At 45.6% G+C, this 128,989-nt stretch overlaps 4 protein-coding genes, 2 long non-coding RNA genes and 1 pseudogene across 10 annotated transcripts; 6 read left to right on the top strand and 1 right to left on the bottom strand.

Moving 5' to 3' along the window:
* The first annotated feature begins 24,363 nt into the window (after window positions 1-24,363).
* LOC309329789 (protein S100-A12-like) lies at window positions 24,364-29,006 on the top strand. Of its 2 annotated transcripts, none has more exons than XM_081840799.1 (3): window positions 24,364-24,493; window positions 27,221-27,384; window positions 28,699-29,006. In XM_081840799.1, the coding sequence occupies exons 2-3, from the start codon at window positions 27,244-27,246 to the stop codon at window positions 28,858-28,860; spliced, it is 303 nt and encodes a 100-aa protein (XP_081696925.1). In that variant the 5' UTR covers window positions 24,364-24,493; window positions 27,221-27,243; the 3' UTR covers window positions 28,861-29,006. The 2 variants fall into 2 exon arrangements, with proteins under 2 accessions (XP_081696925.1, XP_081696924.1); XM_081840798.1 differs by lacking the exon at window positions 24,364-24,493 and adding an exon at window positions 25,853-26,010.
* A 1,481-nt stretch (window positions 29,007-30,487) lies between these two features.
* Window positions 30,488-33,319, bottom strand: LOC309330106. Its single transcript, XR_014151265.1, has 2 exons — window positions 33,194-33,319; window positions 30,488-30,634 (listed from the first exon to the last, which is right to left on the bottom strand). It is a non-coding gene; the product is annotated as an uncharacterized lncRNA (long non-coding RNA).
* LOC309330061 (protein S100-A8-like) lies at window positions 30,540-34,220 on the top strand (annotated as a pseudogene). Its single transcript, XR_014161611.1, has 3 exons — window positions 30,540-30,622; window positions 33,186-33,345; window positions 33,909-34,220. The product of XR_014161611.1 is annotated as a protein S100-A8-like (transcript).
* Window positions 30,680-44,998, top strand: LOC309330065 (protein S100-A12-like). 2 transcript variants are annotated; one of them, XM_081841482.1, is made up of 3 exons: window positions 30,680-31,348; window positions 44,022-44,185; window positions 44,689-44,998. In XM_081841482.1, exons 1-3 carry the CDS (start codon window positions 31,318-31,320, stop codon window positions 44,824-44,826), a joined length of 333 nt encoding a protein of 110 aa, XP_081697608.1. In that variant the 5' UTR covers window positions 30,680-31,317; the 3' UTR covers window positions 44,827-44,998. The 2 variants fall into 2 exon arrangements, with proteins under 2 accessions (XP_081697608.1, XP_081697607.1); XM_081841481.1 differs by lacking the exon at window positions 30,680-31,348 and adding an exon at window positions 42,415-42,465.
* An 8,389-nt stretch (window positions 44,999-53,387) lies between these two features.
* On the top strand, window positions 53,388-57,368 carry LOC309330602 (protein S100-A12-like). Of its 2 annotated transcripts, none has more exons than XM_081842323.1 (3): window positions 53,388-53,622; window positions 55,371-55,534; window positions 57,030-57,368. In XM_081842323.1, the coding sequence occupies exons 2-3, from the start codon at window positions 55,394-55,396 to the stop codon at window positions 57,210-57,212; spliced, it is 324 nt and encodes a 107-aa protein (XP_081698449.1). In that variant the 5' UTR covers window positions 53,388-53,622; window positions 55,371-55,393; the 3' UTR covers window positions 57,213-57,368. The 2 variants fall into 2 exon arrangements, with proteins under 2 accessions (XP_081698449.1, XP_081698448.1); XM_081842322.1 differs by lacking the exon at window positions 53,388-53,622 and adding an exon at window positions 53,653-53,784.
* A 4,612-nt stretch (window positions 57,369-61,980) lies between these two features.
* Window positions 61,981-92,844, top strand: LOC309330031 (peptidoglycan recognition protein 3-like). Its single transcript, XM_081841427.1, has 5 exons — window positions 61,981-62,061; window positions 82,980-83,046; window positions 84,038-84,248; window positions 86,914-87,032; window positions 92,150-92,844. Exons 2-5 carry the CDS (start codon window positions 82,995-82,997, stop codon window positions 92,329-92,331), a joined length of 564 nt encoding a protein of 187 aa, XP_081697553.1. The 5' UTR covers window positions 61,981-62,061; window positions 82,980-82,994; the 3' UTR covers window positions 92,332-92,844.
* An 8,511-nt stretch (window positions 92,845-101,355) lies between these two features.
* Window positions 101,356-112,770, top strand: LOC309330100. The gene is made up of 4 exons (XR_014151258.1): window positions 101,356-101,503; window positions 108,363-108,522; window positions 109,117-109,257; window positions 112,322-112,770. It is a non-coding gene; the product is annotated as an uncharacterized lncRNA (long non-coding RNA).
* The last annotated feature ends 16,219 nt before the right edge of the window (window positions 112,771-128,989 follow it).

Genomic DNA, 128,989 nt, shown 5'->3' with positions numbered 1-128,989 from the left:
AGATATAGGGAATAATACAGACTTTAATCTCTGGGGAAAACTCTGGAAGACCGACCTGAAGTTTACAGTGTGTTATTCCTTGAAAGAGAACAACTTGAAAATGTTTTACAGGTGGTATTTAACATTGAGTAGGCTTGCTAAGGGGACGCAGGTGGCGCTGTGGGTTAAACCAGAGAGCCTAGGACTTGCCGATCAGAAGGTCGGCGGTTCGAATCCCTGCGATGGGGTGAGCTCCCGTTGCTCGGTCCCTGCTCCTGCCAACCTAGCAGTTTGAAAGCACCTCAAAGTGCAAGTAGATAAATAGGTACCGCTTCGGCGGGAAGGTAAATGGCGTTTCTGTGCGCTGCTCTGGTTTGCCAGAAGTGGCTTAGTCATGCTGGCCAGATGACCTAGAAGTTGTACGCCGGCTCCCTTGGCCAATAAAGTGAGATGAGCGCCGTAACCCCAGAGTTGGTCACGACTGGACCTAATGGTCAGGGGTCCCTTTACCTTTTAGGCTTGCTAAGATTACAGTGGTATCTCAGGTTACATATGCTTCAGGTTACATACGCTTCAGGTTACAGACTCCGCTAACCCAGAAATAGTACCTCGGGTTAAGAACTTTGCTTCTGGATGAGAACAGAAATCGCTCAGCAGTGGCGCAGTGGCAGCAGGAGGCCCCATTAGCTAAGGTGGTGCTTCAGGTTAAGAACAGTTTCAGGTAAAGAACGGACCTCCGGAACGAATTAAGTACTTAACCTGAGGTACCACTGTATAAGACTGAATCAGATAAGTGCTCTAGATGCAATGAGGTTGAGGGTATGATCTTTCATATGTGGTGGACCTCTAAAAGGGTAAAAGAGTATTGGGAGATAGTTTATAAATGAACTGGGGAAAAAATGTATAAAAGCACTTTTCCAAATAAAAAACCCAAAGTTCTTTTTGTTGGGGATAATTTAGACTGAAATTCCCAGGTGTCAAAAAAGGTTATTTATGTATGCCACTATGGCAGCCCGTGTTTTGTTAGCCCCAAAATGGAAAATGAGTGAAGTCCCATTTCAAGAAGAATGATGGAATATTTGCAGCTTGCAGATCTAACTTATAGAATAAGACATCCATGTCCAACTCCCAAGAGACTGCAATCTGCTCCCACTATAAAAAAATCTGGATTGACCAGGGACGCCATGCGATCAACTGGTAGATTGCGACCAACTGGTTGGACATGCCTGGAGTAAGAGAACAAGAAGAACATTCATTTAAAGAAGACCGGAAAATGTTTATTGAATATGGGAGGAAATTGTGTACACTTGAAAATATTGGCAACATTAAGATAAATTCCACAGTGTAAATAAGTTTTGATGGAAGTAATATTGGAATACTGAATGGTTTAGTTTATATAAAATATGCAGGGATTTATGTTATGCAAATTGACCCATGGAAAGAGAAGAAGTCGTTGATATCTTAAGGTTGTTTAAATGAATATTCTAAATTGTAAAACAGAAAATTTAATAAAAAATACGATTTTTTTTAAAAAAAGAGTTGGAGCCAGGATGCAGCCTTGGTCCACTTCGTGGGACATTATAGAAACATCAGTCACACCACCATTTAAACCTGCTTTGACCTTCATTTCATACTGTTGTATAGTTCTTGGATCAACAGCAGAGGAATGCAGTTGCTCTTGGCAACTGATATTTCTCCCAGTGTTTATTGCGATAAATAGAATCAATGCAACAGGAAGATCCATAAAAGCTTTGTAAAGATTATTTTAATATTGATCAATGGCACTGCGTCCTCCTCCGAGCTCTGCTTGTTCTTCATGAATAAAGTTGTTACATTTGCAACTGGAATGATAACTTTTAAAGGAGATATGCCATGCATACAGCTTTCAGGAGATGTCTATCAAGCTAACTGGCTGATAGTTTTGTGGATCTTTCCTACTCTGTTTCTTATAAATTGGGAAAACGAGGCTCGTTTTCCATCCAGGGGGCAATTGGCCGGTGCTGGGAGCAAATAAGCCAGCTGGGATAGGCACCCACCATTCTGTACATTCCTTATAGAGCTCAGGTGAAAGCATGTCATCTCCTGGAATGTTATTTGATTTTAGGCAATAAATCAGGGCCTTTATCTTATTATAGGAGACTGGTTGCCATTCAGCTAGGTTTGAGAAATCTTTACCCATTGCTGGTACATGCAGGGCCTGATTTAGGTTTGATGAGGCCCTAAGCTACTGAAGGTGATGGGGCCCTTTATATGTCCAGCTGTCCTTTGTCAACAACAAATTGTTGCTGTTTTTTGTGTTGAATATATGCTATATGGTAATTTATGGACCTAATAGGTATCTAAAGCCATTTGCACATAACAAAACATGTATTTCATCAAAGTAATTGTTGAACTAAAATACAATTAAGAAGAAGTATATTGATAGTAAAATACAATTAAGAAGTATAAAAGGTAAAGGTAAAGGGACCCCTGACCATTAGGTCCAGTTGTGGCTGACTCTGGGGTTGCGGCGCTCATCTCGCTTTATTGGCCGAGGGAGCCAGCGTACAGCTTCCGGGTCACGTGGCCAGCATGACTAAGCCGCTTCTGGCGAACCAGAGCAGCGCACGGAAACACCGTTTACCTTCCCGCCGGAGCGGTACCTATTTATCTACTTGCACTTTGACGTGCTTTCGAACTGCTAGGTTGGCAGGAGCAGGGACCGAGCAACGGGAGATCACCCCGTCGCGGGGATTCGAACCACTGATTTGACCTTCTGATTGGCAAGTCCTAGGCTCTGTGGTTTAACCCACAGCGCCACCCGCGTCCCACTAAGAAGTATATTAATAGAAGTATATACCCATTAAGAAGTATATTAATAGTGAAATACAATTAAGAAGTATATTAATAGTGAAATAATTATTAAGCTCTAACTTAAAATGATTTTTTTTTTATTGGAACAAACTTAATAATGCAAATACATTGTCATTTGGCAATAACAAAAGTTCCTTTAGAATCACAACTGACAAAGACTCATAATCTAGTCTCTAGAAACTTGCTATAACATGCTATAACATGAAATAATAGGTGTAAATATATGATGCAAACTACTAATAGTTATAAATAGCTTTATTAATATGAAATTAAATGTTATAACCAAGGTACCGCTGTATAAAGAAATGAGCAAACCAGTGATATTTTAGGGAGCAGGCTAGCAGGTGGGGCCCATTACTTACATCATAGGAACCTACACAACACAAAACAACACAAAACACTGTTGCTGTTTATCTTATATTTTGGAAATGCATATCCAGGTTTTTCCCCCTTTAATTTTTTTGGGGGCCCCCAAGAGAGTGGGGCCCTAAGCTATAGCTTGTTTAGCTTATATGTAAATCCGGAACTGGGTACATGTGACTGTCCAGATTTACAATCAAATATATTGGAGAAACATTCAACCCAACCAAGGGAAGGAACTAAGGCTTCTCATGTCATTTTGACCCCAGTTCCTAAAATTGTCTTCCCTCTGTTCCATTACTGCTAGTACCAATGCCCGCTGCTGGGTTTTCGAATGTTCAGCTTTCTTGTTTTGTGAGTGGAATTTTGTTTTCCAGCCTACATTTGATTAATATTTCAATGGATTTCTCTGATCGATTCTTAATCCCTAATTGCCTCGAGTAGAACTTTCTTTACGGTCCACAAAGAAGCTGGACCACAAAGAAGGCTGATCGCCGAAGAATTGATGCTTTTGAATTATGGTGCTGGAGGAGACTCTTGAGAGTCCCATGGACTGCAAGAAGATCAAACCTATCCATTCTGAAGGAAATCAGCCCTGAGTGCTCACTGGAAGGACAGATCCCGAAGCTGAGGCTCCAATACTTTGGCCACCTCATGAGAAGACTCCCTGGAAAAGACCCTGATGTTGGGAAAGATGGAGGGCACAAGGAGAAGGGGACGACAGAGGACGAGATGGTTGGATAGTGTTCTCGAAGCTACCAGCATGAGTTTGACCAAACTGCGGGAGGCAGTGGAAGACAGGAGGGCCTGGCATGCTCTGGTCCAGGGGGTCACGAAGAGTCGGACACGACTAAACAACTAAACAACAACAGAACTTTCTTAGCCGCTTTGCATTGACCATCAAGGCAATGTGTGTAGCCTCACAGGGACTGCTGCGCTCTGCTGCCCAGGAGGACTCTCCTGTGTGAGTGTCTGAGGGCCCTGCTCCTTCCTGCCACTTACCACCTGGCCCAGGGTGGGGCCTGACAGGCCTCACAGGGACGGTTGCTGTCACTGCTGCTGCGGCCCAGGGGGATCCGGAGGGGCGCAGAGTTCTTTTTAAAATGTTTTAAAATTTTCCTTTTCCTTTTTATTTTTGTATATGCGGGGACAGGGATGGGGGTGGGATGGATGTTTAGTTGGGAATTTGTTTGATTTTAATGGATTTGTAATTTTTTATTTGTATTGTTTTTTGTTTTCTGGGGTTTTTGTTTTTATTGTTTTAAGGTCTTATTTTGTTCTTAAGGGGAGGGGTCAGGGCTGCCAGGGAGTGGGTCCCAGCCAACAAAATGGCTGGGGCATGTTCCACAGAGGGGGATGCACTGGGACAACCGATCTCAGTGATCACGGGTAGGAGGAGGAGTTACGCTAAGACCAGACCATGTCATTACAGAGGAGGCAGGTTTAGTCGTTGTCTGAGGACTATCCCTGCCTCCGGGTCTGGTCCTGACCGGACGGATACTAGAATCAGCAAGGGATACCCACATGACCTGAAGGTGCTGCTGTGCAATGCCAGGTCAATGATCCATAAGACCACTGTCATCCATGACTTTATCATGGATGGAGGACTTGACCTGGCATGTGTAACAGAGACTTGGTTGGATGAAGCAGATGGGCCTGTCCTTGCCGCTGCTTGTCCACCAGGTTTCTCTTACACACAGCAACCCAGGTCATGTGGGCGGGGAGGGGGGTTGAGTGATTTTTAGGAAGCCATTAGTTTGCACCAGGCGTCCTATTGGGAAGACCCAGTTCTCTGAGTGCATGTTCTGGAAGTTGGGCAATAGGGGCAGTACAGGATTCTTTTTGGTGTACCGACCTCCCCGTGGCAACAAGGATTCCCTGCTTGAGCTGCTTCAGGTCGTGGCGGATGTTCTCCTGGAGACACCTAGTTTGGTTGTCCTAGGGGATTTTAATATCCATGCTGACACGACCTTACAAGGGGCCGCTCGGGACTTCATGGAAAGCATGGCCTCCATGGGGCTGTCCCTGAATAGGTTTGGCCCAACCCATAGCCGCGGACATGCCTTGGACCTGGTGTTTACCTCCATGGATGTTGGTGATCTGACACTAGGTAAAAGCGTAACGAAAGAAGTGCCATGGTCAGACCATTTCCTGGTGCAACTTGACTTCTCCGCGACCCTTCCCCTCTGCAGGGAGGTGGGACCGATTCGGATGGTCCGCCCCCGCCACTTAATGGATCCAAATGGTTTCCAGAGAGTGGTAGGGGATGCATTATCCCATGTTGATGGCCTTTCAGCTGATTCCCTGGTGGCCCGCTGGAATGTGGAGTTAACCAGGGCTATTGACAGTTTGGCTCCGAAGCGCCCTCTCCGATTGCATGGTTTTCCACAGATCTGAGGGCAATGAAACAATCGTTGAGACGGCTAGAGCGCCGGTGGCGGATGACCCATTCTGAAGCTGACCGGACACAGGTTAGAGCTCAATGTCGAGCCTACCAAGTGGCGGTAGTGACGGCGAAGAAGACTTTCTTCAGCGCCTCTATTGCATCTGCAGAAAACAGCTTTTTCAGGTGGTCCGCAATTTAGCAGAACCACCTGCTACATCGGGGCCCAGTACGGGCCACACGATCTCCTGCAATGATTTTTTTGCAGATAAAGTCACTCAGATACGGGAAGAGGTAGACGCCACCGTGGGAGCAGGGCCGGGGCGGGAGAGTGCTAGAGTCCTGTCTAGTCAAGTTGAGTGGGATCAATTCCAATCTGTTACCTCCGAGGATGTGGACAGGCTGCTTGGACGAGTGAAACCAACCACCTGTCTCCTGGATCCTTGCCCATCCTGGCTTATAAAAGCTAGCCGGGAAGGGCTGGGCGATGGGCTTCGTGGGGTGGTGAATGCTTCCCTCCGTGAGGGAGCCTTCCCAGACCCGCTGAAAGAGGTGGTTATTAAACCGCTTCTTAAAAAACCATCTTTAGATGCGGCCACGATGGCCAACTATCACCCAGTCTCAAATCTTCCATTCTTGGGCAAGGTGATTGAGCGAGCGGTGGCTGAACAACTCCAGGCACGCCTGGAAGAAGTGGACCATTTGGGTCCCTTCCAGTCGGGATTCAGGCCTCATCACGGGACTGAAACTGCCTTGGTCGTACTTGTTGATGATCTCCAGCGGGCTAGGGACAAAGGTGAGAGCTGTTTCCTAGTTCTGCTGGATCTCTCAGCAGCGTTTGATACCATCGACCATAACATCCTTCTGGACCGTCTTGAGGGGCTGGGAGCTGGGGGCACTGTCATACAGTGGTTCCGCTCCTTCCTCCTGGGCCGTGTCCAGAAAATGGTGGTGGGGGGTGAGTGTTCAGACCCCTGGGCTCTCACTTGTGGGGTACCTCAGGGTTCTGTCCTCTCCCCCATGCTTTTTAATATCTATATGAAGCCGCTGGGAGAGATCATCAGGGGGTTTGGACTGGGTGTTCATCAGTATGCAGATGATACCCAGCTCTACCTCTCCTTTAAATCAGAACCAGTGAAGGCGGTGAAGGTCCTGTGTGAGTGTCTGGAGGCAGTTGGAGGATGGATGGTGGCTAACAGATTGAGATTGAATCCTGACAAGACAGAAGTACTGTTTTTGGGGGACAGGAGGCGGGCAGGTGTGGAGGATTCCCTGGTCCTGAATGGGGTAATTGTGCCCCTGAAGGACCAGGTGCGCAGCCTGGGAATCATTTTGGACTCACAGCTGTCCATGGAGGCACAGGTTAAATCCATGTCCAGGGCAGCTGTGTACCAGCTCCATCTGGTACGCAGGCTGAGACCCTATCTGCCTGCAGACTGCCTCGCCAGAGTGGTGCATGCTCTGGTTATCTCCCGCATGGACTACTGCAATGCGCTCTACGTGGGGCTACCTTTGAAGGAGACCCGAAAACTACAACTAATCCAGAATGCAGCAGCCAGACTGGTGACTGGGAGCGGCCGCCGAGACCATATAACACCAGTCTTGAAAGACCTACATTGGCTCCCAGTACATTTCCGAGCACAATTCAAAGTGTTGGTGCTGACCTTTAAAGCCCTAAACGGCCTCGGTCCTGTATACCTGAAGGAGCGTCTCCACCCCCATCGTTCTACCCGGACACTGAGGTCCAGCACCGAGGGCCTTCTGGTGGTTCCCTCACTGCGAGAAGCCAAGTTACAGGGAACCAGGCAGAGGGCCTTCTCGGTGGTTGCGCCCGCCCTGTGGAACGCCCTCCCACCAGATGTCAAAGAAAACAACAACTACCAGATTTTTAGAAGACATCTGAAGGCAGCCCTGTTTAGGGAAGCTTTTAATGTTTGATGTATCATAGTATTTTAATATTCTTTTGGAAGCCGCCCAGAGTGGCTGGGAAACCCAGCCAGATGGGCGGGGTATAAATAATAAATTATTATTATTATTATTATTATTATTATTATTATTAATTGTAGAAGTTATCAGATAGGGCCTGAGCGCTGTGGCAATTTGCTGGAAGACAGCAACAGGATCTGAAGGTTTGCTCATAAAAAGGTGATGCAAGCTTGTCGGATGATTACTAAATAGTGTCTCTTGAATATTGCAGCTCAATCTGTGAGACCATTTCAGTCTTTTTCTGTCCTGTATTTCTCCACTCACGCTTGCCGGTTGCCGGTATGCATTCTGTTACAAGATTTATGGTCACTGGTATTGCAAAGTGGCTGCCTTCCGTTTGTTCTAAGACTTCAGAAGCGTTCCCAAAAGTAAATAATGACTACAATGTGATTGATAGCACTTATACAATATATACTGACCCTTAGACTTCCATGAAGGATATAGAAACTATGTTGGGATACAAATTCCAACAATTTCAGTCTCTTTGCTTCTCCAAAGAACAATGAGAGGTTAGGAAAATATCTCCCAAGTCTACATTGAATGGTAGCAAGAGACCATCCACAATTGCTCCAATTCGGGCATTGAAATTTCCACAAAAATGTATAAAAGCTATGTGGAATTTATGACCAATCTGCTCCCATAGGGATGTTAAATCTGACCAAATATTGGTGGTCAGTAACCAGACTATTAGTAGGGGGAAGGCAGATGTTTATACAGAAAAACAAATTTCCCGATTCAGTTTTGATTTGTATTAGCAAAATGCAATTATTTTGAATTCCAAAGCCTGCTATCCTGACTTCCAGAGCTAAATCAGATGATATAAAGGAAGTTGAACTCCCACTTCCTTGGCCCTTTTTATATTTCTTAACAGCTGGTTAGCAAAAAGAATTATAACTGTGTAAGTTGGCGGGGGTGGGGGAAGGGTTAAGTTCATGAGACCAAGTCTCTTGCGAACATATTATATCCTTGTGAACTGCCCTGAGACCTGCGGGTATAGGGCAATATACAAATATAATAATACAGTAATAATAATAATAATAATAATAATAATAATAATAATATCCAAATACAGGAACATACAAATGAAATCCTTATCCACCTTCTTAGCAAGCCAAAGGTATCATGATTTGCTTTTCTATAGTTACCTCTACACCTGGGCTTATTTTGAGCATTTGTTAAAGGATAATCTGGAAAGTTTCTGGAGAACAGATCGCTAGGAGAGTAGGAGTCTGGGGACTCTAACCTGGGTATATTTCTTCCAATACCTGCATTCAGGCCAGCATAATGAATCTTCCCTTCCTGTCTGTTGAAGTGTATCTGAATATTATTAGGCCAGATGACAGTCTTATAACATAGTTTTATGGCTCAAACCCGTCTTCTCCTTCCTCTCCAGTTGTCTTTCCCAGACTGCAATTATCTTTCTCTTGGAAGTACAGGGAAGGGATATCTCATTTGCAATCGGAGGTGTTGGTGGGGATTATTTGCACAACCTTTTGATTTGAAAAACAGCCTTTTGTCAGCAGAGTATGAATTAGAGACCAAGATTTATCTCGTAGATCTGTATCCTAAAAGGTTAGCTTTATACTGCTTCTGTGGTTGTAATTAGACAGGTATTTACAATGTAAAGCATTTCCTAAATCCAGTGACTTAAATTCCGGCTTGCAGTTCAGATTCTGTTTTCATTATTCCATTGGATTTCTTCACTGGTCAGTTACGAATGACCACCTGTAGAACATCTTGGGACCTCTTTCTGTAAGAATCATCATTGGAATTTGGACCTTCCACAAAATTCACTGCCTTTCCAAGCGTGTTTATCAACCCATCATTTGCTGCTTTCCCCTCCCATCTGCACAGTGTCGACTGGATTCGGAGTGTCAATCTGGAGTCGGTGAAGGAGACGAATGGAATTGGGTACCATCTGCATGTGGATGGCAGCACATGCTAAAATCATAGGTGTGCTTGTCTACTTAGAAGCAAGCTCAAGTGAGCTTATGGTAGTTTCTACAGTGGAACCTTGGTTCTCAAGCAGCTTGGTACTCAAACAACTTGGAACCCAAACACTGCAAACCCGGAAGCAAGTGTTCCAGTTTGCAAACTTTTTTGAGAAGCCGAACGTGCTCCATTTTGAGTGCCACACTTCCGTTTTGAGTGTTGCACTGAGGTCTGGCTGTTTTTGCTATTTATTTTGGATTTTTGTTTTTGCGGCTCTTTTTTGTTTTGTTTTTGTGGCTGTGTAGAACCCAGTTCAGCTAATGACTGATTGATTCTGTGACTGCAGTACATTGCTTATTGCTTTCATCTTATGGATCAATGGTCTCGTTAGATAGCAATATCCATGTTAAATTGCTGTTTTAGGGGTTGTTTTTTAAAGGTCTGGAACGGGTTAATCCATTTTGCATTACTTTCTGCGGGAAAGCATGCCTTGGTTTTGGAACGGACTTCCGGAACGGATTACATTTGAGAACCAAGGGACCACTGTACTTGTGGGTATTGGATAGCAGCCCAAATGCCAGCTGGACTTAAATGATGTCTAATATGAGCTAAAGCATCACCCCCCCACTCCCAGACAGATGGTGAAACCTCGAATCCTTGCACAATGCTTCTGCATCTGAAGAGAGAAAGAGGAAGCTGTCATTTGGAAGCTAGAAAATGGGTGTCATTTGCTCATCGCCAAACACAATGCTAGGTCCTGAAGGCAGAGAGGCTGGGTTGCCCCATGTAGATTGACTTGTGGCCTGTTTTATGCCCCAGCTTGTTGGGTGGGGCTGTCGGAAGGCATGCAGGAAACTGTCCAGATCAGGCGAAGTGAACCTGCAGCCATATAGCACCAGAATGGAACAAGGAATACCCCAAATCTTAAGTTGATTGCTTTCCTCAGTCTGAGATGTGGAAAGAAAAGTGTGGTGGGGGGAGAGATGGGGGTGCTCAGGTATTGGTGGCGGTGGCAGTGGGGGGGGGGGTTAAATCAGCTGATGAATGAGGCCAAAATCCTGCTCAGTTTGGCTGTGTGCACTCAATCGCTTGCTGAGAACAGCTGTGCATAGCCTAATTGCAACACAGGGCTATTTGAAAGCCCTTTTGCAAGCCGCCCTGCGCTGGTCTTAAATTCTCTGGCTTTCAAAGGTTTAAAGAGCAGCATGGAGCTGTTTGCAAAAGGGCTTTCAAGTAACTCCCAGTTATGCAACGAAATCCCAGTAGCCAGGGTTTCGAATCACAGCATCACCCAGGAGTGCCAACTTGAATAAAATATTGGGGCGGGAGGCGGGTAAGCTCCACCCCATATAATCAATCACACAACACTGTCCACTGTGCATTTGAATGGCAATGCCTATCTACTTGGGTGGTGGTCCCCTCAAAGATTTTTGAGGGGACAGGCTAAAGACCTCTTGGCCCCTCAGAGTTGGCTCCTATGACGTCACCTAACACCACTGCGATATCAGGTGATTGACAGGAGGCCTGTGTTGCTGACATATTGAATTTGGACCTCTGGGGGTAAGGGAGTTACAGACCTGGGTGGCTCTGTTCCAAGGGTGAGAGCTGCATTATTTTATGGCCCATATTCGGGGGGGGGGGGGGCTGCATGCCAGCAATAGGTGGGACACCATGTAAAAATAGACAGAGCAATTAATGTAAATGTTACTTTTGTAAAATAGGCAACACTGATTCACCATCCCTGTTCCGTGCATTCCTTGAAACCTGAACAGGTCTAATAAATTATGTGATGCCCTGATCTCTTTCACTGAAGTCCAGGAAGCCCCCCAAAAGCCGGACAAAATCAAGGACTGACAGGCTGTATATTTAATCCAAACAGGGAAGAGCTCTGTGGCATGACACATTTACTAGGGTACAAACTTCTATGGCTGCAGGAAGTATTATTCTGAGTCACAGGTGTGTGTGTTGTAAGTGGTGAGATTAGAAATGAAAAGTACAAATGGTAATGATCACATAATTAACTGTTGTAGATGATAAAACAGTCGGTAGCTGGCATTCACCAGCCAATTAACACGAATCCTTTCTCCTGAGTGAGTTTATTCAAGTGCCAACTTGAATAAAAATCTACAAATAAAATCAAATCTGCAAATCTACATCATTTGCTCAAGGATGCCCTCTTGGTGCTCATTTTCATGGGAGGCTGAAATGTTTACAATTGCCCCTCCCCAAACTAAAACTCCTTACGCGTCCACACATGGAAAGCACTATGGTACCACTTTAAAAACTATGGCTTCCCCCAAAGAATTCTGGGAGTTGTAGTTTGTTGAGGGTGCTGAGAGTCATTAGGAGACCCTTATTCCCCTCCCAGAGCTACGATTCTCATAATAATTCAACCATCAATCCCTCATCCTAGAAATTATAGCTCTTTGAGAGGAATCGTGTTGGGAGGTATCTCAACAACTTTTACAGCTCCCAGAATTCTTTGGGAGAAGCTATGATTGTTTAAGGGGACGCGGGTGGCGCTGTGGTCTAAACCACAGAGCCTAGGGCTTGCCAATTGGAAGGTTCGAATCCCCGCAATGGGGTGAGCTCCCGTTGCTTGGTCCCAGCTCCTGCCCACCTAGCAGTTTGAAAGCATGTCAAGTGCAATTAGATAAATGGGTACCGCTTTGGCGGGAAGGTAAATGGCGTTCTGTGTGCTGCTCTGGTTTGCCAGAAGCGGCTTAGTCATGTTGGCCACATGACCCAGAAGCTGTCTGCGGACAAACGCCGGCTCCCTCGACCTATAGAGCGAGATGAGTGCCACAACCCCAGAGTCGTCCGCGACTGGACCTAACATTCAGGGGTACCTTTACCTTTTTAATGATTAACAGGGTATTATAGAGCTTTAAAACCTGTGATGCTGACCCTTTAAAGCCCTAAATGGCCCCAGGAGCATCTCCACCCCCATTGTTCTACCCGGACACTGAGGTCCAGCGCTGAGGGCCTTCTGGCTGCTCCCTAACTGCGAGAAGCTAAACTACAGGGAACCAGGCAGAGGGCCTTCTCGGTGGTGGCACCCGCCCTGTGGAACGCCCTCCCACCAAATGTCAAAGAGAACAACTACCACCAGACTTTTAGAAGACATCTGAAGATAGTCCTATTTAGGGAAGCTTTTAATGTCTGGACTACTGTATTTTAATATTCTGTTGGATGCTGCCCAGAGTGGCTCAGGAAACCCAGCCAGATGGGGAGGTATAAATTATAAATTATGATGATGACGTGGATTTGGCCTGAATATTTCAATGTCTCATTGGCTTTTGATGCCACTGAACATGGTATCCTCTTGGACAGGGTGTGGGGCGGCGTGGGGCAGTGCCTCCCTATTTGCTTTGTCCACCCCATGCATCTATTATTAGAGAAAGGAGTGCTTGCTTCTGGTGTCAGCCTTAAGGAAAAAAGTGCCCAAACCATTGTTGCTAAACTGCCACAACCAGTACTTTCCCTTGTATCTGTCCTGTTCCCACCATGCAATTAAGGGAAGGTCCACAACATACCTTTACAATGTACACACAGGAGAATGTAGAAAGACAAGAAAAACAAGAGAGGTGTGTGTGTGTGTCCTGTTTCGAACATGAGCTAATTTCACAAGGTTGCATTGCGCACGGAGGCTGTGGGGTTTGAGGTCTGGCCTGTTGCTCACACATTCCCTTGCCTCACGGACTTCTATGCCACCTCACGCCACAATTTCTTCAGAGAGTGTCTTCAGAGCACAACGCAAACTTTTGCAGAGCAAAGATTTGGTAACCTGGGCGAGTCATTACACTTTAATCGGATGTGGAAAACTGCCTGTGTGCTGGTGGCAGTCTGTTCCCAACTAAGTATGGAGGATAAATTCAATTCGGTCAGCATTTAAAGGCTAACCTATGAAACTTGTGCTTTCAGAATAATATGCAAAGCGAAACTGGCATCCTTTGAAATTCTCGCTTCTCTGAATTTTGTGACGCCATTCTCCAGCCAAAAAAGGACCACATTCACATCGTACGCTTAAGATACTATGACGCCACTTTAAAAATCCATGGCTTCACATCCATGGCTTCCTGGAAACTAGTTTTTTAAGAGTACTTGGTTTTGCTAGGAGACCCTGTGAAGAGGAATTGATTGTTAAAGCACTCTGGGAATTGTAGACCTGAGAGAGGAATAGGGGTCTCCTAATGATGCGGGTGGCGCTGTGGGTTAAACCACAGAGCCTAGGACTTGCCGATCAGAAGGTTGGCGGTTTGAATCCCCGTGACGGGGTGAGCTTCCGTTGCTTGGTCCCTGCTCCTGCCAACCTAGCAGTTCAAAAGCACGTCAAAGTGCAAGTAGATAAATAGGTACCACTCCGGCGGGAAGGTAAACGGCGTTTCCGTGCGCTGCTCTGGTTTGCCAGAAGCGGCTCAGTCATACTGGCCACATGACCCAGAAGCTGTCTGCAGACAAACGCCGGCTCCCTCGGCCTATAGAGTGAGATGAGCACCACAACCCCAGAGTCGTCCACGACTGGACTTAAGGTAAAGGTAAAGGGAACCCTGACCATTAACAACTCTCAGCACCCTTCACAAACTACAGCTCCCACAATTCTTTGGGGGAAGCGGATAACTGTTTAAACTGGTATCACTGTATGCTTTAAATGTAGGGTGCAAATGTATCCTTACTGATGCAACTTTAAATACAGGACAGAACCGACCAGTGGCAGTGGAGATAACAATCACCACATTTGCACCTTAAGCTCTATGATACCGGTTCAAACAATCACGACATACTCCAAAGGATTCTGGGAGTTGTAGTTTTTTTTATAGCTGCTGAGAGCTGTTATGAAGTCCCCTCCCCCTATTCCCATCTCTGAGCTACGATTTCCAGTGTGGTTTAACAGTCAATCCCTTTTTGAAGGGAACTCAGGGGGTTGTGGAGTTTATATTACATTTTTGTTTATTTATTAAATTTTATACCACCCTTCATTCAAGGATCTCACAGTGGTTCGTAGGGCATCCAGGGTGGCAGGGGGCGGCATAGGCAATTTCAATGCCAGCTTTCGAACTCCTCTGAAATTTGGGGGCCGGTGTTGGAATATTCCTTCTGAATCCCCCAAAATCCAGTGGTAGGTGGGGCATCATGCAATGACAGAGCATGCAAAAAGTAAGAATATAAGAAAAGCCCTGCTAGATCCAGGCCTGTGACCCATCTAGTCCAGCATTCTGTTCTCACAGTGGCCCAACAGATGCTGTTATGTGAATGTCAATTTTAATCTGGAAAATCACACACAAATGATAATATGATGACACCTGCAGCCAACAAATGGACTACTTACAGAGGTAGACTCTGTGTGGATAAACAGGGCAATATTTGGAACGAATGAATACAAAATGCAGTAGGCTATCAATATTTACATTAGGTAAAGGTAAGGTAAAGGTAAAGGTAAAGGTCCGTATAGTAAAAGCTATGGTCTTCCCAGTAGTGATGTATGGAAGTGAGAGCTGGACCATAAAGAAGGCAGATCGCCGAAGAATTGATTCTTTTGAATTATGGTGCTGGAGGAGACTCTTGAGAGTCCCATGGACTGCAAGAAGATCAAACCTCTCCATTCTTAAGGAAATTAGACCTGAGTGCTTACTGGAAGGACAGATCCTGAAGCTGAGGCTCCAATACTTTGGCCACCTCATGAGAAGAGAAGACTCCCTGGAAAAGACCCTGATGTTGGGAAAGATGGAGGGCACAAGGAGAAGGGGACGACAGAGGACGAGATGGTTGGATAGTGTCTTCGAAGCTACAAACATGAGTCTGACCAAACTGCGGGAGGCAGTGGAAGACAGAAGTGCCTGGCGTGCTCTGGTCCATGGGGTCACGAAGAGTCGGACACGACTAAACGACTAAACAACAACAACAACAACAAAGGTAAAGTACCCCTAGGTAGTTAAGTCCAGTCAAGGGTGACTGTGGGGTTGTGGTGCTCATCTCGCTTTCAGGCAGAAGGAACTGACGTTCGTCCACACACAGCTTTCCGAGTCATGTGGTCAGCATGACTTAAACCGCTTCTGGAGCTACGGAACACTGTGACAGAAAACAGAGCGCATGGAACTGCTGTTTACTTTCCTGTCGCAACGGTACCTATTTATCTACTTGCACTGGCATGCTTTCGAACTGCTAGGTTGGCAGGAGCTGGGACAGAGCAACGGGAGCTCACCCCGTTGCAGGGATTTGAACTGCTGACCTTCTGATCGGCAAGCCCAAGAGGCTCAGTGGTTTACACCCCAGAGTCACGCAGGTCTCTAATATTTACATAAGTATAATATCTAAATTATAAAAGAATGTATGGGTTAGGGTATTTTTGTGTACTGTATATTCATATAATATGTTTCCACCCCCGCTTTGAAAAAGGTAATTTCCAGACCTACCTGGAGATGAAGGAGATTGAACCTGTGACCTTTGCATACAAAACAGATGGTTTTAGCACCATGTTACAGAAATGAGGAATTGTTCCGAGCGATGTCGCAATTTCCCCCGCCCAAATACAGGTTTTTGCTTCTCCTTTGCAATGGCTAGAAGAGGAAGGAAATACTTCCATTTGGGTTTCTCAAGGCATTTGTCTGTTCAGTCTTAATCTGAGAACGAGTGTGTGCAAACATGCCCAGCAATGGTGATGAAATATGTGCATGTTGCGCTTTGCCTGGATAGGTGGAAGTACTCAAAGTTGGTCAAAAGGTCACTGGGTTGTTGAGGAGTCACGGCTGGCATCAAAGGTCAACATGGTGGTGCCCTTCCATGTGGTGGACCAAGGACTGTTAAGCAGAGTAATTTAATTCACTGAAATCGTAAATGCCAGGATGCATTGCTATGTACATTTGATTGGTTGGTAACTGAATTCTAGAGAGTTCTCTAGCAGTTCTGAAGCGATGGCTTAACGCTGGCCACATGGGAGGTTATCTGGGAAAAGAGAGACTCCATTTTTGCGTGAAGCCAGATGACTGTGCTTCAGGATCCACTGTGAACACTGCTATGTTGAATGGAGCGTTGTGGTGCTTCTTCTCAGCTTGAGAGAAAGAAAGCAAAGCTGCAGGAGAAGGAAAAATGGAAATCTCTCATAGGGGCTACAAGGCATGGCCTAACTGAGATACGGAAGGCTGAGGGCTGAGTTCTGGAAAGAGGAAAATACAGTTTGGAAGTTAAAGGAAGAGACTCTAAGCCCAGGTTTGGACAAGCATGTGACTGTAAATACTATGTTTTGATTCACCTATAAGTTTCTGCAAGTCAAGTTTTTGAATGTTAAGTCTTGTTTAATTTCCAAAGAAGGGTGCCAATCATATATACGATTTGAGCTTCTAAGCTGCATTTTCGCTACCCTTACTTCAACACGTACACGTACCTTTCTTCTTAAGGATGAAAGGATCCCTAACTGCTCAAAAGCCAGGGGAGATTGAAAGTACAAGAGAAGCATTGCTGAGTTTTTAATAACCCCACTATCCAGCTTCTTGTTCAGAGATTGGCAAGGAGAACTGAACATGGACAGAGAGCTTGGCACCACAAAGGGAAGGGAAGGAGGCATGCCCAAGAGTTGGGAGATGGCAAGTCAGCTAGGTAGGCAGCTAGGTAGGCCAAATGTCTTGGAAGTGTGCAGGGAGAAGCTTGTTTTATGGGAGGGAGAGACTCTAAGCCCATGCTTGGCTAAGCATGTGACTAAATATTATGTTTTGATTCATCTGTAAGTTTCTGGAAGAAAAGTTTTTGAATGTTAAAGTCTGGATATCGGTTTGATTTCCAAAGTAGGGTGTCAGTCATGTACAGTGGTACCTTGGGTTACAGACGCTTCAGGTTACAGACTCCGCTAACCCAGAAATAGTACCTCAGGTTAAGAACTTTGCTACAGGATGAGAACAGAAATCATGCGCCGGCGGTGCAGCGGCAGCGGAAAGCCCCATTAGCTAAAGTGGTACCTCAGGTTAAGAACAGTTTCAGGTTAAGTACGGACCTCCACCGTATATGATTTGAGCTTCTTAGCTGCATTACGCGGGACATGGGTGGCGCTGTGGGTTAAACCACAGAGCCTAGAACTTGCCGATCAGAAGGTCGGCGGTTCGAATCCCCATGACGGAGTGAGCTCCCGTTGCTCGGTCCCTGCTCTTGCCAACCTAGCAGTTCCAAAGCACGTCAAAGTCCAAGTAGATAAATAGGTACCGCTCAGGCGGGAAGGTAAGCGGCGTTTCCGTGTGCTGCTCTGGTTCGCCAGAAGCGGCTTAGTCATGCTAGCCACATGACCCGGAAGCTGTACGCTGGCTCCCTTGGCTAAGAAAGCGAGATGAGCGCCGCAACCCCAGAGTCGGCCACCACTGGACCTAATGATCAGGGGTCCCTTTACCCTTTACCTAGCTGCATTTTTGCTACCCTTACTTTGAAAAGGACATGGTTGGGGTTGGAAGGTGGTCAGGCTGATGCTCGGGTTCACAGACTCTAGCGATAGAGAACTCGGATGTCTGCCCTTGCTGAATGACTCAGGCTCATTCAGAAAAGAAGTGGAACACACTTTTGAGGATTAGATCAATGGGGGGTAACATAATCGGATCACCCCCTAAGGGAAAACCATGCAAATTCATTTCCTGTGCTTCCCCCTCAACACAGGTGCGATGATAACAGTCTAGTAGCCACCAGCCATCAATGCTGTCAAAGAAGCGGTTAACTTTGTGCATGTGTCACACACAACACCTAGGCCATTTGTATTCTGTTGGCGCACACAAGGTGTCAATTGCCAGTGTGAGCCAGTGTGGTGTAGTGGTTAAGAGCGGTGAATTCAAAGTATTGGTGCTGACCTTTAAAGCTCTAAACGGCTTTGGCCCAGTATACCTGAAGGAGCGTCTTCACCCCCATCGTTCTGCCCGGACACTGAGGTTTAGCTCCGAGGGCCTTCTGGTGGTTCCCTCACTGTGAGAAGCCAAGTTACAGGGAACCAGGCGGAGGGCCTTCTTGGTAGTGGCGCCCTCCCTGTGGAACGCCCTCCCACCAGATGTCAAAGAGAAGAACAACTACCAGACTTTTAGAAGACATCAAAAGGCAGCCCTGTTTAGGGAAGCTTTTAATGTTTGATGCATTACTGTCTTCTAATATTTTGAGAGTCAGTGTGGTGTAGTGGTTAAGAGCGGTAGTCTTGTTATCTGGTGAACCGGGTTCGCTTCCCCACTCCTCCACATGCAGCTGCTGGGTGACCTTGGGCCAGTCACACTTCTCTGAAGTCTCTCAGCCCCACTCAATTCACAGAGTGTTTGTTGTGGGGAGGAAGGGAAAGGAGATTGTTAGCTGCTTTAAGACTCCTTAGGGTAGTGATAAAGCAGGATATCAAATCCAAATTCTTCTTCTTCTGCTGCTGTAGCAATAAACACCCCTTGGGAAAGTTGCATGGATACTTTTTTCCATGGCCTTCACTGTTGCAAAAGCAATGGTTACAATCTGGTGGACACCCTCCATCAGTGCTGTTAAGGAAGCAATTAAATTCTGCACACAAAGACACGTGTGCCCACCCAAACATTCGCACGTAAAAACAGACACTCCCATGCCCTAGGGCAATAGCAATCATTTGGCAGAGACCGTGTGTCATTGTCAAAGCAATGCAGTTTTGTGTTTCCAACGTCCTACCCCTCCCACTAAAACGAGAACATTTTTTAAAAAAATAATGCAAAACTGATCCATTTACTGACATTGTTGAACTGGAAGAGTCTTCTGTCTTCTACCTGTTGCAACATCTGGTCAAAGTCAGGAGGAAAACAACCCAATGACAGGTGGGCGATTTGGCATGTCTCAAACTCGCTAGTTCCTTAAGCGATACAAAGGGGTTGGGTGTGACCAGTGTTTGGATTTGATCCCTTGTCACCCATCCAAAATTATACACAAAGAGGATGCACAACACACACAGACGCAATCCGACAAGTATTCCATTTCAGAACCACATCTTCCAGCAAGGTGGAGGCAACTTAAAACTCCCCAAAAAGTTAGGTGAGGGGTATGGATGGATGCAGCTACCACAGGCTTTTTCAACCTCAGCCCTCCAGATATTTTGAGACAATAATTCCCAGCATCCCTGACCACTGGTCCTGCTAGCTAGGAATCATGGGAGTTGTAGACCAAAAAGGAGGGTTGAGGCTGAAGAAGACTGAACTATCATATCCCCCCCTTTCATTTTTCCAGTTGTAAATTCAGATCTCCACGTTTCTGTAGCAAAAGTTTGCTTTCTTTTAAGAAATCCTCCTGAAAATTCACCAGCATTTAAGTGCAAATTTCTCCTAAAAACACTTTTTGTTTGTTTGCAGTTGTTACTAATGCACACATTTTTTTGTGCATACAAGAAATCTGTCTTAACGGATTCCATTTCTGTACATTATTAGGGTTCCCTGTCTTCAATCATTCCAATGGGCACCAGCCACCACTAGGGCTAACTAATACAGCGTCCTTAAGGTTCTTTCTCTTTAGGCTTCTTCACTTACTTACTTCTTCATGCAGTGCAGCATTAAACTATGGAACTCCCTCCCACAAGAGGCAGGAATGGCTGCCAACTTGGATGGCTTTAAAAAAAAAGAATTGGACAAATTCATGGAGGGCAAGGCTCTAATAGCTTCTAGCTGTCATGGCCAAATTGGTCAGAGGCAGCCAAGTTTCTGAATACAGTCGTACCTCTACTTACGTATCCCTCTAGATACGGAATCTTCGGGTTACGGCCTCAGCAAACCTGGAAGTGTATACTTCCGGGTTTTGCCTGGCACACATGCGCAGAAGTGCTCTACGCGCCTTGCACATGTGCAGAAGCGCTCAATCGTGCCACGTGTGTGCGCAGAAGCCCGCCTCTATTTACATAATTTTTTGGGGGGGCGAATGAACCCCCAGAATGAATTAAGTTTGTATCTGGAGGGTCCACTGTACCAGTTTCTGGAAGCCATAGGAAGGGAGAGTTGTTCTTGAAGAAGAAGAGAAGAGTTTGGATTTGATATCCCACTTTATCGCTACCTGAAGGAGTCTCAAAGCGGCTAACAATCTCCTTTCCCTTCCTCCCCCCACAACAAACACTCTGTGAGGTGAGTGGGGCTGAGATACTTCACAGAAGTGTGACTGGCCCAAGGTCACCCAGCAGCTGCATGTGGAGGAGCGGGGAAGCGAACCCGGTTCACCAGATTACGAGTCTACCGCTCCTAACCACTACACCATATTGGCTCTTGAACTCATGTCCTGCCTTAGGGGCTTCCCAAAGGCATATGATTGTCCGCGGAAATGCTGAATTAGATGGCCCCAACCAGCAGGGCCTCCCTTTTTCTTTTCTTTCTTTTTTAAATTTTATTGAATAGTTTCACATAACAAATTATTCCAACAAATCATCTTCATTATGTTTTTCCTTCATTTCCTCCTCCCCCTCCCTCCATCTTCCCTACGACTTCCCTCAGCTCCTCTCCCTGATTTTTTAACACATATTATCCTCTGCATGTTATAAAAACGTAAAAATCCTCAACTTATCTATTATATTAGTAACAAAAAATTTGTGTATGTTTATTCAAAACCTGCCAAGGAGTCCAGTTCCTTTTTCTTTTCAATCTATTTTTGTTGAAACTTTTCAGCATACGATATAACAAAAACAGATTAATCAAAATATTCTTTTTTAAAAAAAAATCACAAAAAAGAGAGAAAAAGAGAGAGGGAAAAATACATACATACTGTACATGCATGCATACATGCTTCTCTATTAGAGGTAGAATTTAACTGCTGTGTCACATTAAAGGGGGTGGACCTTCCCAGCTCTTGCCTAGGAGCTTTCCTTCTTTTTCCCAGCCTCCCACCCTGGGAGATCATCCCTTCCCTGCCTCTCACACAGGGTCTTTCACCTCCCATCCATCACCTTCCCAGCAAGGCTTTTCTCAAATTCTTAAGCCCTTTAAGGAAAGTTTCCCATGAGGGCATCTGCTTGTTCCACGTGAGAACAGGAAGTTGGAACAAATGACCCATTGGCCCAGGGCCGGATTTAGGTTTGATGAGGCCCTAGGCTACTGAAGGTAATGGGGCCCTTTATATGCCCAGCTGTCCTTTGTCAACAACAAATTGTCATTGTTTTTTGTGTTGAATATATGCTACATGATAATTTATGGACCCAATAGGTATCTAAAGCCATTTGCACATGTTGTACATGCAGAATGTAGACAACCTATATATAGAAAGGAGCAAACCTGTGATATTTCAGGGAGCAGGCTAGCAGGCGGGGCCCACGACTTACATCATAGGAGCCAACACAACACAACACAACACAACACAACACAACACAACACAACACAACACAACACAACACAACACAACACAACACAACACAACACAACACAACACAACACAACACACTGTTGCTGTATGTAGGTTTTATTTTATTTGCTTTTTATCTTACATTTTGGAAATGGACATCCAGGGTTTTTTTTTCTCCTTTAATTTTTTGGGGGCCTCCAAGAGAGTGGGGCCCTAAGCTATAGCTTGTTTAGCTTATACGTAAATCCGGCACTGCATTGGCCTGATCCAGAAGGCTTTTCTTATGTTCTTAAGCTAGACTTAGATCAGGCATCCTTGCACTGGGAGGAGTTTCCTCTCTTAAGTAGGACAGAAGGTTACCCTACAACTCCAGCTTTTTGACCCCCACACATACCACTCACCATTCATTGTAGTGCTCAATGCTGGTAATCATATGGAGCAGGCACCCCCAAACTTAGCCCTCCAGATGTTTTGGGACTACAACTCCCATCATCCCTAGCTAACAGGACCAGTGGTCAAGGATGATGGAAGTTGTAGTCCCAAAACATCTGGAGGGCTGAGTTTGGGGGTGCCTGATATGGAGACTTGAGACACTTGGACATTAGAGTGAGTAGCTGCTATTTGGTGTGTGTGGTGGGGACAAGGACTGTGGGGAGAAAAGCTGTTCAGGTTGCATTTAAAGGTAGAGCTAATTAATTCAAATCTTCTGAAAAAAAATAAACCAGAACTCGGCCGTCCCTCAATTCTGTGCATTTTTCAATTCAGTTCTCCAGCCTAGTAAAGTTTTAAAAACTGCACCTGTTAGGGCAATTAGTGAACATAACTATATTAGGAAATATAGCATATTGAATGCTCTGTATTAGGGAAAATTGCTTGGAAAAATTGTGTATCTTAGACAACATTTTGAATACAAAAATGTGTACATTAGCAAAAATTTGCACTAAAATGCTGATGAGTTTTCAGGAGGACAGTAACAACAACAAGATCAAGAACAACAACAATTGTATCCCAGCCACTCTGGGCAGCTCACAATAGAACATCTAAAATATGATAAGACATCAAACATTAAAAACTTCCCTAAACAGGACTGCCTTCAGATGTTTTCTAAAAGTCAGGTAGTTGTTTATTTCCTTGACATTTGATGGGAGGGCTTTCCACAGGGCAGGAATGACTACAGAGAAGGCCCTCTGCCTGGTTCCCTGTAACTTGGCTTCTCGCAGTGAGGGAACCGCCAGAAGGTCCTCGGAGCAGGACTTCAGTGTCCAGGCAGAATGATGAGGGTGGAGACACTCCTTCAGGTATACAGGGTCAAGGCTGTTTAAGGCTTTAATAGTCAACACCAACACTTTGAATTGTGCTTGGCAACGTACTGGGAGCTAATATAGGTATTTCAGGACTGGTGTTATATGGTCTCGGTGGCCGCTCCCAGTTATCAGTCTAGCTGCCGCATTCTGGATTAGTTATTGTTTCCAGGTCACCTTCAAAGGCAGCCCCACGCAGAGCACATTGCAGTATTCCAAGTGGGAGATAACTAGAGCATGCACCACTCTGGCGAGGCAGTCCGCAGGCAGGTGGGGTCTCAACCTGCGTACCAGATAGAACTGGTAGACTAGTGCCCTGGACACAGAATTGACCTGTGCCTCCATGGACAGCTTTGAGTCCAGAATGACTCCCAGACTGTGCACTTGAACCTTCAGGGGCACAGTTACCCCATTCAGGACCAGGGAGTCCCCCACACCCACCTGCCCCCTGTTCCCCCCAAAATTACTTCTGTCTTGTCAGGATTCAATCTCAATCTGTTAGCCGCCATCCATCCTCCAACCGCCTCCAGACACTCACACAGGACCTTCACCGCCTTCACTGGTTCTGATTTGAAAGAGAGGTAGAGCTGGGTATCATCCGCATACTGATGAACACCCAGCCCAAACCCCCTGGTGACCTCTCCCAGAGGCTTCATGTAGATGTTAAAAAGCATGGGGGAGAGGGCAGAAACTGAAGGCCCTCACAAGTGAGAGTCAATGGGTCTGAACATTCATCCCCCAACATGACTTTCTGGACACGGCCCAGGAGGAAGAAATCGCAAACTGCTGTGGAAATGTGAAAAACCGTAAGAGTGGAAAAAATGAAAAATGGAGAGAAAATAAAATGCAGAGATCTGCCTGTCCCAAGTTGTAGGCAATTCTAGTCCTTCTCAGGGTATAGTCATGAGAGGAATAGACATAGCTAACCTCAGGTCCACTAATGTCAGTTGCTCTGCTCTATGTTAGTTGCATGTAACCCACTGGACTCGTTCCACTATTGCTGCATAAAAATACCACCAGCATCAATATTTCACCATAATCTAGATCACTCCCAGGAAACTCTATGCCCTTCCCATATTCTCAAAAACAGGTTCCATATTATTTTTATGAGGCTCTAAGTAAATAATACAAAGGATTTCCTCATACTATGTGCAAACTTGGTGTTGGCAAATGATGGACTGTGACTGGTCACAAGTTTGTTGGGGAAGGGGAGGGAAGGCCCCCCAAGTGTGTTGCTGAAGGAAGAACTTCACCATATATCTTGAGCAAGAGGTGACTGGTTTGAAGGATTAATGTGTAAAGCAACAAAGATTTCGCAACTAGGGGTGGTAGCAAAATACTGGATAGAGTATAAAAGGTGGGTGCTTCATAGGACTCTTCACCACACCTTGGCTCATCTTAGCTCTCTCATCAATCACCGTCTGAGGTAAGTTGAAGACAACGAGGAGGTTTCCTTGTCTGATTTTGTAGGTTTCAGCCTTTGTGTTAGAGATAGGATGCTACTTGTTTTTCAGGGTATCTGCTGATGCTACAGGAACACCTGCATGGTCTCCCTGCAACAATAAAAACCAGGGGAGAGATCTCATCCGAGAGGTGGCCAATGTGGTGCTTTCTTGATGTTGTTGGACTCTCAATGCCCATCACCTTGACCACTGGCCAGGCTAGCTGGGGTTGATGGGAGACGGAGTTCAGCAACATCTGGAGGACCTCAGCCTTTAAATTTCTGTAAGTGCCTTTAATATGTGATCCCTGATTGGTGGGGCATGTGTCTAGGACATGGACGGGGAGCCAGATGTTGCTGGTCTACAGCTCCCTTCATCCCTAATTATGGACCATGCTACCTGGAGGTGAGGGAGTCTTAACAGCACCTGGAGGGCCATGATGTTGGCGCTCCCTGCTCTAAGACAGTGTATCCTAAGCTTGTGCTCTCCAGTTGTTTTGCACTGTAGCTCACATCAGCCCCAACATTGTGGCCGATAGCCAGGGCTGATGGGAATTGTAGACCCAGACATCTGGAGGATCCTCAGTTGGGCAAGAATGTCTAGGATCAGAGGTGGGTTAGAATATTAAGTGGCTTAGAAAAAGTGGCTTAAATAATAACTAAACAAGGGTGTAGGAATTTGGGATCTTAACATACAATGTGTCTTACTGTAGAGGGGGAAGACTCTCACCAGGTGACCTGCATATCTCCTCAAATGACCTGTCCAGGTCCTAAGTCTGGACGAACCACTTGAAGGCACTCACTTGTGTGTGTTTTTAAACCAAATATTTAAACTAGACATGAACTGTTTCTTTCTTTTGTCTAAAATGAGGATCTATCTATATCTATCTATCTATATCTATCTATATCTATATCTATATCTATCATCTATATCTATCTATATCTATATCTATCATCTATCCAGGATTGCCTTTGACAAAGGCATTCTGTTAGGTAGGATCCAAGAAGGGTGGTGAACCTGTGGCTTTCTAGATGTTGCTCTAAATTAGTTGCATATAACCCACTGGCCTCGTTCCACTATTGCTGCAAAAAAAATGCCCCCGGCATCATTATTTCATCATAATCTAGGTCACTTCCAGGAAACTCTATGCCCTTCCCATATTCTCAAAAACAGGTTCCATATTATTTTTATGAGGCTCTAAGTAAAGAATACAAAGGATTTCTTCATATTATGTGCAAACTTGGTGTTGAATGATCACAAGTTTGTTGGGGAGGGGGAGGGAAGGCCCCCCAGGTGTGCTGCTGAAGGAAGAACTTCACCATATATCTTGAGCAAGAGGTGACTGGTTTGAGGGATCAATGTGTGAAGAAACAAAGATTTCACAACTAGGGGTGGTAGCAAAATACTGGATAGAGTATAAAAGGTGGGTTCTTCATAGGACTGTTCACCACACCTTGGCTCATCTTAGCTCTCTCGTTAATCTCATTAATCACCGTCTGAGGTAAGTTGAAGACTACGGGGAGGTTTCCTTGTCTGATTTTGTAGGTTTCAGCCTTTGTGTTGGAGATAGGATTCTACTTTTTTTCAGGGTATTTGCTGATGCTACAGGAACACCTGCATGGTCTCCCATTCATCATCTTTGACCAGGGGTGAAACTCATCTTTATTTCACCTGGGTCAGAGACTCAGTTTGGTGTGCATGCACAGACACAGAGACTGGAAGCCTCAGTGGCACCCCTCTGGAGGCTTCATCCAGGGCAGAAAACCCTGCTAGTTCCCCTGTAGCTACAGCTCTGCCCCTGACCATCAACCATGGTGGCTTGGGCTGATACAAGTTGGAGTCCCAAGCCACAGGTCCATCTAGCCGAGTACTTTCTGCACCAGACTAGGGAGCCCATCTATCTGGGATTGTCTCTAATGAAGTTGTTCAATTAGTGCAAGGATTTCCACTAGTGTAATGGAGCTCCTCTCCTCTACTTGTCACCCCCACCCAACCTCTTGTGGATGTTCTACCAGCCCTACAGAGGAGGTCCGAGGAGAGCACAGGAAGAGCACAGGAAGATTAAGTTCCATCATTCAAGTGTAATCCTTGCACTAACTGAAAAACTTTTTTGTATCTGGAGCAATATATTTCAGACTAGACTTAGCAGCGCCTACGGTTTTACATTCTCTTGAATCTTGTTGTACCAGTGCATCATGAAAACTCCTTCATTTCTCAAGGCTGTCTCTCCACTCTGTGTCTGACTGCATTAGTCAATTTTTCCTTCCTTCCTTCCTTCCTTCCTTCCTTCCTTCCTTCCTTCCTTCCTTCCTGTCTCCAGACTTCGTTTTATCCAATCTTCAATAGTTGGAGTCATTCTATTCTCCCAGTCATGGCAGATAGTTATTAAATATTAAATCAATATAAAAGGAGACATTTAATGGATTTTTTTTTGCATTTATTGAATTTGAAACCATTCTCTATAATCTATTAAGGCCAGCTCTTTAACCCACCCAAATAAAATAGCTAATGGGTCCATCAGAAATATACATCCTGTGATATAATGTGAGAATAGGATGCTTGTCTAGATGGCCATTTGGCTTGATCTAGGAAGGCTCCTCTGATGTCCTTATTGCCTTCCTGCCCTGACTGTGGACTTCTGATTTGCCACTGTGACAACAGGATACAGGACTGGGTTCTGATCCATCAGGGCTCTTCTTATGTCTATTTAGGTTACCAACAGAAAACCTTCAAAATGTCCAAGTCCAAGACTCAGATGCAAGTTCTGGCCGATGGGCTGATTGAAGTCTTCCACAAGTATGCTGGGCAATCTGACACCCTTGACAAGCAGGAGTTCAAGAAGATGATCAACGAGCAGTTTCCTGACTGCGTTGAGGTGAGGTGGAGATAAGATGGGCGCGGGCAATTGTTGGGCACTTGAAGCCAGAGGTGACGCATTGGCATCAATGTGCAGCACGCCTCTGGGCATGTTAAGATAGGGATAGGCAACTCAGCAAGGCAGCACTTGGAACTGAGCTAGGCTACCCTGTTAGCGAAGTATATTTAGGGACGGGTGGATATGTCCATTTCAGTGGGTATCATTTTCTCGTTTTTCTCTCGTTTTCTCTTAAATTCAGTTCTCCACATTTTGCACATTTATGTATTTTTTTAAAAAATAAAATCCTCTTTTGGCAAAGCAATTTCCCCTTACGATGATTTTTTTTTTGTATGCTATTTTCACTATTCTATTTTAAACACACTTCGCCATAGTAAAAATAAAGTAAAAAAAGTTGTACGTGCATTACTTAACACTTAGCTGCATAAGTACATTCCAGAATCTGAAGAAATGTGAATTTGGCAGGGTGAGCTTCAAATGTGAACTGGATTGGATTTCTCCCCTGTAGATAGATACAGAAAAAGAGATATACAGTGGTACCTCGGGTTATGTACTTAATTCGTTCTGGAGGTCCATTCTTAACCTGAAACAGTTCTTAACCTGAAGCACCACTTTAGCTAATGGGGCCTCCTGCTGCCGCCGCGCCGCCGCAGCACGATTTCTGTTCTCATGCTGAAGCAAAGTTCTTAACCTGAAGCACTATTTCTGGGTTAGCGGAGTCTGTAACCTGAAGCGTCTGTAACCCGAGGTACCACTGTACATCTCAGGAGAATTGGGGGCTCAGGTTTCTCAGTCTTCCTCAGATAAAGTCTCTCAGAAAAGCAATGCTCCATGAGACCTCAAGCCCAATTAGTCTAGCATCTGGCTCTCACAGGGCCCAACCAGATGTCTCTGGGAAGCTTACAAGCAGAAGCTGAGCACTAAAAGAGGAATATACCCCCCTTTAAATGACCTGAGTATTAAAAGAGAAAGTTTTCTTCTCCTTTTTAAATATTCTGCATTTTGAACTCTTTTATGTTGCTGCTTATTTGGGTCTGCGTTCAACATCTGCTGATGTTACTTTGCATTAATACCATTCTGTTAAACTGGTAGTGGGGAAACTTTCAGTCCTTCGGTTGTGGCTGAACTACAACTCCTATCAGGAAGTATGGCCAATGACCATGGATGAGGATGGGACGTGTAGTCTTGATGATGTTGGAAGGTTCTCCCCATCTATGGCAAACCTTTGTTTTGCGATGGTCTGATGTCTTAGATGCATATAAACAAATTTCAACCTGAAACCTTTTGTTCCTCTATTCCTTCTCCTCCCTACAGTACCCACAAAACCAGCAAGGGAAAGACAAGCTCTTCAAAGACCTGGATAAAAACAAAGATAAGCAACTGAGTTTTGAAGAATGGACCCATCTGGTTGGGTCATTCCTCTCTTGCGCCCACATTAAGTTCCACCAGCATGAGGGACACCACCACCACCACTGAGAAGAGACCCAGCAGGTCCTCCAGGGGACTGTGGTCAGGGACATGTTGGATACCAACCTTCCAAACAAACAAACAAAGCCCCCCTGCCCACATCCCCTGGCTTGAAATGTAATGTTTTGGCAATAAAATAAGAAATAATCATTTAACCTGGAAAGTCTAGGATGTCTTACTTTTTGGGGTTTGGAGTGCAGTGGGGGAAGGTTGTGTTAAGTTTTCTGGTTCTGGCTTCCATGCTGTATTCATCTCTGTGACTTCTCCTTTTTACAACAACCCCTCAGTGCAACTCCATTCCTACTTGACTCACACATTTGCCAAGTATGTTGCCCTTGTAGAACTCTCTGCTGAGTCCCTGCAACATTCTTAGATGATAATAGGGACATCAGCATTCGAGGAATATTGGGGGGTATGCAATGTTTTTACGGGATCAGAGGCCTTTCAGGAAATACCTAAAATCGAATATTAAGCCAAGTGATGCTCAGAAACTGGATGAGGCCAAAGGGAACGGGCACTGAAAAGCTGGCTTTGCAAGGCTTTGCTTCAGCCACATTCCCTTTTCTTCACTTAGACATGTAGAAGCAAGTTGATTCTTTGTAAAACAGCCAGCGGATGAGATTAACCCCGCCCCCCCCCCCCTGGTGCTTGAAGAAAATAGAATCTCTCACCGAATAAAAAGAGGAAGACAAAAACAAAGGGAAGCATACGAACACACACAGGGACGTATGTGTGTGGGTCTCCCTCTCGGGCAGAAATTTAAAATCCTATCAAAATGTGTACTTAAATATGGGGGAGGAAAAAGCGCTACTGCAGGGTCACCGGTTGGAGGAGGAGAGGAAGAGCGTGAACGCAAAGGAGAGGAAAAGGGAAGATGGAGGGAAGAAAGGAGGAAAGTGAAAGATGAAGGAGAAGGGTGGAAAGCGGAGAAGGATGTAGGGAGAAAAGGAGTAGGTTAAATATAAAGAGGAAGGATGGAGTGAGGGGACAATCATAGTAATGGATGGAAGGAGAAGCAGGTGTATGGAATAAAGGAAACGAGCTGAGGAAAGAGAGGGAGAAAAGAAGGGAAGGGGAGGGAAAGAGAAAGGAGGATGGGACAGGGAAGGCAACCAGAGGATGGATAAAAGGGATGAAGGATGAAGAGGAAGGCAGGAGGAGGATGCTGTGTTCTACATAGATCCATCGATTACTACTTGTAGCCAATGGTAGTCCTACTCAGAGTAAACCCATTGTAATACACATGGTTCACGTCAATCTATGTATTTTAGCAGGGGCTGCTCTGGGTATAAGTTGGCTGCATATGACCCATGGAAATCATTCCAACCGCTGCAGCAAAGAATGCACCCAGCGTTCCATATTGCGCAAGAATGCATGCCGTTTGCAGAAACTTCGGGCCCCACCTATATCTACAAAACGGTTTAACCACAATGTGATTAATGAGTTCTAAGAAAGAAATGAAAAGCGATGCCGCGCCATGGGTGTAAACCTGTTGTTCCTAAATGATGAACAGTGATTGGCCACAAGCTGTAGGGAGGGAACCCCAGCCCCCAGAGGTGCCTTGCTGAAGGAAGATCTTCATCAGATACCTTGAGCACCAGGTGCTCAGGGTTAAACGGTTCAACATGGGAGTGTCATTTGAGAAGGAGCAAAGATTTCATAAGTGGGGGGTGGGAGCAGGATTTTAGATGGGGTATAAGAGCTGGGAGCGATTTAGGGCTCTTCATCCAACTTTGGCGCATTCGAACTCTCTTGTTTATCGCCAACCAAGGTAAGCTGAAGACTATGGGAAGCTTTCTTGGGTTCTTGTTGGGTTATACATTGGACATAGGGTGTTAAATATTTTTGAGATTATCAGCTAGGGCAGGGACGAAAAACCTGTAGGCAAGGCTCCAGATGTTCTGGACTCCAACTCCCACCAGCCCCAGTCAGCGTTGTCAATGGACAAGGATGACAAAGTCCGGCAACAACTGGTGGACTGTAGGTTCCCCATGGGTGCAGTAGCTCTAACACAATTCAAGGTGCTCACATTGGTATTTAAAGCCCTAAATGTCTCACTCATTCCCTGCAGAACCTCTCAAGTGATATGGTCTTTGTAGGTCCATCACTCTCTGGAGTTTGGTTGGTGATGGTGGCCTGGAGAAGACCTTCTCTGTGGCAGCCCCTTTGTTGTGTATCTCCTTCCACAAAGAGGTTCATCGTAGAATATTAGAGCTGGAAGGGACCCCAAGGTTCATCTCGTCTAATTCCCTGCAATGCAGGAATCACAGCTAAAGCATCCATTGTAGATGACCATCCAACCTCTGCTTAGATACCTCAAAGGAATGAGAGTCTCCAACTTTCTGAAGTTCCACTGTCAAACAGCTCTTACTGTCAGAAAGTTATTCCTGTTTAGTCGGAATCTCCTTTCTTTAACTTGAATCCATTGGCACATCCAGCACCTTCATTATACAGCTTCCAGTATAGATGCACCGCTTTATGCTGGCTTTTGACACTTGTAAGTTGCTTAAAATGGGTTTTAATATGGTGCTTTAAGGTTGAAACCTGTCTTGGGACCTTACAGGAAAGTGTGAAGAATAATGACAATCTCAGTTCTTTGTGAGTACAGTGGAACCTCGGATTGTGGACATAATCCATGATGGAGGCATGTCTGCAACCTGCAGCGCCGTGTCGGCACACACGTGGAGCTTCCCTCTCCCCTCCCTGTCACCTCCACCAAATCTGTTCTGGGAGTTCCCCCAACCCTCTGGAGCAGATGTAGGGCGGGGAGCCTAGGGAGATAAGGGAAAGTTCTGTTATGCAAGTGGAGATTCTTGTGGTAACAGAACAACATAGCTGTGTCCAGACCAAGATATTTAAGAGTATCCCTGGCATCACCTATGGATTTACATTTAACATCAACCATTTCCTTGCACTCTGTTGCACCAACACATTATGAAAACTCTCCATTTCTGAAGAAAACAGTTTCAAGGCTGTCCACTCTCTCTGCCCCTGGCTGTATTAGTCAATTTCACCATGTTTACTAGGTCTCCAGGTTTTGCATATCTACTTGAGATATTTATCTTTATATTTTTGAGTTTTTCGAGTTTTGACAGATAGTTAGGCAGAAAGCATGTATCACCCATGCTATTTTTCTGGGAAAAGAAGTGCCGGAACTCACCATGAATGCCTCAGTTGTTCTCTTGGAATGGCAGTGGCTCCCACCTGACTTTTCCTGAGTTCTGGCACAAAAAAATCCCCTGTGTATAGCAATTTAAGCCCAGATCTTTAACTACCATATTTTTCGCTCTATAATACGCACCCAAATATAGTTTTTAGAGAAGGAAAACAAGAAAAAAAATATTCTAAACGAAACAGCGGATGTATGATTTTTGTGGTTCATGCTGTGGCCACAGACATGTGATCTGACGGTGACTTTGGGGTAGCCCAATGCAAAAATCCTGAGGATCCATGTGGATCCGTGCTTTGTTACCACGCTTTAAGTGGGGAGGGAAGGAAAAGCACTCAAGGAACAAGGAACACGTGTGGGGTGGGTGGAGAAGGATGTTGTTAATAATGCAGAAGAGGGGTATATGCGGAAAAGGCTCCTCTCCTCTCCCGCTTTGCTCCTTTAGAGCAAGCAGGCTCTCTGTCCCTCTCTCCTCCCCACTCAGTGGCTCTTCTCCCGCTTTGCTGTTTCAAAGCCAGCCACGGAGGAGGGAAGGAAGGGGAACCATGGATCCTCTGCTCACGACTGCAGCAGATCCCCCACCATCCGTAGGGATTTGCTCCATAACACGCACAGACATTTCCCCTTACTTTCTAAGAGGAAAAAAGTGAGTGTTATGGTGCAAAAAATACGGTAACTAAAAAACAAAAATAACACACAGGTTTGTCAGGAGTGCACATCTTGGGGTTATTTCCATTTCTCTTATTGCATGATGGCATAATTACATTCTTTTAAGATAGTACCCAATACATGTTGCATGTTTGCAGTAGAAACTTGGGTAAGTAGATAATGTAATCGATCAATATGTAAGTCGTTGTACAGGTAAGCCATCTGAACAACACTTAAACAAGCTAAATAAAAAATAGAATTCAAATGGAGAGCTACCCTGTGCTAAGTAGGACACATGGACACTCTATTCTTAATCCTGAAGAATTATAAAATCGAAGAGTTGGAAGGGACCCTGAGGATCATCTAGTCCCAATTCCCTGCATTGCAGGAATATGCAGCTGCCCCATATGGGTATAAAACCAGCAGCTTTGCTGTTATCACCACTATGCTCTAACCAACTGAGCTATCCAACAAATAATCCAGGCAGAGCCGCTCATGTGTTCCTATGAATTTCCAGGTTGCCACCAGAAGCCAGAATGTCCAAGCCCAAGACTGAGTTTCAACAACTTGCTGAACAATACATAGATGTCTACCACAGGTACTCTGGGAATTCTGACAGCCTTGACAAGCAGGCATTTAAGAAGATGCTGGACGAGCAGTTTCCTGACACTGATGAGGTGAGGGGGAGATAAGAGGCGGCAGGGGCAAATTCTGGCCACTCAAGACTCTGGGACACCCATTGGCACCAATGTTCAGGGTTCCTTCGGCCAAGTTAAGATGGGGAGGGGCTGAAATCTCACCAGGTCTCTTCTTTGAAGGATGCTCAGCTACTCTGAAAACAAAGCATATCTAGGGACAGGGAGATATGTCTGTTTCAGTCTCTTTTCAGTCTTAAATTCTGTTCTCCCCATTTACGCTCCATTAAAAAAAAAAGTTTATTGTTATTCTTTCCTATTAAACATATTTTTGTATGCATTTTTGCCCAATATACTGTACACATTTTTGCAAAGCACCTTTCCCTAATATGCTGCATTTTTGTATGTTATTATTGCCTAGATGATATAGAAAGAAAGAAAGAAAGAAAGAAAGAAAGAAAGAAAGAAAGAAAGAAAGAAAGAAAGAAATTTGTGCACACTTTACTGTAGCATATGAATTTTTATACATATTACTTGGCTGGGGAAATGCAGCAATCGCATCTGAAGTCTTTTTTCCCTCCATTTTCCCACCCTTAACATTGCAGTCTCCCTTGAAGAAACAAAAGAGGGACCAGCTCTTCAAGGAGGCGGACATAAACAAGGATGGCAAACTGAGTTTTGTTGAAGTGGCCCACCTGATCGCAAAATTTGTCGTTGAAACTCATGACAAACTCCGCAAGTAAGAAGGGCGTCCCCTTGGCCACTGGAAAAATGGCCCAGCTAATCCTCCAGGAGACGGTGCTCAGGGGTGTGTTGGATGCTAACCTCCCAAACATACACAAACCCTTTTCCGCGTTCACTAGCTTGGAATGTAATGCTTTGGCAACAGAATAAGAAATAAACATTTTACTTGAAAATCATTGGGTGTTTTATTTCAACCTCATTCTGACAAACTGCAGTGTTACTGCCTTTTCTATATTCAATCTCTTGCCTGGGAGACTATGGAAGATTTGCTTCTTCACACCTCTGCCTACCTTGCAGGTTGATTCGCGATACATGTGGGCATCTAGTCCTGCGCTTCTTGCTCAGGGATCCATCAATAGAAACCTCCTCTGGTGGCTAGGAGACGAGGCTTTGTTTGACTTATTTCTTGTATTCATCTCCCCTCTTTCCTCCAAGGAGCTCAAGTTCTGTACATAATTCTCCTTCTCCCCATTTTATCTTCACCACAATCCTTGTTGCTTTAGGTTAGGCTGGGAGTGAGAGATTGGCCTCAGCTCACCCAGTGAAGTTCATGGCTGAGTGGGGACTTGAACCCTGGTCTTCCAGAGCCTAGTCTAACCCTCTACTCACTACACCACACTGTCTCTCTCAGTTCAACTCTACAATTCTGTGATTCTTCTGGATCAAGATTAAGGTGTCCATGTGTCCTATTTAGCACCGGGCAGTCCCCCATTTGAACTCTATTTCTTATTTAGCTCATTTAAGTGTTGTTCATATGACTTACATCAGGGGTCAGCAAACTTTTTCAGCAGGGGGCCGGTCCACTGTCCCTCAGACCTTGTGAGGGGATGGACTATATTTTTGGGGGGGAAATGAATGAATTCCTATGCCCCACAAATAACCCAGAGATGCATTTTAAATAAAACCGCACATTCTACTCATGTAAAAACACCAGGCAGGCCCCACAAATAACCCAGAGATGCCTTTTAAATAAAAGGACATATTCTACTCATGGAAAAACATGCTGATTCCTGGACTGTCTGTAGGCCGGATTTAGAAGGCGATTGGGCTGGATCCGGCCCCCGGGCCTTAGTTTGTCTACCCATGACTTACATATATAACTACTTACATATTGATTATTTGCATTATCTACTTACCCAAGTTTCTACTGCAAACACGCAACATGTATTGGGACTATCTTAAAAAAACGTAATTTTGCCATGATGCAGAGAAATGCAAATGATATCAGGGTGTGCACTCCTGACAAACCGGTCTGTTATTTTCGGTTTTTAGTCAGTTAAAGATCTGGGCTTAAATTGTGATACACAGGGGATTTTTTGAGCCGGAACTCAGCAAAAGTCAGGTGGGCGCCATTGCCATAATAAGAGAACAAGTGAGGCATTCATGGCGAGTTCCAGCACTTCTTTTCCTAGAAAAGGGTGATACATGTTTTCTGCCTAACTATCTGCCAAAACTCGAAAAACTCAAAAATATAAAGATAAATATCTCAAGTAGATATGCAGTTCTGGAGACCTAGTAAACATGGTGAAATTGACTAATACAGCCAGGGGCAAAGAGAGCCTTGGAACTGTTTTCTTCAGAAATGGAGAGTTTTCATAATGTGTTGGTGCAACAGAGTGCAAGGAAATGGTTGTTGTTAAATGTAAATCAATAGATGATGCCAGGGATACTCTTAAATATCTTGGACTGGACACTTCCAAGTTATTCTGTTAGCCCAAGAATCTCCACTTACATAACAGAACTTTGCCTTTCTTTTCTTTTTTTAATATAATTTTTATTAACAAACCAATCAAATCACATTAATTCCAAATTACAAAGCCAAATTTTTAAATTTTTGTTGGGGGTACCCATGCTTCGAGCTCAGAAAGGGATCCAAACATCTCTCTTGTTGCTGCTTTAATATTCACAGTTTACTTTACCTTTCTTATTTCCCTAGGCTCCCCCCCCCCCTACATTTGCTCCAGAGGGTTGGGGAAACCCCCAGAACAGATTTGGTGGACGTGATAGGGAGGGGAGAAGGAAGGCCCTCCTTCAGGTCACTGTCACTAACCAATCTCCAGAGAGCGATGGAGCTGCAAAGAGGACCCCCTTGGCCAATCATGTCACTTGAGAGGGTCCGTAGGGATAATTAAGGATCCCTTGAGATAATTAGGGAACGAGACATTTAGGGCTTTAAACACCAATGTGAGCACCTTAAATTGGGCTGCAGCTGCTTACAATCCTCCAAAGGTTGCTGTACTTTGTCATCCTTGTCCATTGACTATTAGAAACTTCAGGATCTAAGTAATGAAATAACCGTATTTTTTCGTGTATAAGACAATATTTTTTATTTTTTTTAAAAAAATATGGGCTCATCCTATACATTGATAGTGCATAGTGCATATTCTTAATTTTGATTCTCAAAAAATAAGGGGGGTCTTTTACAAGGGTGCCTGTTATACACCGAAAAATACTATAATTAATATGTAAGTCACTGTATATGTAAGCCATATGAGCAACACTTAAATGAGCTAAATAAAAAACAATTCAAATAGAGAAATGAGCTAAATAAAAAACAATTCAAATGAGAAATGAGCTAAATAAAAAACAATTCAAATAGAGAGCTGCCCTGTGTTAGGTAGGACACATGGACACTATTGTTGATCCTGAAAAATCATAGAATTGCCGAGTTGGAAGGGAGCTTTAGGATCATCCAGTCCCAACTCCTGGAATTGCAGAAATAAGAAGCTGTCCCATATGAGGATAAAGCATGCACAAGAATGCATGTTGTTTTCAGAAACTTCGGGCCCTCCCTATATCCACAAAACAGTTTAACTGCAATATGATTTATGAATTCTAAGAAAGCGATGTTGACCAGAGGGTGTAAACTTGGGGCTCCTAAATGACGGACAGTGATTGGCCACAAGCTGCAAGGAGGGAACCCCAGCTCCCAAAGGTGTCTTGCTGAAAGAAGATCTTCCTCAGATACCTTGAGCGCAGGGTGCTTGTGGTTAATGTGTGCAACCGGGGAGTGTCATTTGAGAAGGAGCAAACATTTCGCAAGTGGAGGGGGGTGGGAGCAGGTTTCTAGGTGGGGTATAAGAGGTGGGAGCGATTTAGGGCTCTTCATCCGACTTTGGCGCATTCGAACTCTCTTGTTCACCACCACCGAGGTAAGCTGAAGACTATGGGAAGCTTTCTTGGGTTCTTGTTGGGTAATACATTGGACATAGGGTGATAAATCTTCTTGAGATTATCAGCTGGGGCAGGGACGAAAAATCTGTAGGCAAGGATCCACATGCTCAGGATTCCAACTCCAACCAGCCCCATCCAGCATGGTCAACGGACAAGAATGACAAAGTCCAGGAACCTTTAGAGGATTGTAAGTTCCCCATCGTTGCAGCTGCTCCAGCCCAATTCAAGGTGCTCACATTGGTGTTTAAAGCCCTGAATGTCTCACTCCCTATTTATCTCAAGGGCTGCCTCCTTCCCTACGGACCCTCTCAAGTGACATGATTGGCCAAGGGGACCCTCTTTGCAGCTCCATCGCTCTCTGGAGCTTGGTTGATGGCCTTCCCTCTCCCCTCCCTATCACCCCCACCAAATCTGTTCTAAGAGTTTTCCCAAGCCTCTGGAGCAGATTTTTTTTGGGGGGTGGTGGGAGCAGGGGGGGTGGAAAGAGAGCCTAGGTGAAGTTCTGTTATGCAAGTGGAGATTCTTGTGCTAACAGAATAACTTGGAGGTGTCCAGACCAAGATATTTAAGAGTATTCCTGGCAGCATCGATAGATTTACATTTAACAACAACCATCTCCTTGCACTCTATTGCATCAACGCATTATGAAAACTCTCCATTTCTGAAGAAAACAGTTCCAAGGCTGTCCACTCTCTTTGCCCCTGACTGTATTAGTTAATTTCACCATGTTTACTAGGTCTCCAGATTTTGCTTATCTACTTCGGATCAAAAAACCCCCTGTGTATAGCAATTTAAGGCCGGATCTTAACCAACTAAAAAACAAAAATAACAAACAGGTCTGTTGGGAGTGCACATCCTGGGGTTATTTCTCTTATTGCATCATGGCAAAATTACATTCTTTAAAGATAGTCCCCAATACATGTTGCCTGTTTGCGTTAGAAACTTCAGTATTTAAGTAATGTAACTAATTAATATGGAAGTCGTTGTACATGTAACCATATGAACAACACGTAAATGAGCTAAATGGAAAACAGAATTCAAATAGAGAGCTGTCCTGTGTTAGGTAGGTCAGATGGACACCACCTTATTGATCCTGAAGAATCATAGAATTGCAAAGTTGGAAGGGAACCCTGAGGATAATCTGGTCCCAACTCCCAGCATTGCAGGAATATGAAGCTGTTCCATATGGGGATCAAACCTGTAACCTTTGTGATATCAGCAGCATGCTCTAACAAACTGAACTTTCCAGGCAGAGCTGCTCATGTGTTCCTATGAATTCCCAGGTTGCCACCAGAAGCCCTTCGAAATGTCCAAGTCCAAGACTCAGTTGCAACAACTTGCTGAACAATACATAGATGTCTACCACACGTACTCTGGGAATTCTGACAGCCTTGACAAGCAGGCATTTAAGAAGATGCTGGACGAGCAGTTTCCTGACACTGATGAGGTGAGGGGGAGATAAGAGGAGGCAGGGGCAAATTCTGGCCACTCAAGGGTCTAGGACACCCATTGGCACCAATGTGCAAGATTCCTTTGGCCACGTTAAGACAGGGAGGGGCTGAAATCTCACCAGGTCTCTGCTTTGAAGGATGCTCAGCTACTCTGAAAACAAAGCGTATCTAGGGATGAACAGATATGTCTGTTTCAGTCTCTTCAGTCTTAAATTCCATTCTCCCCATTTGCGCTGCATTTTTTAAAAAAATGTTTATTGTAATTCTTTCCTATTAAAGATATGCATTTTTGCCCAATATACCCATTTTTGAAAAAGCACCTTTCCCTAATATGCTGCATGTTTGTATGTTATTATTATTTATTATTATTATTATTATTATTATTATAGTGTAGCTATATGGTGTGTGTGTGTGTGTGTGTGTGTGTGTGTGTGTATGCGTGTGTGTGTATGTGTGTGTAGCACACTTTACTGTAGCATATGAATTTTTATATGTATTACTTGGCCGGGGAAATGCAACAAACAGATCTGAAGTCTTCTCTCCTCCATTTTCCCACCCCCAACACTGCAGTCTCCCTTGAAGCAACAAAAGAGAGACCAGCTCTTCCAGGAGGCAGACATAAATAAGGACGGCAAACTGAGTTTTGCTGAAGTGGGACGCCTGGTTGCAAAATTCATCGCTGAAACTCATGAGAAACTCCGCAAGTAAGAAGGGCGTCCCCTTGGCCACTGGAAAAAATAGGTCCAGCAAATCCCTCAGGAGACATCAGGGGAGTGTTGGATACCAACCTTCCAAATATTCACAAACCCCTATCCGCATTCACAATCTTGGAATGTAATGCTTTGGCAACAGAATAAGAAATAAACATTTTACTTGAAAATCATTTGGTGTCTTATTTCAACCTCAATCTGCCAAATTGCAGTCTTACTGGTTTTTCTATATTCAATCTCTTTCCTGGGAGACGATGGAAGATTAGCTTCTTCACACACCTCCTTCCATCTTAGAAGTTCATTCCCATCTAGGTCAAGTATTTGAATTTCCCCAGACATAGCTGGGATTTCGACATCAGAAACAGTGTCCGGGAGGAAACCACTGACATGTCAGAGTGTATGTCAACCCATGTCAATTTGGGCGAGTTTAATTTAAAATAGCTCAAAAACTTCCTTTCCTTTTTGAGAATATGTCAATCCTACTCTACCTAGAAGCAACCCTTGGTGTGATTGTTGCAGTGTTGGAACCAAGAGCAGTGGTGCAGTATTTGGGGGTGAGGAGCACAAGGCCAGTCGCCCCAGGAGCAAAATTGTTAGGGGGCATAAAATTTCAACACCCAGTGCTGCCTCAATACAGCTGTGCGCTTCCATTCCTGGGCTCCATTGAAAACAGCTTCTCCATGGAAACCTGGAAAAGAGCTTTCCAGACGATGGAATGACTCTTCTTTCCTTATCTCTATGGCTGCAATCTCTTGGTTGACGCAGACACTGATAGGCAGCTGAATGCATATGCGTATTCCGTCTGTCTCCCTCCCTGCACCACCCTGTGTGCTGGCAACCCACGTTATGCCACTGGCTGAGAGTCCGGGGTTCAAATCTCCACTCATCTATGATTCTTTGTGGGTGTGACCTTGGGGCACTCACTGTCTCTCACAACAACCCTGTGAGGTAGCTTAGGCTGGGAGTGGGAGACTGGCCCCAGCTCACCCAGTGAGGTCCATGGCTGCATGGGGACTTGAACCCTGGTCTTCCAGAGCCTAGTCTAACCCTCTATTCACTACTCCACACTGGCTCTGTCAGCTCAACTCACACGGGTTCAAATCTCCACTGCCTCCTGAGCTGACAGCTGCAAAGACGGAATCAGCAAGAGCCTTGGGCCACCCTGGCCAAATCTTAATAACTTCCATTCTGAAATATGGCAGGCTGATGCACAGGGGTAAATGTGGTCAGAGGGTCTTCCCTTTCTGCTCTCTTCCCGGACTTCGCCTCCTCTACTTTAGGAGCAGGAGCAGGAAGAGAAGGGAGTGGGTGGCCAGGGGTACCCTTATATTTTGGAGAAGGAGGAGTGTGTGTGCATGTGTGTGTTAAAAATGGTGGCAGGAGCTGCTGTACTAATGGCCGTACCTTGGGCTTTTTTTGAGTTGGAACTTAATGGAAGACGAAGAGAAGAAGAGTTTGGATTTGATATCCTGCTTTATCACTACCCTAAAAGGTAAAGGGACCTCTGACCATTAGGTCCAATCGTGACCGACTCTGGAGTTGCGGCGCTCATCTCGCTTTACTGGCCGAGGGAGCCGGCGTACAGCTTCCGGGTCATGTGGCCAGCATGACTGAGCCGCTTCTGGCGAACCAGAGCAGCACATGGAAATGCCGTTTACCTTCCCGCCAGAGGGGTACCTATTTATCTACTTGCACTTTGGCGTGCTTTCAAACTGCTAGGTTGGCAGGAGCAGGGACTGAGCAACGGGAGCTCACCCCGTCGCGGGGATTCGAACCACCGACCTTCTGATCGGCAAGTCCTAGGCTCTGTGGTTTAACCCACAGTGCCACGTGCATCCCTTTATCACTACCCTAAGGAGTCTCAAAGTGGCTAACGTTCTCCTTTCCCTTCCTCCCCCACAACAAACACTCTGTGAGGCAAGTGGGGCTGAAACACTTCAAAGAAGTGTGACTGGCCCAAGGTCACCCAGCAGCTGCATGTGGAGGAGAGGAGATGCGAACCCGGTTCACCAGATTACGAGTCCACCGCTCTTAACCACTACACCACACTGGCTCTCTCAGTTCTGGAACTCAGTTCTGGCACCCCTCTGGTGCTTGCCATCGCCAATATAAGAGAACAAGGCAGGTGTCCTTGGTGAGTTCCGGCACCTCTTTTTCTAACCACTTTGGGAATCGAGACATTCAGGACAAAGTCTTAAAGCCATGGTGGCTTAACCGTTTTTTTCTGACTGTCCCGTCAAAATCGGGTCACTTATAGGGTGTCTCTGAAGAGGTGTGTGAAGAAGGAATGAGGAACTGAAATTGATAGATCCATCAATCTCTACTTGTAGCCAGTGGGAGTCCTACTCAGAGTAAACCCATTGTAATAGACGTGGCTAACTCTAGTTCAATGTGTTTTAGCGGGGGCTGCTCTGGGTATAAGTTGGCTGCATATGACCCATCGAAATCATTCAAACCATTGCAGCAAAAAATGCACCCAGCATGCATATTGCACAAGAATGCATGCTGTTTTGAGAAACTTCAGGCCCCACCTATATCCACAAAACAGTTCAACCGCAATATGACCCATGCATTCTAAGAAAGCAATGTTGCACAGATGGTATGAACTTGATGCTACTAAATGATGGGCGGTGATTTGACACAAGTTGCAGGGAGGGAACCCCAGCCCCCAGAGGAAGATCTTAATCAGATATCTTGGACACATGGTGGCCAGGGTTAATGGGTGCAACTGGGGAGTGACAGTTGAGAAGGAGCAAAGATTTCATAAGTGGGGGGTTGGAGCAGAAATCTAGATGGGGTATAAGAGGTGAGAGCAATTTAGGGCTCTTCATCCAACTTTGGCACATTCGAACTCTCTTGTTCACCACCACCACCAAGGTAAGCTGAAGACTATGGGAAGCTTTCCTGGGTTCTTGTTGGGTAATACATTGGACATAGGGTGCTAAATCTTCTTGAGATTATCAGCTAGGGCAGGGACGAAAAACTTGTAGTTTTTCCAGATGCTTGGGATTTCAATTGCCACCAGCCCCAGCCAGCATGGTCAATGGACAAGGATGACAAAGTCCAGCAACCTTTGGAGGATTGTAAGTTCCCCATTTTGCAGCTGCTCCATCCCAATTCAAGGTGCTCATATTGGTGTTTAAAGCCCTGGATGTCTCACTCCCTAACTATCTCAAGGGTTGTCTCTTTCCATACAGACCCCCGTTCTGAAAGTTTCCCCAACCCTCTGGCACAGATATTTTTTTTTGGGGGGGGGGTGGAGAGCCTAGGGAAACAGGAAATGTTATGCAGTTATGCAAGTGGAGATTCTTCTGCTAACAGAACAACATAGCTGTGTCCAGACCAAGATATTTAAGAGTATCCCTGGCATCACCTATGGATTTACATTTAACATCAACCATTTCCTTGCACTCTGTTGCACCAACACATTATGAAAACTCTCCATTTCTGAAGAAAACAGTTCCAAGGCTGTCCACTCTCTTTGCCCCTGGCTATATTAGTCGATTTCACCATGTTTACTAGGTCTCCAGGTTTTGCATATCTACTTGAGATATTTATCTTTATATTTTTGAGTTTTTTGAGTTTTGATAGATAGGCAGAAAGCATGTATCACCCTTGCTATTTTTCTAGGAAAAGAAGTGCCGGAACTCACCATGAATGCCTCACTTGTTCTCTTATACAGTCATACCTCGGGTTGAATACACTTCGAGTTGTGCGAGTTCGAGTTGCGCTCCTTGGTAACCTGGAAGTAACGGAGCTCGTTACTTCCGGGTTTCACCGCTTGTGCATGCGCAGACGCTCAAAATGACACCATGCGCATGAGCAGAAGCGGCGAAAAGCAACTTGTGTGTGCACAGACGCGCCGTCGCTAGTTACATTTAATTCTAGATGCGAACGGGGCTCCGGAACGGATCCCGTTCATATCTAGAGGTACCACTGTAATGGCAATGGCGCCCACCTGACTTTTGCTGAGTTCCGGCTCAACCCCCCCCCCCCCCCCCCGTGTATTGCAATTTATGGCCAGATCTTTAAGCAACTAAAAAACAAAAATAACACAGATCTCTGTTGGGAGTGCCCATCCTGGGATTATTTCCAGTGCTTTTTTTTCTGGGGGTACACAGGGGTACACATACCCCTAAACATTTTTGAATCTAGGTTTGGCCTCATTGAGGAGCAGTAATTAAATATGAGTAGGAAAATAAGAATACCCCTAAACAAGTTTTTTAAAGAAAAGAAAAGCACTGGTTATTTCCATTTCCCTTATTGCATCATGGCAAAAATACATTCTTTTAAGATAGTTCGCAATGCATGTTGCATGTTTGCAGTAGAAACTTGGGTAAGTAGATAATGCAATTGATCAATATGTAAGTAGGTGAACATGTAAGCCATCTGAACAACACTTAAACGAGCTAAATAAAAAATAGAATCCAAAAGGAGAGCTGTCCTGTGCTAAGTAGGACACATGGGCACTCTATTCTTAATCCTGAAGAATCATAGAATTGCAGAGTTGGAAGGGAGCCTGAGGATCATCTGGTGCAAAGATGGGGATCAAACCAGCAACCTTGGTGTTATCAGCAATACACTCTAACCAACTGAACTTTCCAGGCAGAGCTGCTCATGTGTTCCTTTGAATTCCCAGGTTGCCACCAGAAGCCCTTCGAAATGTCCAAGCCCAAGACTCAGTTGCAACAACTTATTGAACAATACATAGAACTCTACTACGGGTACTCTGGGAATTCTGACAGCCTTGACAAGCAGGCATTTAAGAAGATGCTGGACGAGCAGTTTCCTGACACTGATGAGGTGAGGGGAGATAAGAGGAGGTAGGGGCAGATTGTGGCCACTCAAGGCCCTGGGACACCCACTGGCACCAATGTTCAGGGTTCCTTTGGCCAAGTTAAGATGGGGAGGGGCTGAAATCTCACCAGGTCTCTGCTTTGAAGGATGCTCAGCTACTCTGAAAACAAAGCATATCTAGGGATGGACAGATATGTCTGTTTCAGTCACTTTTCAGTCTCAAATTCCGTTTTCCCCATTTGCGCTGCATTTTTTTAAAAAATGTTTATTGTAATTCTTTCCTATTAAAACTATTTTTGTAAGTGTTTTTCCCCAATATACACATTTTTGCAAAGTTCCTTTCCCTAATATTCTGCATTTTTGTATGTTATTATTGCATATATATATATATATATATATGCACACTTTGCCGCAACATATGAAATTTTATACATGATATTTGGCTGGGGAAATGCAACAAACAGATCTGAAGTCTTCTCTCCTCCATTTTCCCACCCCCAACACTGCAGTCTCCCTTGAAGCAACAAAAGAGAGACCAGCTCTTCCAGGAGGCAGACATAAACAAGGACGGCAAACTGAGTTTTGCTGAAGTGGGACGCCTGATTTCAAAATTCATCGCTGAAACTAATGACAAACTCCGCAAGTAAGAAGGGCGTCCCCTTGGCCACTGGAAAAAATAGGTCCAGCAAATCCCTCAGACGACTTCAGGGGACTGTTGGATACTAACCTTCCAAATATTCACAAACTCCTATCTGCATACACCAGCTTGGAATGCAATGCTTTGGAAAAAGAATAAGAAATAAACATTTAACTTGGAAATCATTTGGTGTCTTATTTCAACTTCAATCTGCCAAATTGCAGTCTTACTGGCTTTTCTATATTCAATCTCTTTCCTGGGAGACGATGGAAGATTAGCTTCTTCACACACCTCCTTCCATCTTAGAAGTTCATTCCCATCTAGGTCAAGTATTTTAATTTCCCCAGACATAGCTGGGATTTCGACATCAGAAACAGTGTCCGGGAGGAAACCACTGACATGTCAGAGTGTATGGCAACCCATGTCAATTTGGGTGAATTTAATTTAAAATAGCTCAAAGACTTCAGGTTTTTTTTTTTTTTTTGAGATCTTGCACAACCAAATAAAGCTTAAAAACTCCCCCACCCCCCCTTTTGAAATATGGCAATCCTAATATACCTATAAGCAACCCTTGGTGTGATTGTTGGAGTGTTGGAACCAAGAGCAGCGGTGCGGCATGGGGCAGTCGCCCCAGGAGCAAAATTGTTAGGGGGCACAAAATTTCAACACCCAGTGCTGCCTCAATACAGCTGTGCGCTTCCATTCCTGGGCTCCATTGAAAACAGCTTCTCCATGGAAACCTGGAAAAGAGCTTTCCAGACGATGGAATGACTCTTCTTTCCTTATCTCTACGGCTGCAATCTCTTGGTTGACGCAGACGTTGTTAGGCAGCTGAATGCATATGCGTATTCCATCTGTCTGTCTCCCTCACTCTCTCCCACTCTGCATGGCCCTGTGTTCTGGCAACCCATGTTATGCCACTGCCTGAGAGTCCGGGGTTCAAATCTCCACTCATCTATGAATCTTTGTGGGTGTGACCTTTGGGGCACTACGGTCTCTCAGCTTAACCTAGCATGCAGGGAGGGTTATGAGGATTTAACAGGGAGCAGGAGAAGCCACTATAGTCACCTTGAGCTACTTAGGAGGTAAAAACTGGGAGACCAGCAGCAGGTGGAACCAAATTCTCTTAAAATAAATTTTATTTGCAATCTTCACTTTTACAAGTTTTCACCTTTACATTCACCCACAGAAACCAATACACCATCAACTTCCCTTTCCCCCTTCCATAGTCCATTCTGGTTATCTTCTTCTGCTGCATATTATAATCCATGGGTACGCAAACTAAGTCCTGGGGGCCAGATTCGGCCTAATTGCCTTCTAAATCCGGCCTGTGGACAATCCAGAAATCAGCATGTTTTTACATGAGTCGAATGTGCGCTTTTATTTAAAATGCATCTCTGGGTTATTTGTGGGGCATAGGAATTTGTTCATTCCCCACCCCCCAAAAATAGTCTGGCCCCCCACAAGGTCTGAGGGACAGTGGACCGGCCCCCTGCTGAAAAAGTTTGCTGACCTATGTTCTAGTCGTTCCGTATTAATTCTTTCTCATTATCTCACAACTTAATTATATACTGCTAGTCCTTCTAACGTTTTAACTTGTTTACAGTTATCCTTCAAATATTCTACAAATTTCCCCCACTCTTCCTTAAATGCTTTCCCCCCTTCCTGATCTCTCATTCTGTTAGTTAAACTTCCCATTTCTGCATAATCCATCAATTTCCACCCCCATCGTTCAGCCCGGACACAGAGATCCAGTGCCGAGGGCCTTCTGGTGATTCCCTCATTGCGAGAAGTGAGGTTACAGGGAACCAGACAGAGGGCCTTCTTGGTAGTGCCACCCGCCCTGTGGAATGCCCTCCTATCAGATGTGAAAGAAATAAGCAGCTATCTTATCTTTAAAAGACATCTGAAGGCAGCCCTGTTTAGGGAAATTTTTAATATTTAATGCTGTACGGTTTTTAACACTCAATTGGGAGCCACCCAGAGTGGCTGGGAAAACACAGCCAGATGGGCGAGGTATAAATAATAAATTATTATTATATAATTTTGTCCGCCGTTCTTCCTTTGTTGGTTAACTGCTCCCTCCCTCCATTTCTGAGCAGCTGGAACCAGATCCAAGAACTGGCAGAACCAACGAATTCTAGTTTTGTCTCCGTCCTCGTTCTCCTTACTGACATCCCCAAGGGCAACGCTGACACCTAGAGAAGCGGCAATTGACAGGCAGGACAAAGCCCAGGGCTGGTTGATAGTAAGAACACAAGTAGACGCCTGCTGAGAGCAGAATGGGACCTGGCAGACCAGGTTTCAAGCTCCCGGTCTGCTGCTGTGAAGCTCTCTGCATGGGACCTTCATTTTTATTTTTTTTAAAGATATTTATTAAGATTTTACAAAATCATAAATACAAAAATACATAGTAAAACAAAAAAAGAAAAAACTCTCAGACAAAAATACAAAATATAAAAAACAAGAAAAATAAACAGAGAAAAGAAGTTAAAACAAATCCACTTTCTTTATAACTTTAAACTCGTTAGCTTATTTCTTTGACCTCCTCACACCTCCCCTTTTTGTATTCCCATTAATATAATCAAATCAGCAAATCCTTAGCCTCTTTCACTTATCTTAACTCTATATCTTAACATGTTAGAACTCTATATTTTCACCTCTGCATGGGACCTTCAATATCTTGAGTCCCCCTTCCTATCAGTGCACAGAAAACACATTGTTCAATGATTCTTCAGGCACACAGCAAATACATTTCCTTTGCTCATAATAACTGAGTTAGACATAACAATATGGTTAAAATCAATGCCGCACAGAGGAAGAAGAACTTGCGAATCACAAATTAAATACGTCAACATGAATTGAAGTTAAAAATATTGTAGCTGTTGCATAAGGGAAAACTATTAAGATTGGACTGTAATTGGATTGAATAATAATTTGAAAGCAGAATTAAAGGGAATTATTCAACCTTGAAATCTAGCACATGGGGGCCCACCTAAATTATGTAATTGGCTATTTGATTGATTGGTATTTGAATTCGTATTGATAAGGCTAATATTGGATTTTTAAAATGGAAAACTAATAAAAATTACCCCCCCCAAAAGAAAATAAGAACCATGAAGTTAATAGTGTACGATCCTATAAAACATTGACATTATAATAGCAAAATATTAGATTAGCTACGAAACCCTAATTAAATCATAATTACCCAAAACAGCAAGGCTAGAACTGAGCAACAAGCAAAAGGTGCTGTGCTCAAAGGAAGCAATAATTACACTCAATTTTTTCCTTTGAAGGATATAATTTTTTCTTACCTTTCTCAATTATCAAAGAAAAACAAAACCGCATGCCACAAAAGATCCAGCTTTATGTGAGGATTTGATAAAACATATGCCCCCAATACATACCTTGCAACTTCTGCAACAACTTTGATTAAACAAAGCCTACTATCACCAAAGTAAAATAAGGTTAGAAACATCTTAAGAAAACTACATCAGAGGCAAACATTTGCTGCTTTTAATAAAGCGTATCAGTTGTGCAGACTTGTTATCGAAACCCAAGTTGTACAAGAATGTGTTTGGCTCGCATTTGAGTGCGCTAAATGTATCCAGGTGAAAAATAACATTCGTTTCATCTATGAGCAGGGGATAGAGAAAGTTGGGCCAAGTCAAGATTTTCTTTTTGTAACAAGAGATATAAGGCTATAGGTTCAAGACAGGGAACAGGGAGTAGTGATGTTCCAGTGTGACTTCCCTCCGAAGGCCAGGACAAAAATAGAAATACACCTTTTATTCCCATTTTAATAAATGTAATGGTGCCTAGGGGTAAGGAACCAGCCGAAATGGATGTAGAATTGGGGATATTTGCCACAGTTCTAGACAGTGCTTTTTTCTTGGGGGTACACATACATCTAAACATTTTGTGAATCTAAGTTTGGCCTCATTGAGGGGCAGTATTTCGATATGGGTAGGAAAATGAGAGTACCCCTAAACTTTTTTTAGGAAAAAAGCAGTAGTTTTAGACCTCACAGAAAGCAGACCTATAAGGAGTGCCTCACAGCGCCAACTTGAATTAAAAAAATGTTGGGCCCAGGTAAGCCCAGCCCTGCAAAATCGATCACATGACACGGCACATTCAGACCATTTGAATGGAAATGCCCATCGACTTGGGGTGCATGCTGGCTCCCTCACATATTTTATTGGGGAGGCAAAGGGACCTCAGCCCTTAGGAGTTGGCTCCTTCTTCCCAGGGCCAGATTTAGGTTTGATGAAGCCCTAGGCTACTGAAGGTAATGGTGCCCTTTATATGTCCAGCTGTCCTTTGCCAACAACAAATTGTCGCTGTTTTTTGTGCTGAATATGCGCTACATAGTAATGTATGGACCTAATAGGTATCTAAAGCCATTTGCGCATGTTGCCATGCAACCAGTCCATGCAGAATGTAGGCACCATACATATAGAAAGGAGCAAACCAGTGATATTTTAGGGAGCAGGCTAGCAGGCGGGGCCCATGACTTACATTATAGGTGTCACGGTCTGGTTCACGGGCGATCAAAGTCCCAGCTGGGGATGTCAGGGCCGGGGGCAAGATGGCAGGGTGGGAGCAGGAACGGGAGTCCAGAAGCCAGGGGTCAGGAAGCCAAGGGTCCGAGGGTCAGGAAGCAAGGAGTCACGAAGTCAGGGGTCCGAGGATCAAGAAGCAAGGAGTCAAGGAGCCAAACGCAGCAGGGCAGTGAATGTGTTCCTGTGGAAAAGAGCCGAAGAGAAATGCTGACCTTATATCCCTTCCTGGCTCTTGCCACCAGGTGCTGTGAGTTACCAATCGGCCTCACCTGTGCGGCTGCACCTTGCCTCTTCAGAACAAACTTAGGAAGGCCCCAGTCCTGCAAAGTCCTATTGGTCACAGGGTCTGGCTCCTGCACGCACACCTGACAAGAGGAGCCTACACAACACAAAACAGGGTTGCTGTATGCAGGTTTTATTTTATTTGGTTTTTATCTTATGCTTTGGAAATGTACACCCAGTTTCCCTCCCTTTAATTTTTTTGGGGCCCCCAAGAGAGTGGGGCCCTAAGCAATAGCTTGTTTAGCTTATACGTAAATCTGGCACTGCTCCTATGCCTCACAGGGCACGTAGATGTGGTGCTGGTAAATGGCAGGCCATGTCTGGCCAGGACTTGCAGGCAGGAATGTCTACCCAGCCCTGAGTCGTGCTGGCGCATGAATCTCTCAAGTGAAAACAACACCCCAAAATGCATCGTTGACAAGCTAAACTGTGTGCAGAGGAGGGTGACGAAGATAGCAAAGATCCTGGAAACCAAGTTTTATGAGGAACGGTTGAGGGAGTTTGGTATGTTTTAGCCTGGAGAAGAGAAGACTGAGAGGGGATGTGATAGCCATCTTCAAATATTTGAAGGCCTATCTCATGGAAGATGGAGCAAGCAGAGGTTGGATGGTCACCTGTCAGGGATACTTCAGTTGTGATTCCTGCATTGCATGGCGTTGACCTCTGTGACCCTTGACATCCCTTCCAGCTCGACAATTCCTATTGGGAAAGATGCTCGGCTATAATATGTGCGTTAGGTCAAACTGCACTCAGCAATGGGTGTATTAGGAGAAATGGAGATGGGTTTTCATGGGGGCTTCAGCAAACCAATAAATCACCCGCTGATGTGGAAATGCGGTATACAGAATGGAAGACTGGAGAAATGAGGAACTGGAATTGGTAGATAAGCCCATCCCTCGTTGTAGCCAGTAGTTGTTCTTGCCTCAGAGAAAGCCTATTGGCATGAATAGACATGAATGACTCAGGTCTATTCACTCCAGTAGGTTTCCACAGAGTGTAATTTGCTTGCACATAACCCACTGAACTCATTTCATCACAGCTGCAAAATTTTTTACCCAGCATGAAAGGTTGCACAACAGTTGGTGTTCCTTCCAAGAAGCAGCAAGCTCACCCATGCTCTCAGCTACAAACCGTTTTAATTAATTTACCTTCATTACATTCTAGGAAGCATAGAAAGAAAAAATATTGCGGCTGTCGAAAGTATGTTATACACTTGAAAGAAACGGACTGGCACAACGTAAGATGGGCAGCTGATAAAAAGCTGAAGAAAAGCACCATAAAAAGTAGGATATATATATATCAAAAGGACGCGGGTGGCGCTGTGGGTTAAACCACAGAGCTAGGACTTGCTGATCAGAAGGTCGGCGGTTCGAATCCCCGTGACGGGGTGAGCTCCCATTGCTCGGTCCCTGCTCCTGCAAACCTAGCAGCTTGAAAGCATGTCAAAGTGCAAGTAGATAAATAGGTACCGCTCCAGCGGGAAGGTAAACGGTGTTTCCGTGCGCTGCTCTGGTTCGCCAGAAGCGGCTTAGTCATGCTGGCCACATGACCCGGAAGCTGTACGCTGGCTCCCTCGGCCAATATAGCGAGATGAGCACCGCAACCCCAGAGTTGGCCACGACTGGACCTAATAGTCAGAGATCCCTTTACCTTTATATATATATCAAACACACACACACACACACACACACACACACACACCCCACTGTAGTGTATCGCAAATCCAAAACATATCCACCAGGCAGGTAAGCATGTTATTCATTCACCCAGGATCGATGAATTAAAAACAAATTACAAAATTTATACATAAAAATTCAAATGTATTTTACTGTTTTAGAAATATATCACATGAAAAGGAAAGGTGTGCCTACATCAAATAAAACTTATTGTATAGCGGTAACAGGGGTTCATAGAATTGTAGAGTTGGAAGGGACCCTGAGAATCATCTAGCCCAGCGGTTCTCAACCTGTGGGTCCCCAGATGTTGTTGGACTACAACTCCCATCATCCCTGACCACTGGTCATGCTGGCTAGACATGATGGGAGTTGTAGTCCAACAACATCTGGGGACCCATTCTAGCCCAACCCCCTGCAATGCAGGAATACAATGCATCTGCCCCATACGGGGATTGAACCCGCAACCTTGGTGTGACCATCACTACGCTCTAACCAGCTGAGCTATGCTGATATTGTTCTTCAATATTTGTAAATGTTATAAACTCAGACCACACCACAGTAAACATATCTTTCTCAATCTGACCCTGTACCGTAGGAGCAGGGCCGTCATTTAGCATATGAGCTGCTGGGGTGCAAAGATCCGCCCAGCGCCTCCAAATTGACTATTATTGAGCTTTTTGGGGGGAGGGGGAAGCCAAAGTTGTTGACCTTTATTCAGGAGGGAAATCGTTCACCTGTAATGACGACGCAGTGGAAGAAACTACTTTTGTTTCCTGACTCATCGGAAAATATTTGACACTACGTAGTAACGGAGTGATGGGGGTACGAGGACTTTGCTACATTGCTTTTCACTGCCGCCGATCAAGAAGTGTACAGTAGGTATACATTTGGCACCCACCAGAATTCGGCGCCCAAGGGCCCTGCACCCCTTGCACCCCCAGGTAAAGATGGCCCTGCATAGGAGCCAACTCCTAGGTTGATGGGCATTACCATTCAAATGGTGTGCATGCGCCATATCATGCGATTGATAATGTGGGGCGGGGTTTACCTGGGGCCCACCCCAATATTTTATTTTGTTCAGTATTTTTATTCAACACTGCTCTGTATAACCCTCATCTTGTTCGTTAATTTTCCTAAAAGCGTATTGCGCAGTCCCAGACAGCTTGGTACCAATTTGACAGTGTAGCGCCTGAGAAATATTTTCATTGCCTACCTATGGGCTTATCCACACTGTCCGTTTGCCCAGATCTGCGCTTTGAAGCTCCACATCAGAGCGTTTTGTTTTTGCTCCTCAGCTTCTGCCGAAAAGCTGCTCTTTAGCGTTCCATCGGAACAAACTTCAATTTGGGTTTTCTGTTTGTTCCGATTGAGCTTTAAAGAGTGTGTTTTCGTGGGGAAAGCCCTCATACCAAAAAAATAAAGGGTGCTTGGACACAGAGCTTTTAAGTGTGGACCATGTCCAGGAAGAGTGGAGGCAAACTAAGTGTGGGTAATAATAATAATAATAATTTATTATTTGTACCTCGCCCATCTGGCTGGGTTTCCCCAGCCACTTTGGGCGGCTTCCAACAAAGAATAAAAATACATTAAGTCCTATAACACTTCTTGCAGCTTGTAACAGGTGTCCAGCATGCTCCTTACTGCGTAAGTCTATGTTGCCTTCTGAAGAAAAACACAATGAAAACAACTGTGGTTCAATCTGTCGCTTTGTTGTTTTATTCATTTCGGTGAAAACAGATAACCCAAATGCTTTCACCTTTAGGCAATCCCACCATGCATGGAAATACCGTAAGTAACAGGAGTGGCATCCTCTCTAACAGTTTGGTGAGGATCCTGGGCGAATCACTGTGAACTTTCTAGGGGGCCAAACTCCACAGATTTATTAATTTCAAAACCCATTCCTGGTTCCTTACTAAAACCGAATTGAAAGGAGGCTTCACGCAGAGTTTGCTCCATTGATCTGACTCATTTCTTGTTCCCCTTTGATATTTTTAAAAGAATCTTAAGAACCTACAAAGGACCTTCACAAGATTCCACCCTCCTCTACTTCATTATCAGATACTGTTATTTCTTTTTCCAGAAAGGAAGAGTTGCCTACTGACTGCTTTTTGTGCGGAAAAAACCAGCCGGATTTGTCGGAGTTTTACAAAGCTTTCAAAAGGATTGGCTCACAGGCTGTGCAAACAAGGTACTGGAAAATGACAGAGCCTGACTGGCCGTAGCAGGGGGGAAAAACCCTACAGCGGTGTGCAGCTGAAGGAAGAACACAGATATCTTAAGCAAGAGGTGAGTGGTGCAAGAGGGAGATGGCTTGAGAAGGATCAAAGGTTTTGCAACTAGGGTGGGTGGGAGCAGGGATCTGGACAGGGACTATAAGAAGAGGGGCTGTCACAGGGCTCACTACCACACCTTGGCTCATCCTAGCTCTCTCGTTGATCACCGATCGAGGTAAGCTGGAGAAGAACGGGAGGCCTTCTTGTGCTGCTTTCAGGTTTTAGCTTTTGCATTGGACGTTGGGTGCTAAATTTTTTTGAGGGTAGCAGCTTGGGCAGGGATGGAAAACACGTGTTTGTCTGTCTGTCTGTCTGTCTGTCTGTCTGTCTGTCTCTCTGTGGATACCAGATGCTGTTAGACACCAACACCCAGGCCTTCCCATCTCTAGATAGTCCTCCCTGCAGCAATAGCAGAGAACATGTTAGAGAGGAATATTTCTCCTAGATGGACTTGGTGTCGTTGATGGGCTCTATCTTCCATCATTCCTGACCATTGGCTATGCTGGCTGGCACTGATGGGAGGTGAGCCCATCTGGAGGGCACCATACTAGCTACCCTGGCTCTAAGGCAAGTCTTCCCAACCTATTTCTCACCAGCTGTTTGGCATGACAACTTCCATCAGACCTAACACTGTGGCCAATGGCCAGGGATGATGGGAGCTGAAGTCCAAAATGACGGGAGGACACCTGGTTGGGTTAGGCTGTCTTAGAGCAGAGGCAGTCATTTTGGTGCTCTCCAGATGTTGCTGAACTCTGACACCCATCAACATTGACCATGGACCATTGGTATTGGGAGTCTTAACAGCATCTGGAGGCTCACCAAATTGACTCTGCTTGCTCTATGACAGCCTTTCTTTAACCTGGTGCCTTCTAACTGTTTTGGACCACAACTCCCATCTGCCCTGACATCACGACCCTTGGCCAGAGCTGATGGGAGGGAGCTGGATTCCAAAACATCTGGAGGGCAGAAAGGCTGTCCTAAAAGGATTCAGATGGACACCTAGCAGCTGGTGTGAAGAGGTTATGCTCTCCTGATTACGTTTCCTTACTAAGCTAGCATTCTCTGTATTCTCTTGTCTTGAGCAGATTCTTTGCAAGTCTAGGAGATAATAGAAGCTAATGCTGGTGGCAGCAAAGGGGGAAGAGAGGAGTGTGAGATGATTTGCCTCATGACCCCAAATATCTTAGCTCAGGTGTGGGCAACCTGCTGCTCTCCAAAGGTTGCTGAACTAGAACTCCCATTATCCCTGTTCATCAGCAATGCTTGATTTTGGATCTGGGACTCCAAAAACATCTGGAGGGAGAAGGATTCCCTACACCTGATTAGCTGATATTGGAAACTTGACACTTTCAATTTGAGAGGGGGTGTGTGGCAACAAAATGGCTGGCTGGACTTAGCTTTGGTGTGAATTCAGAAATAAGGGTGCGTCCACCAGGGGTGGCAAAACCAGGGTGTTCTCCAGATGTTGAGAGAGACAGCCCAACACCCGTGTTTTTATTTCCATTTCACTTACTACGACACCCCAAAATTTCATTATTTTAAGACAAGCCCAAAATATAAACTGCATGTCTGCATTAGAGAATTAAGCAGCTTTTAAGTAACTTAAACGAACAAGTTAAGTAATAAGAATCAAATTATGTAGCACTCTATTCCTGACCCAGCGTTTTTAAGAGTGAAGGAGGTCTCTCATCCTCATGGCCTGTCTGTAGACGTTCTGGTGGAATCTGATAAGGCTCTTCTTACGTTCATATGTCTATCTAGGTTGCCAACCGAAAACCTTCAAAATGTCCAAGTCCAAGACTCAGATGCAAGTCCTGGCTGATCAGCTGATCGACGTCTTCCACAAGTATGCTGGGCAATCTGACACCCTCGACAAGCAGGAGTTCAAGAAGATGATCCTTGAGCAGTTCCCCGACTGCGTTGAGGTGAGGTGGAGAGAAGAAGGGCATGGGCAACTGCCGGGCACTTAAAGCCCTAGCTGGCACATTGGCATGAAGGTGCAGGGTATGTTAAGATGGCGAGGGACCAGCGTCTCCCTAAGACAGTGTTTTGAAGCATGTTCAGATGAAAGGAAAGTTTACTTAGGGATGAGTGGATATGTCCATTTCAGTCCCTCTCATGTCCTCCTTTCCCAATCTGAAATTCAGTTCTTCATCCAGCTTTTAAAAAGTATTCTCCTGCTATCTACCAATAAACACATTTTAAAATGCATTTTTGCAGAATACACACCTTTTTTTTTTTTTTTTTGCAAAACAATCTTCCCTGTTAGAATGCAATTTTTTTCCACGTTACTGTAGTTTAATGCATATACTTTTATATACTTGTACCTATTACTTGGCTGGAGAAACGCACTGCCAAATCCTGAGAACTGAGGATTTCAAGTGATGCCTGGGTTCTGAGTTGCGGACTGCTTGGGAAAGTGCTGGTTTTGTAGATTTGCCTTAAAATGTGAATTGGATCAAATTTCTCCCCCTTCCCTAAGTGTGTGTGTGTGTGTGTGTGTGTGTGTGTGTGTGTGTACACACACACACTTGTATACACACGGCTCCATCTCTGCTCACTCATCTTGCCAAAACCTCACAGCTCCTTCTACCCCTAACAGGGAAGGTGCAAAAAATAGGGGGGGGGGGGGTTCAGGCTTACTAAACCTACAAGGTAAGCCCCTCCCCACTCCATTAAGCAGCTCACCTGGGCTGGCTTGCCATTCCTCACCCTGCAGTTCGTGTGGCCCCCTATCAGTGGCTGCTCTAAAGGTGGAGCATGTCGACATTCTACATTTTGCTTTATATAGGAAGATACATATGGGGAAGTTGCAGGAGGTAGCGGGGTTCAGGACCTCTCATCCACCTCAAAACAATGCCTCTGAGAAGAGTCTGGTTTCCGGATCATGCCAAAAGCCTGTCTAGTCTAGAATCCTTTTCTCAAATATGCCTATGGGAAGGAAGCCTGAAAGCAGGACGTGAGTCTGGTTCTGAGTTAAACGCCCACCGATGTTACTCTGTCTTAATTTCGTTCTGCTAATCCGAACTACAACTTCCATCCATCTCAGTAAGGTTGGTTAAAGGCCAGGTAGGGTAAGATGTAGTTTGTTTTCTCCTGCCCTAGAGAGGAGGACGTGAACCAATGGCTTCAAGTTATAAGAAAGGAGATTCCGACTAAACAGAAGGAAGAACTTTTAGAGAGTGAGAGCGGTCATCCTTAGGAGGTTGTAGACTCTCCTTCCTTGAAGGTTTTGAAGCAAATGTTGGAGGGCCACCTGGATGCTTTAGCTGAGATTCCTGCATTGCAAGGGACTATATGATTCTTAGGGTCCCTCCCAACTCTACAATTCTATGATTCTAGTCTAATAGTGCCAGGAGGGCCACAGTTTTGTTTTCTGATGGTCTGATAGCAATAAACTTCTACTCTCAATCCTTGCAGTGTCCACGTAAGAAACAAGCGAAGGAGCAACTCTTTAATGAGCTGGATACAAACAAGGATAACGTAGTGAATTTTGAGGAATGGACCCGCCTGGTTGGAAGATTCCTCCATTGCTCCCATGAAAAGTTCCACCAACAACATGGCGGACAGCAGCAGCAGCAGCAGCAGCCACAACAACAGTGAGAAGGAAACCCAGCAAATCCTTCAGGAGATGGTGCTCAGGGGCGTGTGGGATGACAACCTTCTTAACACCCACCCCCTCCTTCCTACATTCTCTAGCTAGGAATGGAAACTTTTGACAATAAAATAAGAAATATATATTTCACTTCGAAATCCTCAGACGTGTCATTTCTTCCCAGCTGTTGTCAAATGGGCTTTTCTGCACGGTATTCAAGCTCTTCTGTGGCAGAGGACAAGGGAGTCACATTTTCACCTACCTTATAAGTTCATTCATAGAACCATAGAGTTTGCTAGGGAAGGGATTCTATGACTCATAGAATCATAGAGTTTGCTGGGGAAGGGTCCCTATACCCAGAAGCATCCCCTGCTGTGGTGGTTGCATCTTAGGACCTGGGAGGCTAGAGTTCAAATGTCCACCTAGCCATATATCTTTCTGGGTGTGACATTGGACTGTTTCACTGTCTCTCAGCCAAACCAACCATGCATGGGTGGTTGTCAGGATGGTAGATAGATGGTAGATAATTTTATTATGGTTGGAGACCAGCTTATTGTAGGATATAACTAGGACGGGAAGAACCATGCATGGTCATCCTGAGCTTAAGAGCCAAAGGCAGGTGGGACCAACTAATTCTAAGACTTCCCCATACTTCTCCTCTCTGCTGAGTTCCGTGGGGCTGGTGCCCATTGCAACCAATAGGGCTAGCAGCAAGTGCAGGCTAAACCAAATAATTCTGGCTTAAATCCCCAAAGTTTAAAGCCCCCAGTCTTCCTGATGCCTTCTGGATGTGAACTCACATTCTCTCAGCCTAACCTGCAGTGTGTGTGTGTGTGTGTTTCTTAGGATATAACAGGGAGGGGGAGAACCACGTGTGGCCGCTTTGAGCTGCTTGGAAGGAAAAACGGGACACACATGTATTAATAGGGAGACCAACTAAGGGCTCATCCAAACATCTAGGCTCTGTGCCGGAGCATTTCTGTTTGCCTTTTGCTCCAGTGAATCCGAGCAAACAACAATACAAGGAAAACCTGAATTGCTGTTTGTTCCAATTGAGCGTTAAAGAGCGGGTTTTCCTGGCGAAAGCTTCGGGGTGGGGGTGAGAAGCGCCCAAACACAGAGATTTAAAGTGCAGGCCCAGAAAGAGAGTGGTAAAAGATAAGTTTGGATGAGCCCTGTCTAGTTTTGTCCCCACCCTCCTCTTCCCTACTTATTCAAGAGGCAACAGTAGTGGGGTAGGAAAGCTGGGGGGGGGGGGATCACACCTGACAACCAATGTGTTTCAGATAGCACATGGGTAAAGGTAAAGGGTAAAGGGACCGCTGACCATTAGGTCCAGTCATGACCGACTCTAAGGTTGTGGCACTCATCTCGCTATATTGGCCGAGGGAACCGGCTTACAGCTTCCGGGTCATGTGGCCAGCAGGACTAAGCCTCTTCTGGCGAACCAGAGCAGCACACGGAAACGCCGTTTACCTTCCCACCGGAGCGGTACCGATTTATCTACTTGCACTTTGACGTGCTTCCGAACTGCTAGGTGGGCAGGAGCAGGGACCGAGCAACGGGAGCTCACCCCGTCATGGGGATTCGAGCCGCTGACCTTCTGATCGGCAAGTCCTAGGCTCTGTGGTTTAACCCACAGCACCACCCGCTACCCAAGCACACGGGTGGATGAGTCTAAAAAGCAGAGGACACAAATTTTCACAGCCCCTTAGCGGCCACAGTGGCTCAGTTAACTCCAGAAGTGTATACTCGATTCAGACCAAACCAAGCCTCCTAGATATATCAGACGTATATACATTGTAAACTGTAATCTGGTACCCAGAGTGTCCAAAAGGCAACTCAACTCTCACCGCATACACCTGAGAGACTACCAGGGAAACGACATTCCCGTGGTAGGTGTTGGCCAGTTTCGGATAGCCTTCAAGGATTTTTCGGGTCTGCTCTGACTGGTGGCGGTGAAAGGTCAGCGGCCAAGCCTCCTAGGGCTAGACTGGTTTGATGCCCTCGGCTTGGAAGTCACCAGCATCAACTGCATCTCTAACGCAGAGACTGAGGGTCTGATCTTGGAAGGGTAATCTTACAGGGCAGGAACATGACTGGGGGGGGGTGTCTGTGGTTGTTATTTTCCCAGAATGCCTCTGGGTCAGGGCCCAGAGGCATTATGGGATAGTGAAAATGGCGGTAGCTGTGGCCATCTTCCCAAGCACTTCTCCTTTCCCCCGAGCTCTGAATAAAGGAGGGTCTGCTTTGGAGCCTGCTCAGTTCGGCTATGCTATGAAGTCCCCGCTTTGGGGCTTCCAAGCACCAAATCACCTAAGGTGATGTGCTGATTGGCAAGTGTGGGGGGCCACCCGCCTGTCAAATTTGGCCTGTGAGGCAGGAACTGATTATTATTATTATTATTATTATTATTATTATTATTATTATTATTATTAAGCAACTACTCTATTCCAAACTTAAAAATGGAAAGCGTAATGCTGGTGGTCAACAAAAGAGGTTTAAAGACTGTCTCAAGGCAAATCTAAAAAAATGCAGTATAAACACTGACAAGTGGGGAACACTGGCCTGCGAGTGCTCCAGTTGGAGAACAGCCTTTACCAAAGGTGTCATGGGCTTTGAAGACACTCAAACTCAGAACGCAAGGGAGAAACGTGATAAGAGGAAGGCACGCTGGGTAAATCCACACCGTGATCAGCTCCCTCCCGGAAACTAATGTCCCCACTGTGGAAGGACGTGTGGATCCAGAATTGGCCTCCACAGTCACTTACGGACTCATTGTTAAAACTGTGTTTATGGAAGACAATCTTACTTGGCTATGAGTGATCGCCAAATAACGATAACGATAACGATAACGATAACAGTAACGATATCAAATATCGATATCGATACCGATCATGGTAACGATAACGATAACAGTAGATAACGATAACTATAACGATATCGATACCGATAACGATAACAGTAGATAACGATATCGGTAACGATAACGATAACGTTAACGGTAACGATATCGATAACGGTAACGGTAACGATAACGATAATGAAACCCAATGTGACAACTGCACTTTGACACCAGGTGGCGCTGCTGTTTTTTCAGAGCATTTTCAGAGCGTATTTTATAGCTCGAAGGAGGAGGTGGAAAGGCAAGCTCAGGTACTTGTTCTTTTGTTATATACTCCTTTTAGTGACGAGGGACATGGGTGGCACGTTAAACCACAGAGCCTAGGACTCTTTACCTTTACCCTTTAGTGACCAGCTTGAACGGAAATAGTTAGAGGACAGGAGGGGTCAGAAATTGCTGGTCTCTTAGCTGAGCTGACAGTCACTGAAGTCTCTCATCTTAGTCTGATGGAATGTGTGTTTTCAGAAGGCACTTGAGGAAAAAGCCTGTTTTACTGCTGTCTCTCCCTTTGCATTTGCTTCCAGTTTGGGCTGATATTTGGGCCAAGGAAAGGGCTTCTAGCTGCCGACTGCTTAGTCTAAAAATTGCCACCTTGTGCAATAATGAAAATCAGTTCGACAAACAAACCCGCCCAGCTTCTCTTGCCGGACCCAAGAGGACAAAGAAAAACAACCTGGGCAAAAACAAGAGGGGCAAAATCAGTTTGGGGGAATGGATGACTGCTTGCCTGGAAAACTCCTTGCTTTCACCTTCAAAGAAAGGTGAGAAAGAGGGTGGACACCATAAAGAACCTAGGGAACCGTAGTTTGCCAAGCATGCAGAAGGTTGTTGGGAGAACCTCTTTCCCCTTACAGAGCCACAATTCCCAGACTGGTTTAACAGTCAATCCATCTTCCCATGGAACTCTGGGAATTGCACTCTGGGAGGGGTCCTCCTAACAGCTCTCAGCACCCTTGACAAACTATAGTTCCCAGGATTCTTTTTTTTGGGGGGGGGAGGCCGTGAGTCCATAAAGAAGTATGATACCGCTTTTAATGTACAGTGCAAATGGAGACCCACTTAGCATTTGTCTAAGTGTCTTTCACTTTTAATTAATGTGATCCTTATTTTGTCTTACTGAACCATTTCTTGTCTTTTGCATAGAGAGGCCAACAAATATTAGTAATGATGGCTGGCATCCATCATCTCAGGAGACAACGGAGGAGGGTGCCTTTGGGGGTGAGGTCAAGCTGTTGGAAGGTTGCAGTTCCTGCTGTGGCTGTAGAGACCTATGCGGGAGAGACATGTTTCGCTGAAGCTGGGGCAGATGAAGGCATCTGGTTGTGCTATTGCAGATGAACGATGTCATTGTCACTCTGAGCTTCTCCCAGCAGTCATGTCTCCTCTGGTCACTGCTATCGATACATGACTTGACTGCCTGTCTCCAGGCACTGCGGTTATATGCAAGGGATTCCCAAAAGGCAGGGTTGATTTTTTCAAGCCTTCATGTCATGCTTGCAGACAGCGTTGGCCTGCTAATAATAATAATAACAACAACAACAACAACAACAACAACAACAACAACAACAACAACACTTGGTTTTGAATGAATGAATCTTTATTTGCATCAGCCACCGGCCTTAGCAATAAAACAACAATACAATATACAAATAAAAAGTCAATTATGTAAAATACAGTTCAGGGTTTTGGATCAATAGTCAAATAGTGGGGAAAAAACGACTCTTGGTTCTAGCCTGGCCTTTTTCTCTCGACTCTGTGCTGGGCTGCTCTTTCTAAACTTTCCTGTTAGGAAACTGGTCGAAACTTGAGACACTTCCAGCAGCAACATCCCTCTTGTCCCCGACTGATTTCCTCCTTGCCTCTTGCAAAACGGGTTACTCGAGATCTCTTGCCTTTGGGTTTTGACACACAAGGGCTGGCACAGAACAGCCCGTCTCCCTGGGAAGAAAGAGGTGAGGCCATGAAACTTTGTCTGAACGGGACCGTGCAGAGTTTTGAGAAAAGCACCACTTTGTGCTTATCGTCCCAAGAAATGCTGTTAGGGGTTGGCTCCAGGAATAGGGGAAAGAGACTAGGAAGCTGACTCATGCCTTCGATCGTTCCAGCTTGGTACCTTCTCAGCATTCACTGGCGCCTGCTCTCTAGGGATTCAGGTGGGGTGTTCGTGTTTTCCAGCCCTGCCTGCAGAGGCCAGGGATTGAAGCTGGGCTTTTTGCAGGTGCTCCACCGGTGAGCCACAGCCCTCCCTCCAAAATTACAGACCCCAGCCTTCGTAATTCTGAACGAAGAACTGATTTACATAGGCATCTGCTGCCATACCTTAAATCAGGGGTTGGCACTTTTTTGTTTTGCCCCCTGTGGCCCCAAAGTTCCCCTTTCATGCTGACTGGATGCAGGAGACAGGGACCCTTCTGCAGAAATAGCAACAGGTCTTCATCCTGCCGTGACCCCAGACCACTAACTGTCACGGTCCGGTTCATGGGCGATCGGAGTCCCGGCTGGGGACGTCAGGACTGGGGGCAAGATGGCGGGGTGGGAGCAGGAACGGGAGTCCAGAAGCCAGGAGTCAGAAAGCCAAGAGTCTGAGGGTCAGAGAGCCAGGAGTCAAGAAGCCAAGGGTCCGAGGGTCAGAGAGCCGGGAGTCAAGAAGCCAAGGGTCCGAGGGTCAGAGAGCCGGGAGTCAAGAAGCCAAGGGTCCGAGGGTCAGAGAGCCGGGAGTCAAGAAGCCAAGGGTCTGAGGGTCAGGAAGCAAGGAGTCAGGGGTCCGAGGATCAAGAAGCGAGGAGTCAAGGAGCCAAACGCAGCAAGGCAGGGAACGTGTTGCTGTGGCAAAGAGCCAAAGGGAAATGCTGACTTTATATCCCTTCCCGGCTCTTGCCACCAGGTGCTGTGAGTTACCCATCGGCCTCACCTGTGCGGCTGCGCCTTGCCTCTTCAGAACAAACTTAGAAAGGCCCCAGTCCTGCAAAGTCCTATTGGTCACAGGGCCTGGCTCCTGCACGCACACCTGACAGTGAGGTTCTGCTCCTGCCTAAATGAAGTGGCCTCAGTGTGAGGGGGTGACTTCTTGGTTCTCCCCTCCCTTCTGTTGGTTTTCCAGATTCTTCCTTTACAGCACAATCCTGTCTGAATTTAATACAAATCAGGGTCTGTCAGTGTGCATCTGCTCTTGATTCACAGTCGCGCTGCATGGTGGGCTTTGTAATACTACAGCTGTTGGTGTTGTTCTTTGGAAGCCATGGTCCAGGTCTTCAACAAAGGGCTTTTTGTGGGTTCTGTCTGGTGGTGGTGGTACGAATATAAGTGAACACAATAGAACTCCCATGTTCAATTATTATATCGCTGAAAACTCAATTCTGGGAGGCAGACAATAGGGGCAAGGCAGCTGCTGCCTTCAGGCCCTGCATGAGAGTTCCTTGGAGGCATCTGGTCAACCATGACTGGATCCCCAGCCTTTGTACAGTTGTGTGTGTGTTTGAGGTTAAATCCTGACAAGACAGAAGTACTGTTTTGGGGGGACAGGAGGCGGGCGGGTGTGGAGGACTCCCTGGTCCTGAATGGGGTAACTGTGTCCCTGAAGGACCAGGTGCGCAGCCTGGGAGTCATTTTGGATTCACAGCTGTCCATGGAGGCGTAGGTCAATTCTGTGTCCAGGGCAGCTGTTTATCAGCTCCATCTGGTACGCAGGATGAGACCCTACCTGCCCGTGGACTGTCTCACCAGAGTGGTGCATGCTCTGGTTATCTCCTGCTTGGACTACTGCAATGCGCTCTACGTGGGGCTGCCTTTGAAGGCGACCCAGAAACTACAACTAATCCAGAACACAGCAGCTAGACTGGTGACTGGGAGTGGCTGCCGAGACCACATAACACCGGTCTTGAAAGACCTACATTGGCTCACAGTACATTTCTGAGCACAATTCAAAGTGTTGGTGCTGACCTTGAAAGCCCTAAATGGCCTCAGTCCTGTATACCTGAAGGAGCGTCTCCACCCCCATCGTTCTGCCTGGACACTGAGGTGCAGCTCCAAGGGCCTTCTGGTGGTTCCCTCACTGCGAGAAGCCAAGTTACAGGGAACCAGGCAGAGGGCCTTCTCGGTAGTGGCACCTGTGGAACACCCTCCCACCAGATGTCAAAGAGAACAACTACCACCAGACTTTCAGAAGACATCTGAAGGCAGCCCTGTTTAGGGAAGCTTTTAATGTCTGATGCATTACTGTACTTTAATATTTTGTTGGAAGCTGCCCAGAGTGGCTCGGGAAGCCCAGCCAGATGGGCGGGGTATAAAAATTATTATTATTATTGTGATCCATCAGAGATCTTCTTATGCCCACTGTCACGATTGTCCTCAGCACTAGCTGATAATGTATGGAAGTTCTCCAGACTTGAACATCTAAATTAGCTGGAGAAAAGCTTGCTAGAGCCCACATCATGTTACTGTGTGACCTTTACAGAAGCTTACAATGACATGTGGACCCAACGGCAACAAAACATTGCATCATCAACATGCTACACAACCAGTTGAATCCCACCCCCACCCCCACCAGAACAAACCAATCCAAACATGGGTAGACAATCAGTGCAGGTGACTTACAACAGCCAGTTACGTAGGGGGGAAATCAGACACACTCAGATACAAGCAAACATGGAGAATTTAAAAATGCCACGCTTTTTGACCCTTGCTCATTAGCATCGCACAATTCTATTCGGTGACCTTCAACAGGACTAGTGCATTGCACACCCATAATCATCCTTGAATCCCTTGCTTGATTTGATTCTGATTTAGATTCAGCCACCTGACTGATTGACCACCTTTTGGAGCAAGCTACCTCCTCGGTGAGTATTTTTCTTTCCTACAGCCAGGGGGCTGATTCTCTTGGGATCTCTGTTTCGTGGATATTGCAAATTTTATGACATTGCAGGTGCAACTGCGTGCTCTGTGTGATCTCTCACCCTTGGCTCTTCTTGATAAACATTAGAGCATAGCAAGTATTTCTGACAAAAGGCCAAAATTGGTTTTTTCTCTCTCCAAATAATCTTTATTAGTTTTTCAATTAGGTACTCCACATACACATATTGTATTACATTTTACATTTATACTTGCTCTTCAGAGCTGACTTTCCTCCTTCCTTCTTCTGTTTTTTTATATCACATATAATTTTATCACATTATTTTCTTCCATTTTATATCTTGTTATTCATTTTCCATATGTATCCAAAAACAAATAAGTCCTCATGTTTATACCATTCTTGCTGTTTGTCTGTATTCATTTATTTGAATTCATTTTTGAATAGGAGCTCAATGATCTTAAACACAAAACAATGTGGTCCCTTACAACTCTGCAATTATATGATTCTATGGTTGAGGATGATGGGATTTGGAGACCAGCGACATTATGGCCCTTCCCAAAACACAATAATAACCAAAACACAGACACCCTTTTGCATTTGCTGTTCTCTGGATTTTGCAAGGAAGTTCTCCATCCAAACCATGTTTAAACAAACACAATCTATTAAGGGAAAGTGTCCACAGGGATGAATATATTAGCGAAAACGACATGCAAAATACATTCCATCTGGGGGAATTGCTTGCAAAAAGATGCACCATATTAAGAACCGCACACCAAAATGTGCTTATTGGGAGAAATTCACACTAAAATGCTGGTGAATTTTTACGAGGATTACAAAATCCCATAGAAGCACCTTTCTGCAGAAATGTAAAGAACTGATTTTAAAGTGGGGGAAAGATGAGAGACGTGAAACTGACAGATCGATCCCTACTCAGTGAATGAAGCCCAATTCACACTATACGTTTTAAGCAATCTTATGCCACTTTAAAGAGGCATGGCTTCCTCTAAAGAATTCTGGGAACTGCAGTTTGTTAAGGGTGCTGAGAATTGCCAGGAGACCCCATATCTCCCTCACAGAGCTACAGTTCCCAGAGTTCTCTGGGAGGAGGGATAGATAGATAATTTATTACAGTCAAAGAGGGATTGCTTGCTAATCCACTCTGAGAATCGTAACTCTGCTGAGGGGAAAATGTGTCTCCTAACTCTCAACACCCTTAACAAGTTTGCAAGAGTCTTTGGGGGAAGCCAAGCAGTATGATATCAGACCCTCCTAGTGTCCCTATTTTCAAGGACAGTCCTGGATTTGCAGATGCGGTCCTGGTTTCAGATTTGATCCCGGAATCTCCCGCTTTTCCTTAGGATGTCCCTTTTTTCATCGGAAATATGTTGGAGGCTATGGAGTTATGTGACCCCTTGTATAGATAAGTAACAATACAACCTTTAGAAGACATCTGAAGGCAGCCTTGTACAGTATAGGAAAGTTTTAAAATGTGTGATGATGATGAGGATCATGGAAGCTGCCCAGGTTAGCTGGGGCAACCCAGTGAGATGAGTGGGGTATAAATAATAGTGGTTGTTGTTGTTATGGAATAAGGCATCCCTTTTTCCATTGGGGAAAATGTTGAAGGGTCTGTGATATTGCTTCACATGTATATTGAGCATGGAACCTGAGTTTGGCCTTTGCTTCTCATGCTTCCCTTGCATTTAGACTGCTGCTGCAAGATGGCGATTTTGGGGGGTGCTCCCGTTATCTCTCAGCTCCTCTGGCTGCTTACCAGCAGAAGCAGGGTGGCAACATATAGCTGCATGTTCTGTCTGGCCTTATTCCTCTTTAATTAGCTGGATTCCCTGAGGTGCCCCATTCTATCGTAGCGCTGATCAGTAGAGACTTGATTTTACTGGAGGCTCTTCAAGTTTCCTCCCAAACCAGTAGCGCCTGTGGAGTCTGATTCTAGCATAAGAAAAGGAGAAATGGGCATATCTGATGCAACGAGAGGTCTTTGGCAATAAAAGCTGGGATGTTGTGATCCTGGGGTTGACACAGAATGCTCTGTTCTCATCTTGGTGGGACCGTTAGATCAACCTAGTAGGGAGTGAAAGAACTGAGGGATGTATCCGAGTGGGTTGGGATGGGGGAGAAGTTTGATTGACAGGTGAGCCCACCTCATCCGCAGTTTCCAAAACCTCGTGGAGACATTGAGGGAGCCATCCTTTGAAATTTACATTTCTCTGAACTTTGCAATGCGGTTCGCCAGTCAGCTCGTGCATACAAAAATCATAGACCCATCCAATTGCAGAGTTGGAAAGGGCCACAAGGGTCATCTAGTCTAAACCCCTGCAAAGCGTGAATCTTTTTGCCCAGTGTGGGGCTCGAACCCATGACCCTGAAATTAAGAGTCTCGTTCTCTACTGTCAGAGCTATATCGAACATACTAGAGCAAAGTATTCGCTACAAAATATATATATATTCATGAAAATAACATCCAATTTTTTTTATTTTGTGCTAAAAAAAAGAGAGGGAATGTTTATCAAACCCCCAGTGGGCTCTACCATAACCTTCTCCCCCGCTCCCAAATTGGTTGTTGCTATTTAATCTTGTGTATGTCACTTGTAAGGGACGCAGGTGGCGCTGTGGGTTAAACCACAGAGCCTAGGACTTGCTGATCAGAAGGTCGGCGGTTCGAATCCCTGTGACGGGGTGAGCTCCCGTTGCTTGGTCCCAGCTCCTGCCAACCTAGCAGTTCGAAAGCATGCCAGTGCAAGTAGATAAATAGGTACTGCTCAGGTGGGAAGGTAAACGGCATTTCCATGCACTGCTCTGGTTCACCAGAAGTGGCTTAGTCATGCTGGCCACATGACCCAGAAGCTGTATGCCGGCTCCCTCGGCCAATAAAGCGAGATGAGCGCTACAACCCCAGAGTCGTCTGTGACTGGACTTAACGGTCAGGGGTCCCTTTACCTTTATGTCACTTGTAAAAGGGAGTCCTTGGAGCACCTCACAATTGCCTGACCTTGACTCCCATAGCAAGAGACTTCAGCCAGGAGATAGAAGCAAAACAGTGGCCTGTAGGCCTGATCTTTATTGTCGCAACAAGACTTCTCACTACCACAAAGATGAAGCAGCCAGAAGCCCCCGACAATGGTTACATCTGTTTTTTTAAAGTTTCCCAAAGTTTCCCATAATACATTTCCAGAAGCATCAACATGACATCATAGAGAAGTCACAGAAAAGGTGTGCTCTCAGGTAGAACCAGAGATCCAGACATGCCCTGTCACGCAAATATACAGTCAAACCCCCGTTGTTGAACGTAATCCGTTCCGGAAGCGTGTTCAACTTCCAAAACGTTCGGAAGCTCCTGCAGCCAATCGGAAGCCGCGTCGGACGTTCGGGTTCCAAAGAACGTTCGAAAACTGGAACACTCACTTTTGGGTTTGCGGCGTTCGGGAGCCAAAACGTTCGACTCATGAGGCTTTCAGAATCCAAGGTACGACTCTACAGTGGATGCTCGGGTTGTGGACATGATTCGTGCAGGAGGTACGTTCGCAACCCGCAGTGTTTGCAACCCGCCGCCTCTGCGCATGTGCGGGTCACGAGTCAGCACTTCTGCGCATGTGCAAAGCTTGATTTATCACTTCTGCGCATGCACGAGCGCCAAAACCCGGAAGTAACCCGCTCCAGTACTTCCAGGTTCAGTGCAGTGTGCAACCCAAAAATGCCTAACCTGAAGTGTCTGTAACCCGAGGTATGACTGTACTCTGAAAGAGTGCATGTCTGCCGGCTGGTATGCTAAACAGCAACATGTCCAATGGCAACATTTTTGCTGCCGATCCCTGTTATGGGCGGTGGGTGAGGCTCATTCCACTTCAGAGCGGAAACTGGGGGAGGTTACAACAATGCCTTTCTTTGATCTTTGAAATGTTGGTGTACCTGGTATAGCCACCACCCCATGGCTTCAGTTCAGATGAGCCCTGATTCGTCCTGGAGTGGGGAAATGTCTGTACACCCTAGTGAGTTTGGAGAACCGGGTGTGCCTCTCTCTCTGTGAAAACTTGACAGCTGCGGCCTGATTTTTCTTCATCAGCCACCCTTCTTAATATGCACCCAGTGGAATTGTATGGGGAGTTGGTGTTCACTCTGGAACCCCTCTGAAATTGTGGGGGCTCTGTAGGAATATTTCTGTTGAACCTGCAAAGCAAGTGAGAGCGGACATGGTGCCATAGCAGAACAAAATGATTGTGGTGGTGGTGATGATGATAGTAAAAATAGCAATAATATTTATTTATTTATTTATTATTATTTTGAAATAAATTTTTCCTTTGGTTTCCAAAAATATAAACATACCACAAAAACAATTCCGAATCCTAATGTCGAGATCACTTTGACTCTCCTGACTTCCTCCCCACCCCTTCCATGCGCCCTATTAATGCTATTTTCAACTGCATATCACCACTTCTTCAATAATAATATTTATATGCTGTCTGTCTGGTAGGGTTGCCCCAGCCATGTCAGGAGTGCAGCCTACACTCGAGTAGGACCCTGGCAGAGACACATGCCCGACTGGCATGTTCTTTCCCTCACGGTCAATCATTCAGGAGCTTCAAAAGCTTTCTTCTGCCCAAACATCACAGCGATCGATGCCAACAGACATCGGCACACATAGGGATCCGCAGAGTCTGTACAGTTCACGTGACAGAACCCCAGCAACTCAGCATTTTGCCTAATGTACTTTATTTACATATAAACACACATTGAACACTGCAACATGGCTCCCTTTCTCTCTGGCATCAGACAGCAAAGAGAAAAAGAACAATAATCCCACTTCACGGAACACAGTAACACAAACACCCTGTCTCCGTCACTTCCCACTTTGTGGAGTCAAAACGTATACTGTCATGTGATAGACAACAATCCCATGACTGCAATCTTAGAGCAGGAATTCTAACAAGCCACTCGTGGCGGCTCATGATAAAGAAAATAGTAAAAACACAATACAGCACCATACACAGAAAACTTCCCTGAACAAGGGCTTCATGCGGAGCTCTGGAGCTGGCTGCCTGGCCTGTCGCCATCTTAATCTGAAGCCCAGGTGTGCATGAAGAAGGCGAGGACATAAGAATAGGCTGCTGGATCAGGCCCATCTAGTCCAGCATCTTATTTTCAAAGTGGCCAACCAGATGCATATGGGAGCTCTGAAACAGGACCTGGACAAAAGGGCCCTTTCTCCTCCTGCATTTTCCAGCCAATGATACTCAGAAGTAGTGATGCCTCCAACTGGGGAGGTAGAACCCAGGCGTCATGGCTAGCAGCCATGAAATCGTCTAATCCTCTTTGAAAACTGTGTAGATTGGTGACATTGCTGCCTCCTGCGGAGGTGAGTTCCATAGTTTAACAATGGGCAGCATGATAATAATAATAATAATAATAATTTATTATTTATACCCCGCCCATCTGGCTGGGTTTCCCCAGCCACTCTGGGCAGCTTCCAACAAAGTATTAAAATACAGTGGTCTGTTAAACATTAAAACCTTCCCTAAACAGGGCTGCCTTCAGATGTCTTCTAAAAGCCTGGTAGTTGTCTTTCTCATTGACATCTGGTGGGAGGGCGTTCCACAGGGCGGGCGCCACTACCGAGAAGGCCCTCTGCCTGGTTCCCTGTAACTTGGCTTCTCGCAGTGAGGGCACCGCCAGAAGGCCCTTGGAGCTGGACCTCAGTGTCCGGGCAGAACGATGGGGGTGGAGACGCTCCTTCAAGTATACTGGACTGAGGCCGTTTAGGGCTTTAAAGGTCAGCACCTACACTTTGAATTGTGCTTGGAAACGTACTGGGAGCCAATGTAGATCTTTCAAGACTGGTATTATGTGATCTCGGCGGCCGCTCCCAGTCACCTCAGTTTCCTGTATCTTTCACTACCCCCTCGCATTTTGCTTGCCTTCTCCCCCCCGCTATTTGTAAGGCCTCGTTGGACAGCCACTTTGCTTTCTTGCATTTCCTTTTCATTGGGATGGTTTTAGTTGCTGCCTCCTGTATAATGTTATGAGCCTTCATCCATAGTTCTTCAGGCATTCTGTCCACCAAATCTAAATCCTTAAACCTGTTCCTCACTTCCACTGTGTATTCATAAGGGATTTGGTTTAAATTGTATCTTACCGGCCCAGTGGTTTTTCCTACTTTCTTCAGTTTAAGCTTGAATTTTGCTATAAGAAGCTGATGATTTGAGCCACAGTCAGCTCCAGGTCTTGTTTTTGCTGACTGTATAGAGCTTCTCCATCTTTGGCTGCAGAGAATATAATCAATCTGATTTCGATGCTGCCCATCTGGTGATGTCCACGTGTAGAGTCGTCTCTTGTGTTGTTGGGAAAGCGTGTTTGTGATGACCAGCTTGTTCTCTTGGCAGAACTCTATTAGCTTTTGCCCTGCTTCGTTTTGCTCTCCAAGGCCAAACTTGCCAGTTGTTCCTTTTATCTCTTGACTCCCTACTTTAGCATTCCAATCCCCTATAATGAGAAGAACATCCTTCTTTGGTGTAATTTCTAGAAGGTATTGTAAGTCTTCATAGAATTGGTGTATTTCAGTTTCTTCAGCACCAGTGGTTGGTGCATAAACTTGGATTACTGTGATGTTAAAAGGTCTGCCTTGGATTCGTATCGAGATCATTCTATCATTTTTGAGATTGCATCCCAGTACAGCTTCTGCCACTCTTTTGTTGACTATGAGGGCCACTCCATTTCTTTTATGGGTTTCTTGCCCACAGTAGTAGATATGATGGTCATCCGAACTGAATTTGCCCATTCCCGTCCATTTTAGTTCACTGATGCCCAGGATGTCAATATTTATTCTTGCCATCTCATTTTTGACCACATCCAACTTACCCAGGTTCATGGTTCTTACATTCCAGGTTCCTATGCAATAATTTCTTTACAGCATTGGACTTTCCTTTCGCTTCCAGGCATATCTGCAACTGAGCGTCCTTTCGGCTTTGGCCCAGCCGCTTCATCAGCTCTGAATCTACTTGTACTTGTCCTCCGCTCCTCCTCAGTAGCATGTTGGACGCCTTCCGACCTGAGGGGCTCATCTTCCAGCGTCATAACTTTTATATGCCTGTTGTCTTTGTCCATGGAGTTTTCTTGGCAGGGATACTGGAGTGGCTTGCTGGTTCCTCCTCCAGGTGGATCACATTTGGTCAAAACTCTCCACTATGACCTGTCCATCTTGGGTGGCCCTGCACAGCATAGCTCACCCAACTTTAAGCTCCTGTAATTCATTTGTAGCCTTTTCCATTCTTGTCTCACACCTGATGTCAAAGGTATTGGTGGTTTATGGGTGTCGTTTGTGAGGAACAGCCTCATGGGTCAAATCTGGGCTGAACGAGGCCTGTGGGCTGGTAGTTCCCCATCAGTTCAATGGTAACAAGGTTACTCTGGGAGTTTTGCTGGGGTAATGAAAAGGGGCCAGAATTTGGCCTCTTAGCCTCCCCTGATGTGCACACACAGCAATCTGGTTTAAGAGGAAACAGACTGCAGATTGCTCAGGATAGTGCTGCATTCTTGCACAATTTCCTCAAGCTGGGTTTTCCCTTGATAGTGCAAGCTGGTTTTAAAACAAAAAGCCACCAGTTTTAACAGGTTTTTCTCATAATAATAAAAAAATCAGAGCAAAGGGACAGAGCAGTCCTTGGAAGGTGAATCAGCAAAGCAAAAGACGCCCTTATGCAATGTAAATGTATGTTTGAAATGTAGGCACAGTCTGAGAAGCAGGGCGTTGAATAGCATAAAAAATACACAATAATATACAGTAAATAAGGTAAAGGTAAAGGGACCCCTGACCATTAGGTCCAGTCGTGGCCGACTCTGGGGTTGCGGCGCTCATCTCACTTTACTGGCCGAGGGAGCCGGTGTACAGCTTCCGGGTCATGTGGCCAGCATGACTAAGCTGCTTCTGGTGAACCAGAGCAGCACACGGAAACGCTGTTTACCATCCCGCCAAAGCGGTACCTATTTATCTACTTGCACTTTGATGTGCTTTCAAACTGCTAGGTTGGCAGGAGCAGGGGCCAAGCAACGGGACTCACCCCGTCACGGGGATTCAAACCGCCGACCTTCTGATCAGCAAGTCGTAGGCTCTGTGGTTTAACCCACAGCGCCACCCACATCCCTTAATATAAATAAACTGGTGTTATAAGAAAAACTGCTCCCTTTCCCTTATGGGGTATTCCGGAGCCCATATTGAGTCTTTAAGTGGGCTCTATATCAGTAGGAGAAAATAACAGAGGCCAACCAGAGTGCTGCTGTTGTTGTTGTTGTTGTTGTTGTTTAGTCATTTAGTCGTGTCCGACTCTTCATGACCCCACGGACCAGAGCATGCCAGGCACTCCTGTCTTCCACTGCCTCCTGCAGTTTAGTCAAACTCATGCTGGTAGCTTCGAGAACACTGTCCCAGCATCTTGTCCTCTGTCGTCCCCTTCTCCTTGTGCCCTCCATCTTTCCCAACATCAGGGTCTTTTCCAGGGAGTCTTCTCTCCTCATGAGGTGGCCAGAGTATTGGAGCCTCAGCTTCAGGATCTGTCCTTCCAGTGAGCCCTCAGGGCTGATTTCCTTCAGAATGGAGAGGTTGGATCTTCTTGCAGTCCATGGGACTCTCAAGAGTCTCCTCCAGCACCATAATTCAAAAGCATCCATTCTTCGGCGATCAGCCTTCTTTATGGTCCAGCTCTCACTTCCATACGTCACTACTGGGAAAACTATAGCTTTAACTATACGGACCTTTGTCAGCAAGGTGATGTCTCTGCTTTTTAAGATGCTGTCTAGTATACACCAGAGTATACTGAGAAGCAAAGCGGCTAGTAAGCCTGATCTTTATTCAAAGAACAGTTGCAATGGGGTCCCCACTCACCACACACAGGAGGGAGCAGAACCCCAAACAGTGGTGTGCAAGCTCTTATATAGACTTTTGAAATTGTCCACCCTGTAGCCCAAGACCATTCCCCCCAAAAATCATATTCATCCATCAAAGAAGGAGGCGGTCTACAGCAGAAATCCTGTCTGCCAGGATACCTAATAATGGTCACTGATTGCATTACCTGGGCAGCCTGGCCATTTTGTGTGTGATGGTTAATTCTTTAGTTCATGAATCCAGGTCACAGGCTCACCCTAATCATATACAAATACATCCTTAAGACAGGATTTTCAAGCAAAAAGACAATGGGAAGGCTTTCCCCATTTGCCTCCCTTTCTGCAGAGGAATATTTGAGGTCAATGGGAGAGTAAAAATGGCTTCAGGATTGCTCTCTTGTACTATTTCATGTATTTTGATATGTGTGCATTTATGAATATTTATTCTATATCTGAGACCTTAAAGTTCTTATAACACTGGGTTGCCCCAGCTACTCTGGGTGGCACCCAATGTATATAAAAACATAATAAAACATTAAATGTTTAAAACCTTCCTATACAGGGCTACCTTCAGATGTCCTTTAGAGGTTGCATAGTTATTTATCTCCTTGGCTCAGGGGTCACATAACTACATACCCTCCAACATTTCTCTGATTGAAAATAGGGACGTCCTAAGGAAAACTGGGACCAAATTAGAAACTAGGATGGCTTCTGAAAATCTGGGACTGTCCCTGGAAAATACGGACATTTGGAGGGGCTGATATTGTGGCTGGAGGTGGGTGGGTGAGGAGAAACTGTAGGCTCTTTCTTTTTATTTCCTGTAGGAAAAGAGAATTTGATGTGCATTTGGGGAATATTTGTTGCCACCTGGTGGCACAATAGAAGAACGCAAGGTTTTTCTGCAGGTGGAGATACTATTTTTTGCAGATCAGAGAGCACCCAGGTTTTGCCCACAATCAGTGCCAGATTTAAGTATAAGCTAAACAAACTATAGCTTAGGGCCCCACTCTCTTGGGGGACCCTAAAAAATTTAAAGGAAAAGCAACAACCTGGATGTACATTTCCAAAATATAAGATAAAAAACAAATAAAATAAAACCTACATACAGCAACCGTGTTTTGCGTTGTGTAGGCTCCTACAATCTAATTAATGGACCCCGCCTGCTAGCCTGCTCCCTCAAATATCACTGGTTTGCTCATTTCCATATATAGAGTGCCTACATTCTGCATGGACCAGTTGCATGGCAAGATGTGCAAATGGCTTGAGATACCTATTGGGTCCATAAATTTCCATATAGCATATATTCAACACAAAAAACAGCGACAGTTTGTTGTTGACAAAGGACAGCTGGACATATAAAGGGCCCCATTACCTTCAGTAGCCCAGGGCCTCATCAAACCTAAATCTGGCCTTGCCCACAATGTCAGCTTTATTAAAATAAACCAATTTTAAATTAATATAATACAAATGTACAAAAAAATCATAGAAGGTTCCAAAGTTCTACTTAGCGGCTTGCGGTCTCTATTGGCTCATGAGCAGGAGTGAAGGCGGACATGCACTCTGGACTTTAAGAAGGTCAATTTCCGAAAGCTTAAAGAACTAACGGGTGAGATAGCGTGGTCAGAAATACTCAAAGAGAAGAAATCCAAGATAGATGGGAGTTGCTTGAAGGTGAATAACTCCTAAGTTAGGTTGCTGCCTTCAGGTGTGGTGGAGATTGGGTGGCGAGTTCCCGACCCCCCCAGGTAGAAATAATGACACATGACACAATTATTAAGGTTAATGGGCTAAAAAAGGACACAACTGTATTGGTTACAGGTGACGAGCGGTATTGGCTTAGGCATTGGTCCTAACTGACTGAATCCGACTCCAGCCCGTCCGCTTGAAGTCCAGCAAGGGTTAACCACCAGTAGGGGGGGGTCCTGCTGATGCACATCAACTAGGAACTCCCCCAGGGTCACCGATAGGGGGCGTGCCTTAGGCCCTCACCTCCATAGGCTTTGGACAGGGCCATACCCCCCCGGAATCCTTTAATGGACTACCCTTCAATATGTGGGGCAGGTGATGGCGCTACCTCCCCTCTTCCATCTCCAGAACAATACCAATGCCTAACCGCCAATACCCAGAAAGTTGTGACGATTTGCTACGAGGCAGGAAAAAACCATGTGGCTGGTGCCAATTTGCCAAGTGGAAAAATTCCTACCAGGCCCCTCAACGGCGACCAAACAAGGTCCATAGCAAGGTCAAGGAACGAAAACCTTATAGGGCGGGAGGGTGGGAAAAGCAGGAACAGCTGGCAGGTGGCAAAGAGGGAGATCCCCGGCCGCGTCCTGCCTTAAATAGGGCAGGCCACGTCCCCAGAGCCAGCCAATTGGCTGGCCAGGGGGTGACACAGTCGGGAATCCCCCCAATCGCATGGGGCTGGCCTCGTGAAGCCCGCAACCCCACCTCCTCCTTAAGGTGGAAGTGGCTTTGCTTTCTCCCCATCAGATCAGATTCCTTTATGTGTATATAGACCATACCATTGATAGAAGTTAACTTGGACCCAAACAAAGCTATATATAACAGATGTGCAGGAACCAAAACTGAGGGTGGCAGTCCCTTTTGGCAAAGTTCCTGGAGCTGCATGCTGCCACCTTGTGGCACAATAGGACTCTGCAGGCTGCCTTGCAAATGAAGAGGCAAGACAAGGTTGGAGTCTACACACATATAAAAAATCGTTCTACGGCTGGTGTTTTGTTAGCCCCCAAAGTGGAAAGTGAACGAGGTCCCGACTAAAGAAGAATGGCATCTTAAACTGGTGGAATATGCGCAGCTTGCGGACCTATCATGTAGAATAAGAAAACAAGAAGAACATATGTTTAGAGAAGATTGGAACATGTTTATTGGAATAATAATAATAATAATAATAATAATAATAATAATAATAATAATAATTTATTTATACCCCACCCTCCCTGGCCAGAGCTGGGCTCAGGGCGGCTAACACCAATAAAATCACAGTAAAAACATAATAGGGGGGGGGGAGAAAGGGGGGGAAAGCCAATTTAAAATACAGGTTAAAATGCAATTTAAAATGCAGCTCATTTTAAAATAGTCAATAAATCAAGACCATAAGGGGAGGGAAACACAGGGGTTAGACCAAGACCAAACCAAAGGCCAGGCGGAACAGCTCTGTCTTGCACGCCCTGTGGAGAGATGTCAAGTCCCACAGGGCCCTGGTCTGTTGTGAGAGAGCGTTCCACCAACTTGGGGCCAGTACTGAAAAGGCCCTGACCCTAGTTGAAACCAATCTAACCTCCTTGAGGCTTGGGACCTCCAAAGTGTTGTCATTTGTGGACCTTAAGGTCCTCCGCGGGGCATACCAGGAGAGGCAGTCCCGTAGGTATATGGGGAGAAATTGTGTACACTTGAAAACGTTGGCAGGATTAAGATAAATTCAACAGTGTAAACAAGTTTTGATGGATGTAATAATGGAAATACTGAATGCTTTAGTTTATGTAAAATACGCAGGGAATTATGGTATGCAAAATGAACCACGGAAAGAGAAGAAGGGAAGTCACTGATATGTTAAGATTGTTTAAATGAATATTTGAAATTGTAAAACAATTTAATAAAAATTATACACACACACACACACACACACAAACAAACAACTGTTCTGAAAATGCTTTTGTAAAAGTGTTTTTAAAAATACATTGAATTTTCCATAAGGCTCACCATTGCCATCTAGTGTGACATTGTATATTGCACTTATAACACACTTAAAACATTTTATTTGCAGCTGAGTAGCCGAGTCCAAGGTTAATAAAGGAACCCACGTGACAATGAGATGATATTAAAAATGATTATTTACCATACTTTTTCGTGTATATGACGAGGTTTTTTTAACTCTAAAATAATGTTTAAAAAAGGGGGTCGTCTTATACACGGATAGTGTATATGGGGACGGGTGATTGGTTGCAGTCGCAAGCTTTGGGGGTGTTTGGTGGCTGCGGCAAGGGCTGCTGTGGATTGGCTGCCGTTGCGGCAATTGGGCGTGCGATTGCCGGCTGTTGTTGGCGAGCGGGCAGACGCTTTTTGGTGTCAGTGATGCGAGTGATTGTCAGCGTTTGTAAGTCGGGTTAGTGATTTTCTGCACCCCCCCTAAAAAAAAGCTCAACATTTAAATAAATGTGGGAGCTCCAGGAAGACATCAGATGTTGATAAATATGGGGAACGCAACCAGGAAAAGGGGGAGGGAAATTTGGAATCCAAAGGGTGTAAAATCATATTTTATTTTATTATATTCTAATCTATTATGTATATTAAAGGGGGGAACGCGTGGAAGGGAATAGGTCGATCTTAGGAGATGGGAAAATATTTTTAAATTGGGCTAATGATAATAAGGTTAAAATTTGGGATAATAAATTGCTGAATTTATTTGTAAGAATTGGAATATAAGAGGGGGAGGGGAGGGGAAGTCCTGGAAAGATGTTACGGAAAATAAGATCTTAAATTTGGATGTTTTTTTTTTTATATTGTTATAACTGGAAACTTTTAATAAATATTATTTAAAAAAAATAAAATAAAAAAAGCTCAACAACCTTGGGCAATGCCCGTCCCCCAAGTTAAACAACTTTGGGCCATCTCCCCCCATTTTCTTGAATTTGAGTCACCCAAAATAGGGGTCGTCTTATACACAGAAAAATACTGTATGTTTGACAACTCAGGTTCCACTGTATTGTGATTTTATCTTGTGAACCACCCCCAAGACTTGCAGGTATACAGTGGTACCTCGGGTTAAGAACTTAATTTGTTCTGGAGGTCCGTTCTTAACCTGAAACTGTTCTTAACCTGAGGTACCACTTTAGGTAATGGGGCCTCCCGCTGCAGTGGTGCAATTTCTGTTCTCATCCTGAAGCAAAGTTCTTAACCCGAGGTATTATTTCTGGGTTAGCGGAGTCTGTAACCTGAAGCATCTGTATCCTGAAGCGTCTGTAACCCGAGGTACCACTGTAAAGTGATATACAAATGTATTTGTTTATTTAATAATCATAATAATAATAATAATACATGGAGATGCCAGGATGAAAGCTATGACTGGCTTGCAAGCAATGCTTGTGCTTTCCTGCTTAATTTCACCTTGGTGTTGTTGTTTTTTTACAGTTTGTCTGAACAGAAATCTCCTTGAGTCATTGAAGCCTTCCCTGGTATATTAAACATCTCTAAGGCAGGTGGCGTGACACATCATAACTCATATTATAATTAACATGACATAACAGCTGGGTTTCCCTTGTCCCAGCATAGATGCCTTCTGCAAAAGCGTTTCACTTACATAATCTTCTAAGAGATAAAGCCTTTGCTTCCTCTGGTTTTGTCTCTGTGACTTGATGGATCTGCACCAATATTAGGGGGTTTCATAACCCTTGCTTATTTTTCCTCTGTTCACACCCTTGCTGCTGCCAGGATCCACAGCCCGGCAACACCTCGCCCAAGGCTCCTGGCGGGTTTCGACATTCTGACTTTCCCCACAATCCTCCGCCTCCCTTTAAAAGGGAGAGAGGTAAAACCTGCAGCTTTTAGAAGGAAGGCTAAGCTTAAACCGGGCACAGGTAGGTTCTCAGTTGTTTCTGTGCTTTCAAGAGATGGGCTAGGCCAGGGACGGGGAGCTCATTTCTTCCCCACCCTGATGTTGCTGGACTCCAGCTCCCATTATCTGTGACTGTTGGCTGATGGGGGGCAGCAGTGTGGATAGATAATTTTGTTCTTCGGATTATCTGTTCTTATTGCTGGGCTTTAGATTCATAGACTCATAGGTAAAGGGACCCCTGACCATTAGGTCCAGTCGTGGCCGACTCTGGGGTTGTGGCGCTCATCTCTCTTTATTGGCCGAGGGAGCTGGTGTACAGCTTCTGGGTCATGTGGCCAGCATGACTAAGCCGCTTCTGGCGAACCAGAGCAGCACATGGAAACGCCGTTTACCTTCCTGCTGGAGTGGTACCTATTTATCTACTTGTACTTTGATGTGCTTTTGAACTGCTAGGTTGGCAGGAGCAGGGACCGAGCAACAGGAGCTCACCCCGTCGCGGGGATTCGAACCGCCGACCTTCTGATCGGCAAGTCCTAGGCTCTGTGGTTTAACCCACAGCCCCACCCGCGTCCCTTCATAGAACTCCAGAATTGGAAGGGATCACGAGGGTCATCTGTTCCAATCTCCTGCAATGCAGGAATCTTTTGCTTAACATGGGGCTCAAACCCACAACCCTGAGATTAAACATCTCAAGTTCTACTGACTGAGCTATCCCAGGTCTAATGATGCTACAGCTGGGCTGGGGAATCTGTGGCCCTCTTGGACTACAAGACCTGCCAACTCTGGCCATTGGCTATGCTCACAGGGGATGATAGGTCCAGCAACATTTGCGGGACCATTACAGCTTCCATCAACCCTGACTGTTGACCATGCTGGCTGGAGCAGTTGGCAGGTAGAACCCAACAGCATCTACCCATCTTCTTTTTTTGAAGGTGAGGATGATTATACCTCCATGGCAAAGTGCACACATGGATGTAGAAGGTCTCTCTGGGTAGTACTGGGGAAGACCACTGTTTGAATCCTGGAGAGCTGCTTCCTGTCAATGCAGACAATAATGAACCAGATGGACCAAAGTCTGACTCTTTATGGTGAGCCAATTGGTGCCAAAGAAGGATAGAACTTTTTTTATGTATGCAACAACAGCAGCAAGAATACTTATTGCGAAGTATTGGAAGACATAAGATTTACCCACCCGGGAAGAATGGCAGATGAAAGTGATGGACTACATGGAACTGGCAGAAATGACTGGCAGAATCCGAGACCAGGTGAAGAGTTGGTGGAAGAAGTTTGGAAAAAATTTAAAGTTTATTTACAGAAATATTGTAAAATTAAGGAATGTTAGAAGGATGTTGGAATGAAGTAATGTGGTTTTAGCAGAAATGATATAAAGGATTAGGTAAAAATTGATTTTTTAATTGGAGAAAGACGAGAATGTAAAATTACAGTATATTAAGATAATTATTAGGATAAAAACAAAGCTAGAAAGGATTTGCTGAAATATCTAATTGAACTAGAATACAAAAAAGGGAGGTGTGAGGAGGTCAAGGAAATAAGAAAAGGAAAGAAAGTTATGTAAAAGTTTGAGCTGTGTTTTTTCCTTTTCTTCTTTTTTCGAATTGTTTGTATTTTTGTATTGTATTTTTTATTTTCTCTTTTTTGTTTTTTCTAATTTTCTCTTTGCAATTTTTAAAATTTGAATAAATATTATTAAAAAAAACAGAAACAAAGTCTGACTCTATATAAGGCAGGGATGGGGAACATGTAGCCCTTCAGAAGTTGCTGGACTCCATCTCCCATCATTGCTGAGCCTTGGCCGTGCTGGCTGGTGCTGATGGGAGTTGGAAGCCAATCACACCTGGAGGACCACACGACGGAAAGTATGACCCCTTCCCATTTCTCTGGCACTGTATATTCCTGCAAATGGTCTTATGGGGAGGCTCTCTTCAGATGGTACATGTGTCTTCCAAACGTGGAAATCCAGCCCTGCTGTGCTTGTCTCCCCCGCCCTCTCTGTCTGAGGCAAAGGACAATCTGTGAGGAAATAATAGATTCATCCAAATCTGTATGCAGGCCCACTGCTTCATCAAAATGTAATTTATTCTGGTGACGCTGCAAGTAAAGCCCTGTTAGGATCTCTCAGCATACACACCGCATCATCAGCATAAAGACTCAACATAAAGACTCATAAAAACTGAGATATATAAATTCAGCCAGCAGCTGCAAAAAGAGGGAAGAGCAATGTGGACCAGGGACATCTCTGTTTAGTACCCCTTCAAATAAAAATCAGTGAGGAATCTTGATCATGGGTACACAATGTGCTATAATTCACTTTATACAACTAAGCAGTTGCTGCTGTAGATTTAGCCTCCAACTGGTATTTGTTTAAAACACCCAACAAGCAACACCATTCCAGGGAATCAAATGCTTTATAGGTATCTGTAGCCAATGGAGTTTGCTTCCTTCTACAATCAAATGTAACATTTAATAAACAGCATACTGGATCTGCCATATGTGTTGTAATGGGATAAGGGGTTGCTTGTGCGTAAGCGCCACACCGCTCCAAGCTGAGTAGTTGGCTAAAACTTTCCCTGCTCGGACAGCCCTTACTTAGTGGCTGTCTTAATCGCTGGCAGAATCCGTCAGTGGGCGTTTCCTGAATTTCTTCCAACATAAAAGCTCCTTAACCAAGAGTCTCCGCCTAGCTTCCCTGCGCGACAGCTTTCTGCGCAGGGTGGGCGTCCCAATGGGAGGTCCTGAGCTCTCTCCGCTACCCTCGCTGGAAGCGTCTCTGAGCCTTCCCTCCGACGCTTCCCCCTCCTCTACTTCCTCAGCGGAAGTTCTCCCCCTGCTGGTTCCCTCCCCAGCGTCTGGGAGCCTCTCCACCGCCCTGGGCTCCGATGGCAGTTCCCTGACATGTGTATTGGGTATGAACCCTGTCTGATCTAAATTCATAATTGTTGCAGTCACCCTGCACACATGAGATGCCAAAACTGATATAATCATTTTTTTTAATCCTGATTAAGCAGGGTGAAAGGTCTGTATGATCCCACTTCCTGCCTATCTTGTCCAGGTTTGAGTGAGAAAATAATCTGAGAAGCATTCAATGTCTTTTGGGTGCCTCTTCCTTGCCAAACTTCATTCAGCAAAATTAGTCACATCAGGTATGCTGTGAACTGCCCAGAGATCTATGGATAAAGGGTGGGATAAAATAATAATAATAATAATAATAATAATAATAATAATAATAATAATAATAATAATAATAGAAATAAGTGCAAAACTCATTTGGACTGGGTGGATCTATTTTGTTTCAGCTTTGAAATTGCAGTCTTACATTTCCCAAATATAACCCAGTCTTCTTCTCCAAAGGTTCAGTTATTTGATATAAATCAGAATAATATTCTGCAAATATATTATGAATAGTCTTGTGATTAATTGTAAGCCTTCCATCTCTTTATTTCATAGAACATTGTCTACTATAATATCTCTCCTCACAAGCTTGGATTATATATAATGTTGTCTAGACCACCTTTAACCCTTCAATATTTTATTTCCCACAGGTCTTTAATAGCAAGATGATGGCCAGCCAAAAGATTATTCTGTTTTTTCTGTGTGCTCTGTCACAAGGTAAGCTTGAAAGTCAGTCGAAAAAACAGGAGGATGTGGTATAATCATCAACATGACTGTACCACCTGATAATGCATGGAGATAGAGTTACCATAATTCAGGGCCGGATTTAGGTTTCATGAGGCCCTAAGCTACTGGAGGTAATGAGGACCTTTACTGTCCACCTGTCCTTTGTCAATGACAAATTGTCACTGTTTTTTGTGTTGAATATATGTTATACGGTAATTAATGGACCTAATAGGTATCTAAAGCCATTTGAACATCACAAATAGGAGCCTAAAGGTAAAAGTAAAGGGACCCCTGACCATATGGTCCAGTTGCGGCGCTCATCTCGCTTTATTGGCCGAGGGAGCTGGCGTACAGCTTCCAGGTCATGTGGCCAGCATGACTAAGCCGCTTCTGGTGAACCACAGCAGCGCACGGAAACGCCGTTTATCTTCCCGCCGTTTACCTATTTATCTACTTGCACTTTGACGTGCTTTTGAACTGCTAGGTTGGCAGGAGCAGGGACTGAGCAATGGGAGCTCACCCCATCGCGGGGATTCGAACCACCGACCTTCTGATCAGCAAGCTCTAGGCTCTGAGGTTTAACCCACAGCGCCACCCGTGTCCCATATATGGTAATTTATGGACGTTATTGGCATCTAATAAGTGGCACATCACAAATAGGAGCCTACACAAAACACTGTTGCTATATGTAGGTTTTATTTTATTTGTTTTTTATCTTATATTTTCGAAATGTAGATCCAGGTTTTTTTCCTTTAATTTTTTGGGGGGGCCTCCAAGGGAGTGGGGCCCTAAGCTATAGTTTGTTTAGCTTACACATAAATCCGGCACTGCCATAATTCATTGAGCGGACCTCAGTTAGGATTTTAGTCATCGGATGGCTTGCATTGGAATCAAGAGGAGTGGTAGAGCTTGGAAGGAACTCTGTGAGCCCTGGTTTCGGATACCTGTGCCACTTCACAGTTTTTCTTTCGTGTGTTCCCAGCTTCGGGGTGCTTCAAACTCATCACCCCCTCCAAGTGGGGTGCAAAGCCGGCCAACTGCTCTGAACCTTTGAAGGTCCTCCCGCCTGAGTACGTTATCATCATCCACACAGCTCAGAATCCGTGCAAAACGCGAGCCGAATGCTCCAGAGAAGTCAGGAACGCTCAGGATTATCACCTGGGCCTCAAAGGGTGGTGCGATGTGGCCTATAAGTAAGAGCGTTGTTCTTTATTCTTGTACTAAAATATCTTAATTATCTCTTTTTCTTGCTGCATTTCTGTTAGCCGAGATCGCTGTTTGACTTTGCGTAAGCCGCTTCAAATATCAACTTAACAATAAAGTAGCTGTAATGGTTCTAGGGGTTGCTCGTGCGTAAGCCAGTGCAAACACCTGGCTGGGTTGCCTGAGTGAACCTTTTCTGTCCGGACAGCCACTCACCCGTGGCTGTCTCAATCGCTGGCAGAATCCGTCAGTGGGCGTTTCTTAAACTTCTTCCAGCAAAGAAGCTCTTTGACGCCTAGTCTCCTCCTACTCTCTCTGCGCAAAAGCCTTCTGCGCAAGGAGGGTGTGGGCAGCGGAGGACCTCTACTCTCCCCACTGGTCCCCGGCAAGGAGTCATGGGACCGCCTCTCCGCTTCCCCCATCTCCCCCCCTTCTCCACTGGTGCTACGCTGATTCTCTTCTCCCAATCCCGGGACGTTCTCTGGAATCCCTCGGGATCTTGCTCTCTCCCTCCGGCCCTGATGGCAGTTCCCTGACAGTAGCCTACAGTGGTACCTTGGTTCTCGAACTTAATTCATTCTGGGAGTCCGTTCGACTCCTGAAGCCGTTCGAAAACCAAAGCACGGCTTCCGATTGGCTGCAGGAGCTTCCTGCACTCAAGCAAAAGCCGCACCGGATGTCCGGCTTCCGAAAAACGTTTGCAAAGTGGAACAGTTACTTCTGTGTTTGCGGTGTTTGGGAGCCATTTTGTTCTGCAACTAAGCCGTTCGGGAACCAAGGTACGACCATATATATATATGTATAACATATATATATATAACAGTAAGAGCTGTTCGACAGTGGGATTTTCTGCCAAGGAGTGTGGTGGAGTCTCCTTCTTTGGAGGTCTTTAAGCAGAGGCTTGACAGCCATATGTCAGGAGTGCTGTGATGGTGTTTCCTGCTTGGCAGGGGGTTGGACTCGATGGCCCTTGTGGTCTCTTCCAACTCTATGATTCTATATACTGCCTGAATGGGTTTCCCTATACAGTGGTACCTCGGGTTAAGTACTTAATTCGTTCCGGAGGTCCATTCTTAACCTGAAACTGTTCTTAACCTGAAGCACCACTTTAGCTAATGGGGCCTCCTGCTGCTGCCGCGCCGCCGGAGCACAATTTCTGTTCTCATCCTGAAGCAAAGTTCTGAACCCAGGTACTATTTCTGGGTTAGCAGAGTCTGTAACCTGAAGCATCTGTAACCTGAAGTGTATGTAACCCAAGGTACCACTGTATATCTCAACAACTATAAGAACTAGAAGCTCAAACATAAAGCAAAGAGGCAGTTCCTTGCCCCATGGAGCTTACCACTCCAGAGCTGGGTTGGATAGGCTCAGATTAATCTGAACCCCTTTTGCAAACAACAGAGGAACTGAGGCAATAAAATAGATTCTGGTATTGTGAGCCCCAACCCGCCAATTAGTAATTCAGCTGAGTTTGCGATGAGCCCTCATAACACTGGAATTTGGGGATATTCCAGTAGAATTGAATGTTGCAAGATACATGACAAACAAAAGAACAAAAGCACATCATTGTTAACAATTAACTCTGTTTTTTATTTATAAAATGACTGGGAAAGGTGTTGGATTCCAGAATAATGTAGCAAGTCAGTAGCTGTAGTAAGCTCCAAGTCTTACGACAATCACACTTAACTCATATTGCTGTGAATCAGTGTTGTTTGTTTTTCCATATAGGAAACTGCTGCTGTATTTTTGCTTTTAGACTGGAATTTTGCATGTATTGAAGAACCTAGACTACTTTAAGCATGGTCCATTTTGCTAGTTTTATAACACGTGTGTAGCAATAATATATGCATGTGTTGTTTACTTTTTCTGCTGTAAGTCTATTTCAGTTGCTTTTGGTAAAAAGAAGAAGCAACTAATAAATTTTAATAACAACAAATCGTTAAATGATCGCAGTAACTCCCACAAGGGGCTGTGAAGGTCACTGTCTTGTATGGCTTTAAGAAGATTAGTCACTTTGAGGCCTCATTTGGACGAGGTATTTACATCTGTCTAGCAAACAAAACAAGAGGTGTAAAGGGATCTCTCTCGCTCACTTCCTTTCACACCCTTCAATGTAAGAAGCCATATCTGTTCAATTTCTCTCTGTGTCTCTTCCATATCGTAAGTTCAGTTTGCTACTTCTTCAGTTTGCCTTGCTGCTGCTGCTATTTTTAAAAAGCCACCATGAACATTTGTTACAATTTGTATTTTAATTAAAACATTATTTTAATTAAATGTAAATTTAATTAAAATATTAGCATTAAATTTCAATATTTTGCCTGCCTCTTTGTTTCTTTGCAGACAGTTTAATATAATGCATTCTTGTATGTTGTTTTCATATATATGGTTTGGAGAAATGGATTGTTGGAGAACTGGATTGTAAAATTCAGGGGAGAAAGTAGATTTTGTAGGATTCGATTATGGTGTATTCTTTGAGGAGATGCAGATTTCTCCCTATCCTTAGTCTTTGGAGTCTTGCAGTACAGGAGTCACAGCAGCTAACAAGAATATATTTTCTTTCTTTCTTTCTTTCTTTCTTTCTTTCTTTCTTTCTTTCTTTCTTTCTTTCCTTCCTTCCTTCCTTCCTTCCTTCCTTCCTTCCTTCCTTCCTTCCAGCTTCCTGATTGGCGAGGATGGGCTTGTGTATGAAGGGCGCGGCTGGCGCAATGTTGGATCTCACACCTATGGCTACAACGATTTGTCCCTCGGCATCGCTTTCATTGGCACCTTCGTAGGTGAGTAGATCCTTGCTTAAAGAGACCTTTAACCGAGTCAGATCATTGGCCCATCTAACTCAGTATTTCCCGCACCAACTGGCGGGGGATCTCCAAGGTTTCAGAGAACGGTCTTTCCCCAGCCCTACCTGGAGATGCTGGGGATTGAACCTGGAACCTTCTGCATGCAAAGCAAGTGTTCTACCACTGAGCTATGCCCTCATGCCTAGAAACGAAGTAAGATTCCAGTCCCCATGGTGATGGATCAAGGGTTAACTTTAATAGGAACAGAGGAATATCTATCTATATCTATCATCCATCTATCATCTATATCTATCTATCTATCTATCTATCTATCTATCTATCTATCTATCTCTATCTCTATCTATCTATCTATCTATCTATCTATCTATCTATCATCATCTATCTATCTATCTATCTATCTATCTATCTATCATCTATCTATCTAATCTCTATCATCTATCTATCTATCTATCTATCTATCTATCTATCTATCTATCTATCTATCTATCTATCTCTATCATCTATCTATCTATCTATCTATCTATCTATCTATCTATCTATCTATCTATCTATCTATCATCTACCTACCTATCTATCATCTATCTATCTATCTATCTATCATCTATCTATCTATCTATCTATCTATCTATCTATCTATCTATCTATCATCTATCTATCTATCTATCTATCTATTATCTATCTATCTATCTATCTATCTATCTATCTATCATCTATATCATCTATCTATCTATCTCCAGTATACCTGAAGGAACATCTCCACCCCTATCGTTCTACCCGGACACTGAGGTCCAGTGCCGAGGGCCTTCTGGCGGTTCCCTCACTGCGAGAAGCCAAGTTGCAGGGAACCAGGCAGAGGGTCTTCTCGGTAGTGGCACCCGCCCTGTGGAACGCCCTCCCACCAGATGTCAAAAACAAAAAACAATTACCAGACGTTTAGAAGACATCTGAAGGCAGCCCTGCTTAGGGAAGCTTTTAATGTTTAATAGATTATTATATTTTAATATTCTGTTGAAAGCTGCCCAGAGTGGCCAGCCAGATGGGCGGGGTATAAATAAATAAATTATTGTTGTTGTTATTGTTATTATTATTGTTATTATTATTATTATTATTATTATTATTTAACCAGTGATTTTTTTTCTGGGGGGACGCAGGGCACGCATACCCCTAAACGTTTTGTGAATCTAAGTTTGGCCTCAGTGAGGGGCAGTATTTTTTTAAGAGAAAAAAGCCCTCTCTCTCTCTCTCTCTCTCTCTCTCTCTCTCTCTCTCTCTCTCTTTCTCTCTCATTTCACCCTCCCTTCCTCCCATCAGCACCTTGATGATACAGGGGACTAGAGCCAAAACTATAGGGTCCCTATTTATTTATTTGATCTCTATACCACCTGTCATCTGAGGATCACACGGTGGTTTAGAATATATAAAAAACATGCCCCTCCCCATAGTTTAAAAGGCTGTAGATTGTTGAATTAGCCAAAGGCCTGGGAGAAGGAAAATGTTTTCATTTGGCGTCTAACGATATGTAATGAAGGCTCCAGGTGAGTCTCCCTGGGAAGATCATTCCACAAATGGGGAGCCACCATAGAAAAGGCCCCGTTCTCATGTTGCCACCCTCCGGATCTCTCATGGAGGAGGCACACAAAAAAAGGGCTTCGGGTGATATCCCAAGTCCAAAACCATCTCATTGTTTCTGGCATCGTCTCCTTGTTTACTCTTCCATTACATGGGAGCTCAGTGAGTGGCAGAGGCGCCAGCTTATGATGGTCACGTCTCACGTGTGATGTCAGGACGTCGGGAGGAGCTGGGGGTGGAGAAGGAGAAGACCGCTGGAGCCATGCTATGCTCAGTTCTGTGCTTTGGCCCTGCACTTTTGGGGTACCGGGGGGAGGGGCCCAGCCCCTACCCCCCCAATATAGGGGGCCCAAAAGGGCTCAGAGGCCCCTAGGAGCCAGCATCCCTGGTGAGTGGATTGTCTTATTTGTGGAAGGTGTTCCATCACAGCCTAGGAAAACATGTCACCATCAGTGGGTTGGTAACATCAAATGATGCACACAGGATGAACTAGGGTTGCCATCTTCCCCAAAGTGAAGATCTGGACAAAATCACTGAGCTTTTTTTAGGAACACCTGCCCCCTCTGCAAAACAACAACAAAGTTTTGGGCCTTTCTTGGATTTTTTAAAGCATTTCTTTTAAAACAATGCCCTACTTGCCATGCATCTGGGTTTTCCCCGATGCCATTTCCACCCAGTTGCCTGATTTCGCTGCCTGATTCCCGGATGTGGCCAGGAAAACCCAGGCGTATGGCAGCCCTAGGATAAGCTGAAGTCAGTGTGCTGAACCCCACTGGGTTGCTGGCCTGCCTTCATCTCCTTCCCCCATAAGTGGTTCCTCCCTAATTGCACTGGCTATCTACCATCATAGAAAGGGCCCATAGATTCCCAGTGACTCTCCCAATAATATTGTTCTCATCAGCCACACATAGCACTGCCCAGTGGCCAGGGAGTTGTAGATCAGCAAAATCTGGAGGTTCCCTGGTCTCCTCCTCAACCTGAGGCTCCCACAAATGACCCAAGAGTCACCACCGTTGAGCCTCAGTATGACAAACATCTCCAGCAGGATCATGGAGGAGAAGGTTCTCCATGGCTACAAGCCACAATGACTATGTTTTACCCCTGTTTTATCCCTGTTGGGTTGGCACCCTTAACTGGATTCCTACCAACCTAAATGGAAAGCTACATTGCATGAAAAAGCTAGAGCAATAATTATGAGAAATTATGAGAAAGCTAGAGCAATAATCCGCCAAAAAAATTGGGATGTGGAACTGCAATGCCACGTGAGCGAGATGAATAAACACCCAGCAATAAAAGATAATGGGAGAGGATTCACCCCAGCAAATTATTTGTCAAAATTACAAATACCCAAATAGAGATGGTCATTTACCCTCGCTAGATTCAACATGCTGCCATCTGCCTTATTGCAGGGCAGATTTGAGGGTAAACCATACGTGGAACAAGTCTGTCCCTGCGGCTTGATGGAGGTAGAAACTGTCTCTCATGTCTTGTTACGCTGCCGTTTCCACGGGGATATACGCTCGGTATTTATCATTCCTGTTACACAAAAATCTCCAAATGGGTCCGAATTTCAATGTCTAAAACTCCTGGTAGAGGACAAGGATCTAGAGATCACGCTAAGGGTGGCCAAATTCGGTGCAGCTGCCCTAAAACTTAGGGAACAAGCTATACTACCAAAATGATTAAGGTTTTAAATGATAATTTTGGGTTATATTTTAGTGATCAAGATTTAATAATTTTTTTTAAACTGCCACTATATCTGAATTGTCTCGGTTATACCCAATTGCAATTTAATGTATTCCTGTTGTGTTTTATGAGTTTCCTGATATTGTAAGTGACCCGGAAATGGTCTGTGTAATGGGAATTGGGGTTGCTTGTGCGTAAGCCGCAAACTGCTCCAGGCTGGGTTGTCTGGCAAAAACTTTTCCCTGGCTGGACAGCCCTTACACCGTGGCTGTCTCAATCACTGGCAGAATCCGTCAGTGGGCGTCTCCTGAACTTCTTCCAACATAAAAGTTCTTTAACACCAAGTTTCCGCCTAGCCTCCCTGCGCGGAAGCTTTCTGTGCAGAGTGGGCGTCCCAAGCGGAGGTCCTGTGCTCTCCCCGCTGGTCTCGCTGGAAGAGTCTCGGAGCCCTCCCTCTGAAGCCCTCTCAGCCTCCCCTTTCTTCCTGGCGTCACGCTTATTTCCTTCCCCAGCGGAAGCTCTCCCTCTCTCCTTGCTGGCTCCCTCTCCAGCGTCATTGGGGAGCCTTACCTTCACCCTTGGCTCCGATGGCAGTTCCCTGACGGTCTGTGACCATAATAATAAAATTCTATTCTATGTTTTACCCCTGTTGGAGGCTGTAAGCTTCTCAAAACCAGTTGCTGGGAATCTAGAATCGGGGGAGTTGCTGTTGTCTCACTTGCAGGCTTCCCATGTAAACATCTGGTTGGCCACTGTGGGAAGAGGATGCTGGACTAGATGGGGCCATTGGGTCGATCCAGCAGCCAGGCTTATCTTCGCTTATGACCTCACCCTTTGGGCTGCATGCTTTGTATGGGATGGTGCAGAGGCTTCTTTAGATGAATGCCACTCTTGGGAGGTTCTCAAGGGAACACAGTTTGCTTTGTACTGAAGGGGAGGGTGTTGGTCCTCTGAAGTCAAAGGTTGCTCTGTGACACATTCCTAAATTGGGCCTGGATGTGTGAGAAAGAGTCATCTTGCTACAGAGCAATCTTTTAGAAGTGAATGCTCTCCAGTTTTTGTTTCACAGAAGAAACTGAAGTACAGTGGTACCTCGGGTTAAGAACTTAATTTGTTCCGGAGGTCTGTTCTTAACCTGAAACTGTTCTTAACCTGAAACACCACTTTAGCTAATGGGGCCTCCTGCTGCTGCCGCGCCACCGGAGCACGATTTCTGTTCTCATCCTGAAGCAAAGTTCTTAACCTGAGGTAATATTTCTGGGTTAGCAGAGTCTGTAACCTGAAGCGTATGTAGCCTGAATCGCATGTAACCTGAGGTGCCACTGTATGCTTTGATGCAACACCCCTGCTTTCCCCCACCTGCCCTCCAGGTGTGTGCTCTGAAAACATGGCGCATGGGCGGAGACATGCTAGAATGTTCTAGAGCATTGAGTCCATTCACATAGATCTATTGAGTCCCTTTGTCGAAAAGGAGATTAAGCAGATTCATGGAGAATAAAGCTATCAACAGCTATGTCTGAGGTCCACCTCCGGTCAATGGGAAACAAGAGTTGGAGAGCGCTATAGCACTCATTTTCAGCCTGTGGACTAACCAGAGACATCTGGCTAGCTATGGTGAAATAGGATGCTGGAAAATGGACTTAGAACCCTGCTGGATCAGACCAGTGGTTTCTCAGGGAAATCTGGTTGGCCACTGTGAGAACAGAATGCTGGTCCAGGTGGGCATGTGGCCTGATCCAGCGAGCTCTTCTTATGCTCCTAAAAAAAATATATGCATAGCTAACGGGTGTGTTTGTAAAAACTCTGGAGTCTCATGCCACCATCCTTTTCTCTTCCAGAGAGGTCTCCAAACCAAGCGGCATGGAAAGCTTTGAAGTGCCTGCTTGACTTCTCTGTCAAGGTCGGGTACCTGTCTCCAGATTACCTCGTAGTAGCCCACAGCGACGTCAGCAATCTTGTTTCTCCCGGAGAGCCGATCCGTTCGGAAATTTCCAAGTGGCCCAATTACAGGCACAACTGAAGACTTCTTCACTCATCTGCTGCAGTGCTGGAAGTGTTAGAGAGGAATGAGGGTGGCTGCAAGTGAGACCTTACAACAAAATGCCATAGCCTGGACTGCAGCTGTTGAGGTTTCCATCCATTAAGACGTGTCTTTCCCCAGGATATTTCATTTCACCATTCCCCTGTTTTCCATTTCCTCCCTCCAAAAGACACTCATTGTTCAGTGGCCGCTAAGCATGCTCAGCAGGTACGTACTGTGCTGTTTTTAAATAAAATTCTTTTTAGCGGTTCTCTCATTAATGATCTTTTGCACTTCTGCTAATTTTGGCGTCTCCCTTAACCTGCTGGTGTCTCCCTCTTGCATGTGTGCAGTGCGGTTTTGGCAACATAATGAGACTGAGTTTGCTTTGAGCATATATGATTTGGGTGTTCCAGATATCAGACATGTCCAACAGGTCAATTGCGACTTACTGGTCGATCGCGGGGTATTCCTGGTTTATCTTTTGTCCCCTGGTGATTTGTAAACCCCCCCCCCCAAAAAAAAAACATTTGGCTCCTAAAAAAAGCTCAGCAACTTTGGTCCCTCCTCCAATGGCAATGGGTAGATCACTGCAAGTTTTTTTTATACTGTCAGTAGATCACAGTCTCGTGGGAGTTGGACGTGCCTGCTCTAGATGGTTGGGTTGCATCATGGCGGTTGGTTAACATGTTAATATATTTACACACAAATTCCACAAGGGGGAGCTTAGAATCAGCATTGCTGTGGTGTAAATAAAGAGATGTACAGTCTTTTGTGTTTTGGAATCTGTGGCTCTGCTTAATTCTCAGAGAGGAAACAGCCTGTGTTGGGTGTGGGACATGCAGGGCTTTATTTCAGCCAGAACTCACTGGAACTCAGTTCCTGCACCTTTCAGGCAGGCGGCATTGCCATTATAAGAGAACATGAGAGGCATTCATGGTGAGTTCTGGCATCCTCCCCCCGCCCCCCAGAAAATAGCACTTGGGAGAAGTAATGGGCATCTTGCAGCTAAGCATCAGGAGTCCAGGTTCCCAGCTTGATAATACAGTGAGCGTAGATAATTAAAAAGGAGGATTTATTGCAAAAGCAAACAGATAGCTCCGGACAGCTCTAACAAAGCCTCCTACATCATTACTCATGATGAACCTTCTGAAGATTCCTTCCGGGATTTGCAGAATGTATTGAAACGACACCCCTTTCACCGCTTGTTTTGCTTCCTATCTAGAAGCCCTCCCATTCTCTGACTCCTTGGAGAGATTAGATTAGTGCCCAACTCTTCCTTTTCCAACAAACTGTCTCATTGTCTATTCACGCTCATTTGAGCTTCCAGCATGCTTTGGCAGTGTTCTATCCTGCTCTCAGCTACTCCCTTATCAGCTCGCCCGTCAAGGTCAGGAAGAGCTGATTTCTGCAGCTGCTGGCTCTCCCCTTCCTGACTAACATCAAAGCCTCCCTGTTCCTGGCTGCTTTCTGCAGTTGGCTGTAACCCTTCACTTTGAGCTGGCTCATTCCTGACACTCAGGAAAAGCTGTAGCTCAGTGGAACAGTGCCTGCTCTGCATGCATAAGGTCCCAGGTCCAATCCCCAACAACTCCAGGTAGTAGTGGGGGGCGGGAATTGCCTGAAACCTGGGAGAGATGACCCAATGACTTGACACAGCATAAAGCAGGTTCCTATGTTCCTATGATGATCCTTTCTCTAGGGGTTAAGGGTAGCAAACAAAGCCATTCCCTCTGCTTTATCGTCACAACAGCCCTGTGAAGTCAGGACAATCTAGCCCAGTATGATTCATGATTTCATGCTGTCGTCAACAATAGCCCTCTCCCAGTTGTGTTCTGCTGGTATTCAGGAGCAGTGAAGAGTTGTCACATAGAAGAATACAAAGCAACGGGCCAGCTCCAGGGGGCTGGGTCCATTTGGCACCCCCCCCATATTTTGGGGTTGAAGCCAGGACCTGCCCCCCAGTGTTCCAAAAGTGCAGAGGCCAAGTGAGGAGCTGACTGCAGTGCAGGCTCCAGTGGCTGAGTCCTCATCCTGCCACGGAGGGGAAGGAGAGTCAAGCAGCCTCCTGCCAGCACCAGGAGGAGGCAGAGGAGAAGCCACTGGCCACTTAAGCTGCAGGGCCACCACATCTGTCTCCACTCTTGGTCCTCCCAATGTACTGACGTCACACGTGTGACATCGGGACGTCACACAAGCAGCATTGGCCCCCTAATCACCCTTGCAAGCTGGCACCTCCGGTACAGAGACTTAATGAGCTTATGTTGGAGAAGGGTTAATTCCACATGGATGCCAGGAGACGATGAGAGCAGTTGGATAATGGAAGCAATTACAGTGGTACCTCGGGTTGAGAACTTAATTCGTTCTGGAGGTCCATTCTTAACCTGAAGTACCACTTTAGCTAATGGGGCACAATTTCTATTCTCATCCTGAAGCAAAGTTCTTAACCCGAGGTACTATTTCTGGGTTAGCGGAGTGTGTAACCTGAAGCGTATGTAAACTGAAGCGTCTGTAACCCAAGGTACCACTGTACTTAAAGCAGGGGTGCCCAAACTTTTTTCAAAGAGGGCCAGCTTTGATGAAGTGGACATGTGTGAGGACCAGCCAAAGTTGAGCTTTTTTGAAGGATTGAAGTTGCTGAGCTTTTTTTTAGGATTTTACCCCAGGACATATACTGCCACGGGGCCCGGATTAGGCCCCTGGAGCAGACTTTGGACATGCCTGACCTAAAGGGTTGATAGCCTTTCCCTAACATAAGAACATCAGAAGGGCCATCCTGAATCGGGTCAAAGGCCCATCTAGACCAGCATGATGTTCTCAGAGTCTCAACCAGATGCCCAGGGAAAACGGGCAAACAGGACCTGCGTGCAACAGCAGTTCTCTCCATTTGCAGGTCCGAGCAACTGGCATTCAGAAGCATACACCACCTGACATTGGAGTTAACCTGAAGCCACTGGCAGCTGTAAATCTGTCCAAGCTGTTGGCCATTATCACTCAATCTTGTGGGAGTGAATTGCACACTTTAAGTATGTTTTGCGTGAAGAAGTTCTTCCTTTTGCCTCTCCTGGATTTTCCCGGTTGACAGCTCAGAGATTGCAATCTGATACTCAATTAAAAGGGAGTAAGCTCCCCGCTGAACTCAGTGGCATCCGAGTACACAGGATCTGCCCTGGATGCAACCCCCAGCAAGTGGTGCTATTCAGAGGCTGACTCTGACATAGCCTTCATACCAGTAGTAGCCACTGGTAGCTTCATCCTCCATGAATTTGTCTAGATCAGTGGTTCTCAACCTGTGGGTCCCCAGATGTTGTTGGACTACAACTCCCATCATCCCTGAGCTCTGGCCTTGCTAGCTAGGGGTGATGGGAGTTGTAGTTCAACAACATCTGGGGACCCACAGCTTGAGAAAGGCTGGTCTAGATAGAACCCTGCTGGATTAAGCCAAAGCTGTCATCTAGTCCAGAATCCTGTTCTCACAGTGGCCGACTGTCAGGCACTGGACAGGGGAGGAATGGTGGAGATCACTTCCCCAGCCTGAACCTCCCAGAGAAGAGGAAGACAGTATAATAATAATAATAATAATAATAATAATAATAATAATAATATAAAATAAAATAATTTTATTTATACCCTGCCCTTCCTGGTTCAGAAAACCGGGCTCGGGGTGGCTAACAATGCTGTAGAAGCAGCATAAAATACAGTATAAAAACATGAATAACAATAAAATTCAAAGTTCAGAAATCAATTTGGGGGAAATCCATCTAATAAGCATTACATAGTCACCAGGGCTAGCTGGCTGAATTAGTCCTACTTGGGCTAGCGAGGAGGCCAGGGGAGAATTAGCTGTGGGGTCTCAGAGCGGGTAATCTTCATAAAAGGGGAGGGAAGAGAAGGGGAATAAAAGATCAGGCTGAATTCAAATTAAAGGCCAGGCAGAAGGAGGCCCGACGGAAGGAGGTTAAATCCTGTAGGGCCCTAGTCTCATGGGACAGAGCATTCCACCAGGACGGAGCCATCACTGAGAAGGCCCTGGCCCTGGTGGAGGATAGTCTGACTTCCTTAGGGCCCGGGACCTCTAAACTATGGTTATTCATGGACCTTAAGGTCTTCTGTGGGGAATACCAGGAGAGGTGGTCCCGTAAATACGAGGGCCCTAAGCCACAAAGAGCTTAGTTTAGATTTACATTAGTGGTTTGCGGAAGGTCACAGCTCAGAGCCAGATGAGGGGTTAAAGTTGGGAAATAATGGGAGAGGAGGAGGAGGAGGCAGAACTGGAGCAGCTGGATGACACGTTATCACTAGAAAGCATTCCAGACCACCCCTTCTCCAAGAACCTGGTGAGCATTAAAATTAAGAGAGCAAAGATCTCAGAGAGAAATCCCCTAAGCGGTCACTTTAAGGTTAGGTGCTGTTGACGATTGAGGAGAGAAGCGGAGTGGAGATTACCCAGAACAACGCCATTACTCCAGGAGACTGCATTTCTAAACCACTCTGTGTGAATATTGAATAAAATACATTGGTAAGAACAGGCACCCCCAAACTCTGCCCTCCAGATGTTTTGGGACTACAATTCCCATCATCCCTGACCACTGGTCCTGTTAGCTAGGGGTGATGGGAGTTGTAGTCCCAAAACATCTGAAGGGCCGAGTTTGGGGTAAGAACTCCGATTGTCTATCTATTCCTGGTAGCCAACCTTGGGGGGGGGGGGCTCAGATCTCCTGATGCCTGACACTGACCAGGTGCCCCAATGGGAAGTTCACAAGAGGACCTGACCTGGGGCAAACTTTGCTCTTTCAAATTTCAGCAGCATCCTGGGAGAGGCCAACATTCAGTGCCCCACTGCCTCTCGTCTTCCATTCTGACACTATGTTTGGCACGCAGTGTGGCAGAACTGGGTGCGCTGCCCTAAATCCGTCTTTGCTTGAGCACAACAGCTACACCCTCCCAGCCTGTGATGCCCTGCAAGTGGTAGGGAGACCTACTGCCTATGGTGGTGGAGGTAGAACATAACCACCACATCTAGCAGAGAATGGTCTTCAGTCTTCAAGGACATCCAGCTCTGCTGGGAATGCTCATTGTTGGTAAGCAACCAAGGAAATGGGGGCAATTGGCAGGCCTCTAGCTGACTCCAGCCCACTGGCCGGTGCGCTGGGTGATCTCCAGTCCTTGGTGCAGCATCAGTAGCCCGAGCTTCAGAAGCTTCAGAAGCATAGCTGTCAACTTACAGATTTGAAAATAAGGGATCAGCAGCCAAAATAAGGGATTTTCTAAGCACAGGTATGTTCAACTTCTGAGCCCCTCCAAGCCAAAGGCAGAAAGCCCAGCCAGCAGCCAAACGAAGCCTCAAGCGGTGGTTCCTACAGCGCAGCAACCCAGCAAAGGGGATGCAGCAAGGAAAACCACCGTCACCTCTCTGCTGGGAAGCGCTGAGCAAAGGCGAGTCCCCAGGCAACGCGGCCAATTTGATCGGCACAAGGCATGCAAGCTCCACCCCCCAGTCATTTTTAGACTCCTTACTGGGTGAGCAACGCAGCCAAGCAACACAGTTGGAGCCGCCCTCCTCCCTGGCCAGCAGGGAGGGAGGGAGAGGAGCTGCTTCCTTTGAAACCCGGGAAATTTAAGGGACATCATCAATAAGGGACAGCAGCGGGACACAGCGCTGGGATAAGGGACTTTCCCGCCAAATAAGGGACGGTTGACAGCTATGCTCAGAAGCTGGGGCACGCTTCTCAGCAGAGTAAACACTACGCAACAGAAGTGGCAGGAGAAATTGTGTGAGCATATTTACAAGCAGTTTATTCAGCACATAGCAGGACAAAAGGAAACATGTCTGATCTCCTTCATGTCCAAAGCAAGACAGCAAAAGCAAAAGCTATACACAAAGAGAAGTTCCCAGCAAGCTGTGCTGGAGTGTAAACAGGCATGTGACACATAACCATCATGCCAGTTCCTTAAGGTGGAACAGAATATCCCAACATCCTCCCCCTTTCCGTGTAACCTGTGTCGCAGTATTTCAACCTAACTGCAACCGCTGTACATAAACCTTAAGTTGTTCTCTGTTAACAACCTTAGACAACAGATCTGCAGGAATTTTGTTTCCTGGCGTGTAGGACACCTGAATGAGCCCTTTCTGGATACACTTTCTTGCACGATGTAACTTTATCTGCAAGTATTTGGTTCTTTGCTTGGAGCTCTCTGAGGCTATACACACACGGAAGTTCCCAGCAAGCTGTGTAGACAGGCATGCGACACACAACAATCATGCCTGATCCTTAAGGTGGAACGGAATCTTCCAACACTCATATGCTGGATTTGCTCCTTCAAGAAGGGTAGCAATGTCCTGCTAGATTGGCCTTCTCCAATGTGGCATCCTCCAGATATTGTTGGACCCCCAACACCCTTCAGTCCCTGCCAGCATGACCAACGTTAAAGGATGATGGGAGTCATGGTTCAACTTCATTTGCAGAACATCTGGTTGGGGAAGGTTGAATCACACGGCGCACAGGATCTCCTCCAACACTGTGATTATATTATTCTTTCGGATGAATGAAGAAGTGTGTCAGTTCTCTCATAGTTCCAGCCAGCCAAACCATCCTACACAACATGCCATTCCCATTTTCCCTTCTCATCCCAACAGCCAATCAACATTCCATGGCTGAAGAGCACAGGTGACCCACATTAGGCTGTTTTGGCAGGTACAGTGGTACCTCAGGTTACAAACGCTTCGGGTTAGAAATGCTTCAGGTTACAGACTCCGCTAACCCGCAAGTAGTACCTCGGGTTAAGAACTTTATTTCAGGATAAGAACAGAAATCGTGCTCCGGCGGCGCAGAGGCAGCAGGAGGCCCCATTAGCTAAAGTGGTGCTTCAGGTTAAGAACAGTTTCAGGTTAAGAACGGACCTCTGGAACAAATTAAGTTCTTAACTTGAGGTGCCACTGTACTCTTTTTTATTTTATTTTTTTATTTTTTATTTTTTAATTTTATTTACTTATTAACTTAATTTATTACAGTCCAGAGACCCAACAAATCATTACAAAGCAATGCACAATTCAGACAGCCTACCACCAGGTTAAACAAGCATTTTTTTCTGACTTAAAGATAGGGATCATTGGTTCTTGCAACCACCGATAAAAACTTCGCCACTGCGCATGTTCTAGCATTTGTCTGGTCTTCCAATAGGAACCTGACATAGTGAGCCTCTGATTTTCCCAGGAAAGGTACCAGCAAGGGTAATATCAGTTCAGCCCTGGCTTGCTCATATTTTGCACAGTGCAGCAAAATATGTTTTATAGAATCGATGTCTTGAACACATGAGCAAAGTCTGTCGTGGTAGGGAACTCCTCTCAACCTGCCATCCAACACTGCAGAAGGAAAGACGTTTAGTCTGGATTTATCTATTAAAGTTCTTATGTTACATCGGTAAGCATTATCACATTACACCACAAGGCTTATTATACTATAATTTTCAACATGTATACAAAGTTTATATACTAAAAGAGAGAAAAAAACAAGGACAAAAAACTATTCCAAAATCATATATATACCAACACTTTGGACTTCCTGTCTATCCCGTTGTATATTCCTTTTTTTACAAATGAATGTACTCTTATTATAGTATATTTCTTTACATTTTATCTAATACATTCCTATATCAATATGTACCCTTGTCTTATTTCTCATCTCAGTCTCTCTCCAACGTCAATCGAATGCTAGCATACATAGCAAACCTTGACTGTATTTTTGAACATATATCTTATATCTATCCCACTTTTCCATAATTTTTTGTTTTCAAGGTATTTGTGGGAGCGGAGGTTATGGGGTTTTTTTGTTTTAGTTTCCATTATGTATTTTTGTTTTCTATACTCATCTTGCAAAATGCCCCGAGATCTTCGGGTGAAGGACTGTATAAAAAATTAAAAATGAATGAATGAATGATCTAGTTCTGCATCTATTCCCTAGTGGGAAATACATAAGCTGAACCAAACCAGACAACACTCTTCCGTCCTGTGGTTTCCAGCAACTGGTACAGTGGTACCTCGGGTTAAGTACTTAATTCGTTCCGGAGGTCCATACTTAACCTGAAACTGTTCTTAACGTGAAGCACCACTTTAGCTAATGGGGCCTCCTCCTGCTGCTACGCCGCCGGAGCATGATTTCTGTTCTCATCCTGAAGCAAAGTTCTTAACCTGAAGCACGATTTCTGGGTTAGCGGAGTCTGTAACCTGAAGTGTATGTAACCCGAGGTGCCACTGTATTCAGAATCATTGCTGCTTCTGACTGTGGAGGCAGAGGACAGCTATAATTTCTTCCAGCGCATAGGACACCTTTCTCGCAGATATTCTAAATAAAAAATAAAATGGCAGAATATCTGCAGCTAGCGAAAGCGACAGGAAGAGTAAGAGTAAGAGGCCAACCAAAACAAAAAGTCTATAAGGATTGGGGAATCTTTAAAGAATATTTAGAAAACCATGGAATAAAAGGAAACACCTTGGCAGAATTAGACTGATCCCTGTATTGTATAAATATAAGTTTGTAGGGAGGTAAAAAGAAATTATATAAGAAATATGTAACTGTGTGGTATAAAGTAATGGATAGATAAAGTACAGTGAGATTAACTGGAAGTCAGTTTTAAATTTCTTCTCTATAAGTTTTATAATTGTGTTTAGTATCAGGAGTATATATAATGCTAATTATATGAATCATATTATAATTATATTAATTAATTATCTTATAGTGCATGGTTTGTTTGGTTTTTCTGTTTTTTTGTTTTATTGTATGTTTGTTTACTTGTATGTAGGTCTGTTTTCTCATAAAGGTATTTATTTTAAATTAATAAAGATATATATTTTTAAAAGGAAACGTTCTTTTTCGGTCTTCTTATTCCCTTGACCCCAATCTCCTGCAGAGAGCTAACCTGCTCCCCATCTCTCTCAACCTGTCTCTCACCCACGTGGATAAACACCTTCCTGACATATGATCATCTGGGAGGGTTCCAGCAGGAACGCAGGGGAAATGGAACAACAACAACAGCAGAGCAGGTTTGGCCAGAAGGAAACTCACCACCCGCCTCCCACTTTCTCTCACCGCTCAGCATAAGGGAAGCTGGCGTGGGGTGCCTTGCTTTTGCAAATGCGGCATTTGCCCGGGCCAATTTCTCAGCGCTGACCTGGGTAAGTCTGGGGATTTTATTCTGTTTTAGGTTTAGGCTGCATACATATTTAAAGCAAACTCACCTGAAGAATCCAGGGGGAGGCACACTTTCTTCAGGGTGCTGGGAATTTGTAGCTCTGTGAGGAGTTAGCTGCAGTGCCCAGCATTCTTCGGAGAAAGTAATGTGCTTAAAAATGAATTAAAAATGGTTTAGATACATTGTGTGGGTGCAGTCCTGGGACCACAGAGTTGGGAATGAGGCATGTATTGAAAGCCCATTTAGCCCAATTCACTTCTGCGAGGTTCCATTGCTGTAAGGATTCACCATGCATGAAAGGTAAGGGAAAGGTAAAGAACCCCCGGACGGTTAAGTCCAGTCAAAGGTGACTATTGAGGAGCAAATATCACTTCAGGCCGAGGGAGCCGGTGTTTGTGCACAGACAGCTTTCCAGGTCATGTGGTCAACATGACTAAACTACTTCTGGCGCACAGAGGACTGTGACAAGTGCCAGAGTGCATGGAAACACCGTTTACCTTCCCACCACAATGGTACCTATTTATCTACTTGCACTGGTGTGCTTTTGAACTGCTAGGTTGGCAGGAGCTGGGACAGAGCAACAGGAGCTCACCCCGTCACGGGGATGCGAACTGCTGACCTTCCGATCAGCAAGCCCAAGGGGCTCAGTGGTTTAGCAGTGCCCCCAGCCCCTGAAACCAACCTGGGGGAAATTCAGACTGCAGAACATCATCAGTGGAAGTACTGGTGCTTTATAGAAAAATGGTATGTTATGAAATGCATTGATGATGAGAGGCTGATGGTGGTTCCAGTTGGTATCTGAATATGTTTGTGTGTGTGTTTGACTACTCTTATATATGCAATTGTTCTGTACATGGTTTTTACTGTATGGCGAAATCCAGGAGTGCCAAATTGGCTCCATGACTGTGGGTGCCCAGCACCATGGGTGCCATGCAACATGCATGTCCCTGGCACTGAAATTTGTGGGTGCTCAGCCCCTTCATGTGGAATTTTGTGGGTGCTCAGGCACCCAGGGCCCCAGGGAGTTGGCACCTACCGTATTTTTCGCTCTATAACACGCACCTGACCATAACACGCACATAGTTTTTAGAGGAGGAAAACAAGAAAAAAATATTCTAAATGAAACAGTGGATATATGATTTTTGTGGTTCATGCTGTGGTCACAGACATGTGATCTGACGGTGAGTTTGGGGTAGCCCAATGCAAAAATCCTGAGGATCCATGTGGATCCATGCTTTGTAACCACGTTTTTGCGCCATTGCGACCCCATGAAACAGTGGGTGCGTGTGTGTTTTGGTGCAGGCTGTAGCCATGGATATGCTATGTGATCTGATGGTGAATTTGGGGTGACCTAGTGCAAAAATCCTGAGGATCCATGTGGATCCGTGCTTTGTAACCACGTTTTAAGTGGGGAGGGAAGGAAAAGAACTCAAGGGACAAGGAGCTCGCGTGGGGGGTGTGGAGAAGGATGCTGCTGATAATGCAGGAGAGGCTCCTCTCCAGCTTTGCTCCTTTAGAACAAGCAGGCTCTGCGTCTCTCCCTCCTCCCCGGCAAGGAAACCATGATAGTAACCACTCTGAGACAAATCAAGAAAAATTGCGACCAACACTCTCCCCCAACAAGCGCAGTGAGGTCAAAACACACACACACGCAGAGAGGGAACTGGCCCTAAAGTCGCAGGGCGCTGGGGGAGTGAACGGGAAGCAAGAGAAGGAGAAGGAGCCCTCACACACACAGAGACACACAGAGTGTCAATTCTAAAGTCGGAGGGACAGCGCAGGGAGAGTGAAGGGAAGCAGGAGGAGGAGAAGGAGCCCTCTCTCTCTCTCACACACACACACAGACACAGAGTGTCAATTCTAAAGTCGGAGGGACAGCGCAGGGAGAGTGAAGGGAAGCAGGAGGAGGAGAAGGAGCCCTCTCTCTCACACACACAGACACAGAGTGTCAATTCTAAAGTCGGAGGGAGAGTGCAGGGGCGCAGGGAGAGCGAAGGGGAAGCAGGAGGAGGAGAACTATAGCTCAAGCACACACACACACAGCCCCTACAGTGGCTAATCCAAAATCGGACAGCAAAAAACTGCAGGCAGGGACAGAGAGTACGGTTTTTTTTAAAAGCAGCCAACCCCGCTCTGCTTCTCTCCCTCCTCCCGGCTAGGCTGGCTGAAAAGCTTCGCTGCTACTTAGCAGCTCTGTGGGGAGGAGAGAGGAACATAGAGGACGGGTTTTTTTAAAGCAGCCAAGCCCGCTCTGCTTCTCTCCCTCCTCCCGGCTCGGCTCGCTGACAGGAGCCGCTTACACCCGCTTTGCTGTTTCAAAGCAAGCCACGGACTGCTCACAACTGCAGCAGATTCCCCCGCCATCTGTAGGCATTCGCTCCATAACACGCACAGACATTTCCCCTTACTTTCTAGGAGGAAAAATCTGCGTGTTATGGAGCGAAATTTACGGTATGTCTACTGCTGAGCTACAGCCCTATCCCATTGTAGACAGCCAAATGATCTCGGAAGCTCAAAATCAGGGCAGCAAGCAAACAGCCTTGCCCCACTATGGCATTCTAGTAACTTACTGTTCAGATGCATATTATTTTGTTGTGTTGGATGATGAGTACGATGATTTCGCTCTGCAATAAGGCAGGCGTATTGATTTGTTGTTGTTTAGTCGTTTAGTCGTGTCCAACACTTCGTGACCCCCTGGACCAGAGCATGCCAGGCACTCCTGTCTTCCACTGCCTCCCGCAGTTTGGTCAAACTCATGCTGGTAGCCTTGAGAACACTGTCCAACCATCTCGTCCTCTGCCGTCCCCTTCTCCTTGTGCCCTCCATCTTTCCCAGCATCAGGGTCTTTTCCAGGGAGTCTTCTCTTCTCATGAGGTGGCCAAAGTATTGGATCCTCAGCTTCAGGATCTGTCCTTCCAGTGAGCACTCAGGGCTGATTTCCTTCAGAATGGATAGGTTTGATCTTCTTGCAGTCCATGGGATTCTCAAGAGTCTCCTCCAGCACCATAATTCAAAAGCATCAATTCTTCGAACTTGTTATTATTACCAGTATATGATTATTATTTTGCAGACAACTTCAAGTCACCCCCTTTGAAATTAATTGATCTAAGTTTGTCATGCCTATCAATTTCAATGGTCTACCTCAACATTAAATGCAACCTATTGTTTTTCCCCATATGAATCAGTTTTTATGAAGCATTTTGAAGTGATTTTCCTATAGGGGCCCCCGGGGGCCTGAGCTCAGCACCCACAATGCAGGGGCCCCCGATGCAATTTCTGATGCTCTCTGAGGCCTTGCAGGATCTTGGAACCTGACTTCTGGTGGCACCAGAAGCCAAGTTCTGAGGCTGCAGGGCGCGTGATGTCATGACATCACGCTGCAATGTGACATCATCTCATCACGGTGCATGCGCTGGGCACCTATGACCTATAGCCCTTCGTTTTGTCTGCTCTAAATCTGGGAAGCCTGAGAGCAGAACCTGAGGCCCAGTGATTGGTATTCAGAGGCATCCTGCCTTGGACTGTGGAGATGGAACAAAACTCCCATGACAGACTTCTGCTCCATGAAGTTGTCTAATTCCCTTTGAAAATCAAAGTGTTGGTGCTGACCTTTAAAGTCCTAAATGGCCTCGGTCCTGTATACCTGAAGGAGCATCTCCACCCGCATCGTTCAGCCTGGACACTGAGGTCCAGCGCCGAGGGCCTTCTGGTGGTTCCCTTCCTGCGAGAAGTGAGGTTACAGGGAATCAGGCAGAGGGCCTTCTCAGTAGTGGCACCCGCCCTGTGGAACGGCCTCCCACCAGATGTCAAAGAGAACAACAACTACCAGACTTTTAGAAGACATCTGAAGGCAGCCCTGTTTAGGAAAGTTTTTAATATTTAATGCTGTATTGTTTTTAACACTCGATTGGGAGCCGTCCAGAGTTGCTGGGGAAACTCAGCCAGATGGGTGGCGTATAAATAATAAATTATTATTATATTATTATTATCCAAGCTGGTGCCCATCGCTGCCTCCTGTGAAGAGCAAATTCCATAGTTCAACTGCGCATTGTGTGAGGAAGTCCTTCCTTTGGACTGTCCTTAATCTTCCCGGTTGATGCCGAAATTCCTAGGGTGCAGAAAAGACTATTTATGTATGTGACCACAGCTGCGCGGATGTTATTGGCCCAGAGATGGAAAGAAGATAAAGTCCCGACCAGAGAAGAATAGCAGATTAAGTTAATGAACTATGCACAAATAGCTAAAATGACCAGAACAATCAGAAATAAGGAAGGCCAAAATTTTAATAAGGAATGGGGAAATATTTTATAACGTATTTTAAAGTCCATTGTAAACAGTTACAATCGTTCATAGGATTGAAATATCACTTGTGGTTCATTGGTGAATTTTGGACACAATAGAGAGGTAAAATATTTGGATTGTCATAAAAGATGCAGGACGCAGGCTTTCTCAGCCTTGGCCCCCAGATGTTTTGAGACTACAGTTCCCATCATCCCTGACCACTGGTCCTGCTAGCTAGGGATCATGGGAGTTGTAGTCCCAAAACATCTGGAGGGCCGAGTTTGAGGAAACCTGTGCAGGAGGAAATGATTGACAATAGGACCCACAAGGGGGAGGAGGGAAGTCCAAGAGATTCCTTGGAATTTTGTTTTTATGTTGTATATGTGACTGTAAAATTTTAACCTCAAAAACCAAATAATTAATTTAAAAAACTCTTGCTGGTACCTTTCCCGGGAAAATCAGAAGCTCACTGTGTCAGGTTCCTATTGGAAGACCAGACAAACGCTAGAACATTAGCAGTGGCGAAGTTTTTATCGGTGGTTGCAGGAACCAATTATCCCTATCTTTAAGTCTGAACAAAATGCTTGTTTAACCTGGAGGTAGGCTGTCTGAATTGTGTATTGCTTTGTAACGATTTGTTGGGTCTCTGGACCGTAATAAAGATTGACCGAAAAAACAAAAAAGTATCTTCCGGGTTGACAGCTGAGAGGCTGCAAATTGACACCTACTTAATTGGTAGCAAGACTCATTAGACTTGATGGGTCTTACATCAGAGTAGACATTCTTAGGATTGCACCTGTTGTGTCAACAGGTGTCATTTCTCCAGGTTAATCCCAAGTGTCCCAGCAGACACCCATGATTTGTGTGGGAGAACATATGGGCAGTTTTGGGTGTGAGTCATGGTCAAATCCTCCTCTCACTCCTCCGCCTCCTATTTTGTTCAATTGCAGCCGTGGGGTGTAGCTCCCTGGGTGATACTTGCTCGCTTGCCAGGAGAAAAATGGGTCATGAAAATCAAATGGCTATAACAGTGCACAGGAGCCAACTCCAGGGGGCCATGGGTTCTTGGGCGCCCACAGTAATATAATTTTGGAAAGGAAATTCCGTATATAATATCTAACATTGGAATTATATAATAATATAACATTGGAAAGGAAATTCTATCCCAACAAAAGGGGAATGGTTAAGTAAACTATGTGAGTACCTGACGGATTTAAGAAGGCATAAATCCAAAACTATAATTCAGAAACAATGGGAATGCTTAAATGACTATTTATACAAGCAGGGCTCAAATACAAAAGTTTGGTTGTGCTTAGACTAACCTTGTGAAGAATATAGGGAACATAAAGATTTGACTGATTATGAAAGAACCTAAGGAAGGGAAATGATGGAAGAACAGATGTAAAGGCGAGCAAGATAACTAAAACGTGCGGTGAATGCGGCGGAAGTCTTTTATAATATTTTGACTAGGATTTATATATTGTAATGTTTGAAGCATGAATTTGGTAATATTATTGGTTATGAAAAGTATTTTCTTTTCTTTTGTCTTTTTTTTTTTTTTTTAGTTTGCATTTTGGAAAACGTGTATATAAATGTGTTTACAGTGTTATGTATTGTTCTTTGTTTCTCTTTCTTTTCTTGTAAACTTCAATAAAATAGAAAAAAATAATAATTTTGGGGGCTGGGTGCCCACAAAGTCAATGAAAAACGTTGGCAGGCGGCAGCAACACTGCCTCCGAGAGGGAAGCAGTTCAGCTCTGCCCTTCTTTGCCAGCCAGAGATGCACCCTTTTCTGGCTGGTGGGTCTCTCTGTCTCCAAGTCCAAGCCCCTCCCCATGGAAAAGGGTGTCTCACTGTCTGTGGATAGGAGGAGGAAGAGGAGTCACCGCTGCCGCCGCAACGCAGATGTGTGACGTCTCTCACACACACGCCTGCACGTAGTGAGTGTGATGTTGCGTGCCCAAGTTGCAGCAGTGGGTACCCACAGTGGCACCCCTGAAACAGTGGTACCCAAACTGCAATCTGTGGACCACCAGTGATCCATGAGCTTCATTCAGGTGGTCCAGGGCATGTCTGCATTGAAATTTCATGTTGAATTTGCATTGCATTTCGATGGCATCTTTTCTTTCTTTTATTGCATTTTATTACAATCTGAAATCTATGAGTGCAGATTCCAACACAGGAAGATACAACATAAGAAATAAAAGAAGCAACGAGAGGACAGCTACAAATAATTCAGCATCTAGCAAAGCACATTGCAGTTGCTTCCAAAATGGAATGGAAATCATGAATGGGTCCTCCAAGGCCATCAGGTATTTTAAGGTGGTCCGTAAAAAGAAGACCTACAGTGACCTATTCAGTCTCCTGCACTAGGAAGGGACTCCTAGCCCTTCCACAATATGTCTTTGACTACCAGTTAAATTGTTACGGCTTTTGGATCATACAATAAACCCTCTTTGCTGAATACCAGTTGAGCCAGGATGCTGAAGCAGATAGGCCTTTGGCCTGATCCAGCAGGCTTTTATTATGTTCTTGTGATCAGCCTTCATTCCTACTTGCAGGAAAACATCTGAGCATCGCAAGATGTCAAGTCTGTACAAAGCCTTCACAAACATGATTGAGCGCAACTCCAAGGCAAACCACAAGAAGGTGGCCGAGACGGAGAAGTTCCAGAAGAGTGAGTTTAAGAAACTAATTCACCAGGAACTCTCACCGGTCAAGGTAATCCTTGTTTGAGGAGAAATATCATTTAGACAAGTAGCTTATCAATCAATCCCTCTTCCCAGGGAACTCTGGGAATTGTAGCTTTGGGTGGGGGGATAGGGGGTATTCTAAAAGTGCTGAGCACTCTTAACAAGCTACACTTCCCAGAATTCGTGGGGAGAAGCTATGACTCTTAGAGTGGTATAATACTGCTTTAAATGTAGGGTACAAACAAGGCCTGTATCTATGGAGGCATCGTTGGTGGCTTTCTGACCTTTCTCCAATCACCACACTCCTCTCAGGCCAATTTGCATTTCAAGCAACCAACACCTCTCACTCTAAGGAAAGGGGCAAAAGGCTGGCCATCCTTATCTGGCCTTGAAACCAAATACCAAGAATTCAGGTGGGTCTGCAGAGGGGATGGGCAGCTCCCATGGCTAATCCAATTTGGTTCTCATAATCTGTTGGGACTTCTGCTATAGGAAAAGGAAGTCCATCAAAACCTGTAGAAGTAAAGGTGGGTGGGGGTAAGATATGATTCATTCTCCGAAGCCGTGATCCCTCACATCTTTTATCTCCTTCTCCATCCTCTTCCCTTCTTTGTGGCTCCAGAGGACATCCAGTAATAAGTACAAGCATATGAAGAATCTCCCTGACTCCGACGTTGAATTGATGAATGACAAGGAGGTTGTGCCCTGTGTTTACTGAAGTGTGCCCCAGGTGATTGTGTCCCTGGCGTGGACTTCAAAGAAGGTACTGTTCCATATGGAGTATTCTGTTGCAGCTCCATTATCTATTGGGGGTAGGAAAGTCATTCATGAACCTTTGGCATCCCTTTGCCCTTGGAAGCCATTGCAAAACCAGCCTCCGTAATAGAGAGATTACTGGAGCTCATTGGTGTGGCTCTAATATTTCCAAATGAGCAATAATGGTGGCTGGCACCTGTTGGGATTGGTAGGGTGAAAGGCTAGGGAGCCCAACAGCAGGGGGAACCAGAGCCGACAATGGGTAGAACTTGAGTCAATGACAATATGGGTTCAGTCCTGTCCACAGGACTGAGTTGGCTTTGGTTGCCCTGATGGATGACCTATGCAGAGAGAGGAACAGGGGGAGTGCAACCTTGCTCCTGTTTTAGTTGAAGATGCCAGGGATTGAATCTGGATCCTTTTAAATGAAAAGCAGATGCTATACCACTGAACTGTGGTCCTTCCTTAAAGCGTCACATGAAAGGGTCACCTCAAAGCATATATTTAGATGGTGGATATTCCCCTCCCAAATGGTTAAGGGGTAACGGAGAGGTTAGGCTGACCTCGACCAGAGCCAGGGCTTTTTCTGCTGTGGCCCCAATCTGGTGGAACGCTCTGTCACAAGAGGCTAGGGCCCTGTGGGACTTGACATCTTTCTGCAGGGCCTGCAAGACAGAGCTGTTCCACCAGGCCTTTCGCCAAGGCACAGTCTGACCCCCTCCTTTGGTAATCCTGACAGAACTCTAGCCCAATGGTTGCCATTGATTTGATTTTGATTTGATTTTAGAATGATTTGATTTTAGAATGAATTGATTTTAGAATACTGTGTTACTTTTATTGTTGTTAGCCACTCTGAGCCCTGCTTCGGCTGGGGAGGGCGGGATATAAATATTATTATTATTATTATTATTATTATTATTATTATTATTACGAAGGAAGTTACTGCAAGAGAGAGACACTAAGGCTGAGGCTGTTTTCTGAGGGTGTTTCCAATTATAGTGAGGTAGGAAAGTAGAAAATAGTGCCAGTATTCACATTGGGAAACCCTTTGGTTTCAGATAGTACATGGGTAAAGGTAAAGGGACCTCTGACTTTTAAGTCCAGTCGTGGACGACTCTGGGGTTGCAGCGCTCATCTCGCTTTACTGGCCAAGGGAGCCGATGTTTGTCCGCAGACAGTTTTTCTGGGTCATGTGGCCAGCATGACTAAATCGCTTCTGGTGAAACCAGAGCAGCGCACGGAAACGCCGTTTACCTTCCCGCCGGAGTGGTACCTATTTATCTACTTGCACTTTGATGTGCTTTCAGACTGCTAGCTTGGCAGGAGCAACGGGAGCTCACTCCGTCGCGGGGATTTGAACTGCCGACCTTCTGATCAGCAAGTCCTAGGCTCTTTGGTTTAGACCACGGCGCCACCCGCGTCCCTTTTAGTACATGGGTAGATGAGTCTAAAAAGCCCGGGACATAAATTTTCATGGCCCTCTAGAGGCTATAGTGGCTCATTTAACAGAAACAATGTATTTAGTGTTAATTCTGGAACCAGACAATATTACTCTTGGGAAAAGCAAGTCTCTGTCTTCGTACAATTTTAAATCCATGGGAGTGATCTTGCAGAAAGGGGCTCATTGGTTGCCAGGTGTGACCCCCCCCCATCTTTCCTACCCAACTAATTACTGTTGAACATAGGAATTTCGGAATCTACCTTATTTTGAGTCAGACTGTTTGTCTATCTCAGTGTTGCCTATTCAGACTGGCAGCCGTTCTTCAGGGTTTCAGACAGGGAGCATTTCCCAGGCCTACCTGGAGATTCCAGTGATTGGACCTGGGATATTCTGCATGGAAATCTGATGCTCACCACTGAGCTATAGTTCTTCCTCATCACCTTCAGACCAATCAGCTGGAAAAAACCCAAACCAAACCAGCCTAGCAACTCAGAGATTCCCATTTTCCTTACTGTCAGCTTCAAACATGTTTCTCTCTCAGCCTCAAACCTTCACAGAGGGTGTGGTTTTGTAAGATTTGTTACTGAACTCTTTTGACAAAACACACTTTTAAGTGCTAAATTGCTGACCTACTTCTTGCATTGTGTTTCATATGTTCTCTTGGTATAAGCTGCCCTGAGAACAAAAGGCTATGTTGACAACAGCAGATCCAGCTAGGCAAGGTGTCAAACCAGTTATTTCCATTGGGTTGAGTCCGTTGTTAGTCCTACCCAGAGTAGATCCACTGAAATTAATGGGCCTAAATTGACCAGTAATTTAAGTGGGTCTACTCTGAGTAGGAGGGACATGGGTGGCGCTGTGGGTTAAACCACAGAGCCTAGGAATTGCCAATCAGAAGGTCGGTGGTTCGAATCCCCACGACGGGGTGAGCTCCCGTTGCTCGGTCCCTGCTCCTGCCAACCTAGCAGTTCGAAAGCACGTCAAAGTGCAAGTAGATAAATAGGTACCGCTCTGTCGGGAAGGTAAATGCTGAACTGGTTCGCCAGAAGCGGCTTAGTCATGCTGGCCACATGACCCGGAAGCTGTACGCCGGCTCCCTCGGCCAATAAAGCGAGATGAGCGCTGCAACCCCAGAGTCGGTCACAACTGGACCTAATGGTCAGCGGTCCCTTTACCTTTACCTTACTCTGAGTAGGACTAGCATTAGCTACAGTTGGGTCATGGTTAGCTGGGCTAGGACCCAGGAGATCAGGGCTGAAATCCTTGCTGGGTCATGGAGTCCACTGGATGTGGCCTCAGGCCAGTCATTGTGTCTCAGCCTAGCCTACCTCACAGGGTTGTTTTGAGGATAAAAATAGGGAGAGGATAGAACTATGTATGCCTTCTTGAACCCCCCCTTGAAGTGGGATAGAAATGCAACAGCAAATAAATCAATTATTCCAATATGTTGAGATGTTGGTGGTTTTCTCATGGAAGGTTGTTGTTGTTGTTGTTGTTGTTGTTGTTGTTGTTGTTGTTGTTTTCACTGATTGAAAATGCCAGTTTTGTACAGAGCTGTTGATGCAGCACCGATTTTGAGCCACGCTGTCCACGCTCATTTGCAATGATTCCTCCCCTTTCTCTCTTGCAGGACTCAGAGCTCCTTGGAGGAAGTTCTGGATGAAGTCACCCGAACAATCAATGAGATGTGATGGGGTCAAGAATCTGTTTCTTTTGTGGAAGTGGGGGGCATTTGTATAGGAAAGAACAGTTGTGCCTCCTCCTTCGTGTGTGTGTGCGTGTGCGTGTGTGAGAGACAGCCATCCTGTATAGACACATCTTGTACCAAACAATCAGCGATCCTGTTTGCTTTGGGTGCCAATGCTTACGATGCACAAAAAATAATAACTGAGCAGTGGGAGGGTGAGATGCAATAATCCATTTACAACAGGGGTGGGGGGCAACCAACAGCCAGGGCCATTACCTTCAGTGGTGGGTTCATGGAATACTTTTGGGCCACAAGTCCAGGGGTGAGACTCAGAAGATGAGGAGGCAGCAGACTTGAAGGAAGAGAAACAAAACCTCAAAAAGCAGCTAACATATTTATAAATATGTACTTGTGTTTGTGTGTGTGTTTGCCAACCCCACCAAATTCCCACTCCTTTGCCGCCCTTCTTCCCCAATACCTGGCATCATCCCTCCCTCCACACCTGACCAGTCAAGACTCTTACATTACCAAGCCACGCCATGCGTGATGGAAACATGCCTTTGCGCAAGATGCTAGTCCATATTGAGGAAAGGGAGATTGAAATTGTTTCTACGGTTGTCTCTTCCACTGGTCCTTTTGGAATTTTCTATCCGCCGGACTGGAAGGTTGATGAGTCAGAGAAATAGTGGAGGAGGGGAATGGAAAGCTTAAATTACCACCAAGAACTGAGTACAATAGATAGGGTGTAAACTTTCTGGTTTGTATATTTGGCCATTTCCATTCCATTTGTTTCATTTGCAAAAAGTAATTTATTTACATTTTTTTGAATTCTTTAAAAAAAACAACTAAAGTATTTTCTTTCTACCACAGCTTTTCTCTTGTCATTTATTTATTTTGCATGTCATCTTTCCTTAAAAAAAAAAATGTCTGAAATCTATTTACTGGATCTGTAATTTACTGGTTAACATCTGGATGCTTCCTGGAGACAGAAGTGATCGACACATCAAAATCAATATGTTTGCATAACAACCCCATAAAAACGCAATGGTGTGGTGTGCTGAGTTGCTGAAAAGGGGGAATGACAACTAAACTGGAGGGAGGAATAGAAACACACACACACAGTGGGAAAAAAACCATTGTCTGGATCCCCAAACACACAGAGAAAATAGAGGAATCCACTGTAATCCCCCCCCCCGAACACGCATGTGATAACTGAGCAATGTTGACTGACTGTTGGGGCTGATGAGATTTAGAGTCCAACATCTGGAGAGCCATGGGTTCCTCAACCACAGTTTGGGTCTTCAAGATATCCCACCATCTCTCTCTCTCTCTCTCTCTCTCTCTGAAACCATAGGCTTGTAGCGAATTGCACCTTTGATGGATAAACCAAGGCTGGGCACATTCCTGATTCTGAAGGAACTGCTTCTAGCAGAAAAACAGGACAAGGTCTAGCAAAACACCTTGCTTCTGCCCTTATGATATATACCAAATAACATAAGAAGAGCCATGTGGTCCATCTACTGCCAACATCACGTGTCCTACAGTGGCCATCTAGATGCCACTGAGAAACCAGTGTGAAGAGGACAACCCTCCCCTGCACTCCCCCCCCCAAGAACTGGTCCTTCAAGGGACATCCGGCCTCTGAACCTAGAAGCAGGAAACAGCCATGGTAGCTAATAGCCACTGTTGATCTCATCTTCCACCCATTGGCCCAACCTACCCTTTTAAACCCAGTTTGGAAAGCTCTGGGCTGTACAGCTGCCATATTTTGAAGAGCAAAAAAGAGGACACGACTTCTACTTTTAACTATGGGTCGCTGACGACTCTCATTTTACACACCCATGAAAAAGAGGGCGTGTCCTGGAAAAAGAGGACATATGGCAAACCTAGCTAGGGCATCAAGCACCACTGAGAGGCTGCCAGGTGGACCAACAGTTTGAATTAGTATGAGGTCACTTCCTATATTCCATTGTCAGTGTTTTGGTAGGACACCAGGGGGCACCCTAACCCTTTCCTAATACAGTGGTAGCTCAGGTTACATACGCTTCAGGTTACATACGCTTCAGGTTTCAGACTCCGCTAACCCAGAAATAGTGCTTCAGGTTAAGAACTTTGCTTCAGGATGAGAACAGAAATCGTGCTCTGGCGGCGTGGTGGCAGCAGGAGGCCCCATTAGCTAAAGTGGTGCTTCAGGTTAAGAACAGTTTCAGGTTAAGTACGGACCTCCGGAACGAATTAAGTACTTAACCTGAGGTACCACTGTACCATATCCAGCTGCTACCATATTTAGATATCCTGCAGATGTTTTCTAAGGCATTTGCCTGGACTCATGAGTGCCCAGCTGTTTGAAGAGATAAGGATGGGAGAAGCAGTCAATTTCTAATAAATTTGTGTGGTCATACAAATTGCACATTTTTGTCTAACATGCACATTTTTATGCAGCTGTTTTTCCCCAAATAAAGAAGTTTTTGAACGTTCTTTTCACATTTTTATGCACATTTTAGCCCCAGTAGAAGCATTTTTAATGTACACATTACTTGGCTGGAAGACTGCAGCATCTGGGACTTTCTAGTTTTAGAGGAAAAGTAAGAGCACTTACTTCTGAGTAGGCATATACTCCATTGTACTGTCAGTTAACCGAACCATGAGAATTCTTAACGAGAGCCTGTTGTTCAGCTGGAATCATGCCCGAGCCTTCATGCCAGATCCTGTCACTCTTCCATCTTGTCTGTTGGCACATTGTCTTGGAAACATTCCTGAACAGCGTCACATAGAATCATAGAATCATAGAATCATAGAGTTGGAAGAGACCACAAGGGCCATCGAGTCCAACCCCCTGCCAAGCAGGAAACACCATCAGAGCACTCCTGACATATGGTTGTCAAGCCTCTGCTTAAAGACCTCCAAAGAAGGAGACTCCACCACACTCCTTGGCAGCAAATTCCACTGTTGAACAGCTCTTACTGTCAGGAAGTTCTTCCTAATGTTTAGGTGGAATCTTCTTTCTTGTACCTATGCTATCAGTTTCACAGCCAGATCTCAACTAAGAAGTTGTATTTCAAGCTGGCACTGCACTAGGGTAACACTCCATCGTGCATAACGAGGTTAAGCGTATTGTGTGTGCATTTAATAATAATAATAATAATAATAATAATAATAATAATAATAATAATTTATTTATACCTTGCCCATCTGGCTGGGCTTCCCCAGCCACTCTGGGCGGCTTCCAATAAAATATTAAAATACAGTAATGCATCAAACATTAAAAGCTTCCCTAAACAGGGCTGCCTTCAGATGTCTTCTAAAAGTCTGGTAGTTGTTCTCTTTGACATCTGGTGGGAAGGCGTTCCACAGGGCAGGTGCCACTACCGAGAAGGCCCTCTGCCTGGTTCTCTGTAACTTGGCTTCTTGCAGTGAGGGAACCGCCAGAAGGCCCTTGGCGTTGGACCTCAGTGTCCAGGTAGAACGATGGGGCTGGAGAAGCTCCTTCAGGTATACTGGACCAAGGCCGTTTAGGGCTTTAAAGGTCAGCACCAACACTTTGAATTGTGCTCGGAAACGTATTGGGAGCCAATGTAGGTCTTTCAAGACCAGTGTTATGTGGTTTCGGCAGCCACTCCTAGTCACCAGTCTAGCTGCCGCATTCTGGATTAGTTGTAGTTTCTGGGTCACCTTCAAAGGTAGCCCCACATAGAGCGCGTTGCAGTAGTTCAAGCGGGAGATAACTAGAGCATGCACCACTCTGGCGAGACAGTCCATGGACAGGTAGGGTCTCATCCTGCGTACCAGATAGAGCTGGTAAACAGCTGCCCTGGACACAGAATTGACCTGCTCCTCCATGGACAGCTTTGAGTTCAAAATGACTCCCAGGCTGTGCACCTGGTTCTTCAGGGGCACAGTTACCCCATTCAGGAGCTCTAAGATCACTCACTGGAATTGGGGACAAGCTGGTACTACAACATGTGACAGGCCCTCTACCGTGTGCTAGGCCAGCGGAGCTTTCTAAACTTTTCATGTTGGTGGCAAACCTTTTAGACATGTATCATTTCTTGACACAGTAATTCAGTTTTACTTGCGAACCGGAGGTTAAACTAACCCCTTTCCAGCCCCTGGAGGAGCACTTGTGCCAACACACCTACTCACTGCAGATGACACACTAACGTGCCATGACACATGGTTTGGAAAGCTCTGGGCTGTACGGCTGCCATATTTTGAAGAGCAAAAAAGAGGACATATTTGCCGACTTCTACTTTTAACTATGGGTCACTGACAACTTTCACTTTACATACCCTTGAAAAAGAGGACATGTCCTGGAAAAAGAGGACATATGGCAACCCTGAGGGATGCGGGTGGCGCTGTGGGTAAAACCTCAGCGCCTAGGGCTTGCTGATCGCATGGTCGGCGGTTCGAATCCCCGTGGCGGGGTGAGCTCCCGTCTTTCGGTCCCAGCTCCTGCCCACCTAGCAGTTCGAAAGCACGTCAAAGTGCAAGCAGATAAATAGGTACCGCTTTATAGCGGGAAGGTAAACGGCGTTTCCGTTTGCTGCGCTGGTGCTGGCTCGCCAGAGCAGCTTCGTCACACTGGCCACGTGACCCGGAAGTGTCTCCGGACAGCGCTGGCCCCCGGCCTCTTAAGTGAGATGGGCGCACAACCCTAGAGTCAGACACGACTGGCCCGTACGGGCAGGGGTACCTTTACCTTTACCTATGGCAACCCTAGCTAGGGCATCAAGCAGCTAGGTGGATCAACAGTTTGAATTATTATGAGGTCACTTCCTATATTCCTTTGTCAGTGTTTGGGGGTGACATACCGTATTTTTCTGTGTATAAGACTAGGTTTTTTTCCCTTAAAAATGTCAAAAATTAGAGGGCATCTTACACATGGATACACCCCCCTTTTAAAAAATCTGAGTCCCCCAAAATAGAGGGCGTCTTATACATGGGGTTGTCTTATAGACAGAAAAGTGAAAATCCAGACACAGAAGTTATTGAGCTTTTTTGGGGGGGGCAAAGTTTGAGCTATTTTAAAGAAAATTCTCCAAGATCAATACAGTGGTACCTTGGTTTAAGAACAGTCCGGTTTAAGAAGGATTTGGTTTACAAACTCTGCAAAACCGGAAATAGTGTCTTGGTTTGAGAACTTTACCTTGGTCTAAGAACGGAATCCGAACGGTGGAAGGGCACTGGCAGCGGGAGGCCTCATGAGGGAAAGCGTGCCTCGGTTTAAGAACAGTTTTGGTTTAAGAATGGACTTCTGCAACAGATTAAATTCGTAAACTGAGGTACCACTGTATTCTGGCTATATCTGGGAAATTCTGGATGTACAGAAGCCTTATGGTTGGACACTAGGGGGCACCCTAACCCTTTCCTAATACCATATCCAGCTGTTCCCATATTTAGATGCCCTGCAGATGTTTTCTAAGGCATTTTCAGGCATTTGCCTGAACTTATGAGTGCCCAGCTGTTTGAAGAGGTAAGGATAGGATAATCGGCCAGTTTTGGTTCCATGGAAATTTGCATGGTTGTGCAAATTGCACTTGCTATATACATTTCTGCCAAATGCACACATTTTAATGCAGCTGTTTTCCCCCAAATAAAGCAGTTTTTTTAACGTTCTTTTCACAGTAAATGCATTTTTATGCCAGTAGAGGCATTTTTTATGTACACATTACTTGGCTGGAAGACTGCATCATCTGGGGCTTTCTAGTTTTAGAGAAAAAGTAAGAGGTGACAAGACAGACGTTTATAACATTATACATGGCATGGAGAAAGGGGACAGAGAAATGTTTCTCTCTTTCTCCCCCATGACACTAGAACAAAGCGGCTAACATTCTCCTTTCCCTTCCTCCCCCACAACAAACACTCTGTGAGGTGAGTGGGGCTGAGAGACTTCAGAGAAGTGTGACTGGCCCAAGGTCACCCAGCAGCTGCAGGTGGAGGAGCGGGGAAGCGAACCCGGTTCACCAGTCTACCGCTCTTAACCACTACACCACACTAGCTCTCAGTGTGAGAGGACAGATAAAAGCACAGATAAAAGAAGGACTGCACTGTGTGAATCAGTGCAGTGTTAAACTGTGGAACTCACTCCCACAGGAGGCAGTGATAACAAGCAACTTGGGCGGCATTTAAAAATAAATTCATGGAGGATGAGGCTAAGGGGAAAAGTTTCAAACAGCCGACGCCTTCGAAATAGAGGACTGTACCCTGTGAAGAGGCCACCTTACCACCCTCCACACGCATGACGTGCTGCCTTCTGGGTGATCTGCAGGGCAGAACAGCAATATTTGGAACAAGTGATTGCATGGACAGGAGTTGTCCCTCAAACTCTGGGCGGCCCCCATGTGGAATAATGACTCAAGACAATGTGCTATGGGATTAAAATTGGCCACAACTTCAGATGTGGGTAGACCTAGGCTCAGGCATTGGGCATTTATCCCTCCCAGTCCTCCACCAGGGATCTGGGGAGCATCAGGGTTATCCAGTGTGTGGGGGCTGGCTCTGGAGAACATGTGTTCAAGCAGAGAGAGCCCGCCCCCATTACACCTCCGCCACAGGGGAGAGCAATGACAACCTCTAGGCATATGGCCAAAGCCTCCCCTCAAACAACCCCTTTAACGGGGAACCCTGGTATCGCCGCCGCAAAGAGGAGGGGGGCGTGGGTCACCGCTGTACGCCCCCATCCCAATTCAGAGAAGATAGAGAGCCAGTGTGGTGTAGTGGTTAAGAGCGGTAGTCTCATAATCCTGGGGAACCGGGTTCGTGTCTCCGCTCCTCCACCTGCAGCTGCTGGGTGACCTTGGGCCAGGCACACTTCTCTGAAGTCTCTCAGCCCCACTCACCTCACAGAGTGTTTGTTGTGGGGGAGGAAGGGAAAGGAGAATGTTGGCCGCTTTGAGACTCCTGAAGGGGAGTGAAAGGCGGGATATCAAATCCAAACTCTTCTTCTTCTTCTTCTAAAGGATTCCACCCAAGGCCCTATACCGCCAAAGTTGTGATGTTTTGCTACGGTAAAGGGAAACCTGCTGTCAGGGGTTCAGGAGCAGAGACACAGGAGATGGAGCAAATGGAGAGTGAGGAGGAGGAATCCGAGGGGGGTGTAGGCAGTGACAGTGGTCAGAGAGATTCCACGAGTCTCTCCAGCGAATCGGAAGATTCACAGAGAGGAGCGCCGATGGCCAGGGCAAGGGGGGTGCCAAGGGGGAAACCCCAGAAGGAAGGGGCCAGCGGGGACTCCCTGAGCAGCAGTTGGAAATCAGGACCAGCGTCCCCACCAGAGCGTAGTGGGGGGGAGGAGTCCCAGGCATCGGGACCAGTCTTCTCACCACCGGAGGGAGGAGATGAGTCAGGATTGGCCACGCTTCCATCGGAGAGCGGGGAAACGGTCAAGAGGAAAGTCACCGGCTGGGCGCGCGCGCCAAGTTCAAATGTACAGGCGAGCGGCACAGCAGGTAGCCCGGATAGGGAGCCAGGTCCTAAAGTCCGCCGGAAGGAAGGGCAAGACTCAGGGGGGTCAGCGTCAGAAGAGTCCAGGAGGGAGGAAACCCCAGGGGGCAGAAGGACCCAGAGGAGGAAGGAACAGCGCAGGAGGTGGAGCCGGGCTAGGATCTTAAACTGGTGTGGAAGGGGCAGTGACTCAGAGGGGACTTCGCCGATCTAGAGTCTAGACGTAGGGTTGCACGCTCTGGCTTTAAAACGGAAATTATACTTCAATAAAGACTTTTGTACATAATAGCAGCCTGGCGTTGGTCCTCGGTGAGCTGGGACCTAGAGGCAGCCCTGACACCTGCCAATGCAGGAGAATTCCTTTCCGGCCCTTCAACAACGATCTTGACGTAGCCGCGCCTGCGTACGTGCAGAGCAAAGGTTAACCTGCAAAAGAAGTCTTAACTTGAGGGTGGGTAGGGTGGGAGAAGCTCTGGAGCCAATTGAGGATTCTCAGGTAAGATTCTCCCTCTACCTGGCCTGATCACCTTGGCAACGCCTCCCCAGGCGGGATTGGGCAACTGGCTGAGGTAGGCGGAGACCTCCAGGTATCCCACCTGGGGAAGGCAAAGTCAAGCCTGTGTTAATGGTGCCACATAGGGTCCAGGGGGCTGCGCGTGACCACGCAAAGGGTGCCCGCATTTAATGTGGGGAGCGGTTGTTATGAACTGTTCTTTCACAAGCCACTGAAATTGGCAGACTCCTTTTTTTCCTGTTGGATGTTGACCAAGGAGTGGAGAGCTGAGCCTCATCTCTGCATTTCTCTACATGCAGGGATTTGTCTGGAAATGCATGAGTTACTGGTCCTCATGATTGTGAAACGGATCTGGCAATAAGCACATTGAGCCTGGGAATCACTGCGAGTTTTGCTATTCTGGCTAAGCAGTCTTTCCCACTGGATCTTGATTTTAGCTCCTGGGTTGCCCATGAGAAATCATTGGTGGCTGATGCCCTCAGGCACGAGTGGGACGGAAGGCAAAGAGCACAACATTTTGTGGAGACAGAGCCAACGAGAAGCAGAGACAACTGGTTCTAGCTTTGTCGCCATCTTCCTCCCGGCTGAGTTCTACAATGAACAACCCTGAGATTAAGGAGCAGAAGTTGACAGGCGGTGTTAACGTTCTGGACTGCTTGTGAGATAAGAAGGCATACACCACAGGCTGAATTTGGAGGGGCAGTGCCATCTTCACCTATCCTCCAGCGGGCACCAGATTCTTCAGCCCTTCTCCAAATATATTGATGTCTGCAATATGGTATAGTAATGTGATTTTACAGTGGTACCTCGGGTTACATACGCTTCAGGTTACAGACTCCGCTAACCCAGAAATAGTGCTTCAGGTTAAGAACTTTGCTTCAGGATGAGAACAGAAATTGTGCTCCGGCGGCGCGGCAGCAGCAGGAGGCCCCATTAGCTAAAGTGGTGCTTCAGGTTAAGAACAGTTTCAGGTTAAGTACGAACCTCAGGAACGAATTAAGTACTTAACCCGAGGTACCACTGTACTGGGAGGGTTCTTAAACAGCAGAGATGGAAAATCAGTGGCCCTCCATACATTACCGGACCACAACTCCCGCCATTCTTGGCTATTGGATATGCTGGTTGCAGACCTTCCAATTGTCCCCATTTTCCAGGGACAGTCCCAGATTTACAGAAGCCGGCCTGGTTTCTGATTTGATCCTGGAATGTCCCTCTTTTCCTTTAAGGTAAAGGGACCCCTGACCATTAGGTCCAGTCGCAGGCGACTCTGGGATTGTGGTGCTCATCTTGCTTTACTGGCTGAGGGAGCCGGCGTTTGTCTGCAGACAGTTTTTCCAGGTCATGTGGCCAGCATGACTAAGCTGCTTCTGGCGAAACCAGAGCAGTGTACAGAAACACCATTTACCTTCCCACTGGAGCGGTATCTATTTATCTACTTGCACTTTGACATGCTTTTGAACTGCTAGGTTGGCAGGAGTTGGGACCGAACAACGGGAGCTCACCCAATCGTGGGGATTCAAACCGCCAACCTTCTGATCAGCAAGCCCAAGAGGCTCAGTAGTTTAGACCACAGTGCCACCCGCATCCCTCCCCTTTTCCTTAGGATGTCCATATTTTCATTGGAAGAATGTTGGAGGGTATGGAGCTATGCGACCCCAGAGCCAAGGAGATAAGTAACTATATAACTTTTAGAAGACGTCTGAAGGCAGCCCTGTATACTCCAGTCAGATGGGTGGAATAATAATAATAATAATAGCTGCTGCTGTTATTGTTGTTATTGTTACTATTAGAACAGAACATCCCTATTTTCACCAGAGAAATGTAGGAGGCTATGTGGTTATTCCTATAGTTCCATGGGCTTTACAAGAAGCCCATATGACTCCCTTGTTACAACAGCTCCACTGGCTATTGGTCTGTTTCTAGGGACAATTCAAAGTGCTGCTTATGGTCCATAAAGCCCTATACCACGGGATATGGGTGGTGCTATGGTCTAAACCAGGCATGGCCAAACTTGGCCCTCCAGCTATTTTGGGACGACAATTCCCATCATTCCTGAGCACTGGTCCTGTTAGCTAGGGATGATGGGAGTTTTAGTCCCAAAACAGCTGGAGGGCCAAGTTTGGCCATGCCTGGCTAAACCACTGAGCCTCTTGGGCTTGCTATTCAGAAGGTTGGCAGTTTGAATCCCCGCGAGGGGATGAGTTCCCATTGCTCTGTCCCAGCTCCTGCCAACCTAGCAGTTTGAAAGCACGCCCGTGCAAGTAGATAAATAGATACTGCTGTGGCGGAAAGGTAAATGGTACTTCTGTGCGCTCTGGTTTCTGTCACTGTGTTCCGTTGTGCCAGAAGCGGTTTAGTCATGCTGGCCACATGACTTGGAAAGCTGTCTGCAGACAAATGCCAGCTCCCTCGGCCTGAAGGCGAGATGAGCACTGCAACCCCATAGTCGCCTTTGACTGGACTTAACCGTCCAGGGGTCCTTTACCTTTTACTTTTATACCAGAGCTTTCCCAATTTTTCATGTTGGTGACAAACTTTTTAGACGTGCATCATATTGTGACATGGTAATTCAGTTTTACTAGCAAACTGGAGGTTAAACTAACCCCTTTCCAGTCCCGGGAGGAGCGTAGGGACCATTCGCATGACACACCTACACACTGCAGCCGACACACTAACTTGTCAAGCCACACAGTTTGGAAAGCTCTGCCAGTGTGGTGTAGTGGTTAAGAGCAGTAGACTCGTAATGTGGTGAACCGGGTTTGAGTCCCTGCTCCTCCACATGCAGCTGCTGGGAGACCTTGGGCTAGTCACACTTCTTTGAAGTCTCTCAGCCCCACGCACCTCACAGAGTGTTTGTTGTGGGGGAGCAAGGGAAAGGAGAATGTTAGCCGCTTTGAGACTCCTTAAAGGTAAAGGTAAAGGGGACCCCTGACCATTAGGTCCAGTCGTGGCTGACTCTGGGGTTGCAGCGCTCATCTCGCTTTATTGGCCAAGGGAGCCGGCGTACAGCTTCCAGGTCATGTGGCCAGCATGAATAAGCCGCTTCTGGCGAACCAGAGCAGCGCATGGAAACGCCGTTTACCTTCCTGCCAGAGCGGTACCTATTTATGTACTTGCACTTTGACATGCTTTCGAACTGCTAGGTTGGCAGGAGCTGGGACTGAGCAACGGGAGCTCACCCCGTCGCAGGGATTCAAACCGCCGACCTTCTGATTGGCAAGTCCTAGGCTCTGTGGTTTAACCCACAGCGCCAGCCGCGTTCCTTGAGACTCCTTAGGGTAGTGATAAAGCGGGATATCAACTCCAAACTCTTCTTCTTCTTCCCTGTACAGTTAGGCCCAGGCGATCTGAAGGACCATAGTCTCCTAGATACATTGTTCTCCCCATCCTCATTTAATGCCCACACAAACCCTGTGAGGTAGGTTAGTCTGAGAGGTAGCAGCTGGCCCAAAGTCACCCAGGGAGCTTCATGGCTGAGTGGGGACTAGAACCCTGGTCTTGCAGCTCCCAGCCTGATGCTCTAACCACTACACTACACTACACTACACTACACTACACTACACTGGACCTACACTTCTCAGGATTCCCTGCCAGGGACCACCTCCCATTGGTCAGACCAGAGCAACCATTGCAGTACAAATCCTGCAATAAGACACACAGGGAAGAACGACTTTGAGAAGGCAGATTGATGCTTGTGCATAAATTTTAATAATATCTTGCCGTCAGAGCCCAGAGCAATACATTGGAAGAAAAGATATATTGTAAAGGGGAAAGGGTGAATCGGATGATTCAATGTGCTATTTTGTATACATCATAAAATAAATATAGGGGAAATTAGGTTGCAAAGAAGGTTTTTTTCCAGACAGGACTCTTCAGCTGAGCGCTCACAAGGTCTGTCAGGGTGAGACACACAGATATCCATTGGCTGGCGATGTTCTGAGCTGATGACTAGATGAGTGTCCATTGATGTTGACAGGACTAGATGGGCTGGGGTCCTGTGTGCCCTGGAAACATCAATTCCCAGATTTTCTGTTCTTCTCAGCTTGCCTTTTTGAAAGAGGTAGGAAAGTATTTGCTAGAATGGAGCCGACAGCAAAGATGGATGGAAAACGAATGGGGTCATAAATATCAGATCATGCTTCCATATTCCATTCATTCCCTCCTACCCTTCTTCTTGCGGGGACTTCTCTGGGTAGGCTGGGACAGACGTCGCTTAACAGCATGGGGGGTCCTGCTTAGGGGGGCAGCATTGCTGAGGAGGGGGGCAGTACTGCTGAGGAGGGGGGCAGCACTTCTGGGGAGGGGGGCAGCACTGCTGAGGTGGGGGGCAGCACTTCTGCTGAGGGGGGCAGCACTGCTGAGGTGGTGGGCAGCATTTCTGAGGCGTCTTCTTGCATTGAGGAGGGGGTGGGCAAGTTTGCTTGCATTGCTGACTTTGGTAAGACATCTTCTGCTGATTTAGAGAAGCCTAGAAGACAAAGTGAGAGATCTTTAATATATAACAACAACAACAACAACAACGATTTATTATTTATACCCCGCCCATCTGGCTGCACCTTCCCAGACACTGGGCGACCTCCAAAAAAAACATCAAAATACCATAATGCATCAAACATTAAAAGGTTCCCTAAAGAGGGCTGCCTTCAGATGTCTTCTAAAAGTCTGGTAGTTGTTCTTCTCTTTGAACATCTGATGGGAGGGTGTTCCACAGGGCGGGCGCCACTACTGAGAAGGCCCTCTGCCTGGTTCCCTGTAAGTTGACTTCTTGCAGTTAGGGAACTGCCAGAAGGGCCTTGGCACTGGACCTCAGCGTCCAGGCAGAACGATGGGGGTGGAGACGCTCCTTCAGATATACTGGACCGAGGCCGTTTAGGGTTTAAAAGGTCAGACCAACTCTTTGAATTGTGCTTGGAAACATACTGGGAGCCAATGTAGGTCTTTCAAGACCGGTGTTATGTGGTCTTGGCGGCTGCTCCCAGTCACCAGTCTAGCTGCTGCATTCTGGATTAGTTGCAGTTTCTGAGTCACCTTCAAAGGTAGCCCCATGTAGAGTGCATTGCAGTAGTCCAAGCGGGAGATAACCAGAGCATGCACCACTCTGGTGAGGCAGTCCTCAGGCAGGAAGGGTCTCAGCCTGCGTACCAGATGGAGCTGGTAGACAGCTGCCCTGGATACAGAATTGACCTGCACCTCCATGGACAGCTGTGAGTCCAAAATGACTCACAGGCTGCGCACTTGGTCCCTTCAGGGGCACAGTTACCCCATATACCCCATATACCCCATATACCCCATATACCCCATATACTATACTATACTATACTATACTATACTATACTATACTATACTATACTATACTATACTATATATATATTTAAAATACAGCATTGATCTTGGAAGTGTTTGCAAATAACAAAAATACTACCCAATGCATGAACTTTCAGTGGTGTGAAATTCAAAGAACCAGGGACCAGAACCACTTTATTTATTTAGGCCTCATTTGCACTGTACATTTGAAGAAGGATCACATCATTTGAGAAAAGTCATGGCTTCCACCAAAGAATGGTAGGAACTATAGTTTGTCAAGTGCTCTCACAATTTCCAGAGATCTCTGGAAAGAGGGAGGGGTTGATAAACCACTCTGGGAATTGTAGCTCTCTGAGGGGAATAGGGAGTCTCCTCTCAGCATCATAACAACCTACGTTTCCCAGCATTCTTTGGGAGGGAATCCATTATTTTCCACTCCTGCCCTAGGTCACATTCACTATGAATAAAAACCACTTTGAACAGTCATGGCGTAGAACTGCCTTTGACCAATCATGTCCCAAACAATCAGGGATCACATATTAAATGCACCTACAGAGGTGTAAGGGATGTGGGTGGCGCTGCGGGTTAAACCACAGAGCCTAGGACTTGCTGATCAGAAGGTTGGCGGTTCGAATCCCTGCAACAGGGTGAGCTCCCATTGCTCGGTCCCAGCTCCTGCCAACCTAGCAGTTTGAAAGCACCTTAGAGTGCAAGTAGATAAATAGGTACCGCTCTGGCGGGAAGGTAAACGCCGTTTTCGTGTGCTGCTCTGGTTAACCAGAAACAGCTTTGTCATGCTGGCCACACGACCCGGAAGTGGTACGCCGGATCCCTCGGCCAATAAAGCAAGATGAGTGCCGCAACCCCAGAGTCGGTCACGACTGGACCTAATGGTGAGGGGTCCCTTTACCTTTACCTTTACAGAGGTGTAAAGCAGGAATGGGGAGCCCAGGACCCTCCATACATTGTTGGAACCCAACTCTCAACAACCCGCGCCAGCATTGGCCAGTGGTTAGGGATGATGGAAGTTGTAGTTGCAACAATGTCCTTGGACTCAAGCTCCCATCAGGGATGATGGGAGATGAACTCCAGTGACATCTGAAGTTCCTCAGGTTCCCCACCCCTGCTTCACGGAAAACCACAGCTTTGCAAGTCACCATTTAACTCCGCCTTGTCAGATATCGATGTCCCATTTGGATCACCTCTGGGAAGTATGAGACCACAGTGGTAGATCTCCTGACTTACAGCAGAAAGTACCGGGCTCTGTCCCTAGCATTTCCAAGTAGGGCAAGGAAAATCTCCCCATCTGAAACCCTAGAGAGTCACTTTGAATCAGTGTTAACAATACCAGGCTAGATGGACCAATGCTCCAAGCCAGTATATAAGGCAACTTCCCATGTTCCACCCAACAGGAGTGTCAACTTGGCCCTGCGACCGTGAGTGCCTGGGGCCATGATTGCCATTTATTTATTCAATTTTATTTATACCCCACCCTCCCCGGCCAAGACCAGGCTCAGGGGCGGCTAACATCAAGTATAAAAACAATGGATTAAAATACTACTTAAAAACAGGATTAAAATACAACTTAAAATGCAGCCTCATTTCAGTGGAAGCCTGGATCAAAAACGGTTTGGGAGGAGAAAACGTAAAATCTTCACCAAGGCCAACTATCCAGACTGGTCCTACGTGGGCCAGAACAAAGCCAAGGAAGTCCCCAAATAGGGGTTCCATCACAGAAGGAAAAGGAAAGAGGGGAAGGGGATCAGGCCAGGCGGAACAACTCTGTCTTACAGGCCCTGCGGAAAGAAATCAGATCCTGCAGGGCCCTGGTCTCATGAGACAGAGCGTTCCACCAGGCTGGAGCCAGTGTTGAGCCATGAAGCTTGCATGGCCCTGGCACTGAAATTTGTGGTTGCCCAGCCCCTTCATGGGGAATTTTGTGGGCACTCAGGCACCCAGGGCCCCAGGGAGTTGCCACCTACGCCACCCACGGTTTCCCCTGCCGAAACCACCATCTTAAAACCAGTCTTCACAACAAAAGCAGCCATTGCGAAAAAAAAACCACCCCCAAAACATAACAACCAGTACTGCTTACCCAAGCTGAGACACGGTCAACACTCAAGTGGTCAGGTAGCAAAGTGGAATGAGGAGCCTGCAGAGGCGATGTCTTATATATATGCCAACATTAAGTTCCTGTTTGCATCGGAAGAATTTCACTCACCTGTCCAAAATAAATAAATAAATCAAAAATCAAAAGGGGAACACCCTCTCCAGTCGTTGAGTAGATCTTAATTTGTGATCTTAATTTGTTTGTGTGCATCAGCAGGGTAGTCACGGAGGAAGATTGCATGAGCACTTGGGAAGGAGAGTCCGTTTATTTATTTATTTTCTTCCCCAGCAGAAGCTCCACCTAATTGTTAACTGGATGATGATAATACCTTTGGCCACTGTCGGCCGCATCATCCTCTGAGCACTGCTTTCTGAGAAAGAGAAAAGCATTTCCTCAATCCATTATGCATCATAAATGATGGGTGAGCATTCATGTTAGAAACATCAATTGTCTCGCTGTTTACGGGAACTCAGTGCGTAATTTCCGCTGAACTTTAGTCCTCTTCCTCTAGCCCCAACGCCCAGAGATCCCATAACTTTATTTGATTGGGGGGTTCCTGTAGATTAAAAAAAAAGCGTGGATTGTACTAAACCTTTCCTGTACCCAGCCCTCATCTGCACTGTGCATTTGTTGTTGTTGTTTAGTCGTTTAGTCGTGTCCGACTCTTCGTGACCCCCTGGACCAGAGCACGCCAGGCACTCCTGTCTTCCACTGCCTCCCGCAGTTTGGTCAAACTCATGCTGGTAGCTTCGAGAACACTATCCAACCATCTCGTCCTCTGTCGTCCCCTTCTCCTTGTGCCCTCCATCTTTCCCAGCATCAGGGTCTTTTCCAGGGAGTCTTCTCTTCTCATGAGGTGGCCAAAGTACTGGAGCCTCAGCTTTAGGATCTGTCCTTCCAGTGAGCACTCAGGGCTGATTTCCTTCAGAATGGAGAGGTTTGATCTTTTTGCAGTCCATGGGACTCTCAAGAGTCTCTCCAGCACCAGAATTCAAAAGCATCAATTCTTCAGCCATCAGCCTTCTTTATGGTCCAGCTCTCATTCCATACATCACTACTGGGAGAACCATAGCTTTAACTATACGGACCTTTGTTGGCAAGATGATGTCTCTGCTTTTTAAGATGCTGTCTAGGTTTGTCATCACTTTTCTCCCAAGAAGCAGGCGTCTTTTAATTTCATGACTACTGTCACCATGCAGTGATCATGGAACCCAAGAAAGTAAAATCTCTCACTGCCTCC

Source organism: Podarcis erhardii (genome assembly GCF_964252035.2).
Source record: "Podarcis erhardii genome assembly, chromosome: 15".
NCBI lineage: Eukaryota > Metazoa > Chordata > Lepidosauria > Squamata > Lacertidae > Podarcis > Podarcis erhardii.
This window is presented reverse-complemented; position numbering and strand designations above follow the sequence as displayed.

Coding starts and splice junctions, on each gene's coding strand:
- LOC309329789 (XM_081840799.1), top strand. CDS start 27,244: ATGTCCAAGTCCAAGACTCAGATGCAAGTTCTGGCCGATGGGCTGATT. Junction 27,385..28,698: donor AGTTTCCTGACTGCGTTGAG/GTGAGGTGGAGA, acceptor TCCTCCCTACAG/TACCCACAAAACCAGCAAGG.
- LOC309330065 (XM_081841481.1), top strand. CDS start 42,426: ATGGACAAGGATGACAAAGTCCAGCAACCTTTGGAGGATT. Junction 42,466..44,021: donor CCAGCAACCTTTGGAGGATT/GTAAGTTCCCCA, acceptor TTGAATTCCCAG/GTTGCCACCAGAAGCCCTTC. Junction 44,186..44,688: donor AGTTTCCTGACACTGATGAG/GTGAGGGGAGAT, acceptor CCAACACTGCAG/TCTCCCTTGAAGCAACAAAA.
- LOC309330602 (XM_081842323.1), top strand. CDS start 55,394: ATGTCCAAGTCCAAGACTCAGATGCAAGTCCTGGCTGATCAGCTGATC. Junction 55,535..57,029: donor AGTTCCCCGACTGCGTTGAG/GTGAGGTGGAGA, acceptor CAATCCTTGCAG/TGTCCACGTAAGAAACAAGC.
- LOC309330031 (XM_081841427.1), top strand. CDS start 82,995: ATGATGGCCAGCCAAAAGATTATTCTGTTTTTTCTGTGTGCTCTGTCA. Junction 84,249..86,913: donor TGGTGCGATGTGGCCTATAA/GTAAGAGCGTTG, acceptor CCTTCCTTCCAG/CTTCCTGATTGGCGAGGATG. Junction 87,033..92,149: donor TTTCATTGGCACCTTCGTAG/GTGAGTAGATCC, acceptor TTTCTCTTCCAG/AGAGGTCTCCAAACCAAGCG.